The sequence below is a fragment of the Haemaphysalis longicornis genome, unplaced genomic scaffold (assembly GCF_048455015.1).
Source record: "Haemaphysalis longicornis isolate Haplotype H1 unplaced genomic scaffold, Haemaphysalis longicornis Haplotype H1 scaffold_12, whole genome shotgun sequence".
Classification (NCBI taxonomy): domain Eukaryota; kingdom Metazoa; phylum Arthropoda; class Arachnida; order Ixodida; family Ixodidae; genus Haemaphysalis; species Haemaphysalis longicornis.
The window spans coordinates 6,946,041-7,067,936 of NW_027526225.1; the positions used below are offsets into that span (position 1 = coordinate 6,946,041).

The 121,896-nt window shown below is 47.2% G+C and overlaps 5 protein-coding genes and 1 pseudogene across 6 annotated transcripts; 4 read left to right on the top strand and 2 right to left on the bottom strand.

Annotated features, from left to right (window-relative positions):
• The first annotated feature begins 63,728 nt into the window (after positions 1-63,728).
• LOC144162346 (uncharacterized) lies at positions 63,729-92,297 on the top strand. 2 transcript variants are annotated; one of them, XM_077692840.1, is made up of 10 exons: positions 63,729-64,780; positions 66,997-67,106; positions 69,019-69,071; positions 70,399-70,516; positions 72,202-72,302; positions 73,998-74,055; positions 77,172-77,467; positions 79,912-80,136; positions 84,561-84,950; positions 87,128-92,297. In XM_077692840.1, exons 2-10 carry the CDS (start codon positions 67,004-67,006, stop codon positions 87,191-87,193), a joined length of 1,410 nt encoding a protein of 469 aa, XP_077548966.1. In that variant the 5' UTR covers positions 63,729-64,780; positions 66,997-67,003; the 3' UTR covers positions 87,194-92,297. The 2 variants fall into 2 exon arrangements, with proteins under 2 accessions (XP_077548966.1, XP_077548967.1); XM_077692841.1 differs by having other exon boundaries at positions 79,915-80,136.
• Positions 92,298-95,209: 2,912 nt separating this feature from the next.
• Positions 95,210-96,124, bottom strand: LOC144162349 (alpha-crystallin B chain-like; annotated as a pseudogene).
• A 1,432-nt stretch (positions 96,125-97,556) lies between these two features.
• LOC144162348 (alpha-crystallin B chain-like) lies at positions 97,557-98,434 on the top strand. Its single transcript, XM_077692842.1, has one exon. It carries the CDS (start codon positions 97,685-97,687, stop codon positions 98,219-98,221), a length of 537 nt encoding a protein of 178 aa, XP_077548968.1. The 5' UTR covers positions 97,557-97,684; the 3' UTR covers positions 98,222-98,434.
• A 6,801-nt stretch (positions 98,435-105,235) lies between these two features.
• On the bottom strand, positions 105,236-106,613 carry LOC144162350 (alpha-crystallin A chain-like). The gene has a single exon (XM_077692845.1). The coding sequence runs from the start codon at positions 106,440-106,442 to the stop codon at positions 105,900-105,902; it is 543 nt and encodes a 180-aa protein (XP_077548971.1). The 5' UTR covers positions 106,443-106,613; the 3' UTR covers positions 105,236-105,899.
• Positions 106,614-108,685: 2,072 nt separating this feature from the next.
• LOC144161854 (alpha-crystallin A chain-like) lies at positions 108,686-109,591 on the top strand. The gene has a single exon (XM_077692437.1). The coding sequence runs from the start codon at positions 108,801-108,803 to the stop codon at positions 109,329-109,331; it is 531 nt and encodes a 176-aa protein (XP_077548563.1). The 5' UTR covers positions 108,686-108,800; the 3' UTR covers positions 109,332-109,591.
• An 8,489-nt stretch (positions 109,592-118,080) lies between these two features.
• On the top strand, positions 118,081-118,545 carry LOC144162225 (uncharacterized). Its single transcript, XM_077692689.1, has one exon. The coding sequence runs from the start codon at positions 118,081-118,083 to the stop codon at positions 118,543-118,545; it is 465 nt and encodes a 154-aa protein (XP_077548815.1).
• Positions 118,546-121,896: the final 3,351 nt, after the last annotated feature.

Consider the following 121,896-nt stretch of genomic DNA (forward strand, 5'->3'; position numbering starts at 1 on the left):
TAATGTTATGAATGTACGCCAACTATCGCGTTTTGCCTCACGGCGCACACGTTTTCCAAACGCCTTGGCCCGTTTGAACAAGAAGAGGTTACTCGACGTGGGGTACCGACGAAGTATACCCCACGTCTTGTTCTGGGCCTCTCGAGCCCGCCTACAGTCCTCATTCCACCACGGCCTCCGCTGGTTGCGCGGGGCAACAGAGGCGTGGGGTATGGACTTTTCGGCGGCGTCGAGGATGTGCGCCGTAAGTAGTTGGGTTGCCTGCTCAACGTGTAGCTGTGTTATGGACGTGTAGTGTAGCTTAGATGAATCTGTAAATATATTCCAGTTTGCTCTTGCTTCATTAAACCTGTTCCGGGAAGATGGACTGCCCGGGCCCTTACCTATATATGTTAGTGAGGTGGGGAAGTGGTCACTACCATATGGATCAGTGCCCACACCCCACTCAAGACATAGAAAGAGAACTGCAGATCCAATAGCCAAGTCAAGGTGTGAATAAGTGTTGTGTCCTGTATTATAATATGTTGGCTTTTTTGGTTGAAAAGACATGCTCCCGACGATGTTAAGAATTTCTCAATTAGGCGACCTCGGGCATCCGTGCGAGCAGAGCCCCAAAGAGAGTTATGTGCGTTGAAGTCTCCTAAAAGAATGAAAGGTTCGGGTAACTGATCTACCAGACCCTCTAAATCTGTGCTCGATAGTTGGAAGTCAGGAGGGATGTAAAGAGAACATAGTGTTATAAGCCTATTAAAAATTATCGTTCGAATGGCAACAGCCTCTAGGATGGTCTGTAGTTGGACAGTGTGGCACGCCAAGGTTTTCCGGGCAATGATGGCCACACCGCCTGAGGATGTGCCACCACCATCTCTATCCCTCCTAAATACCATGTAACTATTCAAGAAATTTGTGTGCATGGAGTTTAAATGGGTCTCTTGGAGACACATCACACTTGGCTGATTGGAATGCAGTAACTCATAGACATCATCAAGATTTTTAAGAAGGCCTCTGCAGTTCCATTGCATGATATTTTCTCTTCCCATTATTGAAGTTTAGAGCTACTGGAGTATGCGTGTGCTTATGTGTCGGCTTTCGGGGCTTGTACTCTTGGAAGGGGCTTTTTGATTCTCTCTACTGACCTGGACGCCGGAGCCCGTTCCTTCCGCTGTGGTGCATGCCGGAACGGCTCGACGTCTAGGTCGTCATCTGAAGGCAAGGGGGTGCCCAGCGGACTGGGCCCCTAGACATGGACTGGGCACCCTTTGCGGTACCTTTCGTTTTGGCCGCGACCACCGAGGGCGTCAGGTGCGCCCCGGGTGGCACAGGCGGTGCGGCGGAGGTGGGAACTGCTGCGGTTTCCTCCAGCTCCATCTCCTCCGGGCCCTCGCATGTGCTTCGGGCTGGTGGAGAGGAGGAAACGGTGGGTGCAGCTGCATCCCCACCAGACGTGGTTGCCACCACAGCCGCTGCTGGCTCAGCGAGCGGTGCGGAGGCGAGTTGGGCCGCCGGAGGCAACCCGGGGGGAGGGGGGGTGGGGGGGGAGGGTGCGGGACCAAGTCTGACTCGCGGTACTGGGTCCCCGCCGAAACAAGACGCCGCTCCGGCCCCCGGCGAGCTGTGTCGGCGTACCTCCCCAGGGGGAAAGAGGCGAACCTCTTTCGCGCATCTGGGAAGTTGATGTTCTCGTTTACTTTCAAGGCAATGATCTGTTTTTCTTGTTTGAATTTTTCGCAGCTCCTGGAATAGGCAGCGTGCGGTCCCTGGCAGTTCGCACAGGTGAAGCTCTCGGATTCGCATTTGTCGGTTAGGTGATCGTGTGCTGCACATTTTGCGCACGTCGGTTTACCACGGCAGGAGGTTGTGCCGTGCCCAAACCGCTGACACTTGAAGCAGCGGCGTGGGTTTGGCACGTAGGGTCGGACCGGACATCTCATGAAGCCTGCGTTGACCGACTCAGGAAGTGTTGAGCGGTCAAATGTCAAGATTATGTGTTTAGTAGCTATTATTTGGTCGTTTCGGCGTATCGTGATTCGCCGCACTGCTGTCACGCCCTGATCGCTAAGGCCGTCGAGCAGATCAGAGATCACGCCCTGGCAGCTATTCAGACTGCGCTGGGGCGTGATCTTGATGTCAACATCGACCTTGCGCGTTTGCTTCAAGAGGTTACAGGATTGTTGTTTGTTTTGGACTTAATTAGGACTTCTCCGGTTGTGAGCTTTTTAGCCTTGTACGATTTGCCTACAAGGCTTTCAAGAAACTTGGAAATGAGAAAGACAGACTGGGAAGTGATGGGTTTTGATTTATCCAGGGATTCCATTACCAGGAAGCGCGAGAAATTATCGGGCTTTGGAATGGAGATCGTAGACAAAGGAGGAAAGGATACTTCGGTGCGGCCCCTTTTCAGGGACCGATCACGTTTGGGGGAGGGGGGGGGGGGTTGAAAATGCCATATGATACATTGGAAGGCAGGGAGACGGGGGTACTTTCTCCTTTGACCTTACCCTGGTAGTCAAACCGGTCCCGGAGCTCCCTGCCTGGTAGACAGGCAGGGAGCCCATCGGCCGGAGCTTGACCAAGGCTCCGACGGCCACCGTTTACGGCTTCTACCCTTCACCTTTCAACACCTCGCCACGGTTGGACACGGCTTATGTATGGGAGCTCGGGGTCCGCGGTGTCGCTGCTCACCGTCACCATGAATACTCAAGGTGCCCCGTGCGGGGTCGGTGCTCGTGCTGCCGCGACGGCGACGCAAACGCGATGGCTCGGTGGGTGAGTCTCAGTCTCTGTCGATGTGTTGATGCTGATGAAGAGGTTGTGGCGGGCCTTCATGAGGTCGTTCGTAGCTCACGGAACACTATTTACGCCTCATAAGGGCTACGCGAACCCGACGTCTCCTCAGGTGCCCCCACTGCGTTGTTGTTGCTCTGATGGCAAGTTGGAGAAAGTTAATTGTTTGGAGTGAAATCGCCTGAGTAAGCAACAGACGCAGCTCCCGTTACTTTTGTCAGTTGATGCATTAAATGCATCAATTCCTTGTAAGGATCAGCTGCGTGGCTGACTTTTCATTCCTGGGAAGGGTATCCTTTGAAGGATATCCTCAAGTAACTGTTGTTAGGAGGGTAGCTGTTCTGCCCTCCTGGTTTACTGTTGTTTGCGATAATGTTCTTCCGGGGTCGTTGTTGTGCATGTCATTGTTGGAATGTTTTCGAAACTCCGGAAACGAGTGGTCCAATCTACATTTGGTCAGAAGGGAAGAAGTTTCTGATATATCTAAGTTTTCAAGACCATTTCATTAACTGATCCATATAAACAAGCTCTTCGAGGTCATTGCCAGGAGTTTTCAGCATTTCAGGTATTTCGAGTAGGCATAATTTTCTTAAATAAAATCAGCTTACTGATTGAATGTGGGTCGGCACTAATCCGCGATTTAATGTCGTCAGGAATGCCGATGACTTCTTCTTGGGCAAGGCTATATTCGTTTGCAAAAAGCTTCCATGTCAATGCTCGGCGTCGTGTCCAGGTGAATTGCCGAGGAAACAGTCGTGGTGTGCGCAACGTTGAAATTGCTGTCTTCCGCTGTTCGCCGGGAGGCCTTCGCCAAGAATCGTTTCTTCAGTCGTTTAAGGCGTGGTACCTTGGCTTTTCTTTACACCTGCATCTAATTTCACGGCAGCCGTGAGAATTACCTCTGGGAAATTCTTACAGCAGTTTTCATAAAAACTTGGTGGATCGAAATTCGCTGAAATATAATGCCGCGAATCATGCATTTGGTTTGCTTATTTATGTGTTGTTTTTTTCCGACCGCCTGCGCCGGCTGTGTTGTCTTTGTTATCCGTGCGCCGAGTGAAGCGCGCGTTCCATTCTTTATGCCGCACATTTTATCTCCTTTGATAAGGAGAGAGTATAAAACTAAAGTCACCAACCTAGAATAATATTTTTAATCTACAGTGTTCTGGAGGCAATTTGACGATTTGAGAAACACTCGCCTTGAGAGATAAATGCCCGCAGAACAGACGCAGCGATATGTGATTCGCCGACACTCGCCCGCGCACGTCACGTTGTTGACTGCTGCTTCGACGCCTTTGTATTTTTTTAGTCGTTAGGGGAGCACAAGTTCGCTCCAATAAACTTGCTTCGTCTTCAAGCCAACTGCGTCATCTCTGGCTTTGTGACAATATCTCCCACCAAAGAACCTACCGTAACATACTTTAACGTATCATAACCTACCCAAACCGAGCCCAACTGCAACAAACCTAACCTAACAAGGGCCAGCGACACAGAACACAACCTATGTTAAACCTAATCCAACCCTTTTTAGAAGTTCTGTACGGCAATCTCTTGATATTGTGATAACGAGATTAAAAAAAGCGCTACCAAAATCACGATGAGTGAAAAGTTCGAAAATTATGAAAGGTCAAAAAATTCCGCCATGCAGGACTCGATCCTGAGCCTTCTGGTTTAACAACTGCTATACCACGGCGCCACAGGAGCAGCTGCAGGAACCAGAAAAATCTAGATAAGAACAGTGCCAATCTGCTGACAAAAATGGTTCCTTGGAGCATTGTGTACACTCCTATATTTTATGTTGATATTACAGTGAACGAATAATCTAATTTATTGGCTTGGATAAAGCAAAATAATAACTAAGACATTGTTTAGTGGCAGGCACTTCTCTCCACCCAAAGATGCCATGGAAGATGATGGGTCCTTGATTGATTGATTGTAGGGTTTAACGCGCCGACGCAACGCAGGCAATGAGGCGCGCCGTAGTAGAGGGCCCCGGATAAATTTTCACCAGCTGTGGATCTTTAACGTGCGCCGAAATCTCGTACACACGGGCGTTTTTGCTTTTCGCCTCCATCAGAAACGCGGCCGCCGTGGCCGAGAATCGAACCTGCGACCTCGTGCTCAGCAGCGCAACGCTTCCGGTAAGATGGGTCCTCCTAATAAGGACAGACGGAACCGCGGCGGAACAATAGTTTGGCAGTGAAACTGCCGCGGTTTCCGCGAAGAACGCGCAGAACTCATCCAGTATCTTTCAACGCAAGAAACACCTCCGCCCGTTGTCGCCTTACAAGAAACTAGCTCCCATGCATCGCTATCCGGATATATCACCTTCCATGCGGATGGCACGCGGGTGTTACACAGGCCGCTACCTAGTTCAATCGCCGCCATACAGCAACCCCTACCACCCGGAGGACCCCACGGCCTACTACTAGAACTACTGCCCGCCAAGAGCTCAAAGACTTCCGTATACCTATCTTCCACTTCAATCGATACTACTGCACACGCAAATGGTCCCAAGATGCCCTCAATAACACGCTGGAACTGGCGAGAAAGAAAGCAGGCAGGCACCAACTCATTGTCAGGGGAGACTTCAACACGGAGCAGGGCAACTACCTCCACAAATACATAGACGAGAAGGCGGGGCTGCTACTCAACGAGCTCAACATACCCACTCTCATGGGCAGGAGCACATCTCGCGATAACTACGCCACACCTCTCCCTAAGCAACCAGCAGGTGATGGCGAAACAAACAAACAAGGAGAACTGGGCAGTGATCATTTTGTTTTTGAATTATTGATTTCAGACCATGAGCTTGTCCGCACAGTTGGACCTGCCTCCCTGAAAGACTCGGTCAGTCTTCTCAAAATGAAGTCATCGCGGCATATAGAGAACATGCCATATCCGACGGAGGGAGATCAATATTCTGCATGCATATATAGCCCTACTTATCCAGGACCAGGCCACCTGTCCTACTAACCTAGTCAAATGCCGACTCTTGATAAAGGGTCGAGCCGCCGAGACCCCTCTCCTTGATTCCTTTAATTGTATGAACTCATGATGATGATTATGGGGCAAGAGAGAGGAAGAGCTGCTACTTTGACAACGTCTTCCTCCGTACAACAATGACGAGCATAGCCCGCGGCCAAAAATCTGTATAGTCAGAAGATTTCTCGGAACAAGTACGAAGGAAAAGAAAAATACTTTGGGAATTTCCCATAACTCACAAACAGGCCGAAACGCGTGTTAACCTTAGACTCGACGTACTATATCTTGATAAAGTAAAATACGTAGTGGACGAAAAAACGAACCTGGTTGTAAAGCCTAAATGACCCTGCATCAAACCACTTACCACGCTTTCATTTTTGGTACTAAACTGCCGTATCATCAAAAACAAAGTTGAAGAATTTGATAGCCTGGTGTGCACAGTAAAGCCGTCTGTTGTTATCGGCACTGAATCTTGGCTGTACGAAGACATTGCAAACAATGAGGTATTCCCTGAAAATTACGAATGTTAGAGAAATGATAGGAATGGTCACGGAGGCGGCGTGTTTATCTTAGTCGACCGCAACATTGCATCCTTAGAAAGTGATATTGTAACTACTCATTGTGAATCGGTATGGTGCCGCTTAAGATTGTGTAATGGGAAGTCCCTATCGGTATGCAGCTTTTACCGTCCACCAACATCCGGCGTAGTATACTCATCTCAAATTTTCACTGAGGCCGAGTCGGTTCAGAGTGATTATGTCGTTTTAGGCGGCGACTTCAACCTACCCGAAATTGATTGGCATCGTCAGCCGGCTTTTCCAGGAATATCTGGTAGCCTTAACACATTAATGGTTAATTTTGGAAACTTGCTTTCACTAACACAAATGGTATTAGAGCCCACCAGAGGCAACCACATTCTAGATATCGTTTTAACCAACGCACCTGAACAGGTGCTATCAACTGTCATTATGCCTGGTATTAGTGATCACCAGGCTGTCCTTTGTGAGATTAACCTAAAGAATACTAACTCGTACAATAAGAACTGCCGGAAAATTTTTAATTATTCAAAAGCTAACATAGCAGAAATCAATGCCGCGTTAAATAATTATTTCCCTACTTTTGAAACATTCGCAGAATCGCATTCTGTAAATCAGCTCTGGCACATCTTCAAATATAAAATTGTAGACCTACGCGATAAATACGTGCCATCATGGTCACTAACTCCAAGACGCAGTAAAAATAAACCTTGGTTCACAAAAGAATTACACCGGCTCACACAACGAAAACAGAGGATTTATAAGCTTTTTAGGCACAGTCCATGCGCAGAAAATGCAGATAAGATTAAAAGAATATCTAACCACGTCAAATCAGCCATAGCAGAAGCCAAGTCCCGATTTTTCGATTCTTTTGAACATAGGCTTAAACAGAACCCAAAAGAGCTTTGGAAATACATGAAAAGTAGTAAACAAGACAGCATCTCGATTCCACCTCTAGTTGAAGGTGACAGTGTTACGGAGGAAGCTTTCGAAAAAGCGCAATGTTTCAATCGCTATTTTAGTTCTGTATTTCGCTCGGCGTTATCGCCAACTGATCAACATAGCATATGTACCCTTGTTGTTCAAAACCCAATGAAAGATATACTTTTTGACACACGCGGAATCGAATAACTGCTGGAGAACTTAAATGTTTCAAAAGCAGCTGGCCCAGACCAATTACCAAATGCACTACTAAGGCCTTGCGCGTCTTCTGTTGCACCATATTTAAGAATAATTTTTGAAAAATCTTTCCAAGAGGGCGTCCTTCCACATGAATGGAAAATAGCGAGTGTTACTCCAATTCACAAGACCGGCCCACGTTCTGTTGTATCAAATTAGCGCCCCATCTCTCTAATTAGTGTGTGCTACAAGGTCCTAGAACATATTTTGTATAGCAACATAGTAAAACACATTGAAAATAACGCTTTGTTTAACCCATCGCAGCACGGATTCCGGAAGGGTTTATCTTGCGTCACTCAACTAATACAGTTCACGCATGATATCGCACTAACACTTGATGGTCGTGAATCTGTTGACTGCATTTTCTTAGATTTTAGAAAAGCATTTGATGTAGTACCACATAAACTGTTATTGAAAAAACTGTCCTTCTATGGTATCACCCCGAAGACTTTGTCATGGCTTTCAGCGTATATTACCGGTAGACAACAATATGTAATCATCAATGGTGCAGCCTCTCATACCTCACCTGTGTCGTCAGGGGCGCCCCAGGGATCTGTATTGGGGCCTTTGTTGTTTCTGCTTTATATAAATGATATCAGTGATAACATTACATCATCCATGAGGCTCTTCGCTGACGATTGTGTGCTGTACAGGAAAATTTCTTGTGAAAGTGATACACGCGTAATTCAAAATGATCTGAACAAGATTAATACTTGGTGCGAAAAATGGGGCATGTCATTAAACCTCGAAAAAACTGTCTTTATTAGGTTTACCAGAAAAGAAGATGTCCACTACCCAACTTATAAAATAACGGATTGCTCATTAAAGTGTGCAAGGGAAGTTAAATACTTAGGAGTTTACTTTACATCAACACTGTGCTGGCACAGACACATCGATTATATTACCCGTAAGGCTTCAAGGACATTGAGTTTTCTGCGCCGCAACACAAGCACCTTCCCGCAAACTGCCAGAGAAATATTGTACAAAACTAACATACGGCCTATACTAGAATATGCTTGCACTGTATGGGACCCGCCAACCCTGCTTGATAAAGCTAAATTGGAAAAACTTCAAAGCCTCGCAACCAGGTATGTGTTAGGAAAATTGGCAAAAGAGACAAGTTTTAGTAGAAATACCCGCTTGAATTTACTGAATTTGGAATCACTTGAGCATCGTAGAACTGGATTTCGCTTAAAATTATTTTATGAAGTTTATTTTTCACAGAATGGTATGCCGCGCGAATCGTATATTTTCCCGCCTCATCACATATCTGCCCGCATAGACCATATTTATAAAGTTCGTGAGATAGATTGTAAATCTAGTGCGTTCCTTCACTCATTTTTTTCCAAAAACCATTCGTCAGTGGAACAGATTACCTTCTTACGTGTTCGTACACCATTCTAGTAACGCGTTCCTGTCCACAGTTACGTCACTCGAAGGCCTAAACTAACATTGTCATGTGTTATAAAGTTCGTGAGATAGATTGTAAATCTAGTGCGTTCCTTCACTCATTTTTTCCTAAAACCATTCGTCAGTGGAACAGATTGCCTTCTTACGTGTTTGTACACCATTCTAGTAACACGTTGCTGTCCACAGTTACGTGACTCTAAGGCCTAAACTAACATTGTCATGTGTTTGCTACAGTCCAGGTTTTGCTGTTTCCTCAAATCACCTGCCAAGTGCGCCCACTATTCTGTAATTGCTTCTTCAAATACATGAACTGCATTTTTTCAGCCTCGCCGAACGCACTGTTTTTCAATTATCGTACCAATGCTGTCTTTTCACGTGGTGTGTCTGAGGGTTATGGAAAATGTTATATGCCCTTTCCATTGCTTTGTCGTTATTTGAACCTTCGATTCCCGCTTGTGTGAAGTACTTGTGAGTGCCTTTTTCCGAATTATTGTAATAATGCAGTATTTTTTCGTGGCATGTCTTCGGCTCTTTGAAATGTATATATGCGTTCTCTTATAACTTGCTTTCTTGCTTGCTGATAAGTACTTCTTGTGACTGCCTTTTTGTACCCCCCCCCCCCCACTGTAATGCCGCATGGCGCTGTGGGTACTAAATAAATAAATAGTCCATACAGTTCCTTTCAAGTCCATGTGAGCCAAAAGACACCGACACTTTGTAGTTTTCACCTCCATCGATGGTAACGATGTCTTGGCATTAGTGGACCCATGAACCGCGCTACTGCTGTCTTGTGAGGAGCCTATTTATAGTTGGGCTCCTTTTCCCTGCCTTGGTTGAACGTATTACTTGCTGTTTCCGCGCCACGTCATTTTTATCCGTTGATGCCGGATGTACGTGGCACATATTGGCAGCACGGTTGTTCCCAGAGCTCATGATGCGTGTTGTAGTCCTGCGGGTGACTCAGCTCTGCGCCTTGGCTCGCCGCGCCCTGAACGCCTTTAGGCCGAATACCCAGTGCCCACGGATATTCTTACCATCAGCAAACTTTAGCTCGGAGTGGGGGTGAATTAAGCGCGGTGGTTGTTACAAAAGCTTGCCATACTGCCTCCATGATTGCTTCCTTTCGCTCGCTTATCGGACTCACTCTGCTCGACCTTCGGGTTACTCCTCCACGATGTCCTCATTGTTTTTCCAAACAGGCAACCGCTTTGTGGCTCATATCCACCGAAGAAAATATCTTCATTCTTTTCCTTTTCGGTTCAGTGGAACGGCCATTTCTTCGCAGTATGTCTCTCCTCCGTAACACTTGTGCCAGCTATAAAATGTGATTAACAGCATTCCCTACTAAGGATCTCTGGTCGGTCGCAATCACCGTCACATTGTTTGGGCGAGTACGGTCACCTCATTGTAAATAGTCCATCTCATCCCGCGGGCCATCCCCTCGGTTCCTCATCAGTGTATACACATACATGATGTCCATCTCATCCCGCGGGCCATCCCCTTTGTTCCTCATAAGTGTATACATATATATGATGTCCATCTCATCGGCCACCAGAGATCGAACCTGCAAGTACTCGCCCAACATAATTTTTTTTATTTTTGCTTTTTCCGGCTTGACGCACCAAGGGTTGCAAGATTTGTGTTGTTGGGAATGACCATCCCAGCGCTGCTCCCAGGTTGTGACTCGCATCCACCTCGTCACCGATGTTGGGAAAGCCCCGATGCTGTCACCGCTGTTGGGACTGGGCCCGCTCGCCGCAGCCACCGGTGTCGCGTCGCTGCCTTGCTCCATCCGCTAACGACGCGGCGCAGAGCAGAGCGAACAAGTTCTCGACCCAACTAAAAGTTGAAGCAGCATTTATATACAGTATGTACAAGGGTAACAACAGCGTTACATGGCTCGCACAAAGGCGTCAGCACCTCTGCACTCGGTGCCGCCGAAGAGTGCTGACGATGAGTGCCTCCGGGCTTGTTTTATACCCCAGGAAGTCCGTTGTGGCCCCGAGAAGTTCGAATCGCTCCAATCAGAACCCTCCCTGGCCGAAGTTTGAAATCCGACGAATGGATGCGAAGGGGTTGCGTCAGCCGACCGCCGCGACGGGGAAACGGAGGGCGACGGCCACGCAGTCTCCGCGACGCCGCTTCCAGGCCGGTGTGGACTGTCGGTTGCTGGTTGTTCACCCGGGGCAGGATTCGGAGGCGCCGCGTCGACGCAAAAGTAGAGGCGACTCTGCGGCGCTCCAAGTCTGGCCCGTCGGCCGCGGGCGGTTTGGTCCGGTTTGGACGAGCCGGGAATCGGCCCCGCTGTTGTCGCGTTGCCCCTTGCAACGAATTTGGGGCCAGGCGCCCTGGCAGAACACTGTCTAAAAATAAATGCTACATCGAAATGGTATTGGTGGACATAAAGCTACAGTTGAAATCTTCAATGGACAAGAATTTTTTTTTTTAATCTAGAGGGGCAGACACTAGATTGTGGCGCAGTTTGACGCCCCAACCTTTGCATCCGCAAGCGCCCACAAGTGGCGTACCGGATCACGCCATACTCGATCCAATCTCATCACGGGCACTCTACCCATCAGGAGAAAGGAAGAAAGGCAGCTTAGCTCGCTCGACGAGCGCCGTTTCCCACCAGTTCAAGGCCTACTGCGCCTTGAGTAGGCCGCGCATGGTCCGCTTTGTCGAAAAGCAGGTAGCCCTGAAAGAATGACAACTGGAGCGGACCCGTGAGCGAGCGCGTGCTCGGCGAGCTAACCCCGAGTTTCGCCAACTGGAAAGCCAGGCGAAACCACATCGGCGGGATGATGAAGGGGTTCGGCAAGCAGCATTTGGGCATTTGGTTTGACAAATATTAAAGACGATAGTCTTTCTTGGGCTACTTAAACCCAGAAATTTTGGCTCTCTGTCTGTCTGTGACTCAATTCAGCCACCTGGCCAAAGTGAAACAAAATCTGCGCAATGGTCTATACTCACCACCAAATCTAAACGTCAAAGTCCGGTGTTAACGCTCATACTTATCAACATTGTTGAAAATTAACAATACATTATGCAAATATGAGGTGCAAAATCAATACATAAGGAATATCTGCACTGTTCCTTTATTTAAAAAATCATGAATGCCTGGTTATTGCGATAGCAAATGAAATACTACATCAATTTCAGGAAATCGTCGCCTGCTGTTGCCAGCGCTCCTATAGCTCATGGCGGTATTTAAGAAATTAAACGGCAACAGCAACGAAATTGTTCCACTATATAGTTTCCACGTTCCGCTTGGAACGCACGTGGCGAGAGCTACGTGGTTCTATAAACGTTGTAGTACGGCGAGGCACCCGGCCTGGAGCAGTGGAACGCGGTAAATTTAAATTGACTTGAGCAGACGTATAGTGTGTTTACTTTGGGAGGAGCGCAACGGAAGAGGAACAGCATGAGATCGTGAGCGGGAAAGCAAAGGGATGCATTTACTTGGCAAATGTCGAAAAAGATTATCCTGTTTCGTCGACATTTGCAACGAAAGCAGCAGAAAGTAAAAGAAGCGCTCAAGACAGCCACCAAGGAATTTGGACAAGAAACTGAAAACCTCTGCGTTGACAATTACCTTATAAGTCTATGGAACAAAAGCAGAAACTCACTAAAAGGTGGGAAAAGAAGAGACGCAACAAAAGCCTAAAAGCCAGGATCAAAATTCTAACGAAGCAAGCCAGAGAATACGCTACCCAATTATCTAAACAAAACTGGCAAGACTTCTGGGACACACTGAAGAACACCTTAAGCACATCAAGAACATGGACCATAATCAAAGGCATGCTTAGCCGAGAAAACACCAGGAGGAAAATTAGGCATAGCTTAAAGGAGCCATGAAGAGAAAATACAACTTCATTTTATTTGAAAGAACTAGAATTCGGTATCTCACTCAGCTACATTAGAACCACAAAAGATGGTTTTTTAACGAAAAGAAAGCAAGAAGTATTCAAAAACTTTCAAATTTTGCGCCACAGTGACGTGTTATGAGCAAGAATTACGTCATACGGGCCAACAATAAAATATAATTTTCAGTGCGTTAACTGTACGTTAGCATTCAAGTGATGCGGTCAAATGGAACTAGAGGTCCCATTACAGACGTCCAGTCTAGTGTCGTCGCGACATGTAATTTAGGCGGCCGCGAATCGCACAAACAAGGTTCCGTGACGTCATAGAAAAGTTGCGGGAAATTGGCTAGGGGGTCGCCTTGGCTTCACACGTTTTCTTTAATATCTCCGTTATTTGTTCGAGGATTGCGATGATATTGGTATCATTGTTATCGGGGCTAAGCAGTCTTTCTAATAAACCCAACTTGTATTTTGTCTTCATGGCTCCTTTAAACAGAGTAGGCCATGTCTTTGAGGGGACAAACGAGAGAGAGAGAGAAAACTTTAATGAATACTGAAGAGGTTAGCCCCACAAACGGCGGGGCTTGCTACTTCAGATGAGGGTGAACATAGCGAGGTGAAAAAAAAAAAAGAAGAAGAGGGGAAGAAGTGCGCACCAACAATGAATAAGAGGGAGAAGAAAATAAAATCAGTTCGGAACGTAGAAAAAAAAATTACAGCACTAGGAGAAAAAATGTGAGGATCCCAAGTTTAAAGAACATCGGTTAGTCCCGTGTCAGACAGAAAAGTTAAGAGAGCCTTTGTCCCTCGCGCCGCGTCAGCGTGATTTTGCCACGGACCAAGAAAGTGACGCAGCTCTAAACAGTGTCCTCGAAGCAGTCGCACTAGAGTTCTTTTAGCTGTTTCGCGTTGAGTTGTATGCTTCGGGCAGTAACACAAGACATGCTGTATGTCGTCTCTCACAGAGCACACAGAGCACAACGGCGAGTCCGCCCAGCCTATCTTAAAAAGAAAACTACCAGTGAAGGCAACGTTCAGGCGTAGTCGGTGAAGGACACCCTCAGTTTTCTTTTGCAGACCTCGCGGAAACTGGAAATCGCACTGAGGGTCAATCGCGTGCAGAGGCAAGGGTATCTTAAGAGGGTCCTGCCAAGCTGATAACTGCAGTTTCCATCCACGCGCATTCACGGCCGTACTTCCGTCTTGTCTGGAATACGGGATTCCAATAGACACAAGCAGATTGTGCGCCTCTTTCGCTGCTGCGTCAGAGATGACGTTCCCCTTGATGCCGGAATTACCCGGTAGCCATTGAAGCGAGATGCGGTGCCCGTCTCGTAGCCCTAGTGTGTGCAATGCGTTTAGCTCACGCACAAGTTGGCCGCAGCGGTGGGATGGGTGCTTGCAAGGCAGGCCGCGAGTCGGTAAAAATCACCCATTGTCGAGCGGGACTATTGGTGATGTGAAGGAGTGCCGCCCTAATAGCAGTTAACTCAGTGAAGGTGGACGACGTCTTGTGACTGAGTTTCTCTTTCACAGTTAGTCCCACCGACGGAATCCAAACTCCAATGGCTGACGAGTCAGACTTCACGGATCCGTCTGTATATACCTGAATGTGGCCAAGATAACGCGAACTGATATGCTCCAGCGTGTAGTATCGTAAGGCTGGCTCAGGCAGAGATGATTTCTTGCCTATACCTGGTATGGTGAGGCCTATATCCCATGGTGCAGCTTTCCATGGCGGAAAGGCAGGCTTGCTTGGGCGTTCGAAGTTGGCCGGTAGGAGGCTCCGTACATGCGGGGAAGACACCTGTGCTAGAGGATGGTCAGCACACCGGGTTACGTGACGGAGGCTGGTGCGAAGGAACTCTTGGGCTTGGAGTGTCTGGGCGGACATACACCTTGCTTCGCAGAGAGTTCCACTCGTGGATGTGCACCTTGGAAGGCCCAGGCAGATGCGCAGAACTTGAGCCTGCGCACACTCTATCACTCTGAAGTTTGTCTTAGACAAACCAATCAGCGCTGGGAGGCTGTACCGCAGAAGGCCAAGGAATAGTGCCTTATAAAGTCGTAGCAGCGAAGCCACTGAGCAGCCCCATGTTTTTCCTGTCAGCATCCGGAAAATGGGCACAAATGAATGCAGGCGTTCTCTAAGGATACGGATATGGGGGGCCCAAGATAGCGAGCGATCTAATGTAACTCCGAGAAATTTATGGTTGTGAACGTATGGTATTTCTGTTTCATTTATGACCAGAGGATAGCGGGATAAATCCCGCCTCGTAAAGGCGACCGCGGCACACTTTTCGGGTGAAATTAGCAAGCCGCAGGTGCTAAGGTACTTTTGAATTGCAAGAAGAGCTTTCTGCAGTTTTGATCGTATACTTCTCCGGTTTTTGCCAGAAGCCCAGATACAGATGTCATCAGCATAGAGAGATATGTTAACACCTTGGGGTAGCACTTTCGTGATCCGGATGAGACAGATGCTAAACAGCACAGGGCTTAGGACTCCGCCTTGAGGGACGCCTTGTGTAATCTCATGCCGCCTTGTGTCGCCTTCCTTGGTGGTCATATAGACGTACCGCTTATGCAAGTAGTTACAGAGCCAAGTGTGCATCCGCCCTCGTAGCCCTACAAACGCCATTTCCCTTCGAACAGCTTCATGAGAAACGCTATCGAAAGCCGCCTTGTTGTCTAGGAACACAGCTACTGTGATCTTTTTCGCAGCCTTTTGCCGATGAATGTCCCTCACCAAAGCAATGACGTTGTCAACGCTGCTTCTTCCTTCTCTGAACCCTGACATCTCTGGGGGATACACTTCTCTGTCCTCAAGATCCCAGACGAGTCGCTGCAGCACCATTTTCTCCATTACCTTCCCTATGCAGCTTAGTAAAGCAATAGGCCGGTAAGAGTTGATGTCGGTTGGCGGTTTTCCTGGTTTAAGGACCGGAACTAGGCGACCAAGTTTCCAGCTTGCTTCCACGCAGCCTGTCTCCCACGACTTGTTGTAGAAGGCAAGCAGTTGCCGGAGGGCGTTACCGCCGAGATGTCGTAAAGCCGAGTATGTAACGCCATCGGCGCCTGGCGAAGAAAGCAGGTTAACTGACGCTAACGCTGAGATAAGCTCGTGCATTGTGAAAAATTCATCTATGAGCGTAGCATTCGTACTGGAGAGCCAATCGGTCAGGACTTCTGAAATCATTGCAGAGCTCCGGGGAGCTGTAACCTTGGCGCAAAATTCGTGAGCTACGTCCAGTTCACTGACGCCACGCTGGAGAGCTATTGATGAGAACGGATGAGGTTGACTCGGTGTTGCTCTCAGGCTGCGGAAAACTTGCCAAATGCGAGTTAGCGGTTTGCGGGGATCAAGCTTGGAACAAAATTCTCTCCAACGTTGTCTTGCAAGCTTCTGAATGCGCTTCTGAATGCGCTTCTGGGCATGCGCTTCAGCGCATTCAGAAGGTGCTTCTGAATGCGCTTCTGGGCATGTTTTGAAGCTCGAATGTCATCTGGTGACAGCGTTTTTCTCGCACGGCGCTCTGCTCTCCTGCGAATCGCGCGAAGGCGTTCATACTCTCCGTCCACTGGTGCCCACGCCTTTGGCGCCAAGCTCCGCCGTGTTGACTGTGACTGGGCCCTGGCAATAGATTCCGCCAGCTGTTCGCTCGTAGACAATGCAGCAGCATTATCCTCCAGCATGTCTCGGAAAGTCGACCAGTTTACAGTCGACAGTGGCCGCTTGATGGTACCGCCGCGAACTCCATCAATCATGGTGTACGTTGGGATATGGTCGCTGCCGAAGCTTTCAATGTCTGGGTACCAGGATGCGACAGTCAGCAGAGAAGTGGACACCATAGTCACATCCAACACGCTTGAAGCCCTGCCCCGAAAAAACGTGGGACAACCACTGTTGAGCACTGATAGTCCTGCTTGGCTGGCCACATCGAGCAGACGGTTTCCCCTTGTTGTCGTCTTAACACTGCCCCAAGCTGGATGGTGCGCGTTGAAGTCCCCCGTAAGCAAGTGCGGCGGCGGTGTAGTGTCCAAGAGGGCTTGCAGGCGCTTAACGCTGAACTTTGCCTTAGGTGCAATGTATCCTGTGATTACAGTGAAAGCCACCTGATTATGCTTCACTGTTGCCGCGACATACTCATTCGAGTCATCTGGCTCAACATTATGCACCAGAAAAGTTAAGTCATTACGAATTGCAAGGAGCACTCTGCTGTTTTCTGAGCTCGTCAAAGACCGATGCAGACAGTATCCCGAAAGGCGGACATCCCGACGCAGTCTGGATTCTGAAATGGCGACGACTGGGAACCTGTGCTTATTGATGAGTTGCCTAAAGTCAGACAACCGAGATGATAGTCCACAGGCATTCCACTGAAATACTGTTGCCTGATTCCGAAGAGTTTGCATCGGCACCGTCATAGCGCTCCCAATAGAAGTTACAGCCAGTTTCTAAGGAAGGGGGTAATGGTGTCAAGTAGAGTAAGGATAGCACGAGTCACAGGAGACGTGAAAGGTGCTAGAACTGACCGTACGGCGTCAATGAGGAAGAGTATTGATGAGCCAGAGTTCGTAGATGGTTGCACGCTCTGCCGGCTCATGCGGTCTTGGCTGGCACGTGTCCAGGCGTGCTGCCGTGGAGCAGCAGGAGCGGTGGGAGGGGTTGCAACTTGCGGAAGGTGATCAGGCGTCTGAGGTGGTAGCGGCGGGAACTCGGAGAAGTCAAAATCGGTGTTCTGACTTCGCCTCTCTTCTGTGTTTCTGGTGGTGTCGCGACGCGTGGAGCGTTTCTTCGATGAGACCGCCGCCTTCGCTGCCTTGTAGTCCACTTTGTTTTGGCTCTTGTACCTATAGATGCTTCTCTCTTGTCGAAACGTCGGACAAAAGTTGAAGTCAGCCTCATGAGTCCGGCCACAGTTTGGACAGCGCTTCTCAGTTGAAGTACAGGCCTTCAGCTCATGGTCGTCTCCACAGCGGGGGAAGCGCAATTTGCGCTTGCACGTTCCAGCGATATGACCAAAACGCTGACATCGCGTACACTGCACCGGCTTCTCTTCGTAGTCGTACACCTGGTGTCGAGTGTATCCCAGGATGACATATTCAGGTCTCGTGTCAGTGGTGAAAATAATTTGTATGACCTCTGATGTCCCCATTCGTCGCGCCGATCGTGCTGGTGTTCTCTGCCGCACGCTCTCAAGTATTTCAATGTCAGTGATGCCCTGAGGTACTCCTCTGATGACTCCAACAGCGCAGCTTGCTGGGCGAGGTTCATAGGCACGCACGGACGACAAGTTTCAACTTGTTGTGCCTCCCAAACGACGTTGAGGATCTAAAAGATCTCTGTCTGTCGCGGCAGGCAACGCAGCTGCAAGTGCCCCAAAGCATGGGCTTACTGTGATCTTAAAGCCGCTGGATTCAAAAAAAATTATTACTCGCTTTAATCCACTGTTGCTGAAAGAAAGCCTGGAAGGCAAGGCACCGGACGGGGTGCTGCAGCTGCGACCAAATTACAGGCTCAATCTCATGGCTATAGACACAAGGAATGCCGGCGCTACTGAACGCCTCCTGCAAATAACAGCGATAGGGGACAAACGAGGAACTTATAGAAGCACTGAAAGAAAGATTCCTGTTAAACACGAAGATCCCCCTTCACAAGACCATATGAGGGTCTGGAAAACGAAAATATAGACCGATACATCTCAAAAGAGGACGTATACCAAGCTATACAAAAGTGCAAAAAGAAAAGCACACCAGGCGAAGACGGCATCAGCAACATGATCCTAAGAAACTTGGGAGAAGAACAAGTGAAAGCGCTTGCGGAATATATCAACAATAAGATGTGGAAACCAAACTACCTGCCACCGCAGTGGAAACACACCATAATAACAACAGTACCGAAACCCGGAAAGCCCTTAGGCATGGAAAATCTAAGGCCAATATCTCTCACATCCTGCCTAGGAAAGGTACATGAGAGAATCATCACGACTAGACTAACGAGACACCTAGAAGAAAATAACATGTTCCAGACTGGATGATAGGCTTCAGAAGCGGACGCTCCACCCAAGATGCCTTCCTGCAGCAAAAACACGACATATTAGGGAACACTAACTCCAAAGATTAAATCATCCTAGCAGTTGACCTGAAAGGAGCCTTCGACAACGTGTCACACGAGGCGATACTTAAGACGGCAGAGAAAACGGGATGCGGCAAGAAAATTTACGACTACATTGCCAAATTCCTTTCTAACAGGACAGCCACCATAGGAATTGGGAATATTAGATCCGGACCCTTCGAGATGCCTAACAGTTACACCAACTTATTTCCCCACTACTCTTCAACCTGACCATGCTAGCGATAGAAAGAACCCTGGAAGGAAACACGCAGATTGGCAAGTCCGTCTACGCAGATGATGTAACCATCTGGACCAAAGAAGGCACCCTAACCGGAAAGCTAAATACCCTATTTACCCGATTCTAACGCGCCCCCGATTCTAACGCGCACCCATTTTCCTGGCAAAAAAAAAAACGAAAAAACTTGCACCTCCGATTGTAACTCGCACGGGACTTTGTGACCCAGACAAACGAATGCGAGAGAAACGGGCGATTTATTTCCCGAAGTAATCTCACTCATCTCACTCCTCGTGGCTCTCCGCTGACCACAACACCTCGTCCTCGCTTTCAAGCGCGTTCGTGATGCCACACTTGTGAACGAACGTTCAACCATGGTCGATGGGGTCCTGGCCCACGCCTCGCACGCCCATCCCGAGAGCTTCTCCAGAGGTGCGCGCTTCAGCCGACCGCTCGTTTTAAACGCGTGGGAGCCGCTGCTGCCATTGCTGTTATCAAGCGCGCAAGTGAAACGATTTGCCGATTTGTGAGAACGCCGAAAGAGTAGCCTAGGCGCCTAGGCTTGCTCCTTGCGAAAAATCGTTGCTAAAAGCTTTGGCGCCATCTTGAGATGGCGATGGCGATGGGTGGGACGAAATTTCCGCTGTTTCGGCATTTTCGGTTTTGTATCCGATTCTAACACGCATGCGATTTTTCGGCCTAATTTTTCGGAAAAAAAGTGCGCGTTAGAATCGGGTAAATGCGGTACTCTACAAGAAGCCATAGACAGCATAAAGGGTCCAATACAAGACAACGGCTTAAAGCGCGCTCCAGAAAAGTAAGAATTAATTAGAATCAGCCCGTCGAAGGAACCCATTCCCACAAGAAGCATCCAAATAGACGGCAAGGATGTCCAACTCAAACCAACAGTCAGAATACTAGGCATATACGTTCAAGAATACAGAATAGCAACCTCCACATTGAGCATCCTAAGAAAAACAACGCAACAACTACCGAGGGTCATCAGACGCATCACACGCACCAGAAAAGGTATGAGAGAAGAGGAAGCAATCAAATTCATCCAATCACTCATAACGAGCAGGATCGCATACAGTCTACCGTTTCACCACCTGGACCAAAGACAATAAGAAGGAGAAAACGCTATCATAAGAACGGCTTACAAGATCGCCCTCGGCTTACCCATCTACACCTCCAACGAGAAGTTCTATAACCTGGGCATCTGCAATACCTTCAAAGAAGGCCAAGAAGCCACCCTCGAAGCACAAAAAGAGAGGCTATTGAAAACAAGAACCGGCAGGGAAATCCTAAGAACGGGACACACCATTCACACCGAGTTCATACGAAGAACAACAGAGCTGCAACCAGAACAACGCAAAGCTCTCAAAATTTCACCCATTCCAAAGAAAATGAGCACCCTCTACAACAAACGTAGAAGACAAGCAAGAATTAACTATATAAGACGCACATACGGGAAAAATCCAGATGCAGTATACACGGATGCTGCCACCAACCACCACGGAATATCATCAGCCGCAGTTGTGGATGCACGGGACAAACTCCTGAACTTTCTCACGAGCAGAAAACAAACATCTCAAGAGGCTGAAACCACAGCAATACAACTCACTGTAAGATGGGGAGAATATAACAACAAAAACCTCATCATCATCACGGACTCTACAAGAGCCATTAGAAATCTAATATGCGGCCTTATTCCCATATAAACCAGGAAGATTCTACCAGCCGAACCAAAAGATCAACATAGAATATTATGGAGCCCAGCACACGAAGGCCTTGAAGGAAATGAGAGAGCCGACTCCCTAGAGAGGCAAATCAACAGCCGCAGGGAAACGGACCACTCTTACACCCTCCCTCCCTTCATGTCGCTTAATGAAAGGCTTTACACTCAAAGGCAAGCGAGAAAGGCCATGCCCGCACCGCATCACATGTTAGATGCCGAAGAAGCACGGAACATAAGAAAACTACAAACCAACGTTTTCACACACAAATACAGACAGTCTCTCATGTTCCCAGGGAGATATAACGAAGAATGCCAGAAATGCAAATTACAAGCAGACTTATTCCACACAGTCTGACACTGCCCTATAATTTGGCAACAGAACACCTACCAAACCTCTAGAGAGTCCTGGGATTTAGCACTGTCCAGCTCGGACCTTTCGACACAGCGTGAGCTGCTAGAGAGAGCCAAGCTGGGAGTCGTTGCTACTGGAGTCCTGGAAATAGGACTTCACCCATAACTCTTTCCAGATTCCCTTCTCCCTATTTTCAAATAAAGTCTACTCTCTCTCTCTCTCATACGCGGCCAATTTTAGATGCGAAGCATCTCATGGTCGGGGCTACGTTCCTCCCTTGTCGTTGTTGTTGCGCCGTCCACACCCCCACTCCGCATGCTCGGCTTGCTGAACGCCCGATGGTGTCTTACACTTTAATGGCTCGTGGAGCGACAGTGTTGCCGGTGTCTTCCTGGGCCGGCACGAGACGAGCCCGCTTCACGCGCCTTCGACGTTTCATCGTCGTCGGCGAGTCTCGGCGGGCCGTGATTACAAGCACCCCACAACCATCCGGGGAACGTGCATCGATCTCATCTTCAGCAACTTTAGGGTTCGTCCACTGCACCAGCCCTTGACTTTACATTTCACAGACCATAAGGCGGTCATAATCAAAGCGGAACGGCAACCACAGCTCGACGTCACCTACGTTGAACATAATGATGATAATGCTTAAATAAAGACAAACTCATACCGCGTACAACGTCTCTCTCTCTCTCTCTCTCTCTCTCTCTCTCTCTCTCTAACGGAAACGACGAACTGAGAAGTAACGGGCACTTAAATCGACCCCATGGCTGCTTCGCATACTACTCAGGGTTCCCCTACGGGAAGATGGTGTAATTTTTCACAGCTGATTGGTTTTACGGTTTCACACGGTGGGAAAAGCTTCGCGTTCACCCCAGTTCCCAGTAGTGGAGGTGTTTGTCTTATTTTTTGTTCCTAAATGCCCCAACGTCAACTTAAAAGAAGCGTTCTAAATTGTGGACGGTGCTGGAGCGGATGTTGCTAAGAGGCGACCTGCGGCCTGTCCCCGTGCGCCCGCTTTTGGGTTTGTTTTTTGGCATTTTGTCATTAAGCAATATACGTTGTTGAAGAAACGAGGCGCAGCCCGTATTTCTTCAATGCTGGAATAGAACTGCTATGTTGCAACGGTAATGGTAATAGGCAGCTCTCGATAACGCTATAGCAGAACGTCGCTTTTGAGCGGTCATCTAGCGCCCCTGTGTGCGATAAAGGCAATAGTAAAAGCAATTTATTTTCACGCTACCTAAGTAGTCCTTCTTATCACGATCGATGTTTTGCTCGCGTTACCCGAACAAGAATGCCCGCACTTCTGCTTCCATCGACGTATCTATCGTCGGTAGGGTATGCGTTCTGTGGAATAGACCAGGGTAAACGGCTCGTCTAGACCAACGTCTGAACTATCGTGCGGGTGACCACAAGGCAGTGCTCACGCAAGCTTTATGTAACATGTGCGTCGGATCTCTAAGAATATTGGGTGAGATAACGCACCAGGTAGCTCTTTTAACAGCGGAGGTGTTGTAGGCCGAGCGTTTTCGTCCGTCTGCTGAAGGTCGTGCGTTACGCTGGGGTAGGAGAAGGTTCCCAGAACCGGCGCCGGCCTCGCAGAAACCGCTTCCAAGACCCGCCAACAGATGGCGCAGTGGTCTCACAGATGCGAAATCCTCTCCTTCCCGCTAGGGGAGGCAGAGCTAAGGGAGCCTCCTGCCGGTGACGTTTAGCTGCCAACTCTTTTGCGCGAAGTGCAGAATTTGCGCGGTGACGGCGCTGCCGTTCCCGGGCGAGCGCCCGTTGATGTTCGAGCCGACACAAGAGAACCGCAGCTCCGACATTTCAGTAGATTGCAGACTGGGTTGATGTGGGTTTAGTTTTTATACGTACAACGATCCTTCTTCACGGGGCTCCCCTTCCCGCGTTTTTTCGATCAGATGGCAATTGGCCAGGTGCTCATGGTGAATCTTTGTTTCGTGTACTCGCGTATGCTCAACGTAGCGCCCCTTCGTTTCGCCGTTTCCGTGGTAATGTCTTGAACATCGCGGATATCAAGTCTTCACATATTGCGAACACAATCACTTCGGTGCTCTTGCTGCTGATGATGATGATGGTTGGAGTTTTTTGGCGCAAGGCCAGCTGGGGCAAAGAGCGCCAAACAAAAGTATAAAAAAAAATAGTGGCTACTCAAGCCAAAATAACAATAAAATCAATTAACGGCAATGGTGATGGCTGGTGTATAGGGCCAGATTTGATTATGCGTGATAGGAAATGAGGTTTAAAACTTAACGTCTGACAAGTACTCAAACACACGTTTCACAGAAAACATGGCATCGTCACCCAGAAACAGCGATGGATGTAGGGGAATATGTTGTCTTTAGAGTTCTCTAAGTGTTTGTGTCGTGTTGTGTGAAGTGCCTTGCATGTGATTAGTATGTGCACTACGGATAGGGCCTCTCCGCACCTGCTGCACTGGGGTCTGGAAGATCCCGTCAGCAGATACGAGTGCGTTGCATGAGTGTGCCCTATCCGCAGCCTACCCAAGGCGACTTCTGTGTGTCTGTTGCGTGTGTCAGTGGTGTATGGTCCCAAGCGTGGTTTTATAACGTGTAACTTGTTATCTGTCTGTTCACTCCAGTGTGTTTGCCATGTTGTACGCAAGTGTTGTCTTACGTGTGGCTTGAGGTCTGTATATGGTACGGTTGTTATGTCTACAGTGTTCGTGAGTGCAGCAGCAGCGGCCCTCTCGTCTGCCAACTCGTTCCCAGGGTGTCCTGGGACCCAGCAGAGGAGCAGCTGATGCTTCTGCGCATACACAGAGATGATAGTGTTGAATACAAGATTAACTACCGTAAAAACCCGCGTATAATACGAAGTTTCTTTCCCAAATTTTTCTATGTAAAATTTGTGCCTCGTATTACATGTGGATCCCAAAGTTTTCAGCCGAACATTTGCACTTTCGGTTTCAGCGGAGGGTGGGCCATCTTGCTGTGGCGTTAGCTGGCTGCTGCTTCTCTCAGCCGGCTTTGATTGTTTTGACCACGCGAAGGATCGGCACGTTCACCGCAAGTCTATCACGATGTCGGGTGCAGGAAGGCAGTATTCAGCGGCAATTAAAAGAACAGTTATTTTATGTGCCGAGATCATCAGGAATTGCGCCGCAGGACGGCAGTTCGGCGTCACCGAAGGCAGCATTCGCGGGTGGACAAAGCAACTGGTGCTTGACTGGATAAAGTCTGTGTGGTGTCGGCGGCCTAGAGCACTGTTGGAGGTTCCCGTCAGTGTTCGTGTTGGACGCCTTTCGCTGCCACCTGGCCGATTCTGTGAAGAAGTTGTTGCGTGAACCCCGCATCGAACTCATTGTTATTCAAGGAGGAATCACAACCCAGCTGCAACCGCTAGACGTTTGCATCAACAAGCCTTTCAAACACTGCATCAGGTCCTGCTACCATGAGTGGAGAGGTCAGGAGACCCGTAAGTGACAGCTACCGGACGGCTGACGCGGGCTTCTCAAGCGGTGCTTTGTGGCTGGATCGCGGATGCGTGGGCCAGCATCCCAGAGGAGCTCGTCAGTCGCTCTTTTAAGAAATGCGGCATCTCGAACGCCCTTGATGGCACTGAGGACCACTTTCTGTGGGAAGACGTTTCCAATAAGCCGACTTCAGGAGACAGCGGCAGCGAACCTGACGATGACTGAACAGACGTCGGGAAACAGTGCCAGAGAAAACTGACAATGACTGAACGGTAACTGCGGTGCAAATAAATGTTTTCTGTGCTCTTTACCTCACATTATATGCGGATGAATTTTTTTCTGATTTTGATGTCCCCGAATTACACCTCGCATTATACGCGGGTCCGTATTATACGCGGGTTTTTACGGTATGTGGTTTTTGGGGGTGTATGCGATGACAGTGCGCGAACAACACTCAAGGAATCTGTGTAGATGATAGACTTCGGAATTTGATTTTCAAGTATGTGTCGTGCAATCAGTAAAATTCCATATGCTTCTGCTTAAAAAATTGTTGTGTGGACGCTCATGGTTCTGGCTGCACTGAAATTCAGACTATGAGCAGCGCAGGAGACCATAGTGGAGGTTTTAGTCGCGTCACTGTAAAATCCTGCAAGTGGGTATTTAAACTGCAGAGACAGAAAGTGCTGCAGTATTGCAGCTCGCGGTACCCGATTTTTGTCAAGTTTCATAAAAGAAAGGTCGGAGGACACAGGACGAACTTTCCAAGGAGGTAAAATGTCTGAAAAGGATGATCTGTACACATCTAAAAACGAAGCGTTCAGATCCGAGGCTTGCTCTCTCACTCGAAGTGAAAAGGGCAGAGGAATGGACGGGCGATTTGCAAACAGCACAGATGTGGATGTGTCGTTAAAGACAGAATAAAAAGGATGGTTATTCAGCGATGAAATTTTAAAAGCATAAAGTAAGTCCATGTACGTTCGCTGGTTCTCAAGGCTCCACTTATATTACATTCGACATACAGACTCTCGACAGGGCTAGTGCGAAAAGCACCCGACGCAAACCGTAGCCCTAAGTGCAGCACTGGGTCAAGCATTCGACACGCTGTTTTAGTCGCCGACCCATATACCACACTGCCATAGTCTAAACGAGAACCAACCAGAGCAGTATAGAGCCGTAGTAGGAGTTCTTTGTCGGAACCATACGATTGGTGGGAGAGAACCTTAAGGATATTCATTGTTTTCAGACATTTAGGTTTAAGTTCCTTGATGTTTGGAATTAATGTGTGTTTGTGGTCACACACAACACCTAAAAACTTGTGCTCCTTGTTCACAGGGAGGGACAAGCCATTAAGAGTAATGTCTGGGTCCATATGGACCCCGCGCTTCCTAGAGAACACAACGCAAGAGCTTTTTACAGGATTCAATTTAAAGCCATTCTTGTCTGCCCAGCTGGCAAGTTGCTTGACGCCGAGCTGGACTTGGCGTTCGCATATTGACATATTACATGATTTAAAAGATATCTGCACGTCGTCTACATACATGGAGTAAGAAATTGTAGGCGGCAGTGCCTTCCCAAGGGAGTTCATCTTTACTATGACGAGAGTGCAGCTTAGAACTCCGCCTTGGGGCACGCCATTTTCCTGCACGTGTACCTTTGACAGTTCAGAACCAACTCTAACGCGAAAGGTTCTCTCCGACAAATAACTAGCAAGGGTGTTAAACATATTGCCAGAAACACCGAATGACTTGAGGTCAGTAAGGATCCCATAACGCCAAGCGGTGTCATAGGCCTTTTCTAGGTCGAAAAACACAGTAAAACAGAACTGTTTGTGAATGAAGGCATCCTTAATGTACGACTCTAGTGCCACAAGTTGATCGTTTGTGGATCTCCCCGCCCTGAAGCCTGCCTGGCAGCTCTCGAGAATACCGTTGTACTCCAAAAAGTACACAAGCCTCCGGTTTATCATATTCTGGAGAAGCTTGCACAGGCAGCTGGTCAGGGCAATGGGTCGATAGCTAGCGGGAGAAGAAGGGTCCTTCCCTTCTTTCAAGGATGCTACAACTATGGCATCCCTCCAAGACTTTGGAATGTGCCCCGAAAGCCATATCTTGTTGAAAAGGTGAAGAAGTGTTACAAGAGTGTCTGTGTGTAAGTTCTGTATCACTGTATATGTAATGTTGTCTGGGCCTGGAGCTGAGGGTTTACACGTGCTCAGAGCACCCCTCAGCTCATTAAGTGTGAACTCAGAGTTATAAGAAGTGGCTGACCTGTCATTGTCATGTAAAGGCTTCTTTTCGGCCACGAGTTTGTGTTTAATGAAAGTGTTTGTGTAGTGTGCTGAACTGGAAACGTGTTGGAAGTGTTGTGCGAGTGTGTCAGCCTGGTCTTCGAGTGTATCCCCTGTTGTGCTGACCAGAGGCAGGCTGTGTGTTTGTTGTCCCTTGAGTTTGCGTATTCGTGTCCATACTTTCCGTGTGTCTGTGTAGGAGTTAATTGATGTTATGAATGTACGCCAACTATCGCGTTTTGCCTCACGGCGCACACGTTTTCCAAACGCCTTGGCCCGTTTGAACAAGAGGAGGTTACTCGACGTGGGGTACCGACGAAGTATACCCCACGCCTTGTTCTGGGCCTCTCGAGCCCGCCTACAGTCCTCATTCCACCACGGCCTCCGCTGGTTGCGCGGGGCAACAGAGGTGTGGGGTATGGACTTTTCGGCGGCGTCGAGGATGTGCGCCGTAAGTAGTTGGGTTGCCTGCTCAACGTGTAGCTGTGTTATGGACGTGTTGTGTAGCTTAGATGAATCTGTAAATACATTCCAGTTTGCTCTTGCTTCATTAAACCTGTTCTGGGAAGATGGACTGCCCGGGCCCTTACCTATATATGTTAGTGAGGTGGGGAAGTGGTCACTACCATATGGATCAGTGCCCACACCCCACTCAAGACATAGAAAGAGAACTGCAGATCCAATAGCCAAGTCAAGGTGTGAATAAGTGTTGTGTCTTGTATTATAATATGTTGGCTTTTTTGGTTGAAAAGACATGTTCCCGACGATGTTAAGAATTTCTCAATTAGGCGACCTCGGGCATCCGTGCGAGCAGAGCCCCAAAGAGAGTTATGTGCGTTGAGGTCTCCTAAAAGAATGAAAGGTTCGGGTAACTGATCTATCTACCAGACCCTCTAAATCTGTGCTCGATAGTTGGAAGTCAGGAGGGATGTAAAGAGAACATAGTGTTATAAGCCTATTAAAAATTATCGTTCGAATGGCAACAACCTCTAGGATAGTCTGTAGTTGGACAGTGTGGCACGCCAAGGTTTTCCGGGCAATGATGGCCACACCGCCTGAGGATGTGCCACCACCATCTCTATCCCTCCTAAATACCATGTAACTATTCAAGAAATTTGTGTGCTTGGAGTTTAAATGGTTCTCTTGGAGACACATCACACTTGGCTGATTGAAATGCAGTAACTCATAGACATCATCAAGATTTTAAAGAATGTCTCTGCAGTTCCATTGCATGATATTTTCTCTTCCCATTATTGAAGTTTAGAGCTACTGGAGTATGTGTGTGTTTATGTGTCGGCTTTCGGGGCTTGTACTCTTGGAAGGGGCTTTTTGATTCTCTCTACTGACCTGGACGCCGGAGCCCGTTCCTTCCGCTGTGGTGCATGCCGGAACGGCTCGACGTCTAGGTCGTCATCTGAAGGCAAGGGGGTGCCTAGCGGACTGGGCCCCCTAGACTTGGACTGGGCACCCTTTGCGGTACCTTTCATTTTGGCCGCGACCGCCGAGGGCGTCAGGAGCGCCCCGGGTGGCACAGGCGGTGCGGCGGAGGTGGGAACTGCTGCGGTTTCCTCCAGCTCCATCTCCTCCGTGCCCTCGCATGTGCTTCGGGCCGGTGGAGAGGAGGAGACAGTGGGTGCAGCAGCATCCCCACCAGACGTGGTTGCCACCACAGCCGCTGCTGGCTCAGCGAGCGGTGCGGAGGCGAGTTGGGCCGCCGGAGGACACCCAAAGGGGGGGGGGGGGGGGGGGCGGGACCAAGTCTGACCCGCGGTACTGGGTCCCCGCCGAAACAAGACGCCGCTCCGCCCCCCGGCGAGCTGCGTCGGCGTACTTCCCCAGGGGGAAAGAGGCGAACCACTTTTGCGCCTCTGGGAAGGTGATGTTCTCGTTTACTTTCAAGGCAATGATCTGTTTTTCTTGTTTGAATTTTTCGCAGCTCCTGGAATAGGCAGCGTGCGGTCCCTGGAAGTTCGCACAGGTGAAGCTCTCGGATTCGCATTTGTCGATTAGGTGATCGTGTGCTGCACATTTTGCGCACGTCGGTTTACCACGGCAAGAGGTTGTGCCGTGCCCAAACCGCTGACACTTGAAGCAGCGGCGTGGGTTTGGCACGTAGGGTAGGACCGGACATCTCATGAAGCCTGCGTTGACCGACTCAGGAAGTGTTGAGCGGTAGCTATTATTTGGTCGTTTCGGCTTATCGTGATTCGCCGCACTGCTGTCATGCCCTGATCGCTAAGGCCGTCGAGCAGATCTGCTTCAGTCTCATTTATTAGATCTCTATCAGAGATCACGCCCTGGCAGCTATTCAGACTGCGCTGGGGTGTGATCTTGATGTCAACATCGACCTTGCGCGTTTGCTTCAAGAGGTTACAGGATTGTTGTTTGTTTTGGACTTCAATTAGGACTTCTCCGGTTGTGAGCTTTTTAGCCTTGTACGATTTGGATACAAGGCTTTCAAGAAACTTGGAATGAGAAAGATAGACTGGGAAGTGATGGGTTTTGATTTATCCAGGGATTCGATTACCAGGAAGCGGAAGAAATTATCGGGCTTTGGAATGGGGATCGTAGACAAAGGAGGAAAGGATACTTCGCTGCGCGCGGCCCCTGTTCAGGGACCGATCACGTTTGGGGGGGGGGGGGTTGAAAATGCCATATGATACATTGGAAAGCAGGGAGACGGGGGTACTTTCTCCTTTGACCTTACCCTGGTAGTCAAGGAGGTCCCGGAGCTCCCTGTCTGGTAGACAGCAGGCAGCCCATCGGCCGGAGCTTGACCAAGGCTTCGACGGCCACCGTTTACGGCTTCTACCCTTCATCTTTCAACACCTCGCCACGGTTGGACACGGCTTATGTATATGAGCTCGGGGCCCGCGGTGTCGCTGCTCACCGTCGCCATGAATACTCAAGGTGCCCCGTGCGGGGTCGGTTCTCATGCTGCCGCGGTGCTCGTGCTGCCCCGACGGCGACGCAAACGCGATGGCTTGGTGGGTTAGTCTTAGTCTCTGTCGAAGTGTCGATGCTGATGAAGAGGTTGTGGCGGGCCTTCATTAGGTCTTTCGTAGCTCACAGAACACTATTTACGCCTTATAAGGACTACGGGAACCCGACGTCTCCTCAGTTGCCCCCACTGCGTTGTTGTTGCTCTGATGGCAAGTTGGAGAAAGTTAATTGTTTGAAGTGAAATCGCCTGAGCAAGCAACAGACGCAGCTGCCGTTACTTTTGTCAGTTGATGCATTAAATGCATCAATTCCTTGTAAGGATCAGCTGCGTGGCTGACTTTTTATTCCTGGGAAGGGTATCCTTTGAAGGATATCTTCAAGCAACTGATGTTAGGAGGGTAGCTGTGCTGCCCTCCTGGTTTACTGTTGTTTGCGATAATGTTCTTCCGGGGTCGTTGTTGTGCATGTCATTGTTGGAATGTTTTCGAAACTCCGGAAACGAGTGGTCCAATCTACATTTGGTCAGCAGGGAAGAAGTTTCTGATATATCTGAGTTTTCAAGACCATTTCATTAACTGATCCATATAAACAAGCTCTTCGAAGTCATTGTCAGGAGTTTTCAGCATTTCAGGTATTTCGACTAGGCATAATTTTCTTAAATAAAATCAACTTACTGATTGAATGTGGGTCGGAACTAATCCGAGATTTAATGTCGTCAGAAATGCCGATGACTTCTTCTTGGGCAAGGTTATAGTCGTTTGCAAAAAGCTTCTATGTCAATGCTCGGCGTCGTGTCCAGGTGAATTGCCGAGGAAACAGTCGTGGTGTGCGCAACGTTGAAATTGCTGTCTTCCGCTGTTCGCCGGGAGGCCTTCGCCAAGAATCGTTTCTTCAGTCGTTTAAGGTCGGCGCACTTACTAACAGAACACCAACCAGTTACTTGTCCCAGTATTGACTAGGTACTTAGTTGCTTTTACTAACTGGTCGTGCATGACCTAGTAAAAAGCTACGCGTGACAATGTGGATCTGCTGAGTGCGCAGCGCGACATGTACACATTCATCACGCACATATCACACGTGGACATCAAACAAATGAACTGAGCAAGAAAGCCAACGGGATGCACGAGGAGAGCGAGTATTACTTAGTTACCGTAGAAATACACCTGCTCTTCTTGCTTTTATAGCTATCAGCGGAAAGTTCCCTGAGAGAGTCGGTGGGCTTGTCGTAAAAATCAAATATTGTAGCGATAATTTTAGAATTATGCATTTTAATGTGAGCCTACACAAGACAGCATGTGGACTTGCAAAAACTTTTTAATTGTGATTTGGTGTGGAAAAAGAGCTGTAGTTATTATGTTCAATAATTCATAGAATTTGTCACTTCAGTGAATGTTCGTATCAAACCAGCAGCAGTTACTAAGTGCACGGAACGGTTCCACACCTAGTGGTAGGACCTACGTACCGTATTTGGGGGTAGTAAACTCCTTAAGAAGTTAGTAAATACAGCCGTTACTACCCTTTTACGAGCTTTTTCGTTAAGAGTGTGGCTTTTCTTTACACCTGCGTCTATAATTTCACGGCTTCCGTGAGAATTACCTATGGTAAATTCTTACAGCAGTTTCCATAAAAACTTGACGGATCGAAATTCGCTGAAATATAACGCCGCGAATCATGCATTTGGTTTGCTTATTTATGCGTTGTTTTTTCCCGACCGCCTGCTTCGGCTGTGTTGTATTTGTTATCCGTGCGCCAAGTGAAGCGCGCGTTGGATTCTTTATGCCGCACATTTTATCTCCTTTGATAGGGAGAGAGTATGAAAATAAAGTCACAATCTTTTTAATCTACAGTGTTCTGGAGGCAATTAGACGATTCGAGAAACACTCACCTTGAGAGATAAATGCCCGCAGAACAGACGCAGCGATATGTGATTCGCCGACACGTTGCTTCGACGCCTTTGTATTTTTTAGTTGTTAGGGGAGCACAAGTTCGCCCCAATAAACTTGCTTCGTCTTCAAGCCAACTGCGTCATCTCTGGCTTTGTGACAATATCACCTACCAAAGAACCTACCGTAACATACTTTAACGTATCATAACCTACCCAAACCGAGCCCAACTGCAACAAACCTAACCTAACAAGGGCCAGCGACACAGAACACAACCTATGTTAAACCTAATCCAACCCTTTTTAGAAGTTCTGTACGGCAATCTCTTGATATTGTAATAACGAGATTAAAAAAGCGCTACCAAAATCACGATGAGTGAAAAGTTCGAAAATTATGAAAGGTCAAAAAATTGCGCCATGCAGGACTCGATCCTGAGCCTTCTGGTTTAACAACTGCTATACCGCAGCGCCGCAGGACCAGCTGCTGGAACCAGAAAAACCTAGATAAGAACAGTGCCAGTCTGCTGACAAAAATGGTTCCTTGGAGCATTGTGTGCACTCCTACATTTTATGTTGACATTACAGTGATGGGGTTGCAGCGATGGCGTAGAGGTAGAACACCCGCCTCGCGTGCAGAATGACCTTGCTTCGAATCCCGGTGCCGGACAATTCCCACCGGATAAAAAAAAAACAAAAAAAAATCCGCGTATTGATGGAATTGCACAAAGGGGCTTGGGGTGCGGCCTGACCCCGGCGACCATTGCCGGCAATGCACTCCCTCACCAGAGCAGGATTGGCCACCTTGGTGTAGTAACGGCCACAACTTCCCATGAATACGCCAATTCACCCTCGGCCCTCAGTCCGCAGCGGCTGCGAAGCAACTGACCACGACGGCGGTCCGACCTGTGACGCAGCAGAGGGTGCTAAGAATCCCTGGATCCGGACAGGCAGCCAATGGAATCTGAACCTGGCAACGTTTAACGCGCAAACCTTATCTAGCGAAGCAAGTCTCGAGGTGTTGTTCGAGGAATTAGAGGGCATTAAATGGGATGTAATAGGGCTTAGCGAGGTTAGGAGGGCAGGCGAAGCCTTTACGGTGCTGAAAAATGGACACGTCTTATGTTACCGTGGTCTAGAGGACAGAAGAGAACTGGGAGTGGGATTTCTAGTCAATAAAAGCATAGCTGGCTACATAGACGAATACTACAGCATTAACGAAAGGGTAGCAGCTCTTGTAATTAGGCTCAATAAGAGGTACAAGCTCAAGGTGGTGCAGGGCTACGCGCCCACATCCAGCCACGACGACCAAGTAGTGGAACGCTTCTATGAAGATGTGGAATCGGCAATGGCTAAAGTAAAAACACAGTATACCGTAGTTATGGGGGACTTCAATGCTAAAGTAGGCAAGAATCAGGCTGGAGACAAGGCAGTTGGGAACTATGGTCTGGGCTGTAGAAATAGCAGGGGGGACCTACTAGTTGAGTTTGCAGAACGGAATAACCTACGCATAACGAATACCTTCTTCTGTAAACGGGAGAGTCGGAAGTGGACCTGGAGGAGCCCGAATGGGGAGCACAAAAATGAAATAGACCTCATTATGCGATAACCCTGGCGTCGTGCAGGATGTGGAAGTGCTCGGAAGGGTAAGGTGTAGTCACCACCGTATGGTAAGATCTCGAATTAGGCTAGATTTGAGGAGGGACCGCAACAAGCTAGTACGAAAGAAGCCGATAAATGAGCTAACAGTAAGACGTAAAGTAGAATAATTCAGGATCGCGCTGCAGAACCGATATTCCGCCCTTAACGAGGAAGCCGAGCTTACGACACAGGAAGCGACAACCTTACACGCATTATCACGGAGTGTGCAGTAGAAGTCGGGGGCACTATGGCTAGACAGGATACTGGAAAACCTTCACAGGAGACGAAAGATCTAATCAGGAAACGGCAAACCATGAGAATCTCCACCACAGCTGACAGAATAGAACCAGCCGAACTCTCGAAGTTAATCAATAAGCGCAAGACAGCTGACATACGGAAGTATAATATGGAGAGGATCGAATACGCTGTAAAGAACCGCGGTAGCCTGAAAGCAGGGAAGAGACGTCTTGGCGTGGGGAAAAATCAGATGTATGCACTTAAGGATAAGCAAGGCAATGTGATCACAAATAGGGATAAAATATTCACAGTGGCCAAGGAGTTCTATAGGCCGGGACATTGTCATGAGCAACCTCCCAGAAGGGATATGTGCCAAAGCAGAACTGGGAGACGAGAAGAAGAGAAAAGAGGCAAGCTCTGGACCAGGCTACGCTCCTGGAACCGTCCCCAGCGTGAGCGGGGCCTGACGACGCCTCAGGCCTACTGACTGGAGCTCCAGGCTGCGATCCTGGAGGGAGACCCCGCGGCAGCGCACCGTCGGCGGCTCCAGGTTACAAACTATAGGCTACAGACGGGGACGTCCGGGCTACGCTGCGACGCCAGCTCCACAACGCAACTAGGGCTACGCTCCCTTGGCTGTTGGCGGCGACGGCTGGGCCCACTCCCCGCAAGCCTCTACGAGACGTGACGAGACGCATCGACTAGAACGTGAGGCTACGTCACACTTGAAGATTTAAACGCAACTCAAACCGCCAGAACGCTTCCATGACTACCGTTTTTGTCTTGTGCTCTAATACCGTCGCCATCGATTAAACCATTTTTTTCTTTGCATCCTGTCCGCTGGATGAATTGACGTGACAATTTTGGCTCGTCGAACGGTTCCATCCTGGCAGGCTCGCCAAAATTGTCACGTCAATTCATCCAGCGGACAGGATGCAAAGAAAAAAATGGTTTAATCGATGGCGACGGTATTAGAGCACAAGACAAAAACGGTAGTCATGGAAGCGTTCTGGCGGTTTGAGTTGCGTTTAAATCTTCAAGTGTGACGTAGCCTCACGTTCTAGTCGATGCGTCTCGTCACGTCTCGTAGAGGCTTGCCGGGAGTGGGCCCAGCCGTCGCCGCCAACAGCCAAGGGAGCGTAGCCCTAGTTGCGTTGTGGAGCTGGCGTCGCAGCGTAGCCCGGACGTCCCCGTCTGTAGCCTATAGTTTGTAACCTGGAGCCGCCGACGGTGCGCTGCCGCGGGGTCTCCCTCCAGGATCGCAGCCTGGAGCTCCAGTCAGTAGGCCTGAGGCGTCATCAGGCCCCGCTCACGCTGGGGACGGTTCCAGGAGCGTAGCCTGGTCCAGAGCTTGCCTCTTTTTTCTCTTCTTCTCGTCTCCCAGTTCTGCTTTGGCACATATCCCTCCTGGGAGGTTGCTCATGACAGACATACAGTAGCCGGGACATACAGGATAATGCCGAACGAGACAGTAGTTCAGAGGAGATAGACATCCCACCAGTAACGACCGAAGAAGTAAGGAAGGCTTTGAAAGAAATGAAAGGGGGCAAAGCACCTGGTGAGGATCACATAACAGCAAGACATCTTGAAGGATGGCGGAGAAATTGTACTTGAAAAACTGGCAAACCTGTATAGGCAATGCCTAATGACCGCAATGGTACCGGAATCTTGGAAGAACGCGAACATCATCCTAATCCATAAGAAAGGCGACATGAAGGACTTGAAAAATTACAGGCCGATCAGCTTACTGTCAGTCGTCTACAAGGTATTTACCGAGGTAATCGCTAACCGAATCTCTGCAACCCTAGATTTCAGTCAACCTAAAGAACGAGCAGGGTTCCGTAAAGGTTATTCAACAATGGACCATATTCACACGATCAATCAGGTGATAGAGAAGTGCGCTGAGTATACTGCACCCCTATATATAGCCTTCATAGATTATGAGACAGCATTTGACTCGGTCGAAACCCTAGCAGTCATTCAGGCATTACGGAACCAGGGGGTAGATGAGCATTATGTAAGAATACTAGAGGATATCTACAATGGGTCTACAGCTACCATCATCCTCCATAGGGAGAGCAGTAAAATACCTATAAGGAAGGGTGTCAGACAAGGAGACACAATCTCTCCAATGTTATTCACAGCATGCTTACAAGAAGTATTCAGAACGTTGGCTTGGGAACAGGTGGGAGTAAGGGTTAATGGAGAATACCTCAGTAACCTCAGATTTGCTGATGACGTTGCCTTGCTAAGTAACTCGGGGGACGAATTGCAAAGCATGCTTTCCGCACTGGGCGAACAGAGTAGAACCATGGGCCTGAAAATTAATATGCAGAAAACTAAAGTAATGATCAATAACCTCGGGACAGCACAGCAGTTTGAGATAGGTGGCGAGGCAGTGGAAGTGGTAAGCGAATATGTCTACTTAGGCCAAATTGTGACCCCAGATCCAAACCATGAGGCAGAGATAATTATAAGGATCAGATTGGGGTGGGGTGCATATGGCATACATTCTCAGATAATGAATAGCAGCCTACCATTGTCGCTGAAGAAGAAAGTGTATGACAGCTGCATCTTACCGGTACTCACCTACGGGGCAGAAACTTGGAGGCTCACTAAGAGGGTTCAACTTAAATAGAGAACGACTCAGCGGGCAATGGAACGAAAGATGATAGGTGTAACGTTAAGGGACAAGAAGAGAGCGGAGTGTGGGTCAGGGAGCAAACTGGTGTTAAAGACATATTAGTAGAAATTAAGAAGAAGAAATGGACGCGGGCAGGGCATGTAATGCGAAGGCAAGATAACCGCTGGTCATTAAGGGTAACAGAGTGGATCTCTAGAGAAGGCAAGCGCTGCAGGGGGCGGCAGAAAGTTATATGGGCAGATAAGATCAAGAAGTTTGCGGGGATAAATTTCTCACAGTTGGCACAGGACCGAGGTAATTGGAGAATAATGGGAGAGACCTTTTCCCTGCAGTGGGCGTAGACAGGCTGGTGATGCTGATGATGATGATGATGATGATTACAGTGAACGAATAATCTAATTTATTGGCTTGGATTAAGCAAAATTATAACTAAGACTGTTTAGTGGCAGGCACTTCTCTCCACCCAAAGATGCCATGGAAGATGATGGGTCCTTGATTGATTGATTGTAGGGTTTAACGCGCCGACGCACCGCAGGCGATGAGGCTCGCCGCAGTAGAGGGCTCCGGATAAATTTTGACCACCTGGGATCTTTAACGTGCGCCGAAATCTCGTACACACAGGCGTTTTTGCTTTTCGCCTCCATCAGAAACGAGGCCGCCGTGGCCGAGAATCGAACCCGCGACCTCATGCTCAGCAGCGCAACGCTTCCGGTATGATGGGTCCTCCTAATAAGGACAGACGGAGCCACGGCGGAACAATAGTTTGGCAGTGAAACTGCCGCGGTTTCCGCGAAGAACGCGCAGAACTCATCCAGTATCTTTCAACGCAAGAAACACCTCCGCCCGTTGTCGCCTTACAAGAAACTAGCTCCCATGCATCGCTATCAGGATATATCACCTTCTATGCGGATGGCACGCGGGTGTTACACAGGCCGCTATCTAGTTCAGTCGCCGCCATACAGCAACCCTACCACCCGGAGGAGCCCACGACCTACTCTAGAACTACTGCCCGCCAAGGGCTCAAAGACCTCCTTACTTATCTTTCACCTCAATCGATACTACTGCAGACGCAATTGGTCCCAACATGCCTTCAATAACACGCTGGAACTGGCCCGAAAGAAAGTAGGCAGGCACCAACTCATTGTCAGGGGAGATTTCACCGCGGAGCACCACTTTGGGTTCTCACTTACCCAAATCCCAGGGGCAACTACCTCCACAAGTACATAGACGACAATTCGGGGCTGCTACTCAACGAGCTCAACATGCCCACTCGCTTGGGCAGGAGCACATCTCGGGATACTACGCCAGACCTCTCCCTAAGCAACCAGCAGGTGATGGCGAAACAAATAAACAATTGGGACTGGGCAGTGATCATTTTGTTATTGAATTAGTGATTTCAGACCATGAGCTTACCCGCACAGTGGGACCTGCCTCCCTTCTGAAAATTAGGTCATCGCGGCATATAGAGGACATGCCATATCCGACGGAGGGAGATCAATATTCTGCATATATAGCCCAACTTATCCAGGACCAGGCCACCTGTACTACTAACCTAGACAAATACCGACTCTTGAGAAATTGTCGAGCCGCCGAGACCCCTCTCCATGATTCATTTAATTGTATGAACTCATGATGATGATTGTGGGGCACGAGAGGAAGACCTCCTACTTTGACAACATCCTCCCCCGTGCAACATTTGACGAGCATAGCCCGCGGCCAAAAAGTTGTATAGTCCATACAGTTCCTTTCAAGTCCATGTGAGCCAAAAGACACCGACACTTTGTAGTTTTCACCTCCATCGATGGTAACGATGTCTTGGCATTAGTGGACCCTTGAACCGCGCTACTGCTGCCTTGTGAGGAGACTATATATAGTTGGGCTCCTTTTCCCTGCCTTGGTTGCACGTATTACTTGCTGTTTCCGCCCCACGTCATTTTTATCAGTTGATGCCGGATGTACGTGGCACATATTAGCAGCACGGTTGTTCTCAGAGCTCATGATGCGTGTTGTAGTCCTGCGGGTGAATCAGCTCTGCGCCTTGGCTCGCCGCGCCCTGAATGCCTTTACACTGAATACCCAGTGCCCACGGATATTCTTACCATCAGCAAACTTTAGCTCGGAGTGGGGGTGAATTCAGCGGGGTGGTTGTTACAAAAGCGTGCCATACTGCATCCATAATTGCTTCCTTTCGCTCGCTTATTCGACTCACTCTGCTCGACCTTCGGGTTACTCCTCCACGATGTCCTCATTGCTTTTCCAAACAGGCAACCGCTTTGTTGCTCATATCCACCGAAGAAGGTGTCTTCATTCTTTTGCTTTTCGGTTCAGTGGAACGGCCATTTCTTCGCAGTATGTCTCTCCTCCGTAACACTCGTGCCAGCTATAAAATGGCATTAACACCATTCCCTACTAAGGATCTCTGGTCGGCCGCAAGCACCGTCACATGATTTGGGCGAGTACGGTCATCTCATTGTAAATAGTCCATCTCATCCCGCGAGCCATCCCCTCGGTTCTTCCCTCGCATTCCGCGGTATCCGCGGTGCGAGGGAGAGCGGCATCAGTGTATACATATATATGATGTCCATCTCATCCCGCGGGCCATCCCTTTGGTTCCTCATCAGTGTATACATATACATGATGTCCATCTCATCCCGCGGGCCATCCCCTTGGTTCCTCATCAGTGTATACATATATATGATGTCCACCTCATCGGCCACCAGAGATCGACCATTCAAGTACTCGCCCAACCTATATTTTTTTGTTTGCTTTTTCCGGCTTGACGCACCAAGGGTTGCAAGATTTCTGTCTAAAAATAAATGCTACATCGAAATGGTATTGGACATAAAGCTACAGTTGAAATCTGCAATGGCCAAGAAAATTTTTAAAATCGAGAGGAGCAGGCACTAGATTTTGGCGCAGTTTGACGCCCCAACCTTTGCATCCGCAAGCGCCCACAAGTGGCGCACCGGATCATGCCATACTCGACCCAATCCCATCACGGGCACTCTCCCCATCAGGAGAAAGGAAGAAAGGCAGCTTAGCTCGCTCGACGAGCGCCGTTTCTCACCAGTTCAAGGCTTACTGCGCCATGGGTAGGTTGCGCATGGTTCGCTTTGTCGAAAAGCAGGTAGCCCTGAAAGAATGACAACTGGAGCGGGCCCGTGAGCCAGCGCGTGCTCGGCGAGCTAACCCCGAGTTTCGCCAACAGGAAAGCCAGGCGAAACGACATCGGCGGGATGCTGAAGGGGTTCGGCAAGCAGCAGTTGGGCATTTGGTTTGACAAATATTAAAGACGACAGTCTTTCTTGGGCTGCTTAAACCCACAAATTTTGGTCTGTCTGTATGTCTCTCTGTCTGTCTGTGACTCAATTCAGCCACCTGGCCAAAGTGAAACAAAATCTGCGCAATAGTCTATACTCACCACCAAATCTAAACGTCGACGTCCGGTGTTAACGCTCATACTTATCAACATTGTTGAAAATTAACAATACATTATGCAAATATGAGGCGAAAAATCAATACATAAGGAATATCTGCACTGTTCCTTTATTTAAAAAATCATGAATGCCTGGTTATTGCGATAGCAAATGAAATACTACATTAATTTCAGGAAATTGTCGCCTGCTGTTGCCAGCGCTCCTATAGCTCATGGCGGTATTTAAGAAATTAAACGACAATAGCAACGAAATTGTTCCACTATATAGTTTCCACGTTCCCCTTGGAACGCACTAGGCGACTCAATTCTCGCGCGTCTCCGCCATACGGCAGCGGTGGCATCAAGGCACCCGGCCTGGAGCAGTGGAACGCGGTAAATTTAAATTGACTTGAGCAGACGTATAGTGTGTTTATTTTGGGAGGAGCGCAACGGAAGAGGAACAGCATGAGAGGTGAGCGGGAAAGCAAAGGGATGCATTTACTTGGCAAATGTCGACAAAGACTATCCTGTTTCGTCGACATTTGCAACGAAAGCAGCAGAAAGTAAAAGAAGCGCCCAAGACAGCCACCAAGGAATTTGGACAAGAAACTGAAAACCTCTGCGTTGACAATTACCTTATAAGTCTATGGAACAAAAAGCAGAAACTCACTAAATGGTGGAAAAAGAAGAGACGCAGCAAAAGCCTAAAAGCCAGGATCAAAAACCTAACGAAGCAAGCCAGAGAATACGCTACCCAATTAGCTAAACAAAACTGGCAAGACTTCTGCGACACACTGAAGAACACCTTAAGCACATCAAGAACATGGGCCATAATCAAAGGCATGCTTAGCCGAGAAAACACCAGGAGGAAAATTAGGCATAGCTTAAACAGAGTAGCCCATGTCTTTGAGGGGACAAACGAGGAACTTATAGAAGCACTGAAAGAAAGATTCGAGTTAAACACGAAGATTCCCCCCCCCCCCATCGCAAGACCATACGAGGGTCGGAAAACGAAAAGCTAGACCGAGACATCCCAAAAGAGGAAGTATACCAAGCTATACAAGAGTGCAAAAAGAAAAGCACACCAGGAGAAGACGGCATCAGCAACATGGTCCTAAGAAACTCGGGAGAAGAACAAGTGGCAGAGCCTTCGGAACATATGAACAATAAGATGTGGAAACCCAACTACCTGCCACCGCAGTGGAAGCACTCTATAATAACAATAATACCGAAACCCGGAAAGCCCCTAGGCATAGAAAATGTAAGGGCAATATCTCTCACATCCTGCCTAGGAAAGGTATATGAGAGAATCATTATGACTAGACTAACGAGACACCTAGAAGAAAATAACATGTTTCCAGACTGCATGATAGGCTTCAGAAGCGGACTCTCCACCCAAGATACCTTCCTGCAGCAAAAAACACGACATATTAGGGAACACTAACTCCAAAGATCAAATCATCCTAGCAGTTGACCTGAAAGGAGCCTTCGACAACGTGTCACACGAGGCGATACTTAAGGCGGCAGAGGAAACGGGATGCGGCAAGAAAATTTACGACTACATTGCCAAATTCCTTTCTAGCAGGACAGCCACCATAGGAATCGGGAATACTAGATCCGGACCCTTCGAGATGCCTAACAGGAACACCACAGAGCTCTGTTATTTCCCCACTACTCTTCAACCTGACCATGCTAGCGATAGAAAGAACCCTGGAAGGGAACACGCAGATTGGCAAGTCCGTCTACGCAGATGATATAACCATCTGGACCAAAGAAGGCACCCTAACCGGAAAGCTAAATACTCTACAAGAAGCCATAGACAGCATAAAGGGTCCAATACAAGACAACGGCTTAAAGGGCGCTCCAGAAAAGTAAGAATTAATTAGAATCAGCCCATCCAAAGAACCCATTCCCACAAGAAGCATCCAAATAGACGGCAAGGATGTCCAATTCAAACCAACGGTCAGAATACTGGGCATGTACGTGCAAGAAGACAGAAAAGCAACCTCCACGCTGAGCAACCTAAGAAAAACAACGCAACAACTACCGAGGGTCATCAGACGCATCACACGCACCAGAAAAGGTATGAGAGAAGAGAAAACAATCAAACTCATCCAATCACTCATAATGAGCAGGATCGCATACAGTCTACCGTTTCACCACCTGGACCAAAGACAAGAAGAAGGAGAAAACGCTATCACAAGAACGGCTTACAAGATCGCCCTCGGCTTACCCATCTACACCTCCAACGAGAAGTTCTATAACCTGGGCATCTGCAATACCTTCAAAGAAGTCTAAGAAGCCACCCTCGAAACACAAAAAGAGAGGCTATTGAAAACAAGAACCGGCAGGAAATCCTAAGAAGAACGGGACACACCATTCACACCGAGTTCATACGAAGAACAACAGAGCAGCAACCAGAACAATGCAAAGCTCTCAAAATTTCACCCATTCCAAAGAAAATGAGCCCCCTCTACAACAAACGTAGAAGAAAAACAAGAATTAACTATATAAGACGCACATACGGGAAAAATCCAGATGCAGTATACACGGATGCTGCCACCAACCACCACGGAATATCATCAGCCGTAGTTGTGGGTGCACGGGGCAAACTCCTGGACTTTCGCATGAGCAGAAAACAAACATCTCAAGAGGCTGAAACCACAGCAATACTACTCGCTGTAAGATGGGGAGAATATAACAAAAACCTCATCATCATCATCACGGACTCCACAAGACCCATTAGAAATCTAATATGCGGCCTTGTTCGCATAGAAACCAGGAAGATTCTACCAGCCGAACCAAAAGACCAACATAGAATATTATGGAGCCCAGCACACGAAGGCCTTGAAGGAAATGAGAGAGCCGACTCCCTAGAGAGGCAAATCAACAGCCGCAGGGAAACGGACCACTCTTACACCCTCCCTCCCTTCATGTCGCTTAATGAAAGGCTTTACACTCAAAGGCAAGCGAGAAAGGCCATGGCCGCACCGCATCACATGTTAGATGCCGAAGAAGCACGGAACATAAGAAAACTACAAACCAACGTTTTCACACACAAATACAGACTGTCTCGCATGTTCCCAGGGAGATATAACCATGAATGCCACAAATGCAAATTACAAGCAGACTTATTCCACGCAGTCTGGAACTGCCCTATAATTTGGCAACAGAACACCTACCAAACCTCCAGAGAGTCCTGGGATTTAGCACTGTCCAGCTCGGACCTTTCGACACAGCGTGAGCTGCTAGAGAGAGCCAAGCTGGGAGTCGTTGCTACTGGAGTCCTGGAAATAGGACTTCACCCATAACTCTTTCCAGATTCCCTTCTCCCTATTTTCAAATAAAGTCTCTCTCTCTCTCTCTCTCTCTCTCTCTCTCTCTCTCTCTCTCTCTCTCTCTCTCTCTCTCTCTCTCTCTCTCTCTCATACGCGGCCAATTTTAGATGCGAAGCATCTCATGGTCGGGGCTATGTTCCTCCCTTGTCGTTGTTGTTGCACCGTCCACCCCCTCACTCCGCATGCTCGTCTTGCTGAACGCCCGGTGGTGTCTTACCCTTTAATGGCTCGTGGAGCGACAGTGTTGCCGGTGTCTTCCTGGGCCGGCACGAGACGAGCCCGCTTCACGCGCCTTCGACGTTTCATCGTCGTCGGCGAGTCTCGGCGGGCCGTGATTACAAGCACCCCACAACCATCCGGGGAACGTGCATTGACCTCATCTTCAGCAACTTTAGGGTTCGTCCACTGCACCAGCCCTTGACTTTACATTTCACAGACCATAAGGCGGTCATAATCAAAGTGGAACGGCAACCACAGCTCGACGTCACCTACGTTGAACATAATGATGATAATGCCTAAATAAAGACAAACTCATACCGCGTACAACGACTCTCTCTCTCTCTCTCTCTCTCTCTCTCTCTCTCTCTCTCTCTCTCTCTCTCTCTAACGGAAACGACGAACTGAAAAGTAACGGGCACTTAAATCGACCCCATGGCTGCTTCGCATACTACTCAGGGTTCCCCTACGGGAAGATGGTGTAATTTTTCACAGCTGATTGGTTTTACGGTTTCACACGGTGGGAAAAGCTTCGCGTACACCCCAGTTCCCAGTAGTGGAGGTGTTGGTCTTATTTTTTGACGTCAACTTAAAAGAAGCGTTCTAAATTGTGGACGGTGCTGGAGCGGATGTTGCTAAGAGGCGACCTGCGGCCTGTCCCCGTGCGCCCGCTTTTGGGTTTGTTTTTTGGCATTTTGTCATTAAGCAATATACGTTGTTGAAGAAACGAGGCGCAGCCCGTATTTCTTCAATGCTGGAATAGAACTGCTATGTTGCAACGGTAATGGTAATAGGCAGCTCTCGATAACGCTATAGCAGAACATCGCTTTTGAGCGGTCATCTAGCGCCCCTGTGTGCGATAAAGGCAATAGTAAAAGCAATTTATTTTCACGCTACCTAAGTAGTCCTTCTTATCACGATCGATGTTTTGCTCGTGTTACCCGAACAAGAATGCCCGCACTTCTGCTTCCATCGACGTATCTATCGTCGGTAGGGGATGCGTTCTGTGGAATAGACCAGGGTAAACGGCTCGTCTAGACCAACGTCTGAACTATCGTGCGGGTGACCACAAGGCAGTGCTCACGCAAGCTTTATGTAACATGTGCGTCGGATCTCTTGTGGGATATTGGGTGAGATAACGCACCAGGTAGCTTTTTTAACAGCTGAGCTGTTGTAAGCCGAGTGTTTTCGTCCGTCTGCTGAAGGTCGTGCGTTACGCTGGGGTAGGAGCAGGTTCCCAGAACCGGCGCCGGCCTCGCAGAAACCGCTTCCAAGACCCGCTAACAGATGGCGCTGCGGTCTCGCAGATGCGAAATCCTCTCCTTCCCGCTAGGGGAGGCAGAGCTAAGGGAGCCTCCTGCCGGTGACGTTTAGCTGCCAACTCTTTTGCGCGAAGCGCGGAATTTGCGCGGCGACGGCGCTGCCGTTCCTGGGCGAGCGCCCGTTGATGTTCGAGCCGACACAAGAGAACCGCAGCTCCGCTGTTTCAGAAGATTGCAGACTGGGTTGATGAGGGTTTACTACTTATACGTACAACGATCCTTCTTCACGGGGCTCCCCTTCCCGCGTTTTTCGATCAGATGGCAATTGGCCAGGTGCTCATGGTGGAGCTTTGTTTCGTGTACTCGCGTATGCTCAACGTAGCGCCCCTTCGTTTCGCCGTTTCCGTGGTAATGTCTTGAACATCGCGGTTATCAAGTCTTCACATATTGCGAACACAATCACTTCGGTACTCGTGCTGCCGTGACGGTGACGCAAACGCGATGGCTCGATGGGTGAGTCTTAGTCTCTGTCGATGTGTCGATGCTGATGAAGAGGTTGTGGCGGGCCTTCATGAGGTCGTTCGTAGCTCACGGTACACTATTTACGCCTTATAAGGACTACGCGAACCCGAAGACTCCTCAGGTACCCCCGCTGCGTTGTCGTTGCTCTGATGGCAAGTTGGATAAAGTTAATTGTTGGGAGTGAAATCGCCTGAGCAAGCAACAGACGCAGCTGCCGTTACTTTTATCAGTTGATGCATTAATTCCTTGTAAGGAGTCAGCTCCGTGGCTGACTCTTAATTCCTGGGAAGGGTATCCCTTGTAGGGTATCCTCAAGTAACTGCTGTTAGGAGGGTAGCTGTTCAGCCCTCCTGATTTAATGTAGTTTGCGATAATGTTCTTCTGGGGTCGTTGCTGCGCATGACATTGTTGGAATGTTTTGGCAACTCCGGAAACAAGTAGTCCAACCTAAATTTGGTCAGCAGGGAAGAAGTTTGGGATATATCTGCATTTTCAAGACCTTTCATTAAATCATCCATATCAACAAGCTGTTCGAAGTCGTTGTCAGGAGTTTTCAGAATTTCAGGTATTTCGATTAGGCTTAATTTCTCTTAAAGAAAATCAGCTTACTGATTGAATGTGGGTCGGCACTAATCCGCGATTTAATGTCGTCAGAAATGGCGATAACTTCTTCTTGGGCAAGGCTATAGTCGTTTGCAAATAACCATGTCAATATATATGCTCGGTGTTTTGTCCAGGTGAGTTTCCGAGGAAACATTCGTGGTGTGCGCAACGTTGAAATTGCTGTCTTCGGCTGGTCGCCGGGAGGCGACCGCCAAGAATCGGCTTTTGAGTCGTTTAGGGCGTGGTATCTTGGCTTTTCTTTACGCCGGCCTGCGCCTAATTTCACGGCAGCCGTGAGAATTACCTCCGGGAAATTCTTACAGCAGTTTCCATAAAAACTGGATGTTTCGAAATTCGCTGAAATATGATGCCGCGAATCATGCATTTGGTTTGTTTATTGATGTGTTGTTTTTCCCGACCGGCTGCGCCGGCTGCGTTGTCTTTGTTATCCGTGCGCCAAGTGAAGCGCGCTTTCCATTCTTTATGCCGCACATGTTATCTCCTTTGATAGGGAGAGAGTATGAAAATTAAGTCACAATCTTTTCAATCTACAGTGTTCTGGAGGCAATTAGACGATTCGAGAAACACTCGCGTTGAGAGATAAATGCCCACAGAACAGACGCCGCGGTATGCGATTCGCCGACACTCGCCCACGCACGTCACTTTGTTGACTGCTGCTTCGACGCCTGTGTATTTGTTTAGTTGTTAGGGGAGCACAAGCTCGCTCCAATAAACTTGCTTTGTCTTCAAGCCAACTGCGTCATCTTTGGCTTTGCGACAATATCACCTACCAAAGAACCTACCGTACCATACTTTAACGTATCATAACCTACCCAAAACGAGCCCAACTGCAACAAACCTAACCTAACCCGGGCCAGCGACGCGGAACACAACCTATATTAAATCTAATCCAACCCTTCCTAGAAGTTCTGGACGGCAATCTCTCGATATAGTAATAATGAGAATAAAAAAAGCACTACCAAAATCACGATGAGTGAAAAGTTCGAATCGCCTTACCCTAAAAAAAAACATCCGCCATGCCGGACTCGAACCTGAGCTATCAAAGAATAAGAATAACGAAGACATTGTTTAGTGTCAGGTACTAGTTCTCTTAAGTTTCTTTTTTTTTTTTGTACGGCAGCGTATAACACCCCCCCCCCCCAAAAAAAAAACCTTTCTGGTTACGCCACTGCAAAAAGAGTGTGCAAGCTGTTCGAGCGGATGCTTGCCATGCGTCTTCAGTGGTGGCTTGATACTTTTCAGTGGTATCACCCGACGCAAATCGGATTCAGGCCTCATCTTGGTACTGAGGATGGCTTGGAATACCTGTCATCTATGGTTTTGGTGGGAGGCCGTTCTCGCCGTGTGAGGACTGTGCTAGCTATGGACATATGCAAGACGTATGACAATGTTAGCCATGCTGCCATCTTAGAGGTACTAAGTTGTCTCCGCATTCCAGACCAAGTCTGTGTGTTGGTCCGGCACTTTCTACAACACCGCTCTTTCTCCGTACGCATCAACGGTGGAAGTTTCGGCTCCTTTACACCAGTGCGCGGTGTGCCACAAAGGTCTGTTCTGTCTCCGCTACTTTTTAACATTATCTTGTTGCCGCTAGCCTGGCACCTGGCCACTATTCAAGACCTGTATTTCCTCATGTACGCGGATGATATCACTGTATGGACAGTCCATCCAGCAGACCTGCCAAGACAAGCCGAGTGCCTCCAGCAAGCGTTAACAGGCTGCCAGAAATGGTGTGAGTATGTGGGCCTCACCCTCTCTCAAGAGAAGACTGCTGCACTTACAGTCGCCAACGCTTGGGGCCGTCGCTCCCCTGCAGTATCGCCGACCGTCCTACAACTGAACGGTACCGCCATTCCCATTGTCAGACACCTACGGTTTCTGGGCTTAGAGATATCGGCATCAGGTTCGGCAGCTCAGTGGATACGATCTGCTCGACAGAACGCCGGACAACTGCTCCACCTTGTCCGCCGCATCTCCCAGAAGTCTGGCGGGGCCTGCTGGACGATGGCCCGTACGACTCCTAGTGCGTTCTGTACTACAGCCAAGGCTCGTGTACCAGGCACAGTTCCAGCACATGAAGCAAGGGGAATGGGACCGGCTGGAGGCCATTAACAGGGCCGCCATGCGCACTATTACTGGACTCCCCCGCCTAACACCAATTCCACAGTTCCAAGCAGAAGCCCAGCTACACACACTTGATGAACTCATTCGTCAGCGTCGTTCCGCACGCCTGCTGAAACGTGAACTGGTTCCAGAGGCAGCAGCGCTCGCCGCGTACATGGGCCAGCCGCCGAATACGATGCCAGCCTTTTCCGCCGCAAGGCCGCCCTGGCTGTTCCATCAGGTGACGGACAACAAGCCTCTGACAAGGCTACAAGCCCGTACCTCGGGCCTTCACCAGCCTCCAGATGCCGTCCTTCATGTCCCTGACTGGGCGCCTGAGACGCAACCGCTGGTTGTCCAGGCTTTTGTGGACGCCGGGGCATACGACTGCTTCGTCACCACGGCCTTGACGTGTCCCTCCTTTCCTGCACTAAATCAAAGCTGCGCGTACGAGTCACTCCGTGCACTCCCAAGCCTGCTAGCAGAACTTACTGCCATTAGGGATGGCCTGCAGGCGCTTGCATCGACTTTGACTACTGGGGACAAGCTGGAACTTTACACGGACTCAACGGCAGCGATTCGGAATTTGCGTCGCGTTGCGCGTTGTACAAGCCTGGCCGCACGCATTCACGAGATTATGGACACTTATCCATGCCCTGTCCGCGTTTCATGGATTCACCGGGACACGCTTCCTGCCCACACTGTGGCAGATCGCGCCTGCCACCGAAAAGACCTCCCACGGCCACTACCACTACTTCGAGTATCTACCCTGGAAGAACTGCTGGTGGAAAAAGAGAACCTCCGCCGCGCCACGCGTGCTTTACTTCCACCGCGTGGAACTGACCTCCCCAGTGGGCTCGCTCGCTGGGAGGAGGTCTTGCTGCGGAGGCTTCGAGTTGGGGTGGCGTTATCCCCAGCAGTTACTCACGCTTGGCGTGCCCGATACCACGACCCGTTTGCGGACACCTGCCCGTTCTGTGCGACTCCTGCGCCAGAAGCTGACGTTGAACACCTGTTGTGGACTTGTTCGTGTCTTAGAAACGCCAGAATCCAACACCTCCGAGGCACAGGGCTCCATATTGGGAGACCCCCCGATCTTAAGCGTTGAATATGGGTACCCCAGTACCGGTCTCTTCTTGGCTTTCTACGTGCAACTGGTGCAATGTTGTACCTATAAACCTCCCTGTTATGCCGTAGGGCAATCTATCGCATTAAAAAAAAGAGTTTATTTGAAACTACGCTTTTCAGGCGTTCTGCCTACGGGTATGACTCGTCGAGAAAGTACGTGTCTTACTTCACCAAACTTGTACCGCATCAGCGACCGCGCCAGCCTTTCCATCGCAGTGCCGACTTTTCGCGAACTTTTCAACGCTACAAGTCTGTAAACAGTGGATATCATCCAGTGGAACGTCACCATAGGGACTGCGCAGTCCCGAGCCGGCTAGTCGCACTAAATACGCGTGCACACCCCCACGTTGAAGGATTTATTTACTTTTATGCAAAAGCTTGAGGAGAGACTGCTGGTTAACATTGACAGGAACAGAGCCGAAACCCAGAAGTGGATGAGTGCGTTGTCCACACGCATAGAGGCTATTGAGGCCAGGCAAAGCCAGATGGAAGCTAGACAAAGCCAGACGGAGGCTAGCATGGCGTCCAAGCCGAATGCAAAACTCGCCGAGACCCTCGCAGTTCCCGTCAACCCCGCCGCCACAAATACTCAAATGCAGACAGTAATTCATCATGGAGGGGGACCATAAAGAAGTAAAAATATGGCAGTGGAACTGCAGAGGTTTCCGCCATAAGCGGGAGAACCTGCAGCTCCACATTCAAAATTTGGACAACTCCGAGGCCCCAGACATTATTGCTCTACAAGAAAATCTAGCCAGAGTTAAACTTAGAAACTATAAAGCTCATGAAATACCCGGAACGCAAAACCCACGCGTAGCCGTCTTGGTTCACAGGAATCTCACAGCTATTGAACACAAGATTGATATAGTAGGCGTAGACTGCCTCCTCGTCGAGATAATACCACAAACGAGAGGGTGCTGTAGTTTATTCCTGCTTAATGTATATAGCTCCCCAAAAGAGCCCCACCCCCCAATCCTCGAGGCCATAAGCAGGACTCTCCGACTCTGCGGAACCAAACCTCTAGTAGTAGTGGGAGATTTCAACGCGTGCAACACGAGTTGGGGATACCGAAAGAACAACAAAAAGGGAACCGCATTGTGGAATTATATCCAAGATGAGGGTCTCTCCCTGCTTAATGACATGCTGCAACCCACCCGGATAGGAAACAGTGTTCAGGCGGACACTAGCCCGGATCTCACTTTGTGTAAAAATATTGGACATGGAAAATGGAAAAACACAGCGCAAAGCCTCGGTAGTGACCACTATATAATTGAAACTGTTGTTCCTGTTTCTTCCCTTAAGAGAAAGGGAAGAAAAAAAATTCCGATAACAGATTGGGACAAATTTAGGACACTACGCTCACAAACTGCCGAGGAAATTGAAAATCTCGACGACTGGATTAACCAGCTAGAGGACGATGTTGAAGCAGCAACCGACTCAGTCCCGGTTACAACAGAGATGCAGTCCGTTGATAGCAGACTATTACATATGTGGCAGGCCCACGAGAGTCTCCAAAAAAGATGGCTCAAACAAAAACACAATAAGAAACTCAAAATCAAAATTGCGCGTCTAATAAAAGACATGGAAGAATATGCGAAAAAACTAGTACAGCAGCAATGGGGGCAAACCTGTGATCAGATGAGCGGCAACCTACATCTTAAAGACACATGGCACCTGCTTAGGTTCCTACTAGACCCGGAAAACTGTAAGTCGGCACACAGTAAGAACATTGAGCGAATCATCCATGGTCATCCGCTGGGAAATAAGGAACTCCTAAAGGCGCTCAAAGACATATACTTAAACACATCTAGTCCTATAGAACTTCCAGGGTACGCGGGTTCCTCAAATCCAGAGATGGATGAGGAGATCTCTACAGCGGAAGTTAGGGCGGCAATGCACAAACTCCGCACCTCCTCTGCCCCTGGGGCAGACAGAGTTACAAATAAAACTCTAAAAAACCTAGACGATAGCTCAATTACGGCAGTCACTAAGCTTTCCAATCACTGCTGGAAAAAAGGAGAACTCCCGCCTGCTTGGAGACATGCCAAAGTCACCTTTATTCCTAAGCCAGGTAAAAGCCTGGACATTCAAAATTTAAGACCTATCTCCCTCACGTCTTGTTAAGGGAAGCTTTTTGAGCATGTTATCCTTAACAGGATTCAAACACACATGGAGAAACACCATCTCTTCCCAGACACTATGATAGGTTTCAGACCACACCTATCAACACAAGATATCATGCTCAGAATATCGGAAGAGGTGGTTAATCCATTACATAATAAACACACCCGTGCAATCCTCGCTTTGGATTTAACCAAAGCATTTGATAATATCGAGCATGAGGCGATTACGGCAGCATTGTCAGCCCTACAGGTCGGTGAGCGAACCCATAGCTACATCAAGGCTTTCCTGTCCAACAGGACAGCTGAGATTCATTTCGGGCAGCTCAAGTCCGACCCTTTCACCCTAGGCAGCAAAAAGGGGACACCGCAGGGCTCAGTGCTCTCCCCCTTGCTATTCAACATCACACTCATACCCATGACCAAGCTGCTAGCGGCAGTACCTAATTTGTCCCACTCCCTCTACGCTGATGATATTACGTTGTGGACAACGAAGGGCAGCGACGGAGAAATAGAGTACACGTTGCAAACCGGAGCGGACATAGTCTCGGAACAGGCTAGGGCTATAGGCTTGTCTTGCTCTCCTAAAAAGTCCGAGCTCCTGGTAATGCGTTACGCGCCTGGAAGACAAGCCAAGGATACACCAGTCCCAATAGAAATCCGCATGAATAACGCACTAGTACCCGAAGTCCAAACGATCAGAATACTAGGGATGTACTTACAAAGCAATGGCAAGAACACCGCCACGCTCAGTAAACTGACAGCTTGTGTGCATCAGACGAACCGTCTAATTCGCCGCATAGAGAACAAACATACGGGGATGAAAGAAATAGACCTCACGAGGCTAGTTCAAGCCTTTGTTCTGAGTCGCTTTGTCTACTCCCTTCCATACCTCAGTTTACACAAGGCGGAGAAGGAGAAAGTAAACTGTTTGATTAGGCAATCGTACAAAGCAGCTTTGCACTTACCGAGGTGTACTCCGACTGATAAACTCTTGAAAATGGGCCTACACAACACCCTCGAAGAATTAATAGAGGCCCATAGAATCGCTCAATATGAAAGATTATCGAAGACCCCGACAGGACAGTACATCTTAAAGGATCTAAGTATATCTTACGAAGGAACACACACAAGGGAGAACCCGGTCCCTTGAGATATATTTAAGCACCTCACTATTAACTCTATTCCTAAAAATATGCACCCTATTCATCACAAGGAAAGAAGATACGCTAGAGCCAAAGCACTCGAAAAACTGTTTAAACACCACGAGGAGGTAGTCTACGTGGATGCAGCCGAATACAAAGTGCAGGATGCCTTTGCAGTTGCAGCCATCGACAACAAACTCAAGCACATCACCGCAGCCACTGTTTATGGCAGGCGGCCGGAAGAAGCGGAAGAGGCTGCAATTTCTGTTGCAATTATTAGTACCAAAGCAAAATTTATCTTCAGCGACTCCAAAACGGCTGTGCGTAATTTTGCGAAAAACAAAATTCACGAAGCGGCATCTCAAATTCTATTACGAAATCATTTCGAACCTCGCCAGATCCAGATTATCTGGATTCCTGCGCACTCGTCCCATCCAGGGAACGAAGCGGCCCACAGTTTTGCCTGCGAACTCGTCAACCAGGCGGTGGACCAATCGTGCCTGCGAGGGTCTAAGGAGCGTATGGTTACTTTTCAAGAAATTACATCTCACTTCAGAAATGAAAGACTGGTTTACCCTGCGCCTCATTATTCCCTAACGAAAATCCAGCAAACGACATGGAGGCAACTCCAATCTCATACCTTTCTAAACCCTTATAAATTGGCCCTAATGTACCCAGGTCTGTACACCCCAAAGTGCAGAATATGTGAGGCCGAAAAAGCCGACCTAGCCCACATCTTATATGAATGCCCTGAGCGCCAACCTAAAGCCGAATGGCATCTCTCTAACCAAATAGAGTGGGAGACTGCGGTGACCAGCTTCAAGCCTGAGACCCAAATTCAGGCCGTGGACTGGGCTTTAGAAGTCGCCACGAAGCAAGGTCTTCTGGCCACTTCACGGTGTCAAGAAGAAGCCCGTCATTAATCAAAGTCAATGATTATTGACTAAATAAAGTTGTTCCTCCTCCTCCTCCTCCACCCTATAATCAGGTCGTGTATAGATTAACCTTCAATCGGCGCCTCGTTTGGGGAACTGTTTTTAAATCGGCGTTTTGCACCTTTCTCCTTCCATGCCTGACGGGGCCTGTTCAAAATAAACGTCATAGAAACAACGGTGTACCTTTACAGTTGAAATATCAGGGCTGAAGAAACATTTTGTGTTCGCGGTAATTCGATTTCCTAGCAAAAATCTGCTTTCGAAAAGCGCGCCGAGGCCGTCTGCAGCAGGCGGTCACCCTGCGCGAAAAGAGAGGGCGCTACGTGTCCAAAGCGAATACGCATGGAGGAAAGAAAAGCTTAGGAGAGGCCCTGACGTCAACCTGACGTTCAGGAACGGTGGACGAGCCCTACTGCGCATGCGCCAACTAGACATCAAAAAACAAAGAAAGCGACTTTTTTTTTTTTGCCGGATGTGACGTCATAATTAAAAAAAAATGGCAGCTGTTATACGTTTACTTTGCTGCGATCTTCTCGGCGTGATTTTTGTCTGCCGTTGCAGCGGTGCATGGGTGTTCGGCTTGCGATTGTGATAAGGGCGCTCTCAAAGAACTTCTGGAGAGCGCTCACGGTGGTGTGCAGCGTGTGATTGAGACGCTGAGTGTGTGCGGCCACCTTATTTGCGCGTAGTGCGTTACGACGGTGAACACGGGCGTTCTGCATAAGTTGTGCCGCCTCGATTTGCGAGAGTGATGAGTGCGCTCGCGACAAGCTTCTGCGCTGCATTTTATTAGAGCACCGTGTTGAGGCCGCTGGGCGTTTCGTCTCCGATGTGCGAGTGCGCGTATGCCTTCAACATCAAACGGCGGTGCTATCATGGCCAGCCGCGAACGATCGTTCGCACGAAACTCTTGTCGCTCACCACACGGTCATTGACGAAGAAATATCAAGACAAGACTATTGCGACCGGCCAGCCACGAGCGATCGTTCGCACGAAACTATTGTCGCTCACCACACGGTCGTTGACTAAGAAATAACAAGACTATTCCGACCTACAGGCTACAAAGGTGATTCCTGCGCGTCGCTTTGGTTCGTCGAACCCCGTGTCTTGTAATCGCTGCGTGCTGTCATAAGCTCTTGACATTATATTCAGGAGGTCATGGTCCTGCTGCATATTCTTAAATCATTGCAAAGGACTCTTGGCGCGCAGAAATGAAAAGTTTGTAATTATCCACGTTAGTTTCGTTGGTCTCCAGAGGGTTGCTTTCCTGACGAGCGTATTGATGCGTATATCGCGGTATGGGAGCTGTACAAATGTGTTGACGGATGTGGACGGGCACACTTTGTAGCTGTTCTTGGGGCGCTGGATATACGAGGAGTTCAAGGGTGTCTCGTCTGGTAGGTGGTTGAGGCGGGAGGTTTGGGAGTGATGGTAAGCTTCGTGCAGTTTATCTAAGGTATTATGTACTTCCAGTTCGACCAACTTGCACGTGGGTGTCGAGAGGGCACTGTTCGGTCCGTGAAAATATTTATTTCGCCCACCACCATATTTGGTGCCCGTTTGTGCTTCTGCGATCAGCCTTCGTCGTGTTCTGCTTGAGCGTACACAGTGACAAAGTTTGATAACCGTAGCGGGACCCCGCACGACATGCGGCAGTGGGCCAAATTAACATTCTCAAATGATATTTCCATAACACTGTTGGACACGAATTCTTGTAACTTTGTTCCTCCTGTGGCTACACAGCCCGTCACCATGATGCACAGCATATACTGAAAGTCACGTAGTTTGTTGTTCCTATTTCAATGTATCTTGATGGTACATAGGGCAGACAAGGCCCTAACAGGCGGTGGTGGGAGCATGCCGCATTGGTGACGACTTGAACAGAAACCGATTTGGTGCTCCACTCCAAGACTCAATGCACGCCAGGTGGCTGCATGCCAGAATTTGATACGACGAGAGTGCTGAAGTTGTATGGCACAAAACAGGAACGAGAAATCTTTGAGGCCTATGTGATAAAGGTGGGAGACAGATGCACTATAGAATACTGAATAATTAGTGTGAAGTGTGCAGCAGCTGTAATTGCTTTTTATACATGTGGTGTTAAAGCAGTGTCACATGAGGGTTTTGTTTACTTTGTAATCACTCTCAGAGGGAAATGAAGCTTCGTTGATGAAGCTTTCCTCTATCCTTTCCTTGAGTCATGCCTGACATTTGACCAAAATTTCCAAGATGAAGTCTCAACTAACCTGCATAGCCACCTTCATTCAGTTCACTGTTTTGATGCATATTTAAGCACAAAACCCTGGGACGTCTGCCATTAATCACTCATAAAAAACCCTTGATGCCCGCCACACTCACCACTACCACTTCCACAACTTTGCAAAAAACAGATGCAAGCACAGCCATGACAGATTCCACCGTGCTTCCCAGTAAGCATGTCCCTTTATCAAGAAGGATGCATCACACCTCAAGTACACTACGACGCATACAAAAGCTAGTGATCATCTACCTCATCTGGACGTCACGCCTTTCTACAAGGGAATGAGGCGGCACACACTGCTGCCCTCAAATTTACTAGCCACGGATTCGTAGAAAGCAGAAAAGACCTGCCAGATTCCCTCGCGAACCTCTAAGTCCAAAGCCGTTTTACAGATGCCTACAAACCCACACATACTACAACACAACATATTACCCAACACGTGCCCCTATGAATGCCCACCCTGCAAAGGAAGGAAGGAGAGAGAGAGAGAACAAACACTTATTTCTAAGTCCAGGTCCTAATTTGAAAGTTCAATTTACCGGATCCGCGTAGTACTCCTGAATGCCTGGTCCTAATTTGAAAGTTCAATTCACCGGATCCACGTAGTACTCCAGAATGTCCGTGCGGATCCGGTGCACGTGTTTGTAGAGAGCTTCCTGGGCAGCCTAAATGTTCACTGTCGGCGGGGGAGACAGCCAGAGCTCCCAGGAAGTGATGAAAGTGAGGGATTGGGTAAGAGATGGTGGGGTGAAGTCCCAATTAGAATGAGGGACGGATGGGTAGAAAGAACACCTGGGGCAGGAAGGATGGCCAGGGCGCCGATAGATGCGGTGAAGAATGTGATGGGAGGGGAGTGAAGAGGTTTAAGCCTGTCGAATGAGGCACGCAGCCTCACGGGTTAGACAGGAACTGGGGGGTGGGTACAGGGTGCGTGATAGGCATTGGGCGTTTAATTGGTAATGGTGGGAAGCGCGGTGTTGAGTACGAACCGTCGGCGGGTGGTACAAGGTTGGCCAGGACATGGGCGGACCTGGGAAAGGTACTCGGGTGAGCGCGTCTGCTAAGGCGTTTCCGCACATGCCAGCGTGGCCAGGAACCCAAACCAGTGTGAAGCGTGGCCAAGGATTCGATGCAAGTATCGAAGTGACGAAATCAGTGGTGTGTGGGTGGGTCTCATGGTTAGCGAAATTACGAAGTGCTGACTGACAGTCGGAGAAGATATATACTGGCGTGGTGGTAGGAACATTAAGAGTAGCATGCTCTATTGCAAGGGCAATGGCGTATTCTTCGAGGGAGGTCGAATCCGGTGGAGGAAGAAAGGAAAGCATAGCAGTGTTTAAAGAAGGGAGTAGGAGAAATGAAGTTATGCCCATCGAGTTTGAGGGTATGTAGGAGATAGTAAAGGGAAGACAGAGCGGTTAAGCATCCAATCAACTGCACCCAATGCTTATCAGTGATTTCAAAGAAATGCGTCAAACTTGCATGAAACACCTTACTGCATTTTTAACTATCGTTCATGAAATTATTTGTGTAAATTATACACTTATACTCAAGTGACCAGGCAGTATATTTGAAGGTGTGTGAACATTCGCAACTTAGAATACTGTACGAGTAATTTTTGATATTCGATTTGCAGCTCTGTTTCAAATATTTGAAATTTACAAATAGTAGAGGAACGAATGTTTGCTCTATCTGAAGATGTGCAAACTTTCAAGCTTCACTACATGGTAAGACCTTGCGGGTTGGTTTTTCTGCATGACACCGAAGCCGTGCCAAAAGCCTAATGCAGAAGCCTTGCACCAAGCAAGTGTTCACTAACTGTGCTGTATGTTAGGTCAAGTGCCACACTACAAAAGCAAAATTTATAATCTAAAATAGCTTTCCTATAAATATAATAGCAGAAGTGAGAAATAAAACGTTATTGCTGGCTTGTTGGTGAGGTCCCACCGGCAACTAGCATGCGCAGCTTCCTTTCAATCATTGAGGAGAGTGGGGGGACTGCTGCCTATCATATTAAATATGCCTAATATGCTTACTGTGTTCACAGCATTTTGAGGAGCCCATATTTCTTTATCTCAATATATGCAAAATTCTTGTTGCACTGGTTTGCATGTCTGTGTTTTATTTTCTCTGTTACATTAAATTTTTTGTATGTCAGGCGCAAGTACCTGAACAGAGATGTGTCTAGTTCTGACTGCCTAAGCTGTCTTTTTTGGTGTAGTTATGTTTTATACACTCTAGAAACACCAAAACAAAGATAGTGTGGTTTGAAAATATTCAATTCGCAGCCAGCTTTCACTATTCGTATTCAAAAATATTTTATTGAATTCACAGCCAAGTTTAACTTGTGTTCAATTCACAGACGCAAAGTTGATAATCACACACCTCTAAATATATATACAAAAGGTAAGTTGTCGTTTGTAGTGACAAGAAACACTCAGCTGCAGTGGCGTCGCTAAGGGGGGGCCGGGGGTCCCTGGGCCCCGGGTACCAGCCCCTCGGTGAAGGGGGGGAGGTGCCACTTGTGCCCCTACAATGTGCAATGCTGACGTCGAAAACTGGAAGACAACTGTAACGAGACCAAAGCTTTGGCCTGTTCAATTTACGTCCCCACCAGTCTATTCAAATTTGTTTCCTGGTACAATGGAAGAAAGCGAGGAGAATTTTGGCATCCAGGAATGTCGCGGTAGTCGAGGATGGGTGCGGCTTAGGAGTTAATTGGCTGCAGGGTGAGCGGAGGCAAACAAGGAACGATTCCTGGAGAGGGGGTGCGTCGGTATACGACTGCGACGCTCGGAGGGGTGTAGCGAGCGAGCTTGCTTTCCAATGGGACAACAGGGGCCTAACAAAGCCCCTTCATCACGTCCAGGACCACTGTTGGGGCGGCGGACGAGATCAGTAGGGGGGAGGAGTGAAGGGGGAGGCATCCAAGCCTACGAGACTTTGGTCATGTGTCCTCGGCGGTTATTTATGTGACTTTTTTTACGCACATCAGATGTTGTGTACGGGTCATGGTGAATGTTTAGCATTTTCTGGAGTCTTCGCAGTGACGCGTTGGAGACCATGTACCCCGGTCCGGTTGTCATATTTTCAGAAGGAAACAAAGGTGAAAATGACCTGAAAAAAAAAATATGGGGAAGATTGAATCTTGAGGAAGCGGGGACTGATAATTAAAACGAAATGAAAGTAAGTGTGAAACATGCAATGAAGGTTGGTGCGGGGGAGCTAACTGTACAAATTAAGCCTGTGTTGGGAGGAGGGGTGGGAGCTCAGGTATCCAACATTAGGTGAGACAAATGGGTTGTCGCGATTTCCCCTTGGTTGCACCCGATTCCTTCAGTGCTTGCACTAACCAACCAATTCGCAATTTAAGCAATTGCAAAGGATCTGATATCGGGTGTTGATAGCTCATTTTTTATGTCGTTGACTTTCCTTCATCGTGCCCAGTGACGCAGCCAGCACATGGCAATTGTACGAAGATGGCATTATATGGAAGGGGCGTATCCCATGCGGCCCCGTGTATGTAAACTAAAAGAACGGACGAGTAGCTTGTTGAACAAATTATGCAAGAAATAGAACAGTTATGTAGGCATTAATTTTATTTACCAAACTTTTAATCAGGTAAATCTACGTTTTTTTATTTCATTCCCCTGTAAGTTAAGAGCAATATAAATGAGTATCTGCGTTGCGCACATAAATAAAGCGGATGGCCGTGTGTTCATGTTCTTTCCATTTTACCATGGTTTCCGAGTGACCGTCCCAAGGAGTTCTAAGTGAAGAAATAGTTGAAGCTGATGACCTAAATATTTTGCTCTGGTAGGTTCATCATCTAGGTGGAGGGTGAGAAAAAAAAGGACAGGACAACGAAATTAAGTGCATAACAAAAAGTTAAACACCAGGTACGTCACCCACTTTCTATCATTAGGCATTCGATCCGCTGAGTGCTCCCATCCCGGAACATGGTCGGGAGACCACACGATAATTGAGGTGGGAGTGAGGGGCAGTTTCTGTGTTAGTGAAAGCGTTCTGCTGAGTGCTTTGTGAACATTACTAGAAAAAAAATTTTGAAGACTGTGCGACAAAGGACAGGACGCCCGGTGTCGTATGCAAGATTTTTGAGCTGAGTGCCCCTCCGCATGCAGTGGGGAGGAAAAATCTACTGGAACAACTCAGGCAGCACAACGACGACGTCTGGCTCCAAAACATCAGACCGCAAAAGAGACTTCGGTGAAACACTCCAGAAGCGTGACCAACTGGAGGAAAAGTTGCAAAGAACATAAATCCTTCCCTACGAACCCTCCACTTGTGTACATGCAGGCACCGCGCTCCACAGCGAAGCACTTTGTGAGTGACTGGCGCTACAACGCGACCCCAGTCACCCCTGAAGGAAGAGGGAATCGAGATGGGTCCCAAACGTCTTGTTCTTGGTTATTACTTTTGGTTGGAGAGGGCGATATTATTTCCTCAGCTACTGGGAAAAGGTTGTTTCATCTAGGATCTGTCTTGAGCTAGTCGACTGTACAACGACGTCAATGAAATTGTCACCAACAAATCGGGATGGGCGCGACCGAACGGTTGTGACCCAGCGTGTGGCGCTGATACACTCGGGCCCGTACGAATCTGATATTTTACTCAAGAGTTCTTTCTTTATCGCTTCGTAACCTCCTTCGATTCAGATTTCCTTCATTGACTAGTGGCTGCTTCACTGGTAAGCCCGAACCTCACATTTTATACTTTATACTGTGTTCGTTTTCCCAAGACGCCAATGTCAATTAACTTATTTGCAAATGTGTGGTGGAATCTTTTTACAACGTACGAAAGGAAACGACAACATTGTCGCAGACAAACATCCACACGACTAGCCGTGCACTGGCCGCTTAGACGACTCATGTACGGCCAGTCATCTCTTTCCCCGCTAAATGCTCCCTTTCTATCTGCTTCCATTCTCAGTAATCACATAACCATAGAAATAGAGACCCGACAATGTATCTATTTCAAACATACTGAAATTCTCACTTAGAGAAATTTCCAGCAGTCGCATACTGCCACAGAGGCTGCCTTTAGTGACAAACGGGCAGGCGCAGGCGGTTTTTCCTAATTTATGGGGCGGCCGTTTCCTTCACATTTTATACCACTTGTCCTGCACAATACTTGGAAATAGCTTTTTTTTAAGTCCGGCTGTTGTTTATTTGCTGGGACAACTTCTATTTCTCCCCCAGCCTTCTTTCACCAGGCTCCGCCTGTGGTCCTTCAAGCATAATTTGTTCAAGGTGTGTTCCTAGACACAGGAAAATTGATGCGAATGAAGCGACTATTTGTCTTGCATGTGTTGCCTTTAAACAGCCCTATCATTGCTGGCCACCCTCCTCCAAGCCCGCGGGACGTCTGCATGATTTAGTCAACACAGCGGGCTGCAAAGCTTTCCAAACGCCTCTGGCGACCACCTTATAATAAGTGTCGTTGTCTGACGAGGCCCGAGACTCTCTCACACCTCCATTGCTCTTGCAGGCATCCATTCGCTTGGTATCGGCTGTAAGATGTGGTACTCTCACACTGCCGCATATCAGCCTTCACTTTTCCCCTAACCTACTTTGGTTTGGCACATTACACCCTGTGCTGCCGCAAGTAGCTCTTGGCCACTCCTTTCTCGGCTGCTAATGGTGTTTTCGTGCTCACGAGTGACACACCATAATGCTCCTTACTGGTAGGATTTTTATCGATGCCTAATTCACTGAAAAGGTCAGTGTTGTGTATCAAGATCTGCACCAGAGTCGTCGTCTGGGGTTCTCTAAACCAAGCTCGTGTAGCTATTATTGCCTAAATAACACACGGCTTCTTATCTTGCTGCTTACTTTTCTAATATATTGCCAGTTCTTATAAATAACTACACATCAAGTATCCTGTGGCTTCATTTCGCATCGCATGTCGCATATTATGCATGCTTGCATTGACGTTTCGAAGCCCATGCATTCAGTAGCTGTAAAATTTTTTTTTTTACATTGGTATCCAAATGAAAGACAAAATTTGTCGAGACCAATCGCTCTTGTCGCGCGATGAGAGCAATGCCAAGTGACAATAGTGACAGAAATCGCTTTTGGTAGCTTTAGTCGCAAGTGTGAACCAGCGTTCATATGCTAACAAGAGAAGACATTAATATTATCAATAATAACAATAACACTAGTTTTATTATTAATCATTGTTTTGTATATGTGAGGGGGAGACAAATTTTCTGGGCCCCGGATGCAAGTTTACCGAGCAACGCCACTGCTCAGCTTCCATTGCCATCACTGCTGGAGAGAGAAAACTGACAAGCAAAGCCTCATCCCTGACTAATTTCAGTTTTAAGTTGTAGTGGTACTTTTGTGCTGTTCGACAAGCAATCACTTATTTGCGGTAAGATTGCTGCAGGCAAGTCCTCAGTCACGCTAAACACAGAAGAAATGAACTTGAAAGCATTGCACATCATAAGATCTGTTCCTAAAAGTACCAACTGAAGTACAATATTGTTTTTCGGCATGTGACAGCACACATCAAGGGCATATTGGGTGAACTGTCCAGCATCTGTTGAATGCATGGCATTATACCAGCTTGAACGTGCCTTAGAAGGGATAATTTTAAAAGCGGTAACTTGAGAGGGGCCACGAAAAAAAAAATGCTTAGCACCAGGGCTAAGTGCAACTAGTTAATATTTTCTCATTCACTACTTGAGGCCTGGATGTGGATTAAGGCTTGGTTCCTACAGCCGGTAACAACAACAACAAAAAAAACTTTTGTCCTGTGCGCAGCCCTACCTCCCACCGGGCTGCATGTCCTATTATCAGCTGGCTTAAGGTTTCAGACCAACAAAGTGATTAGCAGACAGATTATGGGAGTTACTACACCTTCGCAATGGTGAACATTACCTGCCTGCCTCACGACTCCGAACACACAATTATACCTTCGCACAGGTTAACTCCGTTGTACTGGGACAAAAACACAGCCCTGTGGTCTACGTAGAAGTGGTCTACGTTTGCAGTGGCTAGCTTGGTTACGATGGGAGTGGTCATGCGCCATCCCAGTGCCCTCGTCTGACCGGCGTTGCTGCCTCTCGCCACGGTACGTAGGCGGCGAAACGCCCAGCGGCCTCAACACGGCGCTCTAATAAAACACAGTGCAGAAGTTCGACGGGAACGCACTCATCACTGTCGTAAATCGAGGCGACAGAACTGATGCAGAGCGCCCGTCGTCGCCGTCGCAACGTACTACGCGAAAATTAGGCAGTCGCACACACTCAGCGTCCCGATCACACGCTGCACACCACCGTAAGTGCTCTCCAGAAGTTCTTCGAGAGCACCTTCGTCACAATCGTAAGCCGAACACCTATGCACCGCTGCAACGGCAGGCAAAAATCACGACGAGAAGAGCGCAGCGAAATGACCGCGCAACAGCTGCCATTTTTTTTTTTAACCATGACGTCACATCCGGCAAAAAAAAAAGTCGCTTTCTTTGTTTTTTGATGTCTAGTTGGCGCATGCGCAGTAGTGCTCGTCCACCGTTCCTGAACGTCAGGTCTGACGTCACACCCAGCGCAGCCGGAAACGCCATTTCTGTAAGTCGAATGGCGGACCATTGGCCCTCCATGCCATTGGCGGACTCTTTTTGCCTCTCTCTCTCTCGGTGCACCTTCTCCGCCTCCTCCGTCCTGTATCGCCTCTCTTGTCGTCTGCATCTGCCAGCGCCGAGCCGGCGGAAATCAGCTGATAGGCAGGTAGAAGGCCGTTTTGCAGCGCGTGACCGTGAACCTAAACGCGCGGTTACACTGTTACACGTCTTCAGTGTGGCCGCAGCAGGTTTGCGAAGCGGCTCGTTCTAACAATGCCGCAATGCTCGGTGCCAGGCTGCAAGTCGCGATCGGTACCCAAGGAATTGGGCGTCACTTTCCACCGGTTAGTGCATCATTCCGCTGACAAGTATTGCTGTACATTGGTGTGCATTCATCCTTTGTTTGCAATCGCCGCCGTTTATAGGTGCCCAAGCGATGGAGAACGCCGCAAACAGTGGGCGAACGCCATGCGGCTACCGGACTGGAAAGTGCCCAAGTTTGCGTTGCAGTTTCACTGGCAATCCCAGAGATGACTAGTCAATTAAACGGCCGTTTTATATATATAGGTAAGCAGTACTTCATGCAGATTTCACGCTAAAAAATTGTGGAATGTTTTTACCGTTGTTCGCGTGCCTTCGATAGAATTTTTTGCGAAGGAGGAGGAGGAGGAGCAGGAGGAGGAGGCAAAACATTTTATTGAGTAAAAAAAAATGAGAGGGTGGGTGGCGTCAATAAACTTTTTTTCGCCAAGTTTCAACTTGTCTCTGTGACAATAAATTCAAGGTGATATCAGTTGAAAACCTTCATACACTAACCTCGCAGTATGAAGCGTTGAAAATCGAAATCCAGAGCGAGACCACAAAAAGATCCAGATTCCAGATCCAGCACTCTTCCAGTCAACAGACGGACACCTACTAAGGTAATAGGACGATGGAATTATATCAACTGGGAATCTACCTTGTAACAGTTGCAAAAGCACTGCCGCGCATTGCCGGCCTAGCAAACTATATATTGCGGCGGCGATAACCAAAAAATTGAGTTGCGAATCGTTCGGTTGCAAGTCGCCTACGTACTGCACACGTGTATCACTTCCCGAAAATCTACCAGACGGGTGTCCGCGCGTACGACGGGACGGCGCGTTCACGATATCTGCACTTCAATAGGCGCGTCGTGATCGCGACCGGAGCAATAGCTTGACGCGGTACAAGGTGCACTTGCAAGTAGAAATTAAATGACATATTCCCATCGGCGCAGCTGTCGCAACTCGCAGCATCCTTTTCGAGTTCCGCAAGACCACAGCGCAGCAAAGCGAAGCAGCAACCTTCGCAATCGGACGACAAGGCAGGCGCTGCCTTTCCTCCATGACTGGCGAACGGCGGGCGGGCTGTTGCTAGGACGCCGTTGCTAACGCTACTTACAATGGCCGCCGAAAACACGTGACTTCCTCCACACTTTTGCCAATGCGCGGGGATAGCTGGGGGCCTCTCCTAAGCTTTTTTTTCCTCCATGCGAATACGAAGAAAACTCCGGCGTTGTTGGCGACGTTCCGGCCCGGGCTCAAAGGCCGGTGGTACGCCCCACCGCGACCTCTACTCGAACTCAACATGGGCGCCTGTCTACGTGAAACCATTCTTAGGAACCTAACACCGCATCATCTACGCTTCATTCTCGTCGTAAGTCTTCGTAGCGCAATAGGAGAAACGTCGTCTGCAAGCCGAAATGTCGTCTGTTCGGCGCAGAACTAGCGGTCGCCCGCCGCCACGCATCGATTCGGGCGAGTTTGTTTTCTCCGTTTACACCTTTCCCGGCACGACCTTCGAGCAACATTCGACGATCGCCGCCACCGTGAGTACGGTTTTCAGTTAAATTTATCTGTTTCGCCACCCGATGGTTGTGATCGCGCGTGAGGCACGACGTTTCAAGCATCGAGCGCGTTCGCGTAAGGCACAGCCGCAACCGAAACGTTCTCGCGCGGTCGGAACTGGCGGAGCGTCGTTCGTATAACGGTTTTGCTCCTTTAAAACCACTTTGCGCAAGCCTAATTTCAATTCTGAGGGGCGTAGAAGGTGAACCGAAATAACGGTGAGCGCCTAAAAATGGGCCCGCGGTGCGCGCGAACTCTACTTTCGTTTGCTTGCTCTAGGCCTACCAGGCGAGGTCGGAAACGTCCAGCTGATTCGCGCGTTTCTTTTCTTTGTTGTTTTCGTCGTTCGGCTACTTTTGTTGTTTGATATGTTTGCGGATGTATTTATCGCGGCATAAAAAGCGGGTGTGCTTAATGAGTTTTTTGGCATTTTACGAGTATAATTTATTTTATTTTGCGACGCTTCTGCTTTTTCACTTGTCGTTCAGCAACCACCAGAGGGCGCAGGGGCGAAATCGTCTGCTACTGTCGCGTAGTCGATCGTCTGCGCGCGTATGCAGCAATAGTTGAATGCCCATATAACGGCAACTTGGGGGCGAGGTTTACAAAGGGACCATTCGTTCGGGTTCATGGCACAATAATCGCGCTGCTCGTATGCCTTATTTGCATCTGAAGCCGTTTCGAAAACGCGCGAAACTTGCGAATTGAAAGGTCATCGACAGTTCGTTGACGAAATATGCGCCGCACGCGTTCGCAAGATTTCGATGCGTTATTTTTTTAAAGTTTAGGGAAAGCCGTGATAGACACCCCCGAAAAAGTGAATTTGGGCGTTAATCGATGTTGAAGTACGCGCATCTCTTATGATAGTGACAGCCAAGACAAATTACGCTTCTGCGTCAAAGCGGATCCTGTTTATCCCGTGCCTGTTTATGCCGTGCGACATCAGGGTTCGGCAGAGTGCATGCGTAGCCATCCAAGCAAAATATTACTTCTTTTCTTGACCGGGTTCTTTGAATGGAGTGCGATTAGTGTCAAAAACAGTGTTGTGGAAATCGATGTAGCGTGAGTATATTGTCTGGCGTCTCTAAGAGCCTTCCAAACCGACAAAGATGAAAAGAAAAATAAGCAGTAACTTCTCCACAGGGAATTGTTCGTTTCCTTCATCTTTTTATAAATGTGCTTTCACTGGGCGAGAGCTCAATTTTAGAGACGACTGTCGCGCCCCGAAAGCGCGAAATTTGGTCACGTATGCTGCATGTGGGCATTTGATTACGTTATAGAGAACTAACAATTTTGATTCACTTTATTAAATGTGAAAGCGTGTGTGAGCATAAGTATTTTTTTTTTATTCTCTACCAGTGAAATGTTGTCCACCTGTTAATTTTTTTGTGCAGTATCCACGGCGAGCCCGTGTGCGCGCAGCCAAGAGTAACGTACGTTGGCATGAATTGTCAACTGTAAAATAGTAATAATTAAGTAGCTTTAATTCTACAACATATATATTGCTACCATAGCAATGGAGTGATCATTATAGTGCTGCTAGAGTTGTTAGCAAATACATAACTAAGAGGCGCCAGTTATATAACTATTCGTTAAGTGCTAGCTGACAACTGTAGCTAGATAATTAGTTGCATTTATTTGTGAATGGTGAAACAGTTCCATCCGTGGTAATCAGAGGATGTCAGCATATAGGTCTTTTGTAATCATTATAATGCACAGGATGTCGTGTGACATTGATTGAAATTGCCAAAAAGCTAACACATTTCATGCAAGCAAACATGAAACCACCCCTCACTGAGTGTCCACATTATACCACTAAATTAAGATCTCATGCATATAAAAAATAGAGGTTTTACCACGCGACATCGTTTAAGATCTCGCATGATTATCCCTCTAGTTTTTTTTTGACAAAGATTGATTAGCCCTCTAATGACAAAGATTGGAAACTGAATACGAAAATTCTTCAGAATATTGAAAAATTTGGGAGAGAATGCACATTACATGCTTAATGCATATTTTAAGCTAAAGAAATAAGAAGCTATGCATTTGTTTTTTTATGAATATGTGTGGGCTTATAAATGCAAATTTTCTTTCTTTATAGATCTCTTGATCTCAAAAACTGCACTTGATACTGCAAGCCACCCAACTTAGATGGTAACGCAACGGAATAATGTGTGACAAATATCCTTGGTTGCAGACTAGTCATGGACCTGGGCTACAAACACGGTTCAGTGGAGCCAAGCTTGCTGACAAAGATAAAGCAAGAGCCAGTGTCACCCCCTGGTTCTGACATTGAAGAAGAAGAATGTAAGAGCTTCTGGTTTTTTTATACGTAGTTAGCTACATGGTGACCTGAAATGCTTTTGAGCCAGTGTTATTGAAGATCTATATAATTCTTTACTTCGTAACGTGCAATCGAGTTATGCTATGGACCACAGGGAAAGAAGAGTTGGTTAACTGCATGTCTTATGAGGGCCAGGGGAAGTACTCGCAAAGGCAGTTGCGTTGAATATGTTTTTAGCACTCAACACCTGAGCTCAATATAGTCAGCGGTTAATTTTAGAGCAGGAAAATTGGGCATCTGCATATACAGTGGAATCTCGTTAAACCAAATATACCCGCATAAGCCGTAGTTTCTTCTTATAGAATAGTTAAGCCAAATCCCCGAATCGATTTCTCTTTAACCTAATGAATTCAGATAAACCGTAGTGCTGGTTAGTACGTACTTTCTTCACGTCTCTGTCAGGTACAGTTTAAAAAGGTTTCACCGTAATATAACGAATGCTTGTGGATATTAAGAGTGGCTATATATATACAAAACAAATTGAATAATTTCGAAGATGCGTGGTTCTAGATTAATTTAGAACATGTTTTTTTTTTTTTTTCTCAATCCACGTGTGTTTCACGCAAATAATTTCACTACAGCTTGAGCACAAGGTGCTGAATACTTAAGATTTAATGATGTTGCTCATTTGAAAGGAGCCTATAGGCTGCTATTCAGTAGACTGATAGCATCTCTGCCGATGTGTAGCATAGCATTCTTATTTCTCCCTTTCTGGCTAAGCTGAAAGGTTAAATTATGAATTTCTTGTCTAAATACATCTGCATAAAAATATACATATATATCCGCAATTTCTTCACGGATTCAGGTAGGGCATTTCTGGCTTTTTTGCAAAGCTCCAGTGCTGTATCCAAAAAGCTTAGCCACTTTGAGCTGTAATCCCACGCTGCGAATTGAATCAAATAGCAAGTGCTCTCCCCAAATTGGTCTAAGCTCCGACTATTCGCAAATCTCTATGGGAGCTTTCTTTAGTACCACACTCCGAGGTTACTAATTGTTAGAATTTTTTGCATTCATGGTCTCGCACTGCAAGTACTCTAATTGACACCGACTAAATAAATTATAGTAATAGTTGCTTTCGGGAAACTTTGTTTTGTAACTCTTTTTTTGTTGTTGTTCGTGAAAGCTGCTTGCACAGCAGAAACGTGATACAATGAGACACACAAAGACTGAAAAATAACCTGTCAAAATCGTAAATGTTGGCTTGAAGGCACATTGAATATATCTGTGTAATGTTCAGCATGTAGGTTGCGTTTTGTATCTCCATGATGATTTTATGTGTTTATTTTTTAATCTGTGTAAGATAAATGCTTTAAGGGGTTTCCTGTTTTAGCACTGTTGGCTGTGACGATACAGTCACCACTCCACATGGGAGCAATTTGTCATTTAAAGCAAGTATATTGTGTAGAAGTTGTGACTGAACAACACAGGATTAGAAATAGCCATCAAGTAGAATAAGATTGAAGCTGAGAAGACTGGTTTAATGAAAATATGCCCTGCAAATACATGCATATGTCACTGCAGTAGGCCATAGAGCAGCCGCAAGGGCTAATTGGTGTGTGGACTTCTTTTGAACTGTAGAAATGAACCAGGGCTCTAGGTATATAGCAGCTCTGCTACATGGCGTAAAAAGTAAAAGATTATGTTGGTCGGATTGTGCAATCCAAGCATGAATTTGTTTGACAAATTCACTCCCTTTAATCGAAATTTCTCCTCACAGTCCCTTAAAACGAATCTTCAGCTGTAAACGTCTTGACCAAAGTAGCACAAGGGGTGCCTGGCTAAATTTGTGATAAAACTTTGTGAGAAGCATTGTTTATTTAAAAAAAGAATAATGTCGTAACCACTTTACCACGATTTGTTCTCCACCACCTCTAGATGTCACCCCAGATGTGTACAGAAGTTCCTACCCTGCCTATGTCACCATCAAGGTAAACGCGCCACACCTTACTAGTTTTGTACTCCAGATGTTAAATATCTAGGCTTGACACACAAAAAAAAGTTCAGATTTGGGTCTAATGTCACGCTTTGAGTTACAATGTCCGAAGGAATAATTCGCTTCAGCAGGCATCATCTTGATGTGTGCAAAGTTTCGTTTATTGCAGCTTTTTGTAGAACAAATAACGCTATCAGAGCTGAAATTTGAATCTGCGACCTGTTTCAACCACTCATAAATGAGTACCGCACAGCACGCTTTGGCGTAATCGCCACATTAGAGGTTTAATTGCTGGTACATGTGTTAGATGAAGGCACTGTGCTTGCCTAAATGCAGTACCCAGCTGGAAAGAACCACTGAAGTTCCAGTTGAACCTGCCGTAAACATTACTGGACCAATTGGCCCCAATAGGAAATTCATTTGATTCCAATTTGTCCAATGGTGTTTTCCGGCTGGGTAGGAACGTTTACTTTTAGCACTGAATTTGTGCGAAACCACCTTAAAACTGTGAAGAACTATCGCTGTTGGAAAACACCACACAACAAGATGTTGAGCTCAAATGTGCACATTCGGAGTTAGCTTTACCATGGCTGAAGTGTTTCAGCAGGCAGCGCTATTGCAATTAGGCGCATCATTTGAACAATCCAACACTCTGTACTGTTTTAATTAACACTGAATGTGCAATGTACAGTTTTGCATTTCTTTGCATGCGTTACTCTTATTATTGACGGCATTTTATTTTTCATTAATCGCACACTTCAATTGATTCACACACACATACTGCTTCCTTTGAACTCGAATAAAGGCCCCAAGCAAAACGTGAGCTATGAAGCCTGCCATAGTGGAGAGATTGTTTCGAGGGTTTCTTGCACGATGGAAATGCAGTCCGCCCCACCAATTGTGCATTCGTTGAACTCACTCGTTTTGGAAGATGGCACCACTGACGAGGTTGTGTAAGCAGGGAGCTGACACTCCTCTCGCTAACGAATAAAAAAAGCGTGCAAAACTGTGTAGCTTCACACACAAGTCCACAAAGGTCGCTGGAACTTTTACATAAACAAAAAAAAAACTGGTAGGAAACAGAAAGAGGACGAACATCAATCATTTGCATCTCCATTACGCTCAGTACTTCAGAATTCAAAGAGGTGTGGAGGGGGTTGTTTAAAAGCAAAAGAGGATTGCAAGTTAAGAAACATATGGTGATGAAGTTTCTGGGAGAGGAGTTATAGAAGCAATTTCAGTAAAACAGCTTTGGCATTGACACAGTCTTTTGTACACTCTAAAAAGGAGAAATTGTTTGCCTCCCATTTTTTTATTAATAGAAGGAAGAGCCCATATCTTCACCCGACGCATCACCAAAGAGCTTGAGAGATGAAGATAGTCACCATTCGCCACTTGGAAGTTGGACTGTCAAGACAGGCGGCTCGTCGCTTTCACAAGGTATATGTAACAAACGTTTACATTACTTACCATATTTTCGCGCGTATAGCCCGCACCAAAAATGCGAAAATTTCAGGGCTGAAATAGAGGTGCGGATTATATGCGAAGGTATTTTCTTTGGTGCAGCTTCACCGCGATGCGCGTTGGGCCGTGATGCCCCTGTGATGCGCGCATCATAAAGCAATGCTTTCAAACAGGCTGCCTCTGAGTTAGCCAGAATGAAATAAACAAAAGAAAGAAAGAAGAAATTGCGACCGAGTTTGTGCCTTACCTGCACACGTGCCCGCGAATCTTGCTGTTGCTGCTCCTTCCATGCATGCCATTGTCAAGGTGATGTGCTGTCTCTTCGGGCGGGTGACAGGCGAAGCAGTTGCTTTCAATCAGCTTATTTGGGGATGCTGCTTTACAATGCACGCGGAAGCGCCGTCACGTGGTATTTTTCATATTTTGCGGGTTTTCTTTATCAGTCAGAATAAATGAGTACGCAATTAGTTCGTTGCTGAAAATATTGCAGTTAGATGCCCCTCTCGTGGGTACCTACAAGTGCCTCATCGACTCTTTAGTGATTAGGACAGTACTTTTAGAGTTAGATAATTAATTACAATTAATTATTGAAGTCTCATTAACGATAAAAATGCTGCCCGCTTCTCCACAGTACTGCAAACATTACGCACTAGGTTTTCTTCGAGTCACACCATTGCTCTTTTTTTTAAATCTTGGTGCATGATAGCTGGGACACCCTGCATACATACATACATACATATATACATACATATGTATATATATTTTTTTTATGTAAAGACACTAAGTGTACGAGTCTATAAAGCATAAATCTGTGGCTATAAGTCTATAAAGCGTAGACCATGTTGTTAGTCTTTCCGGTCAATTTATGCACATTTTTAACATGAAAAGAGCATTCAAAAGTGTGTTTCCTCGCACAACATCTTCCCCACTGACTTGCTAACATGAGCTGCGCATGCATAGTAAACAAGGCCAAACTTAGTGGAGCGTATTATGCTTGGGGTAAACGTTATTCCCACATTTCGTGCTTGTTGCATTAATACTGTCCGCACCATGCTGGAGAACGAGCCAAACAAGGAGCCGTGTGTATAGGTTGTCTATCAGCAGCAGCAGTCTGTCTGTGCTTAAGACTTAGGCCTTTCCTATGTCCCTTCAGCCAACCTTATTGCAGCACCCTAGTCCATTCATTGCCTCTTAATTTCTTATTTTATCCCTGCATCAAATGAACTGTCCACCTCTACTTCTAGTCCCATCTATGATAGTCCACTAATTACCCGCCGCGGCGGATCAGTGGCTAAGGAACTGTGTGCTGAGCCCAAGGACGCAAGTTCGATTCCTGGCCATGGCAGAAAAACGTCGGTTTGAAATTTCGGCGCACGTTAAAGATCCTCGGGTGGTCAAAATTAACCCGAAGCCCTCCAGTACGGTGCACCTCATCACCTGTGTAGCGTTGGCACGTTAAACCCCATAATCAATCAGTCAATTAATCGATCAATCAATCAATCAATCAATCAATCAATCGTTAGTCCACTGTTTGTGAGTTCTTCTCATTGCGTGTCCAGCCCAAGTCCACTTGGACAGCACTTTGACGTGACTTTGTGCAGCTGGATGCGTTCATCTGCGCACAAAATATTGCGAATTCATGACCACACCTAAAAACGCAGGATGTGGCGTCGGCGGAACTGGCGGCAACTTTGACCGGGAAGATGGGGAAGCTGAAGGGAGGTCTGGAGTGCCGCTCCAGGTGTGCCTGGAAGTTGGCGAGGTGAGATTTCTTTCATCATGAATTGTGACGACGCCCACACAGCTCCGAATGAAGGTTCGTTCCTACATACGTACACTTGTAAGTCGTGAGACATTGTCATTCGTTGTCGCAACCTGCCCTTTACGTTTGTGAGGAACGACTTCCCTTCTTTGTCAGCTGTAGTGGCATGACCCGTTTTTTTATGTGAGGGAGGAACAAAACGGAGAGGTCACTCTTAGTCTCATGAGACAGTGGCGGATGGAGTGGACAGCTTAGTGGGAAAATATGCTGCTGTTTATCTGGAGGAAGGGGGCAATGGTGGTCCTCTCATCGAGATGATGACAGAACATCAGGCAAAATGATGATCAGTTAAGAGGGGTGCGGGCGTGTCGCCTGATTATCATGCTAGTATATTGGCTCCCATAAACTTGTCTTTCCTTCAAGACAGCTGTGTCGTCTTTGGCTAAGTGACATCATTCATTAAGTAAATTTTCTAACATCACGAGCAGCTGACATAACTGGATTATGTTATCAAACGGAATTTATTTAACTCGGGGTGAATTAGAATTTACCCTGAATTGTTTTGTCCCGTTATTTTGTTACAGTAGACTCTCAATAATTCAAAGTTGCTTTTAATCGGATTTTCCAGTTAAATGAGAGGTGAAGTGCTGGTCGGTCCGGGCAATTTTGCCTGCAATCCATTTAAAGGAATTGCTCGATAATTGGTAGCTAAAACCCGTTATATTGGTTAATTGGAAGTTATTTAGAATAAAACGCGGAAAGGTGACTACTGTCGTTTCTTGATAAAATTCGACATTTGCAAGCACAAAAAACGCGTGCGACGGAGGGGAACAGTGTAAAAATTTGATGAGACAAGATGAAGAGACAAAAAACAAGATGCTGACTTCATGTTTGTCTTTGTCGTGATGCAACATGTTTTGGCTTCACCATAATACAATGCCTTTGTCATGATACAGTGTGTTTGTTGTCGCCTTCGTTTCTTGTCTTGTCATGTCTTTCGCTGTTTCTCTCCTTCAGTGGAGCCACATATGTGTGAGAATAATTTAGGTGCCATCCCAAGGGGATGTCGAGACAACTTTCTTTTTGAAAAGCATTTTTCTATCTTGGTTTATATATTTTAAAAGCACCAAGTAGCTGCAACTTAATCTATGGAGCTCCACATAAAAGTAAGGGCATTGTTTCCTTTATCACGTAATATTTGTGAGAAATGCAACTCCAAATATGCAACAACATTTCTGATGGTAAATGCTGCATGCTTTTTTTTTTATAAATTTAATTTCTCATCTCCAGCTGAAAAAAAAAAGAAAAAAAAAGAATTGCATGCACCTGCAGTTCCCTTTATCTCAATAAATAAAACATACAAGTGTGTAAAAGTTTCCAGAGAGTCTTTGTCAAACTATCAAAATACTTTTCCTTTGCTAGCCACATTTTAAAAAATGTTTGTGTTTGCATGCAGAAGGGGTTAGCATTTTTACAGTGCAGTTACACCAGTACTTGGTTCAGAGAAAAGATTACAGGAAATGTTCATGGTGCTAGCTACTCGTGTAGCAGTTGGACTTAATTTGCCTATAGACCTGTTAGCACAGTAAATTTTCTGGGTTTCCTGCACAGTCTTATGGGTGTCATTTAAATACCTCGCCATAAAATTCACTCCAAGCATAAGCTCTCAAGGGTGACGCTGAACTGCGCTTGCAGGCTGCCGAACCATGGAACAGGAACCTGTCGAGCATGGGCGGAAGCCCCAAGACATTTGGTGAGAAAATTTGTTTACTCCGTTGAAGTGACCATTGCATGCATACGCATAATTTTACTTTGGTTCGTTCAAATTTCTCGATTAATTTTACCGTGTTTAGGGGCCCTGTTAGGTTATGATTGAAAAACCAAGTATTTTTGTTTCGCCATAATACAGTTTCCTAATTCCACCAACTTTCACAATTCCGCAATGATAGGTTCCACGAGTTGCCCATTTTTTCACTTTCCGAGCTCTCTATGCATATGTGTGTGCTCTTATATGTCCTGAATGAACTTGGTATGTGCATATCACAACATGCTATCATAATTATTGTACTAGTATACAGGAACATTGTCTTCTAGATGTGCACAAATATTTTTAAACTCATAATTCATGACCAGCACCTGCTACATTATTTTGCAGTGCATCTTTACAGTTTAAAGTGTTCGAATCTCCAAACTCTGCGATTCACAACAACTACAACAGTAATAATAATAATACAAATAATAGAAACCTGCTCTCCCGCAAGGCGTGAACGCCTCTTTGGCTTCAATGCTTAGCAAGTGACCATGTGTTGGTTTTCTCGCGCAAACTCTGCAGCATGTGGGTTTGCGAAAACTCAGTGCTGTGAGGGAATTCAAGATTATTTGTTCACCTTTTGCGATGTGTGTGTATTCTGTTGTATCCACAATTTACATGCTGATGTGCTTCAGGCCGCTTTAGAATTGGACATCAATGCTGCTCAGTTGCTTTCTTTCTTATTTTTCTTCTCTTCTTTTATAAAGGCAGGTACAGCTTCGCGTGGAATTCAAGTGAAGAATTCGTGCAGATTAGATTGGATTGGAATCTGATAGGCAAGCTTGGGAGTTGGACTCCAATTTAAATTGTATTTTCACGTGTCACTTAAAGTCCGCACAGAATATATACTTTTAACAAACGGCCACACTTGCAATAGTGGTGTTTCAGGCTGTAAGGCTAGAAGAAAAAGCACTCATGATTACTATACGCCCTAATCATTAGGGTGTATTTCGCACAAATTTCGCATTAGTAATGCGAATTTGTGTGCAGCACGAACTGCAGTCTTCTCAGTCACGGCTCATAACTGCTGTGTCTCAGGAAGTGATCGCGTGATCAGTGAACGCACCGCGGCGTGCGCTACGAGCTCTGCCGTTATCTCGCAGCGCGGTGCCGCCACAGAGCATGTTGTTTCAAATTGTGTTTGAACGTCCCGCACAAATGTCACGTGGTTCAGATGAGCCACGAACGAACGGAGGGGGTCTAGCGAAAGTGTGAGGGGGAGGCACTGAGAGATGATGCCATAGTGGTGTGTACTGCCGTTCCCCTCACACGTTTGCCAGACACTCCAACGAGCATCTCATGCGGGCTCAGACTACTGCCCTCCCCCTCACACTTTCCTCCACTGTTTTATTTCTGTCTTCACTCACTTGGTTACAACGCCGCCGCAGCCGCCACCAAACCACAGTAACAGCCGCCAAAGTGCTGCGTACTAAAAAAGAATCGGCTAACTGTTAGCAAAACTCGAGCAGCATTATGGTTACCAACATTTCTATTAGATACGCATGTTCTCAGACTGACGCCTAGAAGAAAGAAAAGTCTGATGACGCCTCAGCACTTTTTACGGGTTGTGAATTTCAAACTATGGGAAGTGCCTGGGATGCCTTGGTCAGCCTCACATTGTAGAAAGGATTTGCTATCTTGCCACCTGTGACGCTTTGCTTTGCAATCCATCTTCACACTTTTGAACGGCCTCAATCTGTCTCCTATGCATCCCGCCACTGCTCATCTTTGCCTTCGTGTAATAAGAGAGTTGGTGATGACGGTGTATTTCACTGCTTGTCTGTTTGCTAATTCGGATGCATTCCTCCATTTTCTTTACCCGCGGTGCAATGGTGTTGACAGCCACTTCACTAGTGCTCAGCTTAAGCTTGTGCTTTGGAACGCCCTGTGCTATGGAACACTTGCAAAGGAGGCGGTTTTCTGTTGCGGACAGCGACTCAATTGCCAGCTTTTTTACTCTGTAGGCCATTTTAAGGCCTTTGCCTTTAAAAATCAGCCACTAGCGAAAATCGGCCACATTTAGGTTGCCAGCATTTTAAAGAGAAGCTGTGCAAAAGTGGGTCTGTGTAGGCAGAAAACTCCTTGTTCAAAGGCCTGATAAGCACGCGTGAAAAAAGCATGTTGGAGGGAAGTTAGAAGTAAGTGGAGAGAGTGTGGCTGGGTTTATCTTATTTGCAGCAGAGCAGGCTACTGTGTGAAGCACCGATCAATTGATAGCGGCGGGCAGGGGCAGCGTCAACATGGCAATGGCCAACAGCGGCTGCACATTACTTCGAAATGGGTAGGCCACGCGTGGTGCATACTTACGAGAAGCAGGCAGCTTGGGATCAGCGACAGTGCGAGCATGAACAGAAACAAAGAGTGAATACCACTAGCATGCAACGTATAATGAAATAATGAGCCATTTAAAGGGTAACGCGCATGCAAACGTCGGCCCGGCCGCACGTTACAGCTTCATTAGTTAACCATCTGTACAGAGTGCATGGGGGTGCATTCTGGGGGCAAAGCACCTTAGGGAGTCCAGCTGTCTTCGTCTCATGTTGTCGTCATCGTTTGTTGTTTTCTTATGTGGTCACGGTACTAAAACACCAGGACACTCGTTTTCCAAAGCCTTGTGCTAGAACGTCACGCATACTAAAAGATCACATCGGGATACTCTTATTCCAGTGCCTCGTGCTAGAACGTTTCATCTCTGTGGGCAAAAATGGGTACTAAAAGAAACACCACGACACTTGTTTTTCGTTCGCGCTTCCTTGCTTGCTTCAATTTCGCTCCGTACTCGCTTTAACTGTAAAATTTTCAGTTCTCCGTTTCAAATTTCACTTCTCCGTCTTCATAATTGGTGTGTCACGCATATCAGCACGCACCGTGTGGCAAGAGGGAGACTTACAATCTTTGAATACACATATACTCTGCATGCTTCGCCCCTCCCCAGGTTTCACGTTAGTGGAGACGGCTTGGTTTTTTTTTTTAATTAGTTATGCAAGTTCTCAAAACGATACCATGCACACTACATTTATACGTGGGTTGTTGCTGATCAGAGAACTCACCCGACACAGTGGACAGAAACAACAATGGCAACGGCATCAGCACAAGCAGCACCGGAAACCGGAAGGGGGAGGAAGTTGCGGCGGAGAAGGCGGCAGCGGCGCAATCGCCGGCGGCGCCCGTCCACCGCGGTGGCCGCCGGGTGCCACTGCAGTGCCCGCTGTGCCCGTACACCACGCGGAGTGCAACCACCATGACTGAGCACATGCCGGTGCACACCGGCGAGCGACCGCACCAGTGTCCGACGTGCGGCAAGAGCTTCTCCCGGAAGAAGTACTTCCAGGTGCACCTACGACTGCACGAAAAGGTGAGAGATAGAGAGCGGGAAATTCAAAAGTGGGCAGGCCATATCTTTCTACCAGAGCTCCTCAATATACGCCACTTGCGAAACTCCGCTTTAGAAACTAGGCTAATTGAGCACCCCTGCTTCGTTGAAGGTTAGGGGCTACTGTATTGGTGCGGCATCTAGCGAATGAAAGCTGAACTTTACTAAACATTCACTTAGTTCAGCAGCTGACCGTTTTTTCGGACTCCGAAAAATTGGACTAGGTGGATATTTTAGACTTTACTGAGGAATCGCCAGTTGTCCCATAGTAATGACTCACGGATTTTTCAGAGTGCTCTTTTATTCTGGCTATTTTTCGTTTCCCTGCAGGTCCAAAAAATCGGTCGGCTACTGTAACACAATCTAACAGAATAAAGCTTGCTTCTCAAATTGGGGAGGCGTTAAATTGGGTGATGTTTACTGATGCTTTCGCGGTTTTTCTTTTATGACTTGCAGCAGTGGCCGCAAGCACTTTAGTAATACTTCCAACTTTCTGTCGACATATGGCAGGCTAGTCAGCTTTCCCAGCTCAGCGGGGCCAACCACGGACTGGTTTTCGAGTTTTCTAACTGGCGTATATTGGGAAACTCTGCTTTCTGGAGTGATATTTCTTATTTGTTTTTTGTTTGAAAGTTTAAAAGTGTATTTATTTTCACAAAAGGTGGTCACAAAAGCACATGAGGGTCCCATAGTCAAGACGTCACGAGGACCCTTGATTAATTGTTACACAGAAAAAACTACCGTGAATGCAGCTAAGGTAAGGTTGCACATTTTATGGACACATATGCGGTAAGCGCACTCTTATAGGAATGTAGTTACAATATAGAAATACTGAATTAGAACCTTCGCTATAAATTATTATTAGAAATCTTATCAAAATAATTAGAATCAATTGGGTTAGATTCAGTTTGAGCGATGAAAATGAAACATTGTTCGAAAGGCCCTGAAGACAAAAGGCAAGTTTTGTTTATTAAAAAGATTGCCTTGTCCTGATAACAGTGTCGTGAATTTTATCGCAAATTTCAAAAGGAATAATGGAGATATTGAGGAAAATGGGTGAAGCAGTGGCCACTTTTGGGTGAAGGAAAGTGGCGTCAGCCACTTTTACGTGACTTCTCCATGACGTCACAAAGTCTCGTTTGTGCGATTGGCGGCCGCCAATGTAAGCCACCGCCAAGAAATGGGACTTAGCGACTATAGTGGGGCCTCTCGTCCCACCATCTGATTGTATCCCCTGAATGCTGACATCCAGCTAACACACTGGTAACTATGCTTCAGTGCTGGCCCATAATGCATCACTTCTATCTATGTTACGTCACTCTAGCACGAAATTTCGAATTCTTTCAATATTTCTTGCATTTTTTTTTTCGGTTAAAGAAGCATCTCTTGTGGCTAGAATGGAGCTGAGTGAGTTACGAAAAACTAGTTCTTTCAAATCAAACAAAACTGTATTTTGCCATGGCCTGTTTCGGAAGGCTGCAAAGGATCTGCTCTCTCCCCCCCCACCTCACCTCCCCAATTTCCAACGTTTGCATTCGTTAACCCGTAGTGCTCCTGCGTGCACTGCCTAATATTTTCCTGATTTCTTTCTCTTTTTTTCTTCACTGCGTATACTTGCACCATATAAATGCTTATTTATAGGGCCCATTCTCGCAGTGTATGTAACATGTACGAGTCAGATAGAGCAAAAGCTTGGGCTTGTAGGTAATTCATATTTGACTGCGTACAGTGCACAGTGCGAAAGAAAATAAACAGGAGAGGGCCTTGCCGTGAAAAAGGAAGGAACATTTCTAGCAAGAAATCATAATTTCCAGCTTCATTTCTGACTAGATTTATAGATTCTAGCTGGAATCGATGGCTTCAAACTAGATAAATTCTTTTTCTAGCTAGAGACGATTATTTTCAGCTTGCAGATATTTTTTTTTCTTCCAGCTGGACTGACAAACGCTAGCTAGAAGTAATAGCTGCCAGCTGGAATAAAATCTCAATCCAGCTAGAAATGAGCTAGAAACGGAATTTCTAGCTAGAAATTCTGCCTATTTCTGTCTAGAAGAAATTTCTGGTTCAGTAATTCAGCTTTAATTGAATAAATGCCGTACTCTGCACAGTGCAAAGAATGCATCACTGCGAGTATTTTGAATGTGATGCAAGTCCTTTCCAGGAATACTGAGCTTCAAATATGAGGCGGGCTAGGACTTTGAGACTACGGATTTTGGGATATTGGGAAAAAACCTCACCTTATATTAGAATGAATGCGGTGACAGCCGGCTGCAGTGATGATCCCAGGAACTACTTCTGTTGTTGTTGTTAAGTTGTACCTGTGTCGAAGGTGTCCAAATTTTTGCCCTCAAGTTCCGGAATTTCCATTTGAACAAATAAAATCACAATTCAAATGTTGTTGAGTTTTCGTGTCGCTCTCGAACCAGCAGGGGCCACAGCAGTCAAGGGATGGTGGCGCCCCCTGCCGGGTGACCGGTGGCAGCTCGGACCGAGGAGGCGAGGGTAGCGGCGGCCGGAAGGTGTGCCCGGAGTGCCACAAGAGCTACATGTATGCGGGCAACCTGCGCACCCACATGCGCACCCACACGGGCGAGCGCCCCTACATGTGCGATGTCTGCGGACTCCGCTTCACCTGCTCCAGCTACCTGCAGGTGGGGGCCTGGAAAATTAATCCCTTGGGGCACTTGAGTCCGCTTACGCGCTTTCAGGGCAAAGGCATTGGGGTGCTTCTTTGGCGGATACTTACCGAAGACTCCTTCAACGCTACGTCCTGTTCGAATCCCTTTCATTTCTTCACCTCTTGGCGCACGTCACTTTGAGAGGCAGGCTGCTGACACTCCCCCCACAATCACAGCTTCTTCAGAACCAGAATCAGAGTTACCCATGGCTGGAGTGTACATGTGATATTAGTGATTAATGATTAGTGATTAGTGTGCACATGCGATGTGCACGTGCGCACAATGTGATGCTAGTTTTGTTCCCTCGCCGGCAACGTGCTTCTGTAGCCCGGTGATAACAGCTCCCGCTATGCGGACCTGGGGTTACTTCCCTTATGACCTCACATTTGTTTTTACTTACTTTTTACACCAGTAGTTTTTTCCTGTACCGGGCTAGTACAACGCCGGTCTTTTGCACAGACAGTGGGGCACCTTTCGCCTTAAGGGGGGACACTGGCCTTAAAACAGCTTCCTTTGTCAAGTAAACTCTGTGAAACTTGTAATCTCGATGCTTTGTTGCCACTGATTTCAAATGTGCCATTATTTTTTCAGTTGGTCAGTTATTTCTCAAGATAATTGGAGATAATTAGCCATTTTTGCTCAAACAATAGACAAAACATTGATGGTCACAAAACTGTAATTTTTTACATTTTCCAGTGCTATGAACCCTGGTGAATGCAATAATCGAAGCATTTTTTTGGTGCACAGCTTGGAACTAATTTTACAGCTCATAAAACTTTGGTGTTTGAAATGGGCGCTCAAAATGGGTCCTTGCCACTGGTGGCACCAAAGTTTAATGAGCTGTAAAATTAGTTCCAAGCTGTGCATCACAAAACCGATTCTTCTATTGCACCCACCAGGGTACCTAGTGTTGGAAAATGTAAAGATCACAGTTTTGTGACCACCACTGTTTTGTCTATTGTTTGAGCAAAAATGGCTAATTATCTCTAATTATCTTGGGAACTAACTGACCAACTGAAAAAATAATGGCACATTTGAAATTAGTGGAAACAAAGCATCGAGGCTGACAAGTTTCACAGAATTTTCTTGAAAATTAGAATAAGTTGCTTTAATACCAGTGACCCCCCTTAAAAAAGAAAGGGGCCCTTTTGCTGCTGCAGGTTGTCTCTTCTGTTATTGTCAACGAGGCCATTGAGTGTGAGCAAGTGAGGCTGTGTGAATTAATTAAGGGAGATCAAAATGAAACAACACAAAACCACATCCACTGTACAGCTTTTTAAAAAACTACTCAGTGGTACGTCTCGAAACATCCCAGTTTGGAGAGAGTTACTAACTGTAGCTGAGGGTTAAAACCTTGGATTGCTTGGAGCAGACTTTAGAATGGTCGTTCAACCAGCTATGTTGTAACCACTTGAGCTGACCATCTGCAGAGAAAGATTTATTGCCAAGCAACTCAAAGTTGGGTGTTTTTAGTACCAACATTTCACAACGAACGTTTGCGAAGACCTCTTGAAGGCATAAGCATTTGTGCGTAAAACAGTTGTAATAAGTGATCGTAGTATTCTCCGCTTTAAAGTTCTTTAATTTCAACCAAAAGTAAACCAGTAGTCATTGTTTTCATTGCTTATATTAAAAATATTGTAGGTCATAACTTTCACCATTACCCATAATTTCACCTTTTATCTGCGGCAAGGTTCACATTACAGTGCATGAAACCACATGTGAGCATTAGTGTAAACAACAAGCGTTCAAGTCGAGGAACAAAACGCAGTTGATGATTTGCACTCGCACAGATCCCGTCTCACCTGTGATTCCTGAAGCACAGTCGTGGGTTTGAGGCATCATACGGCCGGGTCATACCTCAAGGCTCATGATAGTGCAGCGCATTCTGAATTCTCATTTCCGATACTAATGCAGCTCCCGTGGAAGTATGGCTGCCCTCTTCAATTACCTGGTGGGATGACTGGCTTGTAAAGGGGAGGGCACAGGGGTCTACATTGTGGATAACAACAGGGACACTGCTCGGGTCTAAGCACCTGACCACCATGCGTCCCAGTCCCCAGTCGCACTTCACACACGTCTCATCTCCTTCTTCACAGGATTGCTCCCACCATAGGGCTGCTGTTAGCCTTCAACTGACCAGCGCCTTGCATGTGCCTGTGTTACCGTGCGCTTGGCACGGTAGTCCAGTTTGAATAACCTCACTGCCTGGTTCCGTAATCTGAATGTGCTCTACCTTTTCGCAGGGGCGATCAAAACTTCCAACACTACACTACCTGATGAAAAGGAAGGACCATATTCGTCTAATTTGAGCGTACTGTATCTTACCAGAGGCAGTTGCAGAATTCTCTCTTCAGAATGGTTTCTCTGAAGCTGTTTGATATCTTGAGTGGAGCTATTATAGGCTAACTCCCCTGCTTCTTCCATAGCACGAGAAAAGCCACTCGCTACTCCTCACTTTCAAACACCGTCTCCCTTCAGCCACCTGTTCGCCTGTGGCACTTCTCATTTTGACGCAGGATGGCCTCTAATGCCCCGAAAAAGTGTATTCCCAGCAATGCACTTGTGTTTAGAAGTGAAGCCGAGCAGATCTGCGTAAGCTTGGTCTTTGTAAACTGGCTTTTTTTACATTGTGTGTCACACAGTGAAGCCCAATTATAGTCCCGCAGAAAGCTTCCTCGACACGGTGGCATTGTTTGAGCGGGAGTTTGAGGCCAACCATTAGCCCGCGAACAGCTCCACTAATCACCCACCGTCACAGAGTGAAAAGGCTTGTGATTCGTTTTTCCTCATGTAATGGGAGTGTCTCTCACACCCTCCCATGGTTTCCTCAGACCCACCCCCACATGACTCACCCCAGCCCCATAACTACCGTACTGCAAATCATAGGCCCTCAGTCGTCAACGCCTTCAGGAATCCTGTCCTGCAGGTTTTCTCACAGCGTTAAAACGTCTCCCTAGAAAAGGAGAACTTGTAGCAAAGAAGATCTATGCAAACTCAGCATGTACTCCTAATATTATATTTTTAAATGAACCCATCCCCGTACAACATGATTGATTGATTGGGGGGTTTAGTGTGCCAACGCAACGCTGGCGATGAGGCGCACTGTAATGGAGGGCTCTGGATTAATTTTGACCACCTGGGGGTCTTTAACGTGCGCCGAAATCGCGTACACACGGGCATTTTTGCTTTCCGCCTCCATCAGAAAAGCGGCCACGGTGGCTAGGAATCGAACCCACGTCCTCGTGCTCAGCAGCACAATGCTTTAGCCACTGAGCCACCGCAGCGGGTTTTTGTACAACATGTACTCTGTAATGCACCTTATGTGAGGAATTAGTTCTCTCCAATCTTCACAATCACTATCTTATCTGGACGTGCACTACCTTTTTACAGGGACGATCGAAAATTCCAACACTACACTCTATTCCACCTGATGAAAGGGAAGGACCATATTCGTCTAATTTGAGCTGGCTGTTTTCAATCAGACGCAATTGTAGAATTCTCTCTTCAGAATGGTTTCTATGAATACCTTGATCTACTCAGCCCTGAATGTATCAGTGAGTCTGTGACAAGCGCCGAACTTGCCTTCCAATGTGGCAAAAAGAAGCACGGGTGTGTCTTTGAAAACTTTTAGTTTCCAACCACTTCCCAGCTGCCACTCTCCCCCGTCCCCTTGAGGGTCTTAAGAACACCTTCAAAAACAGCCGTCGATTCAGTTCCTCACCCCGATTGCCTCGTCACAATCGCATACCTGCCAGGTTTGCAGGGAGATCTGACTGGTGGTGGGGAAAAGGGGGGGGGGGTGTTGTAGCAACAACAGAATACGTAACTTTACACACATTTTTTTATTTACTTGCAACTTAGCAGGGAATGGACTCTTTCTTCGTCCAAACTACCAACAAGCTACACCACTTAAATGTTCGACGTGGCTGATGCCGCCCTTTTCAGAAAGTCCTGGAAATAGTACTGCCAAGTGCAATACAAAACAGCAGGAACTGAACTGTTTTGTTGTTTCGTCTAAATGGCCGTCCAGAACGGCCATGCTCATGCGTAAATGGAAGCGGTGGCGGCACTGCATTTATATGAACAGTAAACTAAAAATGTGACGAACAGGTTTACCATCTGCGCATGGCCGACTACGATTTTTAAGCACTTCACCACTTCACTGGTACAATGCCAATTGGTGTCGGGTTGGATTGTCAGGTATACCTCCGAAACCTTGTGGCCAGACTAGGAAAAAGATTTGGCCAAAGACGGGTGCGTTTTCGGGAGATGTTGGTTTCAGTCGTACAATCGTACAAAACCATGCAGACTCGGGAGTCTCCTGGAAAATTCGGGAAACCTGGCAGGTATGCAATCGCTCGGCTCTTCCTTGGTCTCGCCACCCCACCCCGCAGGTGCACCTGCGGACGCACGTGCAGGAGAAGCCGTACGCGTGCCCGCACTGCCGCAAGACGTTTGTGCACAACTCGGCCCTGCGGGTGCACCTGCGCACCCACACGGGGGAGCAGCCCTACCAGTGCCCCCACTGCCCCCTGCGCTTCAGCCACCTGCGCAACATGAAGCGGCACCAGATCTGCATCCACACCCACGACTACCCGCACGTCTGCCCCGTCTGCGCACGCGGCTTCCTCGTGGTCACCCAGTGGCGGCAGCACCTGCGCACCGAGCACGACCACCACCCGCTGGGAGAGCCGGACGATGACGGCACGCCCAGGCGCGGCCGCCGGCTGGGGGCAACGACCAAGACGGTCACCGCCGACGCGGAAAGCAGCGGCGGAAGCATCGTAAGTTGTCTTCAAATGCACTTGTTGCTTTACCCCCGTGAAAATGGAAAGAGCATTTCTAGCAAGAAATCATAATTTTCCGGCTTCATTTTTGACTAGATTATTAGATTCTAGCTGGAATCGACAACTTTCTAACTAGAAAAATTGATCATCTAGCTAGAGTTATTTCCAGCTTGCGGGTTTTTTTCCTTCTGGCTGGACGGACAAATGCTTGCTGGAAAAAAATCTCAATTCAGTTAGAAATGAACCAGAAACTGAATTTCTAGCTAAAATTCTGCTATTTCTAGCTAGGGGAAATTTCTGGTGGAATAATCCAGCAAGAAAAAAACAATTTTCACCTGGGGAATTCGCAATGGAATGCATGGTGAAGCATTGCTAACATGCAATTGTTGACCCTTTCAGACGCCACTCGCTGTTTCCCTCTAAAAAATTTGTGTTGTTGTTTCTATGCTGTGTTCTCCCCAAATAAGATGAATTGGCAGGGTACTGACCCCGACACAATCTTAGTTTTTTTTTACAGTCATGTACACAATTGTGTACGTAGTGTCACAGAGGTCAGGAGCGTCAAGAAGCGCTGAATATTTCCGCATATGCATATATTTGTGTGACATGCTTTGCTTCTAAATTTTTTGTGGCCGCAAGTATTTTGAGAGAATGAGGAGAAAGTTGAAAAACCTCACTCGCTAAAGCCGTCACGTGTGTGCCATTTTGTTTGTTTACGGTCGTAGTAATCTTACCAGCTGCCAGATGGCCTTAAAATCTTCATTCTTAGACGAAGGATACAAAATTATGCCAAACTACAGAAAAATTTTAGTTTTGGTATTTCCTTTAGTAAAAAAAACGCACGATTTAAATGTACACAGTTGTGTACATAGCGTCTGAAAGGGTTAACGTGGTTATTACTAACATGCAATCGTTAATGTGGTCATGACAACAAGGTAGAACCTTGTTCAATTTGAAAAATAGCATTTGGTAACTCAGTCAACTAAGTCAACTCTGGCTAAGTCAACTCTGTTCCAGCAGCAGGAGACATTTGTTTAACTGACGAGAAAAACCCTAGCGTGTGCTAATGCAATCGACTTTGGGAGAGATGTGAAAGGCTGCAGACAAAATTATCCAGGCCTGCCAGTTGTGGAGAACCTTCAGCGGAAAGTTCGGAAATATATGTGAAGTGCAACGGCCGGCTCTCCGACGAAGGGAGAGTGTCCGCCAGCTCTGCTGTTTGTCCACCCGTGCACCACTAGTGAAAGTTGCGCCTTTTTTTTTTTTTTTAAGTGCTTCAGTCTTATCTTTTATCATGCTGCGCGTGTGCTTCAGGCAACATGAATGCGCCAGGCAGGGAGCAAAAGCAAAACAGACAGAGGCTATAACGCTATACCAGAAGGCGGCTATAATAAAAGCTGACACATCGGGAACGTAGCCGAGTGAGCCATTGTTCGCATCAGGAAGACGCATAGGTTTCCAATTATGGACTCCTTTGCAGCTAAGTCTGTTTGAAATACAAGTTATGTGTTTACAACTGCATGTAGTTGCGTTACTTTTCCTTTTTGTCTCCGGAATGCGGTTATTGCGTTGCGTACTGCCGTGCGGCGAGATATTGATTATAACGAGCAAAACACGGTGCCCCTAAGGTTTACCATATTTCCGCGCACATAACCTACCCCTGCTTGTAATCCGCACCACGACTTTGAGCCCACCGGAAAAGAAAAAAAGAATCCTCATGTACTGCCCGCACATTTGATACGGGAAAGGCTGCACCAAAGCTGGTGCTTAAAGCAACACATCATATACTATGTAGACAGGAAAAGCGTACACACTGACTGCAAATTGAAAGTCAAAATTTACTAATAAAATTCAGTTGTTAGAGTGCACTCGCCCTTGTTTTTTTCTTCCTTGTTCTTGTGTGTTTTGCGCAATCGCTACCATGGAAGGCTGTCAGTGTTACTGCTTAAAAGCTTCACGGCACAACACACATTGCCGTGAAGCTGCACTAAAAGAAAAAACCCTCGTATTATCCACACCCCTACTTTGCCACTGAAATTTTCACCTTTTTGGTACGTGTTATATGCGCGAAAATACGGTAACTGTGTGTTTGAAGTCTGAAATGAAGTCAGTATTATTGTTATCAGGACAAGCAAGTTTCCACAGGTAAACTTATTGATAACATTTCTTTGCAGGCCGAAGCAAGGAGCGAGACTCTACCTGTTGAAGCTCTAGTGCCACCAAAAATTCCAGGGACCTGAGGAGGACACAATGGCATTCGCTTCATGTCAGCGAAACCCGGTGATTCACTGCTGAAGTGAAGTTGATTTTGCACAGTCCGTAGCAATTTAGTCACACCGTAGCCATGAACTCCGCCATCCGAATATTGTTATGAAGACGTTATGGGGTTTGAAGGGCATTATTCCGTATGCAACTGTTTTTTGTACGCTCCTTCGAGCTGTGATGCCGGTGTGTTTTTGTTGAAATGTTGAGATGCTTTCCGTGTTTGCTGTTAGCGAGTCGTGTTGTTATTTTTGTTCGTCTTTTTGCCAAAGGAGAGTGCACAAAGTATTTAGATTATTATGGGAGTGGGTGCACATCAGTGTTGTTATTAGTCAACGAGCATTTACTGTCAAGCAAAACGTTGTTCTCGTCTTTTTTAGTCCACACCAAACATGCGAAATGCTTCATTTAAACCTCGTAAAGCCAAAGACATTTTCGATCACCAACATCGACTGTTTCTTCTATTTCCAGTTTTCACGTCCGTACAGCTTTCCCGAATTAAGCGCCCTGAATGTCAGTGTCTATTCACGCTCTAGGTCGTTTGTCCCGGTTTAACTAGGCTGGTTATGTGCAGACAAATGCAGTAGCTTCACGCATCTAGTCAGTGTATTTGGAGACTAAGTTCATCGCACATAAGCTGAAACAGAATGGTGAACAGCAATGCCATAAAGACCTGCAAGTGTTGTACAGTACAAAGTAAGATGGAACGGAGTACAAAGGTCGTCAGAAAGAATATATCTCATACCCCTGTCACACGAGCGCTTTCAATCCGGATTGAAGCGAATTGCGACTGACTTTTCAAGCGCGCTCCACGCATCGCCACATCGCCGCCGCTACACGGCACGGTTCAGTCCCAATTGAGAAGTCGCGCCGTTTGCACTCGCATATGCCAGATGGCGCCACAAATATACTTCGCGTACTTCACGAACTTTACAGCCGGCGTCTGGTAACTTTGCACGGTCGTAGGTATGCGCAACTTTATAAATGTTATAGGGCGCTTATTTGGGTAAAGTTATTTGATACAATTTGTGGCGTTAGTTGAAGTTGTCCCCTTCTGTGCTATTATTCAGCGGGGACGAAAGTATCACTGCTTTCATCTGACCGCACTTGGAAACATCAATCGCGCTTGAAAAACCAGGATCGAGTTCGAGCAGGATCGGGCTCAATCGCGATTGAAACTGCCGTGTAGCAGTGCCCGATCCGGATTGGGCTTGATCTGGATCAACTCAGTCGCGATTGAAAGTGCTTGTGTGAAGGGGGTAAAACTGCGTTAGCACAAAACAAATACCGAAAAGTGTTATAACTTATACCTGATCATGAAGATGCATCAAAGATGTCAGATTTTGCTAGTCACTGAAATTGTGTCCGTTGTGGGACTGAAGTATTAACAAGCCAGAAGCGGAAAAGATGTTCTTGTTCTGTTTGAGACTGTTTAACTCTTTGTTGTTACATTGTGTGGGGAGTCGTTACGACTACATCATCGACTTTCGATGCCCTTCCACAAACAAGTATCGGTCTGGATGTTGTCTAATAAGCTTAGACATTTCACGTGCCATCCACGAAATGTTTCCAGTGTTGTAACCTAGTCTACTCTTGTTGATTTATCTGCAGTAGAGAAGTGTTAGTGTTGTTCGAAACTCCCCGTCATTAGACGGTTCAATTGGCAATGTACAAAATGGTGTTCACTAGCTCTTTGTAATCAAGTTGAAGATTAAGGGGGGAAGGTTATGTAAAAAGATTCCTTTGAAGGCCATGATTCAGGCAGTGTAATTTCGCACAAAACGCAAACCTTTCTTAGGAAAGGTTTGTGTTTTGTGCGAGGCTTTCTTTTTTTTCTAAGCGACAGGGTAATGAGTTTGGGTGGATAAATTGTGCTTTTTGTAGTATTTAAAGGGATCTAAGTAATTAACGAATATAAAGCCAGGCTTTCTGTTGGTGCTTTAAAAGCAAGCTAGCCGCTGATGTATCATGCATTGCATATTGATCCTAACTTCACACAGGCATTCACGGCAACTCTTCTGTTCTCCAACACTTTCTAGGTGCGAAACTTTAAGTTCGCCTAATTTAAACACATCTCACTACAGCTATGGAGCTGGATTTTTCTACCACACGTTAACTTGCGCGCTGGCATGTGATGCCATTAAAAAGCACCACTGTTAGCCGGAAGAAGTTTATATGCTACAAGGCATGGGCACACATGCTAATCTGTCACAGTAGCAACTATTTTTTTGTTTTGTTCATTTTGGTCAAAATGTAAAAGGTTTATAAACCCGTGTGGAGTTAGCCTTGCACGTAATGGAATTTTAAAGGTTTGGAGGGGGCTGAGCCACGAAGCAAGCTTTAGTGATATAGTATCAACCGAGTCACTCTTGCATGATCGCCCGCATTTGTAAGTTTGTTGTTTCTGGTCTTATCTACACAGGACTATTTAAGTATATTCGAATGAAGCTTTTCCTTGCCTTTCAGTAGGAGTAGCCTCAGTATTGTAACTGCTGTAACCGGTGGTGAGTGGTTAGCCTCAATTACATTCTAGTAGTAATATCAATTGCTAACCTTTTCTGCTTGCGAGTTTTTGTTTTCTCATGTTTTGGTAGTAGTATTAGTAGTACACACAGAGTGTGCGGTGAATTCATTGTTATCTTTGTGGTAAAGGAAACCCGTATCCAGACATTTCCCACAATATAGAATTATGTACACTATTTGAAATACTAAACCTTAACATCCAGCAACAAAATGTCATGATCTTCTCATATTATGTGACTTTGACGCGTAGTATTGATAATGCATGCCAGGTATTCTCGTTGAAACCAGTGTAGTCAGTATAAATGTGAAACAAAATTATTTTTTCTTTATGCCATACTGGACAGATGGTGTGGTTGTAATTCTTTTGTTAAAAACTTACAATTGTGCAAAACACAAAAAAATATCTAGCAAAAAGTTTGCGAGAAAGCATTCACAACTGCTCCAGGCCACGTGGCTCATTTTGCTTCATGTTATAAAGGCCAGTCTGGCTAATTTTCTTCTTTTCATTTCTCACAACTTGGCTATCATACATTTCATTTAAAACGTCTCGTTTTACAGATGAATGCTTAAGTTTACGAACTTCAGATCGTGTAAAGTTGGCATACTATGTACCTAAACGTTGTGGCCAATGTGCACATTCTTTTTTCCTCCGCACAGGTTGCACCTATCTACACAATGAAGCCGTATCACCACATGAGGGTTATGGGGAATCATTCACTCCACCATCTAATCACCATTATTAATTTAGGGGCATTTTAGGGGCTTTTGTTTTGTTTGGCCACTCAAAGTTTTACAACAGAACAGCCAGTGCTTATGCGTCCACCACAATTTGTGTTTGCATATGTTTTTGCAGGCATTTAGTGATTCTAGCTCATAGCTTGCAACATTAGAATGGTTTAATATGCAAAATATTGAACCTAAATGGCTATGGAAAGCAGTTTTGTGTAATCGATTACCCATACCTGCCAGGTTTGCCGCGATGGCATTAGGGAGATCTGTCAGGGGAAGGGGGGGATTAGAAGTAGCACAAAGAAATATTTTACATACATTTTTAACTTAGTTACAACTGAGCAGGTACCGAACTGTGTCGTCCAAACTACTAACAACCTGCACCACTGGTCACTTGCTAAATCTTCAACATGGCTGACGCCATTCTTTTCGGGAAGTCCTATGAATTACTGTCGCGGCTAACAATGTCCGCCTCTGCAACACTTCGCCAAAAGAACGTGACCGAGGGTTATCAGACATGGATGGTCGGAACGGGGTGCGATTTTTGCCGCTCTGCTGAACTGCCTCTCGCCACTGCTGGAGTACTTCTGCGCACGGCCGACTACTCTTTTTAATCTCTTTGCTGATAACGATGTCAAGTAGTGTAGGATTGCATTGTGTTGTCAGGTAGCTCCGGCGCAATGAGGCCATACTTGGAGAAAGATTTTGCTCGTGCAATCGTACAAAACCATCAAAATTCGGAAGTCCCCCGGATAATTCGGGAAACCTGGCAGGTATGATAATCAGATGCGCAATATATTCAGTAAATGTGAAATATTTTGGGGGTGTGTTCCAAATGTTCAATATTAGCAACTATTCGGAGTATGTGAGTTCGATTTCAACGATTTGAGCTCTAACTGACGTGTGAAGTTTTCAAAATTTGGTTTGTGCGACCAATCCTACTTGTGCAATTGCCTGTGGGTATATATAGAAGTGTGCCTTTTCGGGTGTATAAAGATGTCTTACTGCAACCTGTTTCGGGTTTGTGTAGATTGAGGAACCACCAAACAATTTGTGTCGTTGCTTGCCGTCGTAAGTGTTTATCTGCTCCTTTACAACATATTTGTAATTTCACACATGAAAGCTGTTGTACGCCTAGTCATAGCCAATGCTATTGTTTGTGCATGAAGTGTTGGCTATCACTTGATTAAGCCTCGTTACTCTGTAGAATAACCTTATGATCAGTCACGTGTTCCAAACATACCAGTTTTTATTGATTATTTTCATAATATGCATTGTTCAGTTGTCATAGTTTTATCTTAATTGCAAGTCATTGTGTTGCTAGTCACAGTTAGAATAAAACTACTTTGTTCACACACATGCACCTTATGTGTATTCTCACCGTGTGCAGGTATGGTATTTTCGCAATTGTGGCGTTTCTTTAGCTCATTGTACCCTGCTGTGGAAGTAATACAATTGGAATGTCAGTCTATTTACATCAGAACTTTCTGGTGCTTGATGCAAGCAAAAATCAAACATTACCTAGTCATTGTTGATGCCCCATTTCACGAGCACAAAAAATGTTATCGGGGGAAAAAAGTTTTGCCTGTAATTTCCTCGAAGTACCAGTGGACCCAGTTGTTTCTGAGGGCTTGTTACCGTATTTCTTGTCAACGTATGACGCGGATTACATATGCCCTTTCAGTGTTCATGTATAGCAACAACCCAGTGTTGTTCCAAATGTCGACTGGGCACCTCTTCGCATATTATACACATTATATACCCTTGTTAGATTCCTGTTTTTGCTACCCGTACATGCTTCCCTAATAAATGTTGATTTTTATCCTTCAACTGAAGCAGCGTCTTACCGATTTCCTTTTTTTATTGTTGTTTTTGAGAAAACTAGAGATTAAGCAATATGACAATATGGAAGAATGTAGGTACTAGGCTGCTCTTTAATGTGGAATCACTAAAGTGACCATGGTGACGAAATACAAATTTGTTCAGTTTGAAAGAACGCGTCTTTGGTAACTCACTCAGACCCATTCCAGCCACGAAAGATGCCTTTCTAACCGAAAAAAGTGCAGGGAATATAAAAAACGTATTTTTTCACACCACAGCAAAGGAATATGGGCAGGAGTGACTCAACAGAGACCAGCACTAAAACATTGTGTGAACTGCACATTAACATAGTGATGCAGTCTGTTTTCACTAATTTCCCTATTATTTCTTCTAAGTTGGCGATAACAGTGATATCGTTGCTATTGGGACAACGTAGTCTTTGTAATGAACCAGCATTGTATTTTGTGTCCCAATTCTGGTTCCTGATATAAGCAACGGTACAAAGTGGCTTGAAAAGGAAATCGTGAAGATCTGACATTGAATGGGAATGGGACCTTGGGCCTCTGGAATGCAATGCTAGTATACATTCCCAACACCACTATGGCTGCCTAAAGTGGGCCTAGTAAATGCGTCGTTTGCCTTTGACTTTGAAAATGTCGACAACTGGTGCACACAGTTAGTGTACGATGAGTTTGACATTGCTTGGCATGAAGCTCAATGTTAAGACAAAATGCAAGTTTGTGCCAATAAAAATGGTACCAATTTAATAAATGCAAACTTGTAAAAATAATGGAGATATTAAGGAAAACATGTGAAGAAGTAGTGGCTCCTCATCCACCTTCTGGCAACTTTTCTATGGCATCACAGAATCTTGTTTGTGCAATTGGCAGCTACTGAGCTAAGCCACCCCTAAACACAAGACTGGGAAATTGCAGTGGGGCCTGTAGTTCCGTTTGATCGCATCACTTGAGTGCTAACGTGCACTTCACAAAGGTGTCCTCAGCACTGCCCCACAACACGTCACTGTAGCGCAAAATTTGAAAGTTGTTCAGTACATCTTGCATTTTTTTTTTTGGTTAAGGAACTTTTTTCGAGGGTGGAATGAAGCTCTGAGTGACGTACTGAAGCCTAGTTCTTTCAAATTAAACAAAGCGTTATTTTGTTTTCTTGTGGTTCAACAGGTCTATTGATTGGAGAGGTTGGGAGCGAATGTGCGCCCGGCTACTCCATTTCACCAACCCGGCTATACAAATCAAATGTTCATAACAATTTCGGGAGTTCTAATAGTTGTCTATAAAATGTCCTCCTGAGTTCACGGATTCATGGTAAAAAGCTAATACGCCACCTAATACTTGGACGACATTCCTGTTGAGGTAAAAAACACATTCAAGGCACGAACAACCGTATTTTGAAGACCTGCATCAGGCTATTATTTGAGGCGTAGGGAAGCGGGGGTCACCACAGGTTCTGGGTTGGTTTGTTTGATGTTAGACTTGATTTTGGAAAGTGTTGCGTTGCCCATCGTTAGCGTTTCGACAGAGGGGTGGCTGATTTTTTTAAATTTCTCATATGGTCCTAGTAAAGATGCTAAACACATCACATGACGGTTATCCAACTTCAGTTTGTTGTAGAGTTCGCGTCTTTGCCAGGAATACAATGGGCAGCCTAACATCACGTGGGAAACATCTTCACAGCAAATTTTGAACAGAAAGGAATTTGTATAGGCTTGGCCCCTTTAAAGCTGAATACAGGCAAACCAATATATCCACACAGTGGATTGGCCAGCGACGATGACTACTGCGGAAGCTCAGGACCGTTTTGCCAATTTCCATTGGCTGCGACGTGTCAACATATCCACTCGAATCAGCACTCGGCAACTGCCTATTCTGTCGACCAGACCACAGGGTGATGTTCTGTTTGAGCTAAAGCACCATTTGCCATGCCTCAGGGGTTTGAGTCTCGACATTAGTGGCCTGGATTTCAGCCCCAGCAGTCTTTTTCTTTCCTGAATTTTTTACTGGCAAATGTTCTCTTAAACCAATTACATGCACTATTTTTGTCAATAACGGTTGTCTGGTATCTGATACGTTGGTTTATAAAAATAATACTCAACTATGACACGGTACGGTACGAATAAAGCTGGTCTGGTCGACAGAATAATTCTGCACACAATGCTGTGGTCCGGGCCGTGGAATAAGCCATGCCCATTCACTGGTGAATCACCCCAAGTGGGTGTGAAGGTCGACATACCGGCCAACGGGTACCACTGTACCAGTACCACTGTAATCGCAACACTGCAAGCTAGATTTTCACACAATAGGCCATTTAAACCTTTCAAAATATCTTCCACAACACATAACTGCTACACGCAACACGTGGTGTTTCCTGGGCAGCATTATGCTCAGATATAAACATGGTTTACCAATTTGAAAGTTTAATTAAAAGGAAGAAACACTGCTTACAACCATTGACAATCCATTTATGTAAACTTTGACAACAACCTCGATTTCCAGCACTACGCTCACCATAGAGTGCTTCAATGCAGAAATGCTTTTCTTGAGTACTGCGCACGCCAATCCAACTATCCAGGACTAGCAAGTCGGAGGGACCTGCAATAGCTGACCTGGAGTGAAACTCTTTATGGCACACACAAGGCAAAATGTTCTGTTTTTTCTTGGTGTACAACAACCTAACCGCTGCCTTTGACAAACTAATTTGTTGAACAAACAAAGCTAATGCTTTCGCACAGTGAGAGTTTACGTGAACCATTCAGATGATTTATACACACACTCACTTGCGCGAAAATGGACACCCAATGCCAAGTTCGTTTCGCGTTTTAAATTGTATGTCGGTGGCAGTTGGAAAAGCGCGCGTTCCGCAGCAGCGCGTCCCATCTGCTGAAACAAACGACACGCATGCAGTTATACCAGGAAGACGAAAAGGTTTATTTACATCAAGGCACGACTAACACAGTGAACACAGTGCACGCTAATGCAAGAGCCAGCTCTCAAACAATGCCCATCCTACTTTGACGTGCCAACAAGTTTGCTATCACTGTGATGAAGTTTGTACAGCAGTCAACTTTCTCTGGACAAGAGGCACAACGCCTGAACACACACAGTCAGGTATTCCAGTTCACTTCTTGTCACCCGCACCTTTCGATTCGTGGCGAACCTCGATGGGGATCGGCTTCGCTTCTTCCTTCTTGGGCGCGTTCTTGCGCGGGGCCTCCAAAGCCAGGTATCCGGCTGGCGTCAGTTGGCACTTGACGGTCTGCGGGTCGACGTCTTCGGGGAGCACGTAGCGGCGCGTGAACTCCCTCTTCACGTAGCAGCCGCGGTCGTCGGACTTCTCCTCGTGTTTACCATGGATGACGACGCAGTTGTTCTCCGTCTTGACGCTGATTTCTTCCGGGGCGAAGTGGCGGGTGTCCACGTTGATGGCGAACTTGTCCGGGGTGCAAGCGACAGAAGTGCCCTGCTGCTGTTGCTGGGCGAGGGCGCGAGAATGGTCCGAACGCCCGCCGTGGCTAGGTTCCAAGTAGAACCGCTGATGGAAGAACGGTGGGTCAAAAAGCTCACCGTCAAGGAAGGAGCTGCCGAAGTCGTCGTTGAAAAACCGCCGGGCGAAGTCCGAGGGGGCCCCGGCTGGTTCCGTACAAAAGCGGGAACAAAGCCATTGTCGTAGCGTTGAACGTCTCAAAGAGCTCAGTACAGCAACTCTCGAGTGTATCGACTGTATTCTGACCGCAAAGGCGGTTAGGTCGGTTTTTATAGCTATCTGCCGACTTTCGGGAAAGTTCTATCGCCAACCATCCGCGCGAAGAAAGGGCGAGGAAAAAGAAGAAACAACCAAGCCAAACACGAACGCGGATTGGATCGACGTGGTCACGTGCCAGAAATGACGCATGCGCAGTAGTTGTGTTTACGTTTTTGCGCGGGCCGGTGAGCGTTTCGCTCTGGTTTCGCTCTTGAAATTTCGCGCGGCTTCTAGAGACGAGCATTTCGTCTGCTTTCACGGCGTTGTTGTTACGGCATCGCCGCGTCTGGTAATTGGACCCGTTGTGAACCGCAATGGCCTTTAACGCTTTTAGGAGGTTAAAGGGGAAATACATATCCAGTTTTTCAAGTGAGAGCTCAAATAATGTTACGAATTCTTGAAAATTGGTCTCGGTCAATTCATTCCGCGGTCGTCTGCAGCACGAGAACCTACCTTGTATATATGTGTGTAAATAAAGTTGTCGCTACAAAAAATAAAACTAGGAGCCGGTGATTAGGGACGGTTTAAGCTATAATTAACCAAATCCACACTGGTTCGGCTGTAACACACCAATAGTTTTCTTTTTTAACCGACATCACGCATATGGTAAAACGAATATTACTATAAGGTTGCGTAGATTACATAGAACGTGACTTTTCCGTCACTGTAAACTTTCTTTTTTGCTTGACCTTGCATCCAACGTCACTTTAATTTCCATTTCAAACTCTAATTACTCTAATTTTACGACGGATGTAATACGACGGACGTAAAAAGCAAGCTCTTCACTTTCATTCACAGGTTACGCCAGACGTAATCAGAAACATTGGGTTAAAGTTCCGTCGAACGTAACTCTGATTTCGATTTTAGTTTACGTCGGACATTACTCGGAATTTTGGGTTAAAGGCGCGTTATTTTAAAGCTGTTGTGAATTATCATTAAGCGCGAACAAAGCTCCCCGTGTGCAAGGAATCAAAGAACAGCTTTATCTGAATCTATAATGAAGCTTCCTGCAAATAAATTAAAATGTGTTAAAATAATTTAAAATGTGTTAAAATTTGTCCCTACGGGAATGTGAAATTGAATATTTACACGTTCATTACCCTCACCGACAAACTCATGTAAGAAATAAGTAAGTACATATGTGGTCTCACAAGATAAGTAAAAATCATTGGCAGCAGTTCTGGCGTAAGCACACGCCATGATTGTGTGCAGTTATGTTGACACCGTTTTTGAAATACAAAGCTCAAAAACCATCTCTACGCTACGTGAAGAGCAAGCAAATGTGCGCGCACATTTAAATTAATAACAATTTTGCAGGCAAAGAGTGAAGTTAAAGGTGCGCTGTCAGTCACGGAGACGGCCACCAGAAGATTCCGGAACGCCGTAGAGAAAACGCTCGCATTTCGCGCGCATTCTCCAGAAGGAAACAAAACAAAGGTCACGTGATGTTTAACCAATCACGAAGCGCCTTTGCTCCCGGTCGTTGCCCTCGCCGGCGTTTCTCGTGGCTTCTCGAACTCGTTTCCGGACGCAGACGACAGGATTTAAAAGCGGCGTCTGCTCCGCACCGGGTCAGTTCACGAGACGATTTCGTGCCGAGAGCATCTCTTCGCAAAAACATCTCTTCGCAAGTGATCATGGCATTGTTTCCGCTGCTCAACAGTGCTTCGTGGGGGCCCTCTGACCTGGCGAGGCGCTTTTTCGACGACGACTTCGGTGGCTCCTTCCTCGATGGCGAGCTGTTCGACCCGCCGTTCTACCACCAGCGGTTCTACATCCAACCGAGTCACCAGCAAGCGTCACGCTGCCCCGCCCGACAGCAGCAGCAGGGCACCTCAGTCGCCTGCACCCCTGACAAGTTCGCCATCAACGTGGACACCCGCAACTTCACTCCGGAGGAGATCAGCGTGAAGACGGAGGACAACTGCGTCGTCATCCACGGCAAGCACGAGGAGAAGTCGGACGACCGCGGCTGCTACGTCAAGAGGGAGTTCACGCGCCGCTACGTGCTCCCCGAAGACGTCGACCCGGAGTCCGTCAAGTGTCACCTCAAGCCCAACGGACACTTGGCGCTCGAGGCTCCGCGTAAGAACGCCCCCAAGAAGGAAGAAGCGAAGCCCATCCCGATTCAGGTTCAGCACATGCCTGCTCTGAAAGACTCCGGAAAGAAGTGAGAGACAACTACGTGAGAATTCCGGATTTGACATTTTGTGATGCGCGAATTGTATTTACGATAGTCTTTCGCGCTACTGTCATGCCCGTGAATTCGGTTGTGCGTGAACAACCCTGTGTGTACGGACTTTTTTACCTCCATGCATGTTATACGCGTACGGGTGTAATGTAATATTCATTTCGTGTCTTCGAATATTTCAATAAAAAATTTGTACAACCAAGCGCGCATTTTCATTGCATATTCGCGCACACGGAGGCCGAAAAGGGGCGACCGAGTTGCGGAATATTACCCCGCGGTGTCATTGTTTGGTGTTGGCTTTGCCACACGACGCCGAAGGCATTCAGGAAGCTGCCCTTGTGTTGGTGGACCGTAGAACTGCTACTTCTGAAATAAAAATCCAGCTCTTCGGCAATAATGGCATGTAGTGCCTGGTGCTGATCGTCCTGCCCGGTACCAGTATTGCCTTTAAAAAGGCGAAGACTCAAGTAGGGCTGTATCAATATTGTCATTCCTTACTTATGCGCACCACGTTGTGGAAACGGCATACTGGGAAAACTGAAATGATGTCACGACCGTTTTCACCAGCACAGGCCATTTTCGAATCTGACTGGCCATTCCTCCTGCAGCACGTGAAGAATTAAGTGCACGGCGCTTTCTTTCCTCCAATGTGGTTACGTATTGTGATATCTTGTAGGCTGGCCTACGATATCACAATACTAGGAAAACCAAATTTGAGTTCAAATTTGGTTTTCCTAGTATTTCAAAAAGAAAGTTTGATGCAACCAAAGTGCATATTTCATTGCATATTCGCGCACACGAAGGCCGGGGAATCGCGGAGCGTTGCGTGCTAACACTTTTTTTTTCTGTCATGTTTATCTTCACTACAATTCAGCAGGATGCCAAGCTAATAGCTGTGTGTAAATTTGAATATACATGGGCAAGGTATTTTAGATGTGCACTTTGTAAGAGCTGTTATTTCATAAGGAATTATACATTTTTAAACACTGCAGCGGTGTTTATATCGGGGAATCACGGAATTGCAAGAATCGTCTGCAGCAGCCCATGGACCCATGACGTAAGTAATAAGGGCGTCCGCAACAATGCTTTAGCCGAACATGCCGTCACGAATGACCACAAGATTGATTGGGACAACGCAAGAATTATCGCAACAGAAAAAATGACAACATCACGGCTACATCTCGAGTCACTAATCATTTAGACCACATCTCATACAGTCAACCATAACGACGAAAATCCAAGTCCGCTCTACGCATGCTCTTTGCAGCGATTACTGAAGCCCATTTAAACGACCCACATCTGGTGATGCAAGGCTTTCGTGCTGGAAGCCAGAACGTCAGTGCGTTTTTGTTTGGACTGGTCGGCGTTCCAAATGTACCCTCCCAGCCAGACGGAATTCCGTCATGCTCTCAACTTCAACCTCGGGCACTACCACGTGAGTGAAATCCGGCAACCTCTGCATGCAAATCTGCATTCATGACACGATCCATGACTGAGTAGCTGATCTTTGTCAAAAGGGTGTAAATAAAAATGGAGTACCAAGGACACAACCTTCACTGTTTTTAAGTACTTATCCTTAGAGCAAGCTAAAATTACAACTTTATGAATTAGTCATTCAGTAAAGCGCTTTAACAATGCAATTTGCTATTGCTTTTTTAGTTTCAAAACATGTTGCTATCCACATTTTTCAGACTCCAGTCGGTCTCATAATCTCATGGGCACAGTAACCAAAATGGAGAAACGCAGCAACCAGTTAGGCCACACTACGACTTAACAAGTTGAAAAACAGCAGTAGTGCTTAAAAGACACCTTGCACCCAACTAGTCATGTAGATGACCCCGTCCTATAGCTCCAGCGAGGCATGTGTGCATCAAAATAAGCACAGGTGGCAGCGAAAGGCCTGTGCTTGCTTTTGCAGCACAGGCCTTTACATACAGGTTTTGCGAACGACACACAATCTCAGGCATCCGTCCAAACCCCTGGAAGAAGCCAAGATGTGAGCCTCCTCCCAAACTATATTGTTCCTGGGACGTCCCAGTGACGAGCATGAGGTGGCAATTCTTCCCGGCTGTTCCCTGTCAGTCAATCAGGGCACATGTGTGCCCGTACCCGTTAATGGAACAAAAACGAGTAGACCAGCTTACCAAGAAAATTAACTTAATATGTGTGGGTTTCTGTAAGCTAGAAATCCATATACTTTAATGTGCACTCTTCCTTGCACAACACAGATAAAGACGAGCCACATCATCTTTATCGTTTTGGATTCGTCTATGCACTAAGAAGCACGACTGCCCAAAAGCCACACAAGATTGCAACGTATGGTTACTTTTCATAAATGGAAAAATGCAAATGGGAAAAGTTGGCTTGTATTGAACTACTACCTATTGCAGCTGAATCAGCTATAAAAGAAGTAAGAGAGACACATACATCTCATACAAGAATATCAGAAACAAAAAGAAGGAAATTAGCTTCAAGTACTTAGGCAAACTACATCTTTGTGTGGGCAGTTCAAGGCACACGGCACTCGAAAACAAACAGGTGCTGGCCATACATCAAACATGATGCGCAAAAATGTAGATACAAGCTACAAGAAGTGCAAACAATCAAAATGCAACGACATACATATATGTCCTCTATGTTCACAAAACAATGTTAACAAGTGGGTATATTGCTGAGCGCTTAAAGAAAGAATTGTGATCCTATCAACTCACAGAAACATGTCCAAATCTACAAATACGCATTGCCATTAACAAAGACAGACTATTGAATCTTTAGCAACCTGGTATCCGTCATGACAGTTTCTAGGGCACTATTCTATTTTTTCGAATACGGCGTGACCAAAATGCAATAATTTCAGTGAAGTCTAGTGGGTGCCTGTTTAGACGATATAAGCCATGACGGAGGTGTTCTTGTACCTGATAACACACTGCACATTCAATCAAATCGTGCTCGGCAGTTGCACCTAGGGAAGCACGTGCAGTATAGATAATCTGAAGACGCATGCTCGGAATGAGGTGTTGTAAAAACATTGCTGGGCCTGTAAACATTGTTGAGTTTTAGGTTGTGAAGGAAGAAGTGCAAAGGTCGATCTACAATTAGACTTTGCGTGAGGTGCAGAAAAGAATCATTTCTATGCTATGAATCATTTAAACTATGCTCCTTACTGCAAGTAGGCAACAGTGAACTTGAATGTTAGTGGCCAATCTATCGGTGATTTTGTTCCCACTGTACCCACGTGAGTGAGAATACACTGAAAATAAACCTTGTTGCCAATACGTGTGGAAAGGTGGGGGTTCGAGCTATTTCGTATGCGAGCGGCATGTTAGGTTCATGAAAGTAAATCTGAAGTAGTGTTTCAACAAGCTACTTTAGGGTCTGAATACATCATCCGATTACGAATAAAATTACTGTCTTTAGCGTAATTTTCATTATGTGAAACATTTGAGTTGAAGCACGTTACATAGGCTGAGATAATAAGTAGCTGTTGTCCGTTCGAAGAGCTGGTAAAATGGAAAGATGTCGTGGAACTAGATGGTAGAAGACACATTTGTGAAAACTGTAAAGTCCTAGTTAAAATAATGCACGGTAAAGGGAGTCAATTATTAACATTTGTGTTGGCGACATTCCATTTATTCCCACCATTGCTATTCACAAATCATGCTTCTACTGAGGACGACCAGTTACAAAAAAATCCTTCAAAAGCAACCGTATTGCTACGTGCCCAGTCAATGACACGAAATCTTGCCAAAACCTGCGCAGTAACTTGTTATGAAGAAGGTGCTGAAGATGTTCAGTTGAAAGAAAGAAAACCATTTTTACAGGTTTCTCAAGTTTGGCCAGAAACGGAATGTGAAGCTGCTTTGCTTCGGCAATTACAAGGTTACTACGAATCGAATAAGGCAAACCAAGACAGACCTCAAGGATTCCGGGTGACTGCATTGCGTAATCGCTGCTTTTCTGAATTCGAGTGAAAGTGAACAAACAAGAGCTTGCATTACAAGGGCAACATGCAGATTCACGTGGGCTTCCCAACTTTGTTAAAGCACTCCTCCAGTGGCAGTTTGGGCATCCATTCCAAATTTATCTTGAGAAACCGGGGTGCGCGTTTTGTAGGCACAGCAATGCTGTTTACTGCAAGCCTGAAGTACTAAACTCACCCTCACATGAATGAGAGAGCTGCCTAATTATCAGCTTAAAGTTCATGACACTTTGTCAAAAATACGTTACACTCTCCAAATCAGAAGACCAAATTAGCGCCTGTCCCGTATATTTTGTGTTTTCCGTCCATTTTTTGTTGTTGTTGTTGTTGTTGTCGAGCAAACTACTCACCAGGAAGTTTTACTAAGAACACAAAATGCACAAACAGGAATATTTACCGATAGCAACATTAGTTGAGAAAATTTTTCAAAAATCACAATAAATGAGAAAGGGCTCAAAAGACCCTCTTGGTTGCATATTATTTGTTTACCTGCAAAACGAGACCCTATGGTGAGAAGTCTGTGGCAATTCATTTCAGCATTCAACTACAGTCGAGTCCACTTGTAACGATACCGTTTATAACAATATATCGGATATAACGATGAACAGCCATGGCCCTGTCAACTTTTGTATTTTTTCGACGGTAAAATAAACCGCTTATTACAATGCTCCAGTGCCCCGATGTCGGTTACGATTGAATCCGGTTATATTGTGCACCAAAAGAGCAACAGTGACGGCTCTAATGACGTGGTTGCGCAGCCTACTCAGGTAGTGTCTTCGTAGGAGGCCCAAGGCGTGACACAGTCCTTCGGGGACTTTGTTTCCGCCAAGGACATTTACCTCAGCTAGGTGAAGCACCTATAGATGCTCTTGGAAAAGATTTGTGCTAGCTTCACACGTGGCAAACAAAAGTGACCGACTGTGGCTTCTTTCCCGCAAATTAGTAGTAGTGCAATCGCTGGCATGCGAATAAAATGTTTTGAGCTCTGTTCCATCTTTTTATTTTGCAACCCGCTTCTAACAATTATGGGTCATAACGATGGGATTTCCTCGGCACTTGGATATTGTTATAAGTGGACGAGACTGCACTTCTCCAAGACCACGAAAGATAATTTGCGACAATATTCTCAGCAGGTTTGTCATCAAAGTAATTTAGCAAGTACAGGCATATGCTGATTTGGTTATGATATGATTAATTATAAGGTTTAACGCGCCAAAGCTACACAGGCAATGAGGCGCGCCGTAGTGGATGGGCTCTGGATTAATTTTGACCACCGGCAGGGGATATTTAACGCGTGTCAAAATCTCAAACACTTGGGTGTGTTTTATTCACTTTTCGCATCCATCAGAAAAGTGGCCGCCGCGGCCATCGAACCCCCATCCTTGGGCTCAGCAGCAGAACACCTTAGCCACCGTGGCAGGTGTACAGGCATGTGCATCCATGTCACCTGTGCACTTGCGATTGAAAAATTATGCAATTACATGGCATATGCACTTGCAATGTTTATCGTCATCTTTACAGACGAAAAAGAGTGAAGCAATGCATGTTTTTGCAAGAGGCGCTGGCGAGGAGGGCGGTTTGACAGCAGCAAAAGTCCTCATAGCCTCTAATCTGAACTGAAAGTAACATGCCCCCTCCTAGCTTTGTTCTATGGACAGCTGAAAGAGAGAGAGAGAGAGAGAGAGAGAGAGAGAGAGAGAGAGAGAGAGAGAGAGAGAGAGAGAGAGAGAGAGAGAGAGAGAGGGGCGGGGGAGGAGGGAGGGGGTCTTTAGTGGTACTGATGAGGTTAGCCTGGTAAATGCACCTAGCTTGCTACACCAGATGTGTGAGAACTGAAACTGATGAAGTGATGATGACTACGATGCGCTCACTAATGAAACCCTATTTAAAGAGTGATCAAGTCGTGGACTTCGCAGGAAGGTCAACAGAGCTCTTGTTGCGCAGGACGCTCATTTAGAGTTAGACCAGGGGCCTAACACATCACTTAGTGTTAGTCTTCCATAAAGCCGAAATGGGACGTCCTAGCTACTGTACACCGCATGCGTTCACATAATACGTGGTTCAAGTCCTCGTGCACGTCACAAAGAGTGCAGAGGCGGGAAGTGGCCCATTTCATCTTGAAGCGAAAATAACTTGTGTAAGCGACATTCAGCAGCACGCGGTGAACAACCGCTTCTTCATGCTTGGACAGTCTGTGAGGCATCCTAAAGTTCCTGTGCGTGACTATGGAGTGAAGCGGCATGTAATTGTGTGGTGCTGCTGCCCCCATAGATCGCTGAAAACTCCAGGCAACCTTTGAATGCGAGAGCAGAAGTATCTCATCTGGTGAATATGGCATAGGTAACACTGGCCCGTGTAGATCATGTGCGATTGATGCCGCAGTGTTCAAGCTTTAAGTGCCGAAGCTTTAAGTTCAAGGCATTTATGTCGAAAACAAGCTGATCTTTCGGGTAAGACGTTAAGCACTGAAGTGCCACCCGAGAATCCGCGAAGATTGCCCACTGACATGCTGGTTGCTCAACAATGTAGGTGAAAGCAGCGCACAGAGCAGCAAGTTTGGTAACCATGGATGTTGTCCTGTGACTAAGCATTGCGCTAAATTAAGGAATGGATATGTATTCAACGATTTATAGCGACGGCTATTACCTTGGCCTCTATTACGGCAGCTTGGTGTTTCTGCTGCTTAGATGTAATGACAGATGCAAGATATTTATTTAATATAACAATGGCGCAGGACATTATTTCTTCAATCACCAGTGAAACTAACTCCCGGAACCAAACAACTGGCAATTTTACTGGGAACCACTCTGTGCTTCAAATGAACATGCCTCACCCACTTGAAAACCACATAAAACAACATTGGTTTCGTTCCATCGACTGCCACTTTGTTCAATCTTCCATCAACAAGATATATATCAGAATGCTACAATGGCTCCAAGATTTAATTTCCCGTGGGAGAAGTTTGAGTTGTTCGAGAGGAGTATTGCCATCTTTTTTCCACACGAAATAGCTATAGCAACACGTCGATATAATGCTGTCTCGGGGAGTTTTGAAAATTAGGTGAGCAGCACGCAAATGGGACAGGGGAGCACTCTTGCGAGATTCGCTTTGCGAGGGAGAAAAACCTACAAAATATCCAGGACTGGCAAATTTAATAGGCTGACTATTGAGACATGAACGATTGTCAAGCTACAGGAGACTGTTTACAGTGCTGGAAAAAGGGGGACAGTGGGGTCTTTATACCCCTGCTACACTGGGGTCCAAATGTCATTTGAACCAAATGTCATTTGACTCAAATGGGTTGCTTCAAATGCCATTCAGAATCCGCCGTGCTACACTACAATTTTGATGGCATTTGAAAGCTTTCACAACTGTTCGCTGTGCTGTAGTGCTGTGCTGTGCTATTTAAATTTTTAACAGGTTTCACCAGACACGTACAACCTCGGCGACCCATTGCGCTGCTTGGAGCGCAGCGCAATACAAAACGCGGACAGCCAGAGTAAACTTGGAACACTGTATTTACAGCACGCCGACATGAACTTAACAGTCGTGAACACAGCTCGGCCATCGAATGCATGAGCCAGCTCGCAAACGAAGACCTGTACACCAGCTTCCTCGACACATTCTTATTCCATCACAGTTAAACTTCCTTTCGCAGTGTCCGGCACACAGGTTGTACAGTTCACTTCTTGTCACCCGCACCTTTCGATTCATGGCGAACCTCGATGGGGATCGCCTTCGCTTCTTCCTTCTTGGGCGCGTTCTTACGCGGAGCTTCGAGCGCCAGGTGTCCGTTGGGCTTGAGGTGGCACTTGACGGTCTCCGGGTCGACGTCTTCGGGAAGCACGTATCGGCGCGTGAACTCCCTCTTGACGTAGCAGCCGCGGTCGTCCGACTTCTCCTCGTGCTTGCCGTGGATGACGACGCAGTTGTCCTCCGTCTTCACGCTGATCTCTTCGGGGGTGAAGTGGCGGGTGTCCACGCTAATGGCGAACTTGTCCGGGCTGCAGGCGACCGAGGAGCCCTGCTGCTGTTGTTGGACGACGGCGCGAGAAGCGTCCGAACGACCGGCATGACTAGGTTCCAGGTAGAACCGCTGGTGGAAGAACGGCGGATCAAACAGCTCACCGTCGAGGAAGGAGCCGCCGAAGTCGTCGTTGAAAAACCGCCGAGCGAAGTCTGAGGGGCCCCGGTTGTAACCGTACAGGAGCGGGAACAGAGCCATTGTCGTTGTGTTCAAGCAGTTCAAGTACGAACGAACTAGCGATCAGTGAATCCTGACAGGTGCGTCGGTGCGTCGCGCTTACCGGTTAAATAGCGGTCTGTCCCACCTTCCCGTATTTTCACGAACATTCTTGTACCGAAATAATAGATATAAAAAGTTTAATGCGGATTGGGCGAGCTTGGTCACGTGGAATTGATGACACGCGCGCAGTGGTTGTGTCGGCAGGTTGTTTCGTTCTCGAAATTTCGCGCGGCTTCCGGAGGCTTTTCTTTCCGCATGTCCGGAGGCGAGCATTTCGTCTGCTTTCATGGCGTTGTCGTTGCGACATTTGAATTGGCTCGGTTTTGGAACGCATTTGCCTTTATTGCCTTTTTGTAGGCTCTCACTATACGAGGTAAAATAAAAAAAAATGTATCAAGTTTTTCAAGTGATATCTCTAATAGTTAACGATGTTTTCTTTCAAGATTGGTCTCGTTCAACTCATTCTGCGTGGCTGGTCGGCTGCAACCTATGGCTGCAACACTGCGGGAATTATATGTTAATTATTTTAAAACTGTTCTGAACCAGCATTAAACGCGAACCGGAAATTTAAGAATATATGTATGTTAATGTACAAGGAAGTGTACGTCTGACATTTAATGAGGAAGAGGAGGAGGAAAACGTTTATTCAGAAAAAGGGAGAGGGGAGGGGGAGAGAAAGAGTTAGGAGCGGTGGGTGGCCATCCTATTCCGGTAGGCCGCGCAGGGTCGCCGCCGCCTTCGCCCGAGAGATCAGGGCTTCCTGGTCCTCGAGCTGGCAACTGCGCAACGCGCTCTCCCATCGCTCTACAGAAGGGGGATCGGGTGGTTGGGGGTTCAGTGGGCACATCCAGACAAGGTGCAGGGTCGTGTTGGGAGTGTCGCAGCGTGAGCAGTTGGGTGCATAGCAGGTGGGGGAGATGCGGTGGAGGGCGACGTGGTTGTGGTATGTGTGAGTTTGAAGTCTTCGCCAGATGCGGGCGTCGGGAACGGAGAGCGAAGGGTGAGGAGGGGGATAAGTGCGTCGGGAGGCCCTGTAGTGGTACAGGATGTCGGTGTAGGTTTGTTGGAGAGGGGTCAGAGCAGGGGGACCATGGTCAAGGTTGGGGCGGCAGGCCTCGTCTGGGAGGGCCCGGGTAAGAAAATCGCGGGCCGTGGCGTGAGCCACTTCGTTCCCAGGGAGGGATGTGTGGCTCGGTGTCCACACGATGCGGGTTAACGGTAGAGTGGGGCGTTGGGACAGGATGTGGAGTGCCAGGGTGGAAACTCTGCCTTGAGCGTAGCGGCGGCAGGCAGCTTGAGAGTCCGTGAGCACCGTGACAGTTGGAGTCGTAGCGTGAGCGATGGCGAGGGCTATAGCGGCTTCTTCTGCCGTGCTCGTTGATGCTGTCTGCAGGCTGGAAGCAACGAGGGTGGTGGCGTCGGAGCGCACTACGGCAGCTACGTGTGCTCGTTGTCGGGGGTAGGGAGTGGCGTCGGTGTAAAGGGCAGTTGAATCACTGCCGTACTTTCGAAGAAGGAGGCGGGTCCGATGCTGTCGTCGTCCAATGTTGTACGTGGGGTGCATATGGCGTGGGATGGGAAGCACCCGTATGTTCGTGCGTTGAGCAGTGGGTATTCGCTGGGGGGTATCGGGAGTCTGCTCGACATGTCGACCGAGCTTATGCAGCAGGTGTCGGCCCGTTGGCGTGAGCTGCAGTAAAATGAAAAAATAAAAGTGAGTGACGCGATCATTTGAAATCTGTGCCATACTCGACATCAATTTAGTCCCCACGGCGATGTAAGTTTAGTATTTACCGAAAAAACCTTGTGAAAAATAAATAGGCACATATACGGTCTCGTAGAACAATTACAAATCAATGGCAACGGTTACGTGTGTTATTCCACAAGAACACGCCATGAGTGATTGTGTGCAGTTACGTCGACGGCATTTTTATGATTAAGAAAGGTTCAAAGATCGACCTTTTGGTTAGGAAAGAGCAAGTAAATTCATGTGCGAGGTTTTTTGGTAACGATTCCGCGGGCACAGAGTGCACATTTAAAAATCCGCTGTCAGTCACGGAGCCGGCAACCAGAACATTCGGGGAAGCCGTAGAAGGGGCGCGAATCTCGCATTTCGCGCGCTTTGTCCAAAAGCAAACAAAACAAAGGTAACGTGATGTTTAACCAATCACAGAGCGCTTTTGCTCCCGGTTGTTGCCCTCTCCCCCCCTCGCCCGGTGTTTCTCGTGGCTTCTCGAACTCGTTTCCGGACGCAGACGACGCGCTTTAAAAGCGTCGTCTGCTCCGCTCCGGGTCAGTTCACGAATCGAAAGTGGTTTGTGTCGTCTGCGAGTTATCATGGCATTGTTTCCGCTGCTCAACAGTGCTTCTTGGGGGCCCTCGGACCTGGCGAGGCGCTTCTTCGACGACGACTTCGGGGGCTCCTTCCTCGATGGCGAGCTGTTCGACCCGCCGTTCTACCACCAGCGGTTTTACATCCAGCCGCGTCACCAGCAAGCGTCACGCTGCCCCGCCCAGCAGCAGCAGGGCACTGCCGTCGCCTGCACCCCTGAAAAGTTTGCCATCAACGTGGACACTCGGAACTTCTCCCCCGAAGAGATCAGCGTGAAGACGCAAGACAACTGCGTCGTCATCCACGGCAAGCACGAGGAGAAGTCCGACGACCGCGGCTGCTACGTGAAGAGGGAGTTCACGCGCCGCTACGTGCTCCCCGAAGACGTCGACCCGCAGAGCATCAAGTGCCACCTCAATCCGAACGGACACCTGGCGCTCGAGGCTCCGAGGAAGAACGGTCCAAAGGAGCAGGCCAAGCACGTCCCGATTCAGGTGCAGAACGTTCCTGCCGTGAAAGACGCCGCAAAGAAGTGAGATAGCTACCGGCTACTCGCGGATTTTACGTTCCGTGATGAGCGACTTGTTATATGCGGTAGTATTTCGCGTAAAAGTTGTCATGCCTGTGAATTCTGTATTGCGTGAACAAGCTAGGACGCTTTTTTTTTTTTTTCATCCAGGGTTACGGTACACGCAATATCTTCCAAGACTCATTTCTGTTCTCCGAATATTTCAATAAAAGTTTTGTACAACCCAAGTGCGCATTTTCATTGCATATTCGCGCACACGGAGGCCTAAAAGGGGCGACCGAGTTGCGGAATATTACCCCGCGCTGTCATAATGTGGTGTTGGCTTTTCCACAAGACGTCGAAGCTATGCAGGAAACCCTGGTTAGAATCAGCATATGTTGGTGGTGGAAGGGGCCCGGTGAACTGTTACCACCGAAATAACGTTCCAGCTATACGGGAATGACGGCGCCCAGTGCCTGGTACCACTATTGTCATAACCGGTACCAGTATTGTCTTCAAAAAGGCGAGGCACAAGTGGGGCTGTATCAATAGCGTCATTCCCGGTTTATATAAAAACCATACTTGGGGGGCAACAGTATGCTGGAAAACTGAAATAATGACACCAGCGCAGGCCATTCTTAAGCCTAACTGGAGATATCCCAACACATTATGGATTCAGATAATTAATTTAAATGCTACTTGTAAATACCTCGAGTAACCGCTTGCATAACGGGACCATGATTTAAAGCGCGGTTTTGCGACCACCGGTTCCCCTCCCAAATTGAACTCTACGCATAACCACGGTACCCTGAAGGTAACTACCTGTTATTGTTGTAATTGTTTGGTCAAGAAAATGGCTGCCGATGTAAATATGAAACACATATAGATATGTGTGATCCAATGGGATTTCAACCCGTATCTTCAACGTAGCGGTCCGATGCGTTATCAGCGCTGCGCTGGTAACGCATAGCGTCAATATTTCTTGTTCTTTCTTTTGGGACCTTCACGGCGCTGACCCCGTGAAAATGGAAAGAGCATTTCTAGCAAGAAATCATAATTTACAGCTTCATTTGTGACTATATAGTTATAAATTCTAGCTGGAATAGACAGTTTCCTACTACAAAAATTCTTATTCCAGCTAGAGACGATTATTTCCAGCTTGCGGGTATTTTTTCTTCCGGCTGGACTGACAAATGCTTGCTGGAAGTAATAGCTGCCAGCCGGAAAAACATGTCAATCCTGCTAGAAATGAGCTAGAAACTGAATTTCTAGCTGGAAGAAATTTCTGGTTCAATGTTATTTTCAGCTGGGAATGTATGCGCCCGCATCACGAAACTCTCAATTGGAAACATAAAAATTGCACAATACAGTCGAACACGGATATATCGAACTCGAAGGGGATCGCTAATTAGTTCGATATATGAAAAATTCGATATAAAAAAATAAAGGCCCGGAGACCTCACCTGTGGCGGACGATCACCTACAATCGGCGCATTCAAGAATGACAACTTATTTCGCACACACGATGCAACGGGATGTTTTATTTCCGTGAAAAAAAATCGCTTATTTTGGCCTGCTTCTTCGTCTTCGAAATGAAGTTGAAGACGCTGGTCTCGATCTTATCGAGGCTGTCCAGGTGCGACAGCCCGGTTCCCTCCATGTCGCCACAACAACGTCGAATCAAGACGAACGCTGCTGCCACTTCGGCGGCGGAGTACGCGCGTGTAGCTGCCGCCTCGTTCGGACTATCTTCGTCGCCACTTGAGCTGTCGGCCTGGGCATCCTGGGTCCCTGCGACCGCAGCTACAATGTCCTCGTCAGCGAGGCTCGCAACAGCCTGAACATTGCAGTCCACTTCCACGAAATCGTCCGCAGACACTTCGGGTGGAACGGCAGCCGGGAAGAGTGTCGACAACTCGCGAAACGCGTCGTCTAGGCGCTCTTCGTCGCCGTCTTCACCGGTTTCCGCAAGTTCCGCCGTCACGAAGCCTGCCTTCCGGAAGCAGTTGGCCACTGTGTCCGTCTTCACGTCTCGCCAGGCGCCCGTCAGCATTTGAATGGCACCAAGCAGGTCAACCTTCAGCTCGGTGCCCATGCGGAGGTTGACCAGCAGCCTATCAAGGAGTCGCCTCCTGTAGCCCACCTTGAAAGACTTGATGATGCCCTGGTCGAGCGGTTGCAGCTTCGCTGTCGTGTTGGCCGGCAGAAACTTCAGCTCGATGTTTTTGAGCTCGCAAGTGGTGTGGTGGGCCGAGCAGTTGTCCACAAGAAGGCAAGCGCGACGCCCCGACTTGCCCAACTCGACGTCCCACGCTTGAAGCCATTCTGTGAACAGCTGACGCGTCATCCACGCCTTCTTGTTCGAGGCGTAGCGAACGGGGAGCTGCTTACAGTTCTTGAAACAGCGCGGTGCCCTTGCTTTCCCGATCACAAAGGGCTGGAGCTTCCGAGACCCATCCATGTTGGCCGCCAGCAGAACGCTCACGCGGACTTTACTCATTTTTCCGCCATGACACGTGCTGCCCCGGACGTCGAGAGTCTTGCTCGGCAGCATTTGCCAAAATAAACCGGTCTCGTCGGCGTTGAAAATTTCAGCGGGTGAAAACTTCGCCGAGATTTCCGGCCACTCCTTCGTCAAGCACTGCTGGATGTCCTGGCTGCGTACGGCTTCGCTTTCGCCGGAAATGGTTTTGCCGACGATGTTGTAGCGTTGCTTAAATCGGTGAAGCCACCCGGTGTTGTCGCCGAAATTGTCCTCACCCAGTGCAGCGGCAAACCATTTGGCCTTAGCCATCAGCATTGGCCCATCCACAGGAATGTTCTTCGCGCGCACTTCTAAAAACCAGGCATAGAGTGCCTTTTCTACTTTCCCGTGGGCAGTAGCACGCACACGACAGGCTCGCGACGTTCGCTGCTCCGCCGCCTTTGCCTTGATATGCGCCTTGTTCTTCAACAAAGTGCTCAGAGTGCTGCGTGGCATCCCGATATCGTCCGCCACCGTCGAACTTTTTTCGCCCGCCTCAACACGCTGTATGGCTTTTAACTTCGTCGCAAAGTCAAGGTTCCTCCGCTTCTTGACGCTGGCCATTGCTACACGAGAAGTCGAAAATTCAAGCAGTCCGCAGCGCCTTCGCACAGCACGCACGCAAAAGAGGAATGCGGTGGTACGCGACAATTAAGGGAAGTGAACTCCGCCAACAAAGCGCACGCGAACAGTCGCGATGACGGCGATGGCTACCCGGGCTGCCTGCTAGGGCAGCAGCGATGTACGAAAGGCGCGAGCTGTGGTTGGCTGATCAAAACTCACAAAACATCAACAGCAAAAAAGAAAGAAAAGAAAAAAGGAGGAGGCCGCCGGCGCACAACAGCACAGTCCGAGCCCCCGAGCCCTCACGTTTTTCAAGCGTTTCGGGTGTCGGCGGAGGCGCTGTTACGCGAAGGTGGCTAGAGTTCCTCTATAGTTCATCTCACAAGCTACATGCAGCACTGTGGAGGCTACATTGTTGTCCCCCTCAGGCCGCCTAACTCACCGCGAAGGAAGCGACAAAAGGCGCGGGGCCGTGCGGTGCCACTTGCCGAGAGGGGAGAAGGGAGTGTCCTTTCAGGACCCCCTTCACGGCGGATTAGGCGCCCTCAGTGGGCGCACTATTGATAACAATGTAGCCTCCACAGTGCTGCATGTAGCTTATGAGATGAACTATAGCTCCCGCAGGGAGCTAAGAGTTGCGCGACCGACCGCCATCTTTGTTATCCGGATTGCTGCGGGAAAGCCGCCCGTCGCGAGTGTAGGAGCCTCGCCGCCACGCTTCCGACGGCGGCCCACGCGCGGTGGGGGCGCTTCGGTCGGCGGCGCCTTACGGCGGCTACGCTGGACTCCTGCGATGTCGCTCACGCTTCTGCTGCTGCTGTTCCTGGGCGGGGCGCGGTGCCGCCCGCGTCGGCGGCTGCGGCGCAGCCGTAGTAAGGTGGTTAGCCACCCTAGCCGTAGTGGGGGCTTCTCTGCGCGGCATGGATGACCGGAGTGTCGCAATCACGGCGGCGCGTGGAAAAGGGTCGCGCAACTCTTAGCTCCCTGCGGGAGCTATATACAGGAACTCTAAAGGTGGTGAAGGTCGCCGGGCGCAGCCAGTGCCGAAGCGCACCTTCCGGCTAGCGCGGCGTTCGATATATCCGATGGCGGGTAAAAATACCGTTCGATATAAACGTGCGAACTTCTATACTTTTACAAAGGATTTTCAAGGGGATAATTTACGAGTTCGATATAGCCGAAAATTCGATATATCCGTGTTCGATATATCCGTGTTCGACTGTAGTGCGTGCCTCGCTATGAAAGAGGAAGAAGCGAAAGCGAATTAAAAGACGCCGACATGGCGTAGCACAAAAGAAGCAGGTCGAATTAATTCGCTCCAAATGACAAAATAAGAACGAAAGCGAAAGAGATGCAGCAAGGAAGAAGATGTTAATAAGTGCATAATCTCCAGACTTTCGCCCTCAAAAGGAATTTTTGGCGGGTCCATCCAACCCACCCCTGACGCTCCGTCAGGGGTGGGTGACCAGGGGCGGTATTCTCGAGTTTTGTCCCTTATGCGTCCCTTTCAAAAGTGTCCCTTTTGGCAAGCCCCGATTGGCTAAAAGCAAACAACCGGAAGTGACGTAACGCAAGCGCGGAAAACCTACTGCCAACTCCATCTCTCACTGCTTAACCGGAAGTACGTCACGAGGAAGAAGCGCAAAAGGGACAGTTACAAGAATAGCACCCCAGGTGCTGCTTCGGCGAGTTGATGATCGCTGTGGCTCGTTTTATAGGATGTTTTTGTAGCGTGAGTTACACTGGCCGTGGTTGAGCAGTTTCGAGTGGCTCCTGGAGAGCCGTGCTGCGCAAGCGCGAGGAGCAGTGACGTCACACGGCGCACAGCTGCCCGGCGAAGTACGCCAAGCAGCCGAACCCGCCACCTTTCTCGCCGCCCCAGTGTAGTGTGTGCTTGGCCGCCCAGCCGGCCAACATGCGTCACCTGGTGTGGGACTGCGAAGGACTGAAGGATGCACGTGACAAACATCGCCCGTCATCTGTATCAACATACGAGGACTGGATCCGGCCAACACACGACCACAAGAGAATTCTACTCACACTGTGGACATTTGCGTGTGAAGCCTCCATAGTGCGACGCACGTAACCCCCTTCCCTTTTCCCCCTCCCACCGCAACAGGCCTAGTGCCGTCCTATTCATAATAAATTTTACAACAACAACACACCCCACGCGCGCAGCGTCTTCGCCGACCTCCGTTCCGCACGTGGCGGCCCGGTCCACTTGACGATCATGCGAGGGATGGCCGTGTGTGGAACCGATGGCTCGTGCGTCGCAGCAACACCGGCGTGCGCCTGTGGAAACAACTTAGCTGTGGGGCGATTGGTGACGCTGCGCCGGAGCCGCTTGATAAATATACATGCGTCACATAATACGTATACCGTGTGTGTGTCATTGAAGCAGCATCCTAGACAACCAGGAAAGCTAAGAATAACCAGCTGAACCTTAGCTCACGTTACGTATATCGTGGCATTGCCGAGCTAAGCCACTGGTATTTTTTTATTTCGCCTTTCGTCTAGTCTTTCTCTTTTTTTCGCTTGTTCTTTTTTTTTTTTTTGCCTTCGGTTCCGTTCTCCTTTGGGTTGTACAATGCTCTTGGCTGCACGTTTTTAGAAATGTTTCTGTTGATATTTATTTTTGTTAAGTTCGAGATTCATGATTCCGTTTCTGGACTGAACACTTTTTTATGTATCTCCTACAACAATGCCCTCTGGGCGAATGTAGTATTCCAAATAAATAAAATAAAATATACAGTTCCATTGATTTTTATTTTCCCTTCAAATCTGCCCCGCATGCAGCACTGGCTGATGCCTCCATTTCGACACGAATTCAACATCTGTGAGGCTCCTGTGCTGTTCTGCTGGGGAAAAATAATATAAGTTTCTACTGATAAACTTGAGTTGATAGATCAAATTAGGGGCCATTTCACTCTGTTATGGTCATAAAATGGACATCACACACCCATACGGGCAGATAATTTATTTTTCTTATCATTTCGTACGGCTCCATGATTACCTCATGAAGCTATGAAGAATTGGAGTTGTACATATAGTAGACTTCATTAATTTACCTCCCATGTAAGTTCATGACAGCAGACGGGAATTCTGTAACGTTTGCATGTGCTTCACTGTGAACTATCTAATTATAAAAGGTAGATGAAACTCGCCGTCATGTTGGAGGCTAATTCTCGCATATTTTGTAGCGGTTTAGTTTCGATTAAGCTGAGGCTACGGCCGTTTTATGTTACAGATAGGAATTTTGCAACGTTTACTTCACTGTGAGCTAACTAATTATAACAAGTAAATGAAACTGAATGCTCAGAGAGTAGCCTTGGCGACAAATTGTGGTTTTCGGGAAAGTTTTGTAAAAACAAAAACAACAGCCGCTTTCTGCTCAACATTCCCTATAAGTAGGCTTAGCCGCAAGGCCTTTTTGGTGACGCAAAACTAAAAATGCACAGATTCCGCGACCACTGGCGGCGCTGCGAAACGCGCCTCCGTGACGTCGGCTTAGGGATTCTCGCATGGCTCGCTCTCCCTGCTCTTTCTTTGCGCTCGGTTGACGTCTGATGCGTGTCCGCACCAGATTTTGCGTGTGCGTAAGTTTTTATCATGATAATAGACTTAAAATCCCATACACTAGCTTAAAGCGTGAGTTAAAGTATAGTTTTGGATACCGCTACGGAAAAAAACATTGCCGGCTTCGTCCCATTCCTTGCGAAGCCGGTCCTGTGCGGAGCTCGAAGAGTCAGAGCTATAGGCTTCAGCTTCTATATAAAGCAATCTTTCGAATAAAGGGAACAGCCGGCTGCTAGTAACCGACAACAGCGAAAATGCAAGGCCAAAAATTCCAGACCTTCGGGGCTGTCGGCTTTGGCAGAAGACGTTACGATTACAGGTATGTAAAATAAAACAGTTTTTGCAACCTTCCCAAACTTTCGAATTGTATCACATCACTTAACGTTGTCATGGCATGAAAATATGCCAACATACATTAAATGCTGCAAAAACTGTAGGTTGAGTTCTAAATAACCCACCTTGTGTATAGGCGCATGCTGGTTTTATACCAGGCTTCTAACCAGTATGAAGGTTTATTGATCGAAAAGAGACGCATCTACGGTAAATATACAGCAACACTATCTTTGTTCAGACTTGGTGGGATATTTCGGTACATTTCCCACAGCCATATCTTCCCAATATTCAGATATGCGTTACAGGAAAACTGCACTCGAGAGGAGCAGAAGTAGGAGGGAGAAAACCATATTTAACAATAAAATCGAGCTGATTAGTGGGCCGGGTCCTTATTACAGGAAAAGACAGTAAGAGTAATTTTCTTCAATTCATAAAACGCCATCCCGAGTAGACCAGGATTTGTTCTTTACGCCTAGAATGGTTGGAAAACATTAAAGAGCTGCTTGGAAATATTTATTGGTTTCGATTCTTGTAATATATGCACATATGCTATTTATTGCGTTCATTAGCGGGTATATCAAGCCTTCGACACCGTAATCATGTCATAATTGTTCGGGTCGAGTCAGTTCGTTATGATAACGGTGGTTACGATGGAAATTTGGGCCACAAAAGCCACCTTCGGGTACTGTTGACAACGTTGTCTGTGGCGCGATCGCGGTGCCGTAGCACAAACCTTCTCATTGTATAAACAACTCACGCTGTGGATATGCCATTTCTTGCACGCGGCCATAACGAAAGCCAACTTGTGAAGGGAATGCATGTATGCCATACAGCCTGAACAAAATATCCGCACGATCTTTGTGAGCCCCCCAAACACCCTCAAAGCTACTAATAATACGTTTGTGGCGGTGCAGGAACATTAATGCGTTGAACACAGAAAAAAAATCATCTGATGCAAGTCAACAGCAACAAAAGAAATAGAAGACAGCCGCTTTGTTTCCTGCTGTGTGATGCGCGTGTAGGGGCCCGCTGCTTGGAACGTATTTAGACTATTGAGTCTTCATAAGAGCATCTCAAAAAATACTGTTCGAAAGCGTACGTATTTTGAATACTTATGGAGGAGCTTTGAGCGCTGAATCAGGCAAATAAGCTAGAAAGAACGAGTTACACACGATCTTCGGACCGATGCTCTGACGAAAGTTGTTCTCTCTCTTCTCGTGTGTTGCACACTTCTGGGGGATACAGATTTATATTATTCAAAGTTGTCAGAAGCTAGCAAAATAACTGAATTACTACAAACACCTTTTTAATGCACTAAAAAAAATCAAAGCGGGCGATTTCAGCACAGGGACTGCTGCCCCTCACAAGCAGTGTAGCAGACGACAGCGGCGCGAGTCCCTAAGCCCATAGAGTTTCTCACTAACTTTTGAAAAACTTTATGCCTAAGCCGACGTCAGAGCCAGGGGGCGCATCTCATCGCCAATACCAGAACGCGGTAGAGAGAACGCGAAGATCACATTTCGCGCGCTCGTGCGCTAGCAAACAAAACAAAGGTCACGTGATTTGTAACCAATCACGGAGCTCGTACTTTGCTCCCCGCTGGTTCTGTCGCCGTTGCTACCGTTGCTTCTCGTTCTCCTCCAGGCACGCCGCACCGCCGCACGCAGACGATACGACGACAGTTCCTCGCAGGACCATTTCGCGAATCGAAAGCCGTGTGTGTGCGGGAGTGAAGGAGGCTGGTGCGAGGTTACAGTCGAGAGCGTCTTCGCAAATTATCATGGCATGGTACGGTTGTTCCCATGGTTCCCACCATGACTCGTCCGATGACGATGGGTCTGAGGGTGTGCGCATCGACGAATTCGACGAACTCGAATCGCTGTGGTTGGACGAAGAGTTCGGCGGTCCACACCGCGACGAACCGCACGCACCATTCCACCAGCGGGCGTCAGCCAGCCGCGTCCGTGCCGTACAGCTGCAGGGCGCCTCTGCCTCGGGAACAGAGAAGAAGTTTACACTCTGCACGACCGACCGGAACTCCGCCCCACAGCAAAGCAGCGTGAAGACACGGGAAAAATACGTCGTCGCCCACGGCAACAAGCACACGGACAAGACGTCGGGTGACCACGGCTGCTGCGTGACGAAGGAGCCCGAAGCCCCGATGAGGGAGGCGCCGAAGGAGCAGGCCAAGCCCGCCCCGAGTGAAGTCCAGCACGTTCCCGGCGTTGGAGACGGCGTGAAGTGAAAAGGACGCGTGCCTCGACAGTCCGCTGTACGAGATTTTTCTTAAAGTTGCACGCTTCACATGATAATAATCGTGGGCAGGTGTTTTCTGGTAGCTTAAAAGCAATATTCGATGTCAGCTCAAGGGACCACTTGCTTTTCTGCTGTGTATATATGCCTAACTGCGTCGAAATGCTTCAATAAACGGATAAACGCTCTCGTCTATATAATTGCTTTTTTATTACGTGGTCACGCCTGCAGTCTGAAGCAGGCATACGTTGATAGTTACTATCTTACCTACCTAAACATTCAAATTATAGCGTTTATAGCGCGCCGAATCACCTGGGCCATGAGGCGCGCAGTAGTGGAAGGCTCCAGATCAATTTCAGCCACCTGGTAATCTAAATTTCGACACGTACTGGCATTTTCACTAATCGCCTCCACGTGAGAAGCGGCCGCCGCGGCCGGGAATCAACAGCACAATTCTTAGACATCTTAATGGCGTGTTGTTTATTTGCAGTATGCACGTACGAAACACGTGCCAAATGCATAATGATTCCAACGCAACAAACAGCGTTGATACTACACGTATACGGTACATGCACACGGAAAAAACAAAAGACAAATCTGAACAATTAAGTAGCGCATACTCGTTCGTAGACGACTGTGACCGAAATGCGTCTTCAAATAATTCAACTGAAGGACATGAACATTGGTTCCAAGAGCACGTCATGCGCTGCACATAATAAATGCTGGAATAACGTGCGGTGCCCGTCCACGCGTCGGGTTATCAAGTGAGGGTTGGTGGTGGTGGTGGCGGTGATTATTGTACGTGTGGGATCAGGCGGGGTTAGCCTGCCTGGAGATGCCGGCAATTGCTCCGCCCAAGCTCCTCCTAATTAGTCTATGTTAGGGTCCTTTCATCACGAGTTCGCCAGTTCCGTCTCCTGAAGAAAGCTTAGTAGAAGGCGCGACACGTCTCTGCGCAGCATCCAATGACCCCTTGGGAAGACGATGTGGTCCAGGGTGTTGTGTGGGGCTGCCAACTTTCGAACTGCTGAAGGGTACAGCGGAAGAAGTGATAGGGATCTAAATATCTACATGCTTCACCGTGCAGCCAGCTTGGCTTCTGCGATTATCTGTGCAGCTTAAAATATGTTAGGTATGCGTAAATTATCCGTTTTTTTTTTTTTCTGAGGAATTTCACTTGCTGATCAGACTCTGTTGACCTTTTGCGCCGAACGCGCAAAAGGTCAAAATAAATATGGTGAATATCGTATCGTATGGTGAATATCGTGTTTCACATTAGAGCAAAAGGAGCGAATTATGCATTAGGTTTTCTTCGAGTCACGTCATTGCTCTTTTTTTTAAATGTTGGTGCATGATAGCTGGGACACCCTGTAAACTTCGTGTTTAAGCGTTCTGTCAACCATTTCCTGGTCGGGCGATTGAATCGCGTGACAGGCAGACAGGCAAAACTTTCATGCCGCGTTTAGGTAGCCCAAGGAAGACCATCGTCTTTCAAACTGTACTGGATACCCACGTAAGCGCATCAGCATGCGCTCAAGGTGACTTTCTCACGCTGGCGTGGCTCCATGCTACCGGAGCCGGCGCGCTCGCGTTCGAGGGGTTGGTGCGTTGAATAAACACCGGAGTCCAGTTATCGACCGGCCAGGTAGGTCGCTTTGTACGTTCCACGTGCTATAAGCGAGACAAATAACACTGTTTTGTTTCTCATCATGGACAGCTGAATTAAAATACAGCTTGGAAGAACAAAGACAAAATACAAGTTCGATTCATTAAAAGGACTGTTTACTGTCACAATAAAATGATGCTAATTTTAATGCAAACTCGGCACAAAAAATGATCATGTATAACTACGTACCAATGATGTACTCTTTCATTTGCTTTCGTTATGAGTGATTTTTTCTCTTGATCCCTGCCAATTGAGTGAGGGTTTCCGGGGGGTGCACTGCCAAGCTGTCTACAGCAGCTTTTAGCCCGGACGACCTTCCAGTTTCTTGTGGAGAAAATAAAGATTATCTTATCTTCAGAACAACGACTGAAGCAGTGGCGATTGACCAGCCAATACCTGTATGATACGTAACAGATTGTTTGTGCGATAGTATATGCCGTCTTATTTGTGTCAGCCGTTTCTGAGTCTCCTTGTTAATTGAATGATTAATTGTGGGGTTTAACGCGTACATGCTACAGCTATGAGGGGCTCCGGTAGAGGGCTCCGGGTTAATTTTGACCACGGTGTCCTAGAACGAGCGCCGAAATTTCGGCACACGGGCGTTTTCGCCTCCATCAGAAAAGCAGACACCGCGGCCGTTGGAGTCTTGTAAATAGTATTCGCGCTAGGAACGAAATCGAAAAGCCCGCATCGGCAGCCAGCCAAGGAGACGACTGCGAAAAATCCTTGATACCAACGTAACAGCGCCCGCAGCCAGAGCAGAAAATGATTGTGTGCGCGTAAAAACCGCTTCTCATCCAAAGGTCCTGAGCATATGGGCCCTGCGAATGCTAGTACGTACGAGTGTATGCGGCTAAAGTTCTCGACTCCCTCGCCCGGTGCGTGAACTTCGCGCCAGGCCCGAGTCACGGGCGGAGCCCGCGCACCACGAAGGACACGGAACGTTTTAAATGCAGAGCATTTCAGTAACTCACGATGTCACCCGCGTTGACGTCCGTAGTCCGCACCGTCGTTGCCCCCTACACTATATAAAAAAAATACTATCCGGCACCTGGTTTCGATCCCTCGACCCTGCGGGCGGAACGCAATGTACATGGTGCTCTACCCACTGCGCCACAAAGCCGACACAGAATGGGAGGCGACGAACGCGCCTTATATCCTTGACTCATTCAAATTACTGCTGACGAGCGCTCTCTCGCCAGCAGTTGCCGCAAGTGCAACAACATTAATGTAACGCAAACTACTTAACGCCGTGCGCCCCCGGAAATGCTCTGCATTTGATCGTGCCCCTCGCGAGGGGGATGTTTCACTGCGTCTTTAACTTGTGATTATAGCTAGAGGTTTGCAAATCACACGAGGCTGTGCTAAATGTAACAGTCTAAATAAGTTCTTAGCCCACCTGTCGCGTGAGACCGTCTACTAGGCCGGCATTTACACGCACCCTGGTCATACTACCCTCCGGTCATACGACGCTTTCGCGCGGTCCCTTGGAAGTCGTGTTATCGTCGTTCCTCTGTATAAATATAAGCCAAGGAAACAAGCACATCAAACAAGAATGAATAGGGCTACTACAAAGATACAGCAACAAAAATACACAAAGAAATGAGCAGATCTCAATGCTAAAAATGCCACCCCTGTGCCATGTTCGATTCGGGTAACAATAAAAGTTATTCCTTT

Coding starts and splice junctions, on each gene's coding strand:
- LOC144162346 (XM_077692840.1), top strand. CDS start 67,004: ATGGACCTGGGCTACAAACACGGTTCAGTGGAGCCAAGCTTGCTGACA. Junction 69,072..70,398: donor CTGCCTATGTCACCATCAAG/GTAAACGCGCCA, acceptor TTTTATTAATAG/AAGGAAGAGCCCATATCTTC. Junction 74,056..77,171: donor CGGAAGCCCCAAGACATTTG/GTGAGAAAATTT, acceptor CACCCGACACAG/TGGACAGAAACAACAATGGC.
- LOC144162350 (XM_077692845.1), bottom strand. CDS start 106,442: ATGGCTCTGTTCCCGCTCCTGTACGGTTACAACCGGGGCCCCTCAGAC.
- LOC144161854 (XM_077692437.1), top strand. CDS start 108,801: ATGGCATTGTTTCCGCTGCTCAACAGTGCTTCTTGGGGGCCCTCGGAC.
- LOC144162225 (XM_077692689.1), top strand. CDS start 118,081: ATGGCATGGTACGGTTGTTCCCATGGTTCCCACCATGACTCGTCCGAT.
- LOC144162348 (XM_077692842.1), top strand. CDS start 97,685: ATGGCATTGTTTCCGCTGCTCAACAGTGCTTCGTGGGGGCCCTCTGAC.